The sequence below is a fragment of the Phascolarctos cinereus genome, unplaced genomic scaffold, assembly GCF_003287225.1.
Source record: "Phascolarctos cinereus isolate Bilbo 61053 unplaced genomic scaffold, phaCin_HiC Scaffold_5;HRSCAF=322, whole genome shotgun sequence".
Lineage (NCBI taxonomy): Eukaryota > Metazoa > Chordata > Mammalia > Diprotodontia > Phascolarctidae > Phascolarctos > Phascolarctos cinereus.
In genome coordinates this window covers 181,928,257-182,061,270 of record NW_027555958.1, presented here as the reverse complement: position 1 = coordinate 182,061,270, position 133,014 = coordinate 181,928,257, and the positions used below count along the sequence as shown (strand labels likewise).

General features: G+C 36.8%; 1 protein-coding gene across 3 annotated transcripts; it reads right to left on the bottom strand.

Annotated features, from left to right (window-relative positions):
• Positions 1–13,577: 13,577 nt before the first annotated feature.
• CEP162 (centrosomal protein 162) lies at positions 13,578–120,171 on the bottom strand. Of its 3 annotated transcripts, none has more exons than XM_020969919.2 (27): positions 119,648–120,171; positions 117,738–117,861; positions 99,719–99,839; positions 89,581–89,724; positions 88,959–89,139; positions 84,927–84,994; positions 83,513–83,637; positions 78,598–78,628; positions 78,068–78,184; positions 72,363–72,539; positions 71,420–71,501; positions 68,978–69,269; positions 67,655–67,931; positions 64,885–65,039; positions 64,468–64,695; positions 62,619–62,759; positions 59,893–60,005; positions 57,253–57,358; positions 51,194–51,320; positions 38,246–38,409; positions 36,509–36,613; positions 28,244–28,462; positions 25,559–26,217; positions 24,549–24,690; positions 23,225–23,323; positions 18,306–18,440; positions 13,578–15,041 (listed from the first exon to the last, which is right to left on the bottom strand). In XM_020969919.2, the coding sequence occupies exons 2-27, from the start codon at positions 117,795–117,797 to the stop codon at positions 14,835–14,837; spliced, it is 4,275 nt and encodes a 1,424-aa protein (XP_020825578.1). In that variant the 5' UTR covers positions 117,798–117,861; positions 119,648–120,171; the 3' UTR covers positions 13,578–14,834. The 3 variants fall into 3 exon arrangements, with proteins under 3 accessions (XP_020825578.1, XP_020825579.1, XP_020825580.1); XM_020969920.2 differs by lacking the exon at positions 119,648–120,171 and adding an exon at positions 101,405–101,596 and having other exon boundaries at positions 117,738–117,807; XM_020969921.2 differs by lacking the exon at positions 119,648–120,171 and adding an exon at positions 101,405–101,599 and having other exon boundaries at positions 117,738–117,802.
• Between the last annotated feature and the right edge of the window lie 12,843 nt (positions 120,172–133,014).

Below are 133,014 nucleotides of genomic sequence, written 5' to 3'. Positions count from 1 at the left end.
CATTTTTGCTATGAAATCTTTCGACACCTGTGATGAAAAACCAACCCCTTCCTACCTTGTACTGAGTGCAAAATAAACATGTTCAATTGCATATTACTTTGCTGCTCAGCAATGACACCTCTGTATTTTTTTTTACATGCTCTGCGACATGATGCCTCTCTCGGCTCTTAATTATTTATTTTCCTTGGTAGCTAACTGGTGAAAACACATGACACCCCAATAATGTTTTACACAGCTCTAATCCTTGTTTTTGTAATGCCCTGTTGTGGCACAGTGGATAGAGTGCCAGGCCTGGAGTCAGGAAGACTCATCTTCTTGAGGTCAAATCTGGCCTCAGGCACTTATTAGCTATTGAGACCCTGGGCAAGTCACTTAACCCTGTTTGCCTCAGTTTCCTTATCTGTGAAATGAGCTGGAGAAGGAAATGGCAACTACTCCAGTATCTTTACCAAGAAAACCCCAAATGGGGTCTTGAAGAGTTGAAAACAACTGAACAACAAACAACAGTCCCTTTTAATTAAAACAACAACAACAACTACCATTCTTCAACATTTCCCCCTCCCCAAAATCCCTAAGGAACACATTACTCTTGAAGATGCAAAATGCCCTGTAGCATAGCCAGGCCTGAAATCTCTTTGTTCAACTTAAGGTTGCCATCGTGAATCCTTGCAAATAGCCTTACCCTGGAGGAAACAGGCCTAATTAGAGCAATTTTACTTACACAAATACTACTCAGTCGTGGAACAGGAAGGTTAAAAAAGAAAAGCTGTTGGCCTGGTTCTTTTAAAAACATTTCAATATTATTTTAGTACTCTTAATTATAAGTGGATGAATACAGTGTTAGGAAATGAAAGAATGTTTAAAACATAAGGAAAATACTTATAATTACTTAAGGCAAAGGTTCTTTACCTAAGGTCTGTGGTCTTCTAAAGGATCAATGGATAGATTTAGGAAAGGGGTGGGATTGGGTGGAGAAAGGAGGTGAGAAGGGTGTCTGTGAACTTGGATGAGAAAAAAATTTCTATCTTTACTTTCAGTGACTTTGGTTTCCTTTGTAATACTACATATTTTATTTTATGCATTTAAAAACATTTTGAGAAGGGGCCCATAGTTTTCATCAGACAGTCAAGGGGTCTGAAACACATAAGTTAAGAACCCCTGATCTAGGGAAGGTTTTGCTCCATCAATCAGTTCAAGAATTGGGTGGGGGGTAAATGAGGTAATAGAAAGTTGGCCTAGGCCTGTGTGGGGAGCTCAGGGCAAGGGAACTCACTCCATCCATGTCGCCTGGCAACCTGTCTGTACAATTTATAATTTTTTGTGTGTGTGTGGGCAGTTGGGGTTAAGTGACTTGCCCAGAGTCACACGGTTAGTGAGTGTTATGTGTCTGAGGTCGCATTTGAACTCAGGTCCTCCTGACTCCAGGGCTGGTAGTCTATCCACTGTACCACCTAGCTGCCCCTACAATTTATAATTCTAAGAGAATTATCTGGACCATTGAATGGTTAAGTCACCTGCCCAGGGTGATACGGCTTGTATGTGTCAGAATCTAGGTCTTTCTGATTCCAAGGCTGGCTCTTTACATCATTTCAGGATAAAGTATAAGACAAAATTAACAGCAACGTGAATATATTGAATGATGTGATGCTCTTTAGTTACTTTTAAAGCAAATCTTGGAAAAAAAAACAGTCCAAATTAATGTTGGTTTTGTGGTTGTTTTGTTTCTACTTGTTCTCTATAAATACATTTCCACTTCTGTTGAATTTATGTGGATTCATTTCTTTTGAAAAGTGCAAGAGGTCCATCCCACTCCCACCCCCAAACTCTCCCTTTTAGGTAAATCCTACCTAATAATCTTTGCAACACTTTGTCTCCCAGAAATCACTGTTGCTGAGACCTAGAGGGCTGAGACATGGACAGTCCATTCGTGGTAAGATGGCGGAGTAATAGTTTAGAGCAGAGAGAGAGGCAGCCTAGAAATATCCACTTAAAACTGCTGAGGAAGGTAGGCTCTGGAAGATGAGACCAAGAGCACAGTATGATGGAAGAAAAAAAAAAAAGACAAACCAATGCACCAGGGGGACAGTGGGTCCAGTTTTATGTCTCACCTCTGTCATTTTTTTTTTACCTTTGTGACATTGGACCAGGGAAGGGGAATCTGCCTTGGACAAATCCCAATCTCAGTTCCAAATCAATGGGGTAGTTCCTTTTAGAGCTATGTTCCTATCTTTCTGTGCTCTTACGATCCTATCACCCCCTTTAGCTTTTGAGGTTATCCCAAAGATCTCTCTCTAGACAGCAGAAGCAGGGCAGTCACCATGCAGTGACAGGGCATGCCTGTCTTACTAAGTCTTGCTTCGGTGAGTTATAGGGCAGCAACTGGGAATCTGCAAACACTAAATGATCTGCCCTAGGCAGAGTGTGGGATGATGGACTGCATTAGAAAAACAGTTATAATCCTGTGGTAAATTAATTTTGATAATGAAGAGAGCTTCCACTTCAGAAATTCTTCTACTCTCCCTGATTTTCCAGGGTGACAGTGATTTACTCAGCCTTATCCCTGCTCTGCTTGGTCTAAGTGAGCTCGAGAGAGGTTCCTGGCAGAGAGGTAAACCTCCATAGTCAGGAAGAACTGAGTTCAAATCCAGCCTCAGACTTACTAGGTATGTAACTCTGGGCAAGTCATTTAACCATGTTTGTCTCAGTTTCCTAATCTGTAAAATGAACTGAAGAAGAAAATGGCAAACCTGTATCCAGCATCTTTGCCAAGAAAACCCCAAATGGGATCACGAAGAGTTGGATACAAATGAACAATAACAACTACAACACATTTTAATTCCAGACTCTCCTTTACTGAATCTTGATGGGAACTCAAAAGCAGATGAGAACCAGGATTTCCGTGTTGTGCTATGGAGAAGCCAAGTGGCTGGGATCTAAGAGCTCCTGGTAATAGCTTTTTTGGGTAGGCCATTTATCCTCCCCTACCATAATGCTCCTCTCAGTTGGGTGAGAATTTGCATGAGGTAACCTGTTCTTGGTGGAAGCCTTACAGGTTTATAGGAGACTCAGAGGACATCTGGTTCCCTCTCCCTCTCCTCCATTTCATAGTTGAGATAATGGAGGCCCAGGAAAGTTGAGTGACTTGCCCAAGGCCACCAGAGGATACACTACCATGCTGCCTCCCCAGGACACTGTGCTTCTACCTGGTGGGAAGGCTTTTAGGCCCAAATCAGCTCAAATAAGAATCGGCACCACGAAAAACTGGCAGCAAGTCTGAACAGGATTGCTGGTAACTGGTATGGAGCTAAAGGGACAGAGCACTGCCTGGGGTCAGAATGATTTGAGTTAGAATCCTGCCTCAGACTCTTTACTAGCTTGTGTGACTCTGGGGAAGTCACTTCACTTGTCTGACTCAGTCTGTAAAATGGGGATAATAATAGTGCCTATCTCCCTGGATCGTTGTGAGGGCAAAATACATAGTATTTATAAAGTGCTCTGGACCTTAGAGCAGCATGTAAATCCTAGTCATTACTATTTTAACTGACTTGGAGGGAGTAATTTACTCTTTTGGCCTATTGCAGTTAGAAATCTTTATAGGCTATTCCACATCAGATGATGGGTAAGCATTAATTATATCCAAAGGACCTCTCTTTAACTCTGATTATGATAAAATTCCCAGTAAAGGCCTGCTGAAGGGCCATGAAAATTTTTAAAAGGAAGAAGGGATTTTTTTTTAAGATCTTAGGAGATTTTGAGATTTACTCTGACACTACAGAATTACTTCTTTCCTCCCTTCTTTGAATAACATACTACACAGTTGTGCTCATGAATTACATCTCCTAGAATAGCAGTACCAAAGCTATGGAAGACATCAGTGGCACTCCCCTAATAACAAATCTAGAGCTGGACTGGACCTGGGTGGGGGGGGGTGTCACCTAGTCTAACACCTCCATGTTGGAAATGAGGAATGAGAATCAGGGAGATTTATATGACTTACCCAAAGTCATACATGCATGGAGTAAGCATAGGTTGGGGGGAGGATTATGAATCCAGCTCCACTGATTCCCAAGTGGAGCATTCTTTCCCATGGAGTCTCCCAGGTGACCTACCTTCCATTTAGAGAGGACAGAGACAGACTTAGTTACCTATCCTGTTTTTAATTATGGCTGAGAAGATTTAAGTGTACCTCATGTCTGTGTACCTAGAGCAAAGGTTAATGCTGCTTCTATAAACCTATCTTCTAAACAAACCACAACTGCAGTTATAGGGATAACAAGTGGATAGAATGCTGAGTCTGGTGTCAGGGGATTTGAATCCTGCTTCTTATCCTGATTAGCTGTGTCACCCCATGGCCAAGTCACTTAAACTTCCTGAGCCTCAGTTTCCCCATCTGCATAAGGGGATTACAATACCCAATCTAGAATATTTACTTTGTGACTGTTGGGAGAACTAAAAATAATAAAATAAATAAACAAAATAAAAAATAATAAAAAAAATAGCAGGTAAGTTTATATAGTGCTTTAGGGTTTGTAAAAATGCTTTGCATACACTAATTTGATCCTCATTTTCCCCATTTTGCAGAAAAGAAAACTGAGGCTAATGAGGTTAAGTGATTTGCTCAGGATCACACTGTTAGTATCTGAGATGAGATTTTAATTTAGGGTTTCCTGAATCAAAGTCTAGTATTCATGTATAGAAAGCATTTTTTTTTCAGTTTGAATAATTTTCCCAATTACATGTAAAAACAATTCTTAACAATAATTTGAAAAAAATTTTATTTCCAAATTCTCTCCCTTCGTCTCTCCCCTCCCTGAGAGGGTAAGCAATTTGATAGAGGTTATACATGTGCAATCATGCAAAGCATACTTGAAATCATTTTCAAATTTTTGTATGTTTCAGTTGTATCAAAATGGGCCAGACTGTTTATGATGAATATACAAACATAATTATGCAAAAGGCACCATCATATCATCATTCAGTAGGTGGTAGACACACTGCTATGCCAGATTAGCAAACTTCCTTGGTGAATGCTGGGCCCTTGAGACCTTAATTAATCTTCATTTGCCACCAGTACACCATGGTGAGCACTAGAGCAACCTTTCCCAATTAGAATATGTTGGCCAATGACAATTCATCCCATGTGAATTATCATTGCTTGGCCATGAGTTTTGCACCCCTTAACTTCCCTTCCTTTCTTGGCATTTCAGGTCCCATTCTTCATTCTCCTAAACCAGGGGTGAGGAACCTGCAGCCTGGATGCTACATGTAGCCTTCTAGGTCCTCAAGCATGGCCCTCCACTGGATTCAAAGGGCTGCACTTAAGGACCTAGAGGGTCACATGTGGCCTCGAGGCCACAAGTTCTCTACCCTTGTGAACTGAACCATATCCAAGTGTAAGTTCACTTTCCATGTGGGTGACTTGTGACTCCCACTCTGAGGCTGATCTTTCAATGTTTTATATGCCTTAAGGAATATAACTATCTCTTTTCTAGGGGCTTAACCTTAACCTTTCTTGACCATGAGCAAAACTATTCCTTTTCCACCCTTTCCCCCCATCCAAGAAACACCAATTCACGTTTCTTATAAAACTTAAAGACACATGGGAGTGAAAAAGCTTGGGAAGCTAGCCCTGGAGAATGTTCTTGGTTTTACAAGGACCTCAGTTCCTAGTTTGCAGGAATAAGAACCTAACCTGTGCTTTCTTTGATAAAGGGAATTCCCAGGTGAGGAACTCCCTCTACCAATTCAGACTGGCATCTTCTCTGCAACTTTACAAAACTTCCTAAACAAAACTGAGAGGATAAGTGACTTGGCTAAGGTCTGCTACAACTAGTATGTCATAGACAGGACTTGAACCCAGTCTTCCTAGCATTGATTCTATCCAGTACACCACACTTCTTCATTCATATTGTTTATGTGTATACACACATATGCCTATATATAAAATATATATATATATATATATATATAATGAATTTAATATATGCATTTAACATGTGAATTGAATACATACACAATATGAATGTGTATATCTATAAAACACATATATGCAAAATGTATATATGTATTCCTGAATATGTATGTGTACACACACCAATGCATGTATGTGTGTGAATACGTATATGTGTGTATGTGTATATCTGTCTGTCTATCTATCGAATGTGATTATGGCTAATCTGTGATGTGCGAGGCAATTAGATATAACCAGGGACTTGTTATTAAATGTTTAACTGGCTTTCCAGGAAAAAAATGTAACCACAACACACATTTAAGTTTAATATGCATCAACATTTTTCCATCACTTTTTAAAGTCTAGACCAACAACAAAACAATAAATCAAGCCCCGATTTGTCATTTCCAATGCTAATAATGAAAAACAATCGGAAGCAAATTAATTTGTTCTTAAGAACAAAAAGAAGCTGGCACCAGCCCATCTATGGATATAACAAACATTTATTAAGCACGTACTCTATTCAGAGCACTATGATAGGCACTAGGGGAGACATATATGGTCTGAGCTCTCAGAATCTAGGTAGGGGAAAAACACAGACACGTGCCAAGGAATGGATGCTTAATGAATAATTGTCAAATTGAATTGAAAAATTAACTTTCTTTGCTGGGTCTGTGACCTCATTTATCTGAATATTCTTTCTACGTGATCCTTGTCTGTCTTTTCACAAATCCTCCACAGAGAATTCACCCAATTCACTTAAAACTCCTATTATTCTTTTTATAACATGAAGGGTACCAATGTAGCACTCAGACTATCCAATAACGTTTTCCTTGTATTTGTTCGTATCCTTTTTTGGATGACATATATCCTTGTAATGTCTTTTATGATACTTCATGCATGCAGCTAATCTTTGGAAATATGCTGCAGTCTTCCTATACCTCCTATGCATCTTTGGAAAACCTACAATTTTGATTCTTTTCCATGTCCCACTATTCATATAACATCATCTGGAGAATATGGTAATTAAAGAGGTAGGTTTTTATAGTAGTGAGATGCTTAGGATGACTGAAAACTCAATGCAGTTTCCCGCACGTGATTCTCCTCAACTCTGAACTAAGCTCTTATCCACTGAAATATCTGTCCATGTTAAATATAGATGGATGGATGAAGTGGGTTGTCTTTCCAGCTGTATGTCATGATTAAGACAATGAGTTTTTCCATCCACATTGTTATTTCTGAATGCATGGTTAAACTGGTCTCCTTCGAATAATTATGGATTTTCTCAAGGAGGCTTTGTATCCTTGAGTCTCAATATGATTAGTGCAGAGTTATATATGGGCATTCGGAGAATCTCACCAATGAAAAGATACTCCTTTTGTGCAGATTCATGACAATGCCAAATGCCTTAGGTAAACATCTCTATAGGATCTTGAATTATTTTAATATATGCATGGAAGACACTTTTTTCTATCATACATTTCCCTGATTTCACCATTTACTCCCACAAAACACACACATGTATTTTTAAATGATTGAATGCCAAACAGATTGTGATTTTGGACATCACAGGAAGCCCTAGAGTTTACTGAATGTGGAGGGTAACATGGTTGAACTCGTGCATTTAGAAAAATCACTTTGGCAGCTAAATGAAAGATAGACTGGAGTGAAGAGAGACTTGTAGCAGACAGACCAACCAGCAGGCTATTGCAATAAAGGGGAGTGATGGTTAGGAAAGGGTATTTTGTTTTAGATACATGGAGATATGGATAATTTATTTAATGATTATTATGTGCTGGGAGCCAAGATGGTAGCATGAAAGCAGTGACTTGCTTAAGCTCCCCCCCAAACCCCTCCAAATACCTGTAAAAAATGGCTCTAAACAAATTCTAAAGCAGTAGAACCCACAAAAAGACAGCCTGGATGGCTGATTGGAAAGGCATATCGTACCGGGCGGAGAGGAGCACAGTTAGGCGTGGGCGCTCAGGCCTGAAAGGAACGAGTCACAGGCAGCTGTGGCGGTTTCCAGACTCCTCAATCCACGAACGTCAAAGACAACTTAGAAGGTCAGTGGGAAAAGTCTGTTTTTGTGGTGAGAGAAGAGCTAGGTCAGAGCCAGTTCCAGAGCGCAGAGCTCGGGCACCGGGGGCGGGGCGGTGACTGCGTCCTGAGCTTCCCGCCCACAGACCGAGGGGGAATCCAGTGGCTGATCAGAGGGGGATCTCTTTGCTGGTGCTGAGGCAGGAATCTCTTGCTTTGCCTGTGCTTGGGTCACAGTTCTGGGTGGCAGTCCTGGGGTAAGGAAGAGAGCTGACACAATGGAGCTTGTAGTGGCAGTGGAGAGAAAACCCTCCTCACAGTTCCAAGAGACAAAAGACTGCTTGTGGCGGGTCACTCAAAGACCAGAGCACAGGCCAGGAAAAGAGTAAACACCTCGCCCCTTATCATACCACCTTGGAAGAACTGAAAATTTACAGGTCCTTACAAGTATCTCTGAAAACAGCTATACAATAACCCCAGAAGCTTGGGACAGTACATTCTCCACATTGGAAGCAGACTCTTACCTTAACAAAGAGTTTAAAACTCAAATAGTTGGCTGGGATCATGAGCAAACCTCGCAAAAAGAGTCAGACTATATCATCTTACTTTGGTGAAAAAGAAGATAAAAACATACAACCAAAAGAAGACAACAAAGTCAAAGCTCCTACATCCAAAGCCTCCAAGAAAAATATGAATCCATTCCAGGCCTTGGAAAAGCTCAAAAGGGATTTTGAGAAGCAAGGAAGAGAAGTAGAGGAAAAACTGGGAAGAGAAATGAAAGTGATGCAAGAAAATCATGAAAAACAAGTCAACAGCTTGCTAAAGGAGAGCCCAAAAAATACTGAAGAAAATAACACCTTAAAAAACATCCTAACCCAAATGGAAAAAGAGGTCCAAAAAAACAATGAGGAGAAGAATGCCCTAAAAAACCAAACTGGCCAAATGGAAAAGGAAGTCCAAAAGCTTACTGAAGAAAATACTTCCTTAAAAATTAGAATAGAGCAATTGGAGGATAGTGACTTTATGAGAAATAAAGACACAGTAGAACAAATCCAAAAGAATGAAAAAATAGAAAACAATGTGAAATATCTCATTGGAAAAACAACTGACCTGGAAAATAGATCCAGGAGAGAGAATTTAAGAATTATTGGACTTTTTGAAAGTCATGATCAAAAAAAGAGCCTAGACATCATCTTTCAAGAAATTATCAAGGAAAACTGCCCTGATATTTTAGAACCAGAGGGCAAAATAGAAATTGAAAGAATCCACCAATCTCCCCCTGAAAGAGATCCCCAAAGGAAACTCCTAGGAATATTGTAGCCAAATTCCAGAGTTCCCAGGTCAAGGAGACAATATTACAAGCTGCCAGAAGGAAACAGTTCAAGTACTATGGAAACACAATCAGGATAACATAAGATTTAGCAGCTTCTACCTTAAAGGACCGCAGGTCATGGAATATAATATTCCAGAGGGCAAAGGAGACAAGATTACAACCAAGAATCACCTACCCAGCAAAATTGAGTATAATCCTTCAGGGGAAAGAATGCTCATTCAGTGAAATAGAGAACTTTCAAGCATTCTTGATGAAAAGACCAGAGCTGAACAGAAAATTTGACTTTCAAATATGACTCAAGTGGAACATGGAAGAGGTAAACAGAAAAGAGAAATCATAAGAGACTTGTTAAGGCTGAACTGTTTACATTCCTGCATGGAAAGAGGATATTTATAACTCATGAGACCTTTGTCAGTATTAGGGTAGTGGGAGGGGAAAAAATTATATGTATGTATGTATAGACAGATAGATAGATAGAGGGCACAGGGTGAGTTGAAGATGAAGGGGTGATATCTGGAGAACAAAATTAAGGGGTGAGAGAGGATTATACTAGGAGAAGGAAAAAGGGAGAGGTAGAATGGGGTACATTATCTCGCACAAAACAGACAAGAAAAGATTCTCATATTCTAATGGAGGAGGACAATACACAAAGGGGAAATGAAAAAGGAAGGAGAAAACATGGAAATTCTGGTTCAATCTTGGAGGAACTGAACTATGTCAATACTGATGTTCTCACTATGAGTGACACCAGAAGACAAAGAAGTTACAACTAAAGGTAAAGAAGGCTCACAGGTTCACCTTGGAGAAATGAATAATGGTAGAATCGGTTTCATTAGAGTGGAATGGAATGGAATAAGCATTTATTAAGTGCCTACTTTGTTCCAGGCATTGTCCTAAGCTCTTTACAAATATTATCTCATTTGAAATTCTCATTATGTGCCTAAAAATAATAAGAAACATCATTCCATAGGACATTTGGTCATCTCCCCTTATATTGCTAATGATCAGTAGAAGCAAACAGATGACCATGAAGATAATGAACATAATTGCGCAGGGTGAAGAAATAGAGAAATTCTATCAAGCCCTTGCCAAGATTATCTACACAAAATCCGCATAAAAACTTTGATAATGTCATGTCAATGAGAAATCAGGCACAGGACAGGACAGCAAAAACGACAAATCAAATCAAGAAATGGAAAAGGACAAAGGCTTACAAATGACTCAGAAGTCTCCTGTCTAAGTTCATTGAGAAAGGGCAGGAGGCACTGGATTTTGTGATCACAAAGGCATAATAATTACTGAAAATTGCTAACAGATAGGAAATGCCTGGCTACTGACTTGGAGTCATTTGAGAATCAGTTGTCTGGGTGCAATCAGATCATTGACTTGGTTAGAGCAAAGTAAATATTAAAATTAAAGAAAAGGCATGAGGTAGTACCTCAGTATTGTATTAATTTGCTTTTCTCCAATCAACAGTGATTTAGAGCATTTTTTCAAATGATTATAGATAGCTTTGGTTTCTTCTAAAAACTGCCTGTTCACATATTCTTTGACCGTTTATCATCTAGGAAATGGCTCTTACGTTTATGTTTGCTTCAGTTCCCTATATAGCTGAGAAATTAAACCTTTATCAGAGAAACATGCTATAAAATCTCCCCTCCCCCAGTTTCCTGTTCTCTTTCTAATCTTGGCTGCATTGTTTTCATGCAAAACCTTTTTAACTTAATGTAATCAAAATTATCCACTCTTGAGCCCATTTCTTTTTTTATCATAAATTCTTCCCTTATCCATAGATATGACAAGTAAAATTTTCCATGTTCCCTTAATTTGCTTATGATTATCACCTTTTATGTCTAAATCATATTTGACCATATCTTGGTATACAGTGTGAGATGTTGGTCTACCTCTAGTGTCTGCCAAACTGCTTTTTAGTTTTCCCAGTAATTTTTGTCAAATGGTGAGTTCTTGTCCCAAAAGCTTGGATCTTTGGGTTGATTAAACACTAGATTACTATGGTCCTTTAATAGTGTGTTTTGTGTACTTAATCTGTTCCACTGATGCACCACTCTATTTCTTAACCAGTACCAGATTGTTTTGTAATGTAGTTTGAAATCTGGTATTGCTAGGCCACTTTTCTTCACAAGTTTTTTCATTGACTACTTTGATATTCTTGATTTTTTATTCCTCTAGATGAATTTTATTATTTTTTTAGCTCTATCAAATAATTTTTTGGTAGTTTGGTATTGCACTGAATAAGTAGAACTTTTTTTTATTATATCATATTGGCTTGACTTACCCATTTGAGGTAGACTGAAGTGCACCTAGAAAAGCACAACTGGGATGGTAGAGGGTCTCCACTTCTGGCCACGTGAGGCTTGGTTGGAACAGAGCTAGAATTTGCTAGACCATCAGGTTCCTTCTGACAGAAAATTTGTGATGTGCTAAGAATTGAAAAATTATCATGGCAAAGTGAGCAATGTTTTCTATATCTTGGGGAAAAACCTGAAAATACTTGTAACCACATTTCTTTCCATGCAGAATTATGTTAGCCAAGGCAAGCAGTGACATTTGAGCCTGGTCTAGGGTGGTGGCAGTGGGAAAACAAAGCAAAGAATTGGGTGCAAGAACCATCACAAAGGAAAAATCAATAGCATTTGGTAAACAGATATTGGATAGAGAGGCAGAAGACAAAGATAACTCAAGATTTAAAGCCTAAGACTGAAGGGCTGTTAGTGCCTTTTCCTCTAAGTTTGCCTTGTTATCTGTACATTTTTTGTATATACCTATTGTATATGACATATCATCTCCTCTAGAATTTAAGTTCCCTGAGGGGAAGGACTGCTTCAGTTTTGCTCAGCACTTACCACATATTGACAGTTCAATAAAAGCTTGCTGGTTTATTAGAAGAATGAAGATGGAGAAGCTATGGAGAAGATGCTGAGTTTTTATTTTTAGGCACTGACTTCAAATTGATAACAGGACATTCAGGTAATGACCAGTAGTAGCTGGAGATGCATGACTAGTGCTTGAAAAAGTCTGGAGTAGGTTAAGATATTGAGATTTGGGAGTAATTTTTATATATTTAATAGGCCACGAGAAGAGATTAGATCTCCAAGAGAAAGGAGTGAAGGATTGTGCATAGTATCTTTGGCTTCTGACTTAACAAGTGTGTGTGTGCTATACCCCCAACCCCAGAGTGACTGGAAAATGCAGATGCCCAATAGTTCCAAAAGGATAGCACTTTGAAGGAAACTTTTTTTGATCTGCTTCCGATTACCCAGTTGTTTAGGTATGGGAAGACATGTTGTCTTCGGGTTATATATGGACTTTGCAGAACTCCCACTATTGTCAGTTTGTTTCAGAAGATGAAATCTGTTTAAATAAATAGGGGCTTCTCTTCTCCAAGGCAGCAGGTCAGATATTCTGGAGGGAGATACTGGGGCACAGATGAAGGAACATTGCCAGTAAGAAAGGTATGAAGCAAAGGGGCTGAAGAAAAGAATAAAGAACATCTTTCAGGGTCTGAGAATGAAGCTTTAGGAGAAGGAGGAACCCAACTCTGATGGATTTAGAGCCTTTAGTCTAGTCCCTATAATATTACAGACAAATGAGAAGGAAAAATGATAGATACTACAAGTATTTGCCTGTGGGTCTCAGCAAAAGACCTGGTTGCTGTGAAAAAAAAAGACCAGACTAGAAAACCTTTCTGTTTCCATGTAGAAAGGAAAGATGGTGTGGCAGGCTTAATGCTTCTGATTTAGAGGGTCTTGCAAATCAGCACCCACCTTCGGGGTTTTTGTGGCTGGCTCAAACTCTAGGCTCAAGTGGAGTACTAGCTGGGAAGACACTCTTTTGGTATTATAAGATGAAAATCAGAACGGTCACTATGATGAAAAGGAAAGAGGTCTCTTGATCCACCTGAAGATGGAGTATTTTAGATATACCTCCTCCTCATAGCCTTTCTAGAACCCCCTACTCACATTTTGCATTCTTCATGGAACCAAAGGTGAGTTCAGTCCCCACATGGCTCAAATAGCAAAGGCATTTATCACAGAAGCCTAGGCTGAGATCAGTCCAATAGCTCTCCAGGTTCATGAACTCCAGACATATTGTCTTTGTTGCACTGAAGCAGCCATGCTTGCTCTCTGGATGACCATGCTAAGCATGGATTGATGGGCCAATGGACAGAAAAGCACAAATGAGGGTATAGGTATGTTATGAGATGAATTTGTAGACAAAAACATGCCTTAGAGCTCATAACAAACAATAACAAAAGTAGAAAATTTTATTGTTACTTCATAGTATAATTCTTTCATACAAACATAAATAAAATGATAAATTATAAGGTTGACAACCTCTTCTTTTGGAAAACAATGAGACTATACATACATGCTCATTTTTTCTCTGCTTCCAAATGTACACATTTTATTTCATCTAGTTCTCAATATAGTGTTACCAAAAATTCAGTTTAAAATTAAAAATCTCTTCTTGCAAATGAGGAGAAAGATAGTGTAATATAAAAACACAAATTACCTGAATTTGGATCAATCTTTGCTTTATGAAATGCCCAATATAACGTTTCATTTGAATTATCCACAGCTAATTCTGAGCTTGAATATTAAAAATAACCATTAAAATGGCTATTGATAAAATTTCCATATACATCTTTTACATAATTTAAACCAAGATCTGTCCCTATGGACCACAGAAAGGTCCTATTTTGTAATGCTTGTTCTAGAAAAGCTATAAGCTCAACTGTGACAGCTTTAATTTATTTATGAAGTTTACTGCATTCATCCATCTATAGCCTGACCTCAAAAAAGGAATTGTTATAAATGGAAGTGGTGTTTGGGATTTGTTGGTTTAAACACAATCCTATGTTCCAAAGTCACAGTTTTAAACAACTGATAGATTTAATTGCCCTTTATTCTAGAAGGATACCAGATGTGGGAAGAGCCACCTCAAGGAAGGATGAAGGTAAAACTGAGAAAAGGAAAAGAAAAATAATTTTGAACACTGAAAAACAACTGTTCTCCTTCCAATCGTTGGGGATGCCACACTACCTGCTTGGCTATTCTGAATGATGCCCTTTGATACTACACTCAGGTTACTCCTTCAAGAGTTTATAAGAAAAACAGAAATTGCTTTCTTGGCACAAAGAAAATGAGCCTATGTTAAATAACAATGTAATCCTACACACATTTTTCTCTAAAGCTTTCCATTGCTATTACATAAGTAATAGCTTACAAATAAATTAAGTTACCTATAATCATTCAATACAGGTGTTTTCCTCTAGATAATTTAGCATAAGTTAGTTGACATTTTCCCTACAAACAGAATGTAGCACCACATCATTTTTAAATCTTATCCATCAAAGATAATTTATCTTCTACCTTCCTTGCTTGTTTGAATAATCTGTGACAATCTTTCGGCCGCAGGCTCCATGTCTATCTTCTGCAGCTCTGCTTTTTCTCCTCCTCCCAGGTATACACACTCCCTTCCCTTTCACCCTTAACATTCAGGGACGTTCAATCCATCTGAGAAAGGAACTGGAACAACAACTCCTTGTCGGTGAAGCTCTCGGAGAACATCCAATATGGAGTCTAATTCCACACGGAATTTTTCTAGCTCCTGATTCTTTAGCTGCGCCAGCCTTTTCCATTTCTCCACTTCCTTTTCTTGCTCAGTTTCAACCACCTGGCGCGTCTGTTGTATTATCTACAAATAAAGCATTTCCAAGTTATATTCATTGTTCTAGAGGGTGACAAACAAATCTTTTAGGCTTATTCTGAATCACAAAAGCAAGCAGTACAGGACACAGAGAATCTGCCAACCCCACTGCCATAGGCTGATGGAGAACCTGCATCAGTTCAAAATTGATAAATGAATCTCAGCTTTCTTTATCAAAACAGCCTTCAGGCTGGGACATTTACTCTTATGTCACAGACATGTGGGGATTTAAACACTAACTTGTATCAAATATTACCCAGCTTTCTGACACAATTTAAGAAGTCATGAATTGCTCATATGTTAGGGTAAAATTGTCTGCTTTTTAAGAGCCTGAACACCTAGACAGGATCAGCAAGCTAGGGAAGGAAAGAAAAGAGAATAAGCATATATTCAGTGCCTACTATGTACCAGGCACTGGGCTAAGAGCTTTACATATATCTCTTTGATGTTCATGACAATCTTGGGAGATAGGTATTATTATTATCATCTCTATTTTACAGTTAAGGAAACTGAGTCAAACAGAGTTTAAGTGACTTGCCCAACGTCACACAGTTAGTGTGGTGGGATCTGAACTCAGTTCTTTCTGACTCCAGCCCTAGCTCTCTATCCACTGTGCCACCTAACTGCCCTAGAGTCAAATTCTGTAGACAGGGAGCTAAGAATAGTGTTCATATGTGTAAATAAAATTTTACTGCATTTAAATATGAAAAAAAAACCTCTTCTAACTGGAGAACACACACAAAAAGGTGGGGAACAGATTTGGCCCTTAGGATGCAGTTTGCCAGCCTCTGGACCCAGAAAAGGATAGCTACTGCTTTCCGTGAATATAGTGAAATGTAATTAAGAAATGTTTAGTAGAATGACTACAGTGGGCTTATTCTAAGGATTTTCTCCTCTGCAAAACATGGGGGCTAGATTAGATTATTTTTAAGGTCCCCTCCTAGTTCTGATATGTTACCTAGTGACAAGAGGGCACATCATTACTACTTACCAGCTGCAAAGTGCTTTATGATAATCTAATACTAAATAACACACATATTACCTACTGTAGGAAGCTCGGCAAAGGAAATCTCCCCCAGTTAAAAAAACAGAAATCCCTAAACATCACTTACTCTAGACCTGCCAGGGATAGTTTATGTATGTTTGCCTGGATTCTGATAACTGGATTGGTTAATTCCGTTATGATTCTTTCAATTCAATTAAATCAAATCAAAGTTTATTTCTTTACTTGCTATTTGCAAAGGCACCATGTTAGATGTTGTGGTAGACACAGAGAAACATAAAACAGGGCAAGATGGAATTGTAATTTTTTTTATTTATAGCAAACATATTTTTATTTGATATTAAAATGACTCATTCAGGATTCAGTATTTTCATTAATCAAAATTACTTAATCCTGAAGAATTGCTATTGTTCACAATTATCAGCTTTTTGCTGATCTGGCACTAGCCATTTAAAAGATTTAATATTTAACATAAACAGGTAGAGGGTTACTACTTTGGATTTTCAGGCTTGGTAAAAACACAGGGCAATGTTTCTATGTGGCTGGGTACAGCCCTGAAAGAGCTGCAATACGAGGCAGAGGGAGCCAACAAAATACAAATCTCTATCCAGGTTCATTTAAGCCTGAATTCAGGAGTTCTTTGCCTGGGACTGTAAACTTCTTTTTTTTTTTTTTAAATATTTTGATAACCATATTTCAATATAATTGGTTTCTTCCTGGGAATTTTCCTATGTATTACATACATTAAAAACAAAAGAAACCAAAATTATTCTGAGAAGAGGTCCCTATGCTTTGCCAGACTGTAAAAGAAGTCCATGACACAAGAAAAGCTATGAATCTTTGCTATGATTTTATTTAGATCTATGTCCAGAATTAATTTGGCATCTTACTATATGATACATGTAGATGATTTCTAAAAATCCCTTCTGGTCCTAAAATTCTACAATTATATGAAATATTTTGAGCCCATTACTTCTTGCCTTTTGTTTCAACCTGAAGTGTCCAAAAGTCCTGGTTTTTGGCTACAAGTGCCACATTTAGAACATGGATTCTTTAGCAATCAACATGTTTACTTGTAATGAAAACTGTGACGGCAGAATGCAGGTTAAGGAAGCAAATGTTTCAAACATTCACCATCCACTTGGACACATTATTGATAACCTACATCACAGAATGGCATTCTAGAGCTTCCTGGTGACACTTCAGTGGAACTAATTCAGTGGGATACCCTAATGACACAGTGCTGATGGGCATTTAGTCATATGGTGATTCTGAGTACCTGAGAAGAAAGTCTAACAGTATGAGATCAGGAGAACAGAGAAGTGATCCTGTATTTTTTTCTTCTTCTTATCCATATTTCTGAATTATTTCTTAGCTCTTGGATCACTGAAATGCCCAAATCTTTGACTTTATAGTATCATCAGCCTCAATCTTACCATGTAAACTTAAACTGGTCATACGTGTATGATTCTCCCAAATTACTGTCATGTGTTCAATGGTTTTGTACCTCAGTAACATTTTTATTTTCCATTAGCATACTAAAAATCTGTGTGAATATTAGATAAAATTCTATTTTAATCCATTTACAGTTATTATAATCATATGACATTACCAGTCATAGTAGTGGTAAACTAGTGGTTGTCATTTAGAAATGTAATATTACCATATTTCCATCTAGCTTTTAAATGCTTTACAATATTATCATCATCAGTGTGATCCTCACCACATGGCAGGTGCTATTATCATCCCCATTTTACAGATGAGGAAATTTAGGCAAAAAAAAATGGTTAAGTGGCTTGTTCAGGCTCATACAGCTAGTTAAGTGTCTGAGGTGGACTCTGAACTCAGGTCTTTCTGACTCCAGGTCCAGTGTTCTACCTACTGTACCACCTAGCTGCCTCTGTATGTGTCTGATCTACATTCAGACTGTGCATACATTTTACTGAAGTGACCTGTATGTGAACTGTACCAATGGCTGTGCCCAAATTACCTATCTGCATTGAAAGAGGGCATGAATAAAAATGGTTGGTTAAGAAGAGGCAAAGTGATGCAAGTGGTTCCTTGACTCCTCCAAAGAACAACTGGCCTTGCACGCTTCTGCACTTTACTTAATGACACAATGTAAAATGAAACGATGTAATCCTACTTCACACGAGAGAGATAATTATCACATCAACAAGAGAAATCCCCTCTGGCCAGGCCGGCCAATCAGGGCAGTTTTTATCAATTAGAGAGACCTATGCTTTTACCTGCTGAAGCTCTTGCTCTCTTTGCACATGCCTCATTTCCATATGTTTGATTTTTCTTTCCAGACCCATGAAATGTTTCATCTCCGGGGTATGGCTTTCTTTAGCCTCTCGCAATTCTTCCAACAGTTTTGAAATCTACAATCAGAAGTACAGACCAAATAAGTGAAATACTACTTTCTCATACTACATCCAAAAGTTGTTTTTGAAAGAATGAAGAGGTCCCTTTTATTTTGTTTCTTTTTAAAATATTCAAGATCAGAAAGTGCCTTCTTTTTTAAAAAATTTAATTTATTTTAGTTTTCAACATTCACTTCCATAAGATTTTGAGTTTTAAATTTTCTCCCCCTCCCACTCCCCCCCAGCATACATTCTGATATAGGCTCTCATATACATTCATATTAAGCATATTTCTCCATTAGTCATGATGTAAAGAACAATTAGAACTAGTGGGAGGAACCATGAGAATGAAGCAGTAAAACAAAACAACAAAGGAAAAGGAGAGCAAATAGTATGTTTCCATCTGCATTCAGACTCCATATTTCTTTCTCTGGGTGTGGATAGCAATTTCCATCATGAATCTTTTGGAGTTGTCTTAGATTCTTGTGTTGCTGTGAAGAGCCAAGTCTATCAAAGTCAGTCATCCCAGAATGTGGCTGTTACTGTGTACAATGTTCTTCTGATTCTGCTCATTTCACTCTGCATCAATTCATTTAAGTCTTTCCAGGTTGTTTTTAAGTCTGCCTGCTCATCATTTCTTATAGCACAATAGTATTCCATTACATTCATATACCACAACTTGTTCAGCCATTCCTCAATTGATGAGCATCCCCTCAATTCTGAATTCTTCGCCACCACAAAAAGAGCTGCTATGAATATTTTTATACATATGGGTCCTTGAAAGTGCCTACTTCTTAACAGGGTAAGTGTCTACTTATTGAGGTAAATGATACCTTCCTATTTCTCCACCCAATCCCAGACGCTCACCTTGGTGTGCCCAGGCCTTAAAAGTCTTAAGAGCTGGCACTGCAGCAGCCCTTATTATACGAAACCATGCTGGTTCTGATGCTTACTTTGGTGGTCTTTGCTTGGCCACAAGAGTTCCCCTTTTTCAGTGAAAGTAGTGGGAAGGCTACAAATCGATGACTTAGACTGAGATTTACTGCATCAGGAAGCTTAGAGATATTGTCCTTTACTTGCATCTACTTAAAAACTTATGTTCCAGAGTAAATAGGAAGTTGAGAGAATAAATATTGACCAAGGCAAGACGAATAATACAAAAGTATGAAAATAATTTATTCCTCAGGAAATAAAACTATAAGCTACCTCCTAGCTCTGTTATTTTAATAGTGAGAAGTCTGAAGACCATTTGCATGAAGCACATCACTAAAAGATGGACTAAATAAGATGCCTTGTACATAGTAGGTACTTAATAATAAATGCTTGTTGGCTCTTTAAAAAGTAAGTACTTAATTGAAGCATAAATTGAATTGAGAAAATAATCAATTAAAAAAGCATTTATTCAATACTTACTATGTGCTGGCACTGAGCTAAGCATGGTGGGGGGTAAGGGGGCTGTCTATGTCCTTAAAAAGCTTACATTCTAGATGGACAGACGTGTCCATATATAGGTGCACACAAGATTCAAGAGAGTTGATGAAACATAATGAGGACTGAGGTCACTGGCTTTGGCAATTAAGAGATCAGCGGTGACTCTGGGGAGATATTGCAATCAAATGATACGGTCAGAAGCCAGACTGTGCAGGGTTAGAACTGATTAAGAAAAGGAAGTGGAGGGGCCAACTGTATATGCTTTTTTCACATTTAGCTGAGAAGGAGATAATAAAAGGGTGACCACTAGCAGAGATGGTGGGATCAGGTGAGTTTTTTTTTTTCTCTTAAAGTATAGGGGAAACATGAGCATGATTGTAGCCAGCCAGGAAGGAGCCAATACACAGAAAGTAATTAAAGATAAGAAAGACAGTAGGAATAACAGTGAGGACAACCTGTTGGAGAAGTTGGGATGGAATCTAGAATGCATGTAATTGGCCTTACTTTGGCAAGAGAGGCTACCTCTTTATGATAGAGAGAGATGCAGGAGATAGTGGGGTAAGATATCTCAGTGATTTGAGATGAGATGAAAGGAAGAAGAGGGAGTTCTCAATGATTAGCCTCAACTTTTTTGATGAAATGTGGCAAGGTCCTTAGCTCAGAGGAAGGGGAAAGGGGGTGCTGTAGAGGCTTGAGGAGGAATTGAAATGTTTAGAATAGCTGCTGTGGTGAAAGGGAAAGTGAAACATCTAGGGAGCTATAAAACGTTTGCCTCGCTGAAGTGAGGGCTCACTGGAGATATGTAATGGGCCAACTGAGCATGGCTTTGTGACCTTCTCCAGTTCTATTCAGCAGCATGTGAATAGAAGGGAATGTGATGGATGTTGGGAGTCATTCAAGGTTGGGGTCGGGCAAGGCATGATCAGTGATAGGAGAAGGCAGGGTAAGGAATTTGAGTATAAAGGACAATGTAGCATTTAATGGAATCACCAAGACATTGGGACAAGGAAGAGAGGAGAGTGTGGTCAGTGCAGGGATGACGGCCTGGGAGAGAATGGAGGGGAGGAAGGACTGAAGGTCATAGTGAGGATGAAGAACCAAGCTTAAGGGTCATAAAGAAAAGGAAAGATGTAATGAAAGAAGATTATGACCAGATAAAGCACGTTTAGTTTTGTGACATAAACCATAATCTCTTTCTAAAAATTTAATTAAAATCCATAATGCAAAGAAAACTATTAGGATTTACAGGTCTATAGCTTAGTTTCTTCATTAGCAGAACACTTTTTAATATCTATTCTCTTAATTCTTAGATTCAGTCAAGTTCAGGTTAATGTACAAATAGTCAAATGTAAATACATGGTGACTCCAAGATTTGATGATTTTATAAATAATGTTGAAGAATTACATCAAAGGATAGCTGCAATACCTTTGAAACATTAAACAAAGTTAATAAACAGGCCCTGACATATGAAAGGGAACTGTTGCCACCCAATCATTCACTGGAGCTGCTTTCACTAAGGTGATCAATGATCTTTTAACTAGTAGATCCAAAGGCCTTTTCTTAAGACTTCAACCCCTGAACTCTTCCTGCGGCTTCTGCCAGAGTTTCCTCTTTCTTCCACCTCACTCCACCTTCTCAGCAGGTTCTCCCTTCACCTGTCTGACCTCCTGCTCAGTTTCCTTTGCTGGAATATCATTTTTCTCTTAACTAATAAGTATTTGTGGAAGCCACGGCTCTATGCTGGATGTTCATTTCTTCTGGTATTGTTGCAATTTCATCTTGTTTACTATTTTGTTGATTTGAATTTCTTTAAGTTATATTGATCACTTCCATAGTTTTTTGGCTTCCAGTTTGTTTATACTCCTATAATTTTACGTATCTCCTCTTTTGTGCTTATTTTAGATTTATTTATTTGTTGGCTGGCTAATTTTTTAAATGCACATTCAGATCACTGTATCCACAAAAGGGAGAAGTTAATCCTGCTTTAATCTACCCTTGCTAAACTACTTCTGAAATACTGCGTTTAGTTCTGAGTACCTTATTTTATAAAGTCATGCGAGCATCCAAAGGAGTATGAACGGTTGTTGCTGTTACTCGAAGAGGACCAATGATATCACTGATGTGTTGACTTGTGTGTGAACTGGATTTAAGTGAGGCAGAGTGGCACAAAGCAGTCAGCCTCACTCTTTCAGAGTCATCTAAGTCTAGTGGCAAGACAATGTCAAGAGGACCAATGACGGCTGGGATACAGTGGATGACCTTGACATCTTTGATGTCTGACCGAGCTCTGAGCACTCCATGGCACCTGCTTCAGCCGCCTCCGTGACCACTGGAATGAACTGCTCTCATACGCCCATCCCAAGTGTAAATACGGTAGTAAGGGATCTTAAGGTCATGTTAAATGAAGATCAGTAGAGAGAATGGGGGATGTACAGCCTGAACAAAAGACTTGGGTAGAAGGGGATGGACATGACATAACTGTCTTCATCTATTTGAAAGACTGCCATGTGGAAAAAGATGAGACTTGTTCTGCTTGGCTTATAGGGCAGAACTGAGAAAAACTGGTAGAAATTCCAGAGTCAGATTTTTAGCTTAAAAAATGAAAAACTTTCGAATAATCATAGCTACCAAAAAGTGAAATGGATCTTTCCTCTCACTAGAAATAATCAAATGAAAGCTAGAGAGGATGGGCTCTTCCAGTCCTTCCTATCTTCCAGTCCTGAAATTCTGGGATATGATTTAAGTCCATGTGCTTCATGATTTTATTTTATAATACCTATGCCCATCCCTAAATGAACCAACTGCCATTCATATCATGGATTCTGCCCACCAATGGCAATTTACAAAGATATACATAATAAGTCATTAAGGAAGATGATATCTGCACTTTCTAAACTGGGTTTTGCAATTTCCCTAAGTATTTTGCCTTCTTACTTGGTAATGAGAAAAATAAATCATAAGTCACAAAAATAATTCTTTTAGTTCTTAAAAATCTCATATTTTAATGAACTATGGCATACTTTCTGCCATTGTTACATTACATCAAAGAACAACTGCAACACTCTTTCAAAGTATTTGCATTTGGGAAATGCAGCTGCTAAGCATTTGCAATTAGGAAAAAATTAAGTTTAGTATCTATCTTATTCGGGAATACTTTTGTTCATTCAATCATTAACATTTTGAGTGTAGACTAGGAAAAGAATATTAGACTTCAGTTCACACATGAATGATTTGCAGAGACATATTTGACATGTGGTTGGTTCTGGTTACTTCTGTGAAGCTCTTTGTTTAAAAAAAAACACGGAAACAAGGATTTGACAGACATTGCAAAAATAACAGAAAATCATTGTACATCTTTTCCATCTCTTACCTCTTTTTGAAGGATTTCCTCTCGAACTTGAGAAATTGCTAAGGATTCTTTACTTCCTTGCAGCTCACTAACCTGTGTTTGGAGATGTTTTATAAGGACCTAGGGAAATGTGCCAAAAACGCTACATTAAAAAAGCCTCATTTTTGAAGTTATTTGAAAAAATGCAAAAATGTTATTTCATGAGCATTTCAATTACTATTTATTCCATATTATTGCTAATCTGAGGGGTCAACATTAAAATGTACAATTCTCTTGTGAAGGATACTGAATAAACTGACTGAAAAAGGATATCCCTTGGCTAACATCCGGCATTTGAAATTATAAGTACACTTTAAGTACAATTTGGAGACTTTGAGAACATTTGGGTTCTACTAGTCTTTTGAAGGTCTCAAAACTCTTATTGCTTTAATGGACTCTGATCAATGCTAGGCATTTTGAAATGGCAGATGTCTAAATCTAAGCATTATAAGCTGAATTCTTTATTATTGTTAATTATAAAGCAATGTGCATCTTCTTGTCAGATGCTTTCTCTTGAAATGAAAGTTAAAAGTTAAATTTTACTAGGATGCTACTTTTAAAACTTGTTAATGCACATAAGCCACACAGTGTGACATACTGGATATTTAATATAGTATACATCAGCTGGCATAAGAGACAATACCATAGAGCTATGTTGTCATGGGCTCATAAGTTGTCAGCATGTTAAATCATGATTATTAGAAAAAATAGTAATGAGGTCAGACTAATGATTAACTGATTTTGATCCAAAAGAAAAGGTGACCTTACATTTAAGAGTTTTTAACTGACATCCTAAGTTCAACTAGCCCAAACCTCACCTGCCATGAATTCACTATATATGTATAGCAAAAGGCGCTTAAAAAAAAGTTTATTTGGGAAACTTGAGGATAAATCTGCACAAAACTCCAGTATTGTTCCAAATACAGATTACCCCACACAAAAACATGTCTTTGAAAGGAACAAAATGACCACTATGATAAAAAAAAAACCAGTTGTTATTAAAATGAATGAAATGAAAAATGAAATGAAAAAATGAAAAATAACAGTCACTTAAGCCTGATTTTTTTTGGGGAAAAAAGTACAGACTATATTGAGACCAATACACAATATTTACAGAGTTCATTTTCTTTTAAAACAGAAAAGTTAAAATTGAAGCATTAGTTTCCACAAAAAACCAATACTTTTCCATTCTTATTCCACAGGCCAAAAATATTTTTTCAATTCTTCAAAAATTAAATAGTGCTCTGTAAGTAGCCACTAAGAAAGTCAGACCTGGTAAAGTAAAAACATAATTATTTTCATGTACCTCTTGTGTTGAGATTTTGCGATTTAGCTCAGCTACTTTGGAAGAAGAATTTTCTATAGCATGTTGGCAAAGAAGTTTTTCTACTTCCCTCTGATGAGAGGCTTTGAGGGCAGCAATGTGCTCTGCTGCATCTTCTTTGGTTCTAGAAAGATGAGGAAAGAAGGCTTAGGCATAATTGTTTCTCCACCTTCTACCAACACTGTATTAACAAAACTATTTCAAGGAACCTCATATTATCAAAGGGAGCACCTTTCTGTCCAAATATGAAGCAAAATTCCTAACCTCTAGTCATTTAAAATGTACCTAAATTTCTTGAATGGATTCCAAGAACAATGAAAGTTTTATCTGCTTGCAGTTCTCAACAACAGTGGTTAGTGTGTATATATTTCTACATATATATAATATCACTTTAAAATTTGCTAAGAGCTATACATATGCCACCTCATTTGATCTTCACAACAACCCTGGGAGGTATCTCCATTTTTACAGATAAGGAAACTGAGGGTAGACAGTGGTTGTAACTTCCCCAGGGTCATACAGCTAGTAAATATCTGAGATAGGATTCAAACTCAAGTCTTCTGACTCCAAGTCCCATGTTCTATCCATCACTCCACCTACCTGCCTCCATAGTCTTTGTTACAGTTTTAACAGAGATGGTACTCATCATTTTTTGTTCCATAATTTCTACGTATGCTAGACTAGAAATAGATTCATATTTGTGGAGGTAAACTGATCTTTATACTTATCCTGGAAGCTACTATTAGACTTCTACTTTTTCTGACTATGAGGGCAGTATCAGAGGTAGTTTACTAAATGACAATATTGTCAAAGAATTAATGATACATCTAACCATAAATAAGTTGACAGTTTACTATATTATTAAAAAATAAGCATAAAGAAGGCTAATGTAAATGAAAAGACCACTAAAAGGTCTCAGATTCTCTAACTTATTTCTACTTTTTTGATAGCATTCAAATGTGGTGTTTTACTAGGTTCACTTAGCTGTTTACCTTTTCACAGTACTTTCAGAGTGGGCAAGTGCTGCTTCAGACTTTGCCCTCTGCTCATTCATTTCAGAAGTCACTTGTTCCAGCTCATTTTGTAATCTGGAGTTTTCTTGTAAAACTTCTGATATGTGGGAATCTGCAAAGGCATGTGGTTCATACAGTTTGCTAGCCAAGGTTTCTGGGATGGACTCAGCGTTCTTTTTACTGGAGGCCAAAAAATCCTTCTTCACCTTTTTGGCAGATCTTTCCTCACTTCCAGCTTTGTCAACTGAGTTCTGATTGGACAGCATCAGTCGTCTCTCTTTTTGAAGTTTTTCTATGGTTTTTGTAAGATCTTGTATTTCTCTTCCTTTTGCAGCCAGTTCTTGATTAAGTCTTACTAGTCTGGCTTTTGTGTGAGCCTGTTCCACTTGGAATTCTAAAGACTGGAAATCTTTATCATCTCTTTCATTCTTCTTGAGTTCTAACTGGGTATTTTGATTTTTAAGAATTTCTATTTCTGCTTCAAGAGTTTTTACAGTGACCTGATGGGCCTCTTTCATGTCACAAAGTTCTTGCTCCAGGGCCTTCATACTGGCTGAGTTTTCATGTTTCTTTTCATCATCTGTTAATTTACTGGCAAGATGTTGTTCAAGCTCCATCACTTGCTGTTCATATTGAATCTGGAAAAAAATTAATATAATGCCCAAGACCTTCTCTAAGTTCATTAAAGTACTTAATAGAATGCTATAGCCTGTTCGTTCAGAACAAAAATTAAAAAATTCCCCAAATGAAAAAATGCATTGTGACCTCATTTATTCGATCATCTACCTATTATTTAATATGCATATAATATCCAGATCAAATAAGTCAAATAGTTAAATAAATACTTAACAGTATACTATACTGTGGATACTTGTTTCATAACCACTGATGTGCTTTCTAAGTTGTTCTTTCAAGTCTTCTCAAACTAGATTTTAAATTCTTTAAAGGGAGTGATTAATTTATCTCTCTGAGACTTGCCTAGAGCATCATCCATAGTAAAAGCCTTTGTGCACAATATAGGCTAAGTAAATAACTATCTCATTAGGAAGCAGCCTCTGAGTGAATCTGGTGACTAATTTTGTTATAGGAATTGGGATCTCATAGGAGCGAGGAAGGAGAACTGCGAGCTTGCAAATGGGATGTTTAGGATAGAAAATAGGACAGAAAATAGATAACTTGAGTAGGCCACCACTGGTCAAGGAATTCCAACTATGCTTCATACTTTCCAAATTAAATTCTTTATGTTGCCCTTATTCATTGGACATTTTATTTACCCCTCATTTATCAATGTTTCTCTGCTTGAGAAATTTGTAGTTTTTACTTTTTTCTTCACTGAACAAACATTAAGTGTCATCTAAATTCAAGTCAGATAGGTGGTGTAGTGGATAGAGTTCTGGGCCTGGACTCAGTAAGACTCATCTTCGTGAGTTCAAATCTGGTTCCCAGACACTTACTAGCTATGTGGTTCTGGGCAAGTCACTTAATCCTGTTTGTCTCAGTTTCCTAATCTGTCAAATGAACTGAGAAGGAAACGGCAAACCACTCCAGTATCTTTGCCATGAAAACCCCAAATAGGGTCATGAAATGTCAGCTACAACTGAAACAACAACAAAATTCAAGGTGATGCATTAGGTACCACAGAGATTTGGGGGAGGGGGATGGTCTAGGGAGAAAATGGTTTCTTAAGCCCTTTTCTGTATCTACTTTATTATTTCTCTCCTTTAAATAATCCTCTAGTGTTTGGTGAAGAACAGAGGAAAGTAAATCATGCCTGTTGAAGGCACATTCCCACTTTCCCTGTCTGTCTCCTGACTTCAGGGGAAAATCATAAGCATTTTAAATTACAGAAATTTCAGAGATACGATTCTCCTGCCTTTGTAATCTTGCTACTCTAGGGAATAGACGACAATTTATTTGTATTTCAAAAAGACAGTACTTCTCTTATATAGCTCTGTTAGACGTCTATGGATGAAATGAAAATATACTGTAGGAGGGCCTAATGGCCTAATGGTAGGATACCATAGCCACACATTTCTCACTTGTGGCTGCCAGAAGCTACCCATAGATGCAGCTCATTCAGAAGAAGATGAGGATAGGATTAAACTGCAAACAGTATGCTTTAAAAGGATGCTGACATAATTCCTGGGATAAACATGTCCATTTTTAAATGAACCCCTCTGCATAAACTCAAACTTGTTCGGACACCTACTTTCTTGAATTCTCTTGCCTGTAAAAACAGACCGAGTTTTCCCGTTTATGTTCTTGGATTCCAATGTGGCCACAATGCTAACCTGCACTTCTGCACCTTGATTAGGCCTTCTGACTGTGGCTTGACTTACTGATTAACTCAACCTCCTGTTAATTTTGAGGATAGTGAATTCTCTTACCATGAATGACCTACTCTTTCGCTACCTACAGGCCAGTCCTCTATGAGGGATTCTTAGGCACAGCCCCTGGCTACCTTTGGCGTTGGTTGGATGTGGGGCCAGAAGGAACAGATCTGGGCAAAGCTCTAAAGATAATGCTTACAACTGCAACAAGAGGTAGGTAAGATGTTTAGGTAATAAGAGGACATATTAGCCAAAATAAGTGTCAAGAGTTTCCCTAGATCTTCATTATCTATACCATCCTATTGTCCTTTTATCAGAAATAACATATTCTTACCTTTATTTTTTGAAATTGCTGTTCCATAGTACGAAGGCTTTTTTTTGCTTCTTCATCTTTACCCTCAAGCTCAGCTTCTAATTTTTTTATGCGTTTTTCCATAAATTCAACTGTATTTTTAGGTGAAATACCTATATCACCTGCTGCTGAGGCAGCCAATATTAAAGCAGGTAAAGAATTAGGATACCTTCTTTTTATAATTCCTTCCATTTCTTTAACCTATTAAAATATGATTGGGAACATGAAAATTAACAAGTATAGTGAATTATTTAATATATAACCTTATATAGCTTGGACTATATCCATCAAATCTGTTTTTACAAATATGCCACAGTTAATACTTGTATCACACTCCTAAACTGTATCAAACGCAAAGTACAGACAGTTATTACTTTACACAGGTGGACTGTTCTGTAGACTTCTACATAAAGCAATTTTTATGAAATGAGAATTTGCTGTGGACTTGAGGAAGGGAACCAGTGAGGCGGGAAGGGTGCTGGCACATAGTTCAAGGACATACACAGGATGGGGACAGAAAAGCAAGAGCAGGAGGAGGAGCCTAGCTGGAACTGAGAGGAAGAAGATGTGGAGCAGTGGTTGGGGGTGAAAGGAGAGCACACACATAGGGGCCAGACATGGACACAGAGACTGAAAGTGGACACAAAGGAAAGGACAGGTAACATGAGGGGCCGGGGACAGACACGGACAAACAGAAAACAGATGTGTTGGAAGGGTGGCCAGAGCGGGGCAAAGGTCTCCTCTTTCCACACTGGAGGTCTCAAGTCAAGGTCCCCTAATCCCTCCTCTAGGAGGTTTGTTTGTTTGTTTGTTTGGGAGGGGTTGGGGAGGCCATGGAATGCCAAGCCAAGGGGCAGGAAGCAAGAGAGAGAGCAGTAAAGTACAGTAAAGTTAACACAGGTTTGTTTGGTTTTTTTTGGAATGTGGGATTTCTTTCAGAATTTTTACATAAAATTAAAGATGTACAATATGAATTTATGTACAGTGAGAACTATCTGTAGTACGGTATATATTGCACTGATCTTGTTTCCCTCAGAGATGATGATTTAAGAACCCCAGCAGTTCAGAGCCTAAATTGTTCAAGTGCCAAAGGGAGACAGTTGTGGTAGTGGGAAAAGTGTGGAATTTGAAACCAGATGATGAGTTCAAATCCTGGCTCTGCCATTTACTTCTTGTATGACTTTGGTCAAGTAATTTCAGTTTTCTGGGTTCAGTTTCCTCATCTGTAAAGTGACGATGATCTCCAAGGGCCCTTTCAACTCTCTATCTGTAATCCTATTGCATTACTAGGAACTACATCTAACATTTTCTCTAAGTCATTATAGTAGCGGCATTAAAAATACTTTACATTTACCTAGAGCCAAACAGTTTGCAGGGAAGTTTCACATCTATTATTATTCTCTGCGGTATCTTTGAAAATTCACTAACTTCTGTTGAAACTGAAGCAATTCAAAATGTCTCCTTTCACTTAGGTAGAGGAAGGGGCTGAATGACTCAAGTAAAATAAACTCAGAGCACTGAAACCCTCCACAAAGTCTGCCTCTGATACCTTATCATGGCCTGGTGGAGAACATAGATTTACAAAGGCTAGATCTGAACACAAGTTCTGAAAAGTTCTATGATGATGGAAAAACTTCAAGTACAATGCCAATAACAGATGATATATGTTCTTTCTGAGGTCAGCCAACCTAAGCAGAGGGTACCTTATCACCAGTATGATGGAACACCTACTGATGAATTCTTGGGCCATGGGAATCCAGGAAACCAAGGAAAATATAAAAAAGCTCTCAATTCTATGCAGCCTTCTTCTACTTCTGTAGTGATATAAGAGGTAGAAGAGTTAGAGGATGCTAAGAATTATGTAGTTGTAGATCATCTACAAATATTAGCTCCTAGAACTCTAATGGCATAAGGTGGAACCAGAGAGTTATTTTAATTAGTATTTTTTAATTTTTAGTGAATTGTAGCATTTTTTAACATGGCTATGGATAGCTTGCCTTTCTTCTTTTGAAAACTAACTATTCTTATTCTTTGACAAATGGCATATGAATGTAATGGAATATTGACATGCCATAAGAAATGACAATAAGGATGGTTTCAAATAAACCTGGGAAGACTTGTATGAACTGATGCTGAGTGAAGATGGCAGAACAAGGAAAACAATTTATAAACCACCACCACCACCTACCTGAAAGGCAAACAACTCTGCAAAACTTAAGAACGCTGATTAATGCAATTACCTACAATGACAATGATTCCAGAAGATGGATGATGAAGCATACTACCCCACCTTCAGACAGACAAGTGATATGAGTGAGACAAATATTTCTGGATACAGGTAATGTGATTATTTCTTTTGTTTAACTATTCATATTTGTTACAAAAAGTAAATTAATTTTTCTTTAAACATTTGTTAGAATTCAGTTGTAAATCTATCTGGTTCTGGGTTTTTTTCTCTTGGAGTTCCTTTTGGCTTGTTCATTTTTTGGGGGGGAGTGATGGGTATTTTAATTCTTTATTTCTTGTTCTGTTAGTCTAAGTGTTTTATATTTTTGTAAATATTCATTGTACTTATTACTTTTGGGGCATATAATTGGGCAAAACGGTTTCTAATCCTTTCCTCTACCTTTGTTGTGACTTCTTTTTCATTTTTTTTTATATTGGTAATTTAGCTAAATTAAATTTAGCTAAATTAAATATTTTAGCTAAAAATGTAGCTAAATTAAACTAAAAAGTTTATCTTTTTTATTAGTTTTTTAAAAAACTCCTTGTTTTATTTATTAATTCAATGTATTTTTTGTTTTAAATCATGGCTGTCTTTGATTTTCAGAATTTATATTTTTGTGTTTGGTTGAGGTTTTTTGATTGTTACTTTCCTAATTTTTTAGCTGTATTCCCAATTGGTTGAGCTGTTCTTTCTCTTTTTTGTTCCTTTTTTTTTTGTTGTTGTTATTTTAGGCAATTGGGTTAAGTAACTTGCCCAGGGTCACACTGAGGCTGGATTTGAACTCAGGTCCTCCTGAATCCAGGGCCGGTGCTCTATCCACTGCGCCAGCTAGCTGCCCCCTTTCTCTTTTCTGTTGATGAAAGTATTGAGTTATTTTTTCTGTAATGACTATTTTGGCTGGATCTCTAAAGTTTGCATATGCTGTCTGTTGTCAATTTCTTTTATGAAATTATCTGTTGTTTGTTTCTATTATTTGTTCTTTGATTTACCAATTTTTTATGATAAAATTATTCAGTTTTCACTTAAGTTTGAATCCTTTCTTCAAATGTCCCTCACTGATTATAACATGTTACTTTATGGTCAGTAAGGGAGTATTTAATATTTCTGCTTTTCTGCATTTGTTTTTGAAGTTTTAACGCCTTAATGCATGGTTAATTTTTTATATTGGTGCCATTTACAACTGAGAAATATGCATACTCTATTCTATTCCCTTTCATTAATCACCAGAGAACTATCATCTAACTTTTCTAAAGTCCTACTCAGGTCCTTAACTTCTTTCTTGTTTATCTTTTTATTAGGTTTGTTAATCAATACATACGTATTGATATTGTTCAGTAATTTCAGTTGTGTCCAACTTTTTGTGACTCCATTTGGGATTTTCTTGGCAAAGATACTGGAGTGTTTGCCATTTCCTTCTCCAGCTCATTTTACAGATGAGGAAATGGAGGCAAACAAAGTTAAGTGACTTACACAGGGTCACTCAGCAGTATGTGTCTGAGGCTGGACTTGAATTGAGAAAGGTGAGTCTTCTTGAATCCAGGCCCAGCATTCTATCCTCTGTGCCATCTAAATGCAAGTATCTACTATGTGTCAGACACCATATTAGGTTATTAGGATATACATAGAAAAAATAAGCCAATATCTACTGGCAAGGAGGTTACATTCTTTTTTTTTTCAGAATTTTTATTTTTTTTTTTCTCAATTACATGCAAAACAATTTTTAACATTCATTTTTTAAAATACATTTTGAACTCCAAATTGCCTCTTTCCTTCCCTTCTTGAGAAGGTAAGCACTTTAATATAGATGATACATGTACAGTCATTTTTATTCATTCATTCATTCATTTTTTTGTTAAGGCAATGGAGTTAAGTGACTTGCCCAGGGTTACATAGCTAGTAAGTGTCAAGTGTTTGGTCTGAGGCTGGATTTGAATCCAGGTTCTCCTGACTTCAGGACCGGTGCTCTATCCACTGTGCCACCTAGCTGCCCCATATACAGTCATCCAAAACTTTTTCCATTATCAGTCAGGTTACAAAAGACAACACAGATTTAAAAAAGAAAGAAAAATAAAGTAAAAAAAAAGTATGCTTGATCTTCAATCCAACTCCATCAATTCTTTCTCTGGAGGTGGATAGCATTTTTCATCATAAGACCTTCAGTATTATCTTGGATCATTGTATTACTAAGAATAGCTAAGTCATTCATCAGTGATCACTGTACATTATTGTTATTACTCTGTACAATGATCTCCTGGCTCTGCTTAGCTTACTTTGTATCTATTCTTATGTCTTCCCAAGTTTTTCTGAAACCACCCTGCTTGTCATTTCCTATAGCACAATACTATTCCATCACAATCTTATGCCACAACTTGTTCAGCCATTCCCTACTTGGTGAGCATCCCTTCAATTTCCAACTCTTTTCCACAAAAAAAGCTATTATAAATATTTTTGTACATATACGATTTTTTCCTTTTCCTTTGATCTCTTTGGGATAGACTTAGTAGTGGTATTGCTGGGTCAAAAGGTATGCACAGTTTTACAATCCTTTGGGCATAGTTCCAAATTATTCCCCAGAATGTTTGGGAGAAAGTCCGTTTAACTATATCACAGAGTGCAAGAGAGGGAGTAAATACATTATTTATAATAAATTCTGCTGATTTAACTCTGTATAAAGTTATTTAATGTGTTTCTTGTAAATATCATTACTGGATTGCTGGATTTTACTTTTCTAATCCATTCTGCCATCTTCCTGTGCTTTATGGGTGAGTTCATCACATTCACGTTTAAACATCTTGATTATGAATTATGTTTCCTTCATTATCATCTCACATTTTTTCTTGTTCTTTTTACTATTTTCTTTACAAAGAATAAGTAGATGGAGAAATAGAAGGAATATGATCAACATTAGATATTTATAATTGAATTAATCTGTTCCTACTCTTCTGTTCTATTCTCTTTACTTGGACTTTGATCTTGTTCTTATACTTTCACTTTTAAATTTCCTCTTCACGATTAACCTCTCCAAAGCTGAAGGTTCCTTTGGTTGTGCCTATTTACTTCATGACTCTACTCTCCTTCTTTTACCCACTTCCCCCCTTCCTTATGACCACCTGTATCTCTGTTAAATTAATGTATTTCTATACCAAACTCAGTATTTATATGTGTTCAATTCTCGTTTATATAGTTTAGATAAAAATGAGGCTACAATATGCCTGCTTTCATTATCCCTTCCTTTATACTTATATGCTGTTCTTGTCATGCATATCATTTATGCAAAATAGTTTTACCTCTTTCTTCCCATGTCTTCCTTAGCGTATTCCTTTTTCCTTCCCTTTTCTTTCTACTCTTAAAACCTATGAAACAGAACAAAACTACACACAGATCCTATATCTGTCTCTTTAAGACACTAGGATTTTTAAGGGATATTTGTATCTTCTTTTATTAGAATATAAATATGTTATCACCATTTATCCCTTTTCAGTTGCTCAAATGCATTTGAATTCCAATATTTCTGTTCTGCTCAAGTCTTTTTATCAGTAATACTTTAAAGTCCTTTTATATTAAAACCACATTTGACCCTTGTAGATTATACTTAGTTTTGAAAGGTAAATTATACTTGGTTTTAAGTTTTTATCTTTTGCTTTTTGGATTACTTTATTCAAATTTTTCTTTTCCTTTATAGTAGTTGCTGCTATCTTATGTGATTCTGACTGTGGTTCCTTAGTCCTTAAACTCTTTCTTTCTGGATGCCTAAAGTATTTTTTGTTTGACTTGGAACCTCTGAATTTGGGTTATGACATTCCTGGGTTCTAATAGATCTGGGCAGGTTTTTTTTTTAAATAGTTTATTGAAATATGCTGTCTAGGTTTTTGTTTGGTTATGTTTTTCTGGGTGTCAGATGATCCTTAAATTATCTCCTCACTCTGTTTTCTTGGTCCACTTTTTGGATAGGTGATACTTTACATGTTCTTCTAACCTTCTTTTGGCTCTGTTCTAATATGTCTTGGTGTGTCATAGAATTACTGTGTTTTATTTGTTCCATTTTATTTTTCACAGAGTCTACTAGCTGGGTAAGGTTTCTCACCTTCTAAGTTTTTTATTATCCTTCCATTTTTTTTAAGAGCTCTAATTTCCTTAAAAAAAAAACAACAAACAAAAACCTCTTGCCTCAAGCCATTTTTTCTCTTTGAGATTTTGCTTGTAATTGTGTTATATCCAATTCTTCTGGGTTTACCTCTTATTCTTAAGCTACTACGTTTTTCATTGATTTCAGCGTTTTCTTCTCTTTACTCATATTTGCATCCTTGTGTCTTAGATTGGGATTTTGTACTTGGACTTAATTTTTTTTTGAAATCTTTAGTTTTTATGGAACATTCACTTCAAATATACCTGTCTTCCCTTAAGCATTCTTAAAAAAGAAATTTTAAAAAAGAAGTGCAGAAAAATTAACCAACACATTATCTGTGTCTGACAGTATATCCCATACCCAAATTCTTCCACCTCTTTAATCAATCAATTAATCAACTGACAATCATTTATTAAACACCTATTATGTTAGGCACTATGTTATGTGCTAGGAATACAAATTAAAAAAAATAAACAATCCCAAGTTTCAATGAATTTACATTCTAATGGGACAGACAAATACTTATACAGAGTGTCCCAAAAGTCTTGGTGCAGTTTATAATAATAAATAATGTAACTACTAAAGCTTAAAATTGCACTAAGGCTTTTGGGACACCCTGTATAAGTATATAGATAAATAATGTAAGGAAAATATATGTAAATAAATATAAACTAGTAAAATATCACATAGTTTGGGAAGGTGACATAAGCAATTGGGGGGTGGTGGTGGTCAGGAAAGACTTTGTGTAGATGGTGCTTGAGGTGAATCCTGAAGGAAGAGAGAGAGAGTCTATGAAGTGGAGGCAAAAAGAGAATACATTCTAGGCATGCAGGTTGTCCAGTGCAAAGGCACATAGATAGGAGATGGAGTTTGGTGTGTGATGGAAAGGAAAAGGGGAGGGGAAGGGACAGAGGGTGGATGAGAAAGCAGGGGTAAGTTAATAAAGAGAAAGGGGATCACAGATTACAAGAGGGTTGGTATTATTCACTAGGTCAAGTTTGGTCATTATAATTTAAAACATAGCATTCTATTTCATTGTTCTTATTTAGATGATTGTAGATATTGTGTATTGACTTCTTGGTTCTGCTTACTTCACCTGTCATCATTCATAAAAGTCTTCCTATGCTCTGAGTTCTTCATTATTAGTCACTTCTTATGGTACAGTAATATTCGTTTATATTCACATCCCCCAATTTGTTCAGTGATTCCACATACAAGAACCTATTTTATTTTTGATTTTTTGTTACTATAAAGTGGTGCCATGAATACTTTGGTGTATATGAGAACTTTCTATCTTTGACCTTCTTGGCATATATACCTCACAGTTGAATATCCAGGTCAAATTCTCTAGTCACCATTTTTTAAAAGCATAAATCTAAACGGCTTTCCAAAATAGGCAGACCAATTGTGTTTATCTGTTTTATAATAGTTCACCCACAATAGTCAATATTGAATATTTCTATCTTTTGTCATCTTTTCTAATTTGCTGTGTGTGAAGTGAAACCAGGGATTTTTAAAAAAAATTTGCATTTCTCTTATTATTAGCAATTTGGAACAATCTTTATGTGGTTGCTAATAGCATGCAATTCTACTTCTGAGAACTGTTTGTCCATATCCATTGACCACTTACCTATTAGAGAAAGCCTCTTGGTTTTATATTTTTGTGTTAATTCTCAATATATACTTCAACACTTTATTGATGTTTTCTCTAATTCTATATCACAAATATTTTTAACCTTATAGAGAGCCATCTTAAAATATACAAATGAGAATTACAGATCTAAAGTAACATTATTAGTGTTTTCCCAAGGAAAACAAAATTATTTTTCCTCAGAGAGGGAAAAACACATTGGTTACAAAATACTTTTAATATGAAATCAAACTTAGCACATACTTGTCGTTCAAGATCCTGAATTTTTTTAGCATCAGCTGCTCTGTCTTTCAGATGTAACTTCTGTTGTACAGACTGATTACCGGCTTCTGTTTTCAGTTTTTCAACCTGTTCAACCACAAGAAAAAGGCATACTGAAAGGCAATTTAACATGTAAAATAAGCATGTGGTGTGTGGCCCACGGAAAAAGAACATTTCAATTGGTTTCAATGAGTGAACAATCCTGGTAATCACCTGCTTTATTTTTTTCTCTGGTGGTGGTGAAAGAACTAGGTGGCAATTTAATTCAACAAACATTTATGTGTCTACTATGTGTAAGGCACTATGGTAGGCCCTGTGAATTCAATGACGAAACTGGAATAAGTGCTCGTAATGTAATAAGGGAAATGAGACATGTTACAACACAAATGACTATATCACACAGTTTTGATAGTAAAAGAGGCCCATCAAAGTGTCATGAGAAATTCAAGCGGGGAGAGATCATCTCCAGCTGAGGGATTGGGGAGCTTGGTGAAAAGGCTGGAACCTGTTTTTGGGACTGAAGAAAGGGAAGGATTTCATCTAGTCCCTGCTGGGAGAAAAGAGTCTGCTTGAGGCCAAGAATACAAACAAAGGCAAGGAGATCAAAGAGGGCAGAATGAGAGTGGAGGAAAAATAGTCAGGTTTGACTAGAATGAAGAAAGCAAGCAGAGTAAAGAACACAGACTGAAGAGCTTGTCAAAGCCAGTGAAAGGAAGATCATGAATGCTCAGACTTTGAGTATCATATCTTAATTGGTAAATCACAAAGAATCACAAAAGATTTTTAAGGAGGAATTGGTGTGATCAAAATGGTGTATTAGGCTAAACAGGAAGCAGGATGAAGATGACATTTAGGAGGGAAGAAAGTGTAAGTAGCGATATAAGTGAGGAGACTATTACAACAGTCTTGGTGAAGGTTATAAGAGACCAAATTATAGTGGTAATAGTGAAAGTGGAAAAGAGTAGATACATTTGTAAGCTATGGTGGAACTGGAATCAACAACTTGACACTGAATGGATACTGGGGGTATGGTGAAGAATAGTTAAAGAAGACAGCTGTTGAGTCTGGGTGGCTAGAAGGATGATTGTGCCATCCACAAAAATGGATATATTAAGAGAAAGGGCTAGTTGAGGGATAAAGATGACAAATTTAGTTTTGAATATGTAGACATTTTCAGTGGGACATCCTTGGGGACATCTATCAGACTCCTGGAAATGTGAGACTTTAAGTTTGGGGCGAAGTTGAGAAGATTTTGGAGGCACAGGAGGAGAGGTAGAGTGAGAGAGAAGGGAGGGGAGAGAAAAGAAGACATAGAAGAAGGGAGAGGAGATAAAAGAGGAAAGGAGGAAAGAAAGGACAAGCTGTCAGGCCTTTAGGAAAAGCCCCTTTCCCATCTTCCCCACTCACTCCTCTAACATTAGTTCTTATATTAGAACAACTGAATATTAATGCATTATTTTGCAAAAGCCAATATTATTACTACAACGAAGACTCATGATCTTCAAAAATTTGTACTTCACTTTGAGTTAAGAATCCAAAGATTTGAGATAAACATGAAAACTTGTTCATGCCTAGCAATGACCTACAATCTATGATTATATCCAGGTATCAAAAACTATTTTTAAGATGTCAAAAATATTTATAAAACTACATATAAATGCTGAGAAAAATGTTATATCAGAATTGCTACAGAAGCAAATTCTGAATTATAACCATTACCTGGAGTTTGAGCTTCTCAATTTCTTCATTTGCCTCTTTAAGCCGAACAGCATCTTTATCCAAAAGTTCCTGATTTTCTGCATACCACTGTAATCTCTTCTGCAAATGACTGATTTCTTCTTTGTGAGTTTCTTCCATGAGCTTTATCTCATAAGATTTCTCACCTACAAAATAAAATGCCTCTAAATGCACTGAAGTCTTTTAAAATACAAAAACAGAATCACAGAATTTTACAAGTTGGAGGGAACCTCAGGGATTATGTGGACCTTCCTAAACAGCAATCTCTCTATAGCAAGGGTTCTTTATCTATTTATTGCATTCTCAATAAATTATTTATTTTGATTTTTATTATCTTTCCCTCTTGCTTTCCCTCCCCTTAAACAATAAAAAAAGCATAAACCTTGATAACAAATGCATAGTCCAATAAAACAAATTCTATATAACTATAATTTATGCTATTAGGGAGGCTGAAATTGGTAAGATAGTTTGTACTTGGGAGTTCTGAATTACAAGAGGGCTAAAGGTAATCAGATGTCCACATTAATCTGGCACCAGTATGGTCATCACTGGGGAGCTACTAGTGTACCTGCGGAAGGATGAACTGGCCTACGTAAGAAACATAGCAGGTGAAGACTTTGGGGCAAACCACAGTGACAAAGGAAAGGCCCATAAGTGGCTGTTGTACTTCTGGCCTGGTAGAGACAGGCAGACCTATTTTCAAGACAAAATTCTATAGCAGGGGTTCTTAACCCGTTTTGTGCCATGGACTCTATTGGTAGTCTAGTGAAACATATGGACCTTTTCACAGAGTCATATTTTTAAATGCACAAAATAAGAAAAAAAGATTATAAAGGAAACTAATTATATTGAAATATATCAGAATACTAAAAAAAAAAATACAAGTTCACAGACACCAGGTTTTTAAGAACCCTTTTTTACCATATCCCTGAGAAGTGATCATTCAGTTTCTGCTTGTAGATTTCCAGGGATGGGGGATCAAAGTGTGTTTGGAGAGAGAGCTCTAATTGTTAAGAACTCTTTCTTTCATTGGTCCTAAACCTGCCCCTCTGCTACTTCTATCCAGTTTCTTTTTAAAAATTTTATTTTATTTTCCAATTACATGTAAAAATAATTTTTAACATTCGTTTAAAAAATTTTTAAGTTCCAAATTCTTTCCTTCCCTCCTTCCCCTACCGCCTCCAAGATGGCAAACAATTTGATATGTTATATACATGCATAGTCATGCAAAATATATTTCCATATCAGATATGTGAAAGAAAACACAGACCAAAAAAAAAACCAAACCCAAACCAAACAACTCACCAAAAACACAAAGAAGGTAAAAAATTGTGTGCTTTGATTTACATTCAAACTCAATCAGTTCTTTCTCTGGGGGTGGGATAGCATTTTTTTGTCATATTACCCACTGTTTCTAATACAACCTTCTGAGGCCAAGCAGAAAATCCTAATACCTTCTTTTATATAATAAATGGTCCTTTAAATACTTAAGGTGTCCCCCCTTAAGGTGTTCTCCTCTCCAGGATAATCATTATCAATTCATGACATGGTTGGAGGTGAAATATCTCAAGTGCCCCCTTCACGATCCCAACAATTTTCCTCTGAATTCACCCCAGTTTGTCAATATACCCCTTCTTCTGGACACCACGATTTGATGCACTCCAAGAGCATGAAGTTACCCATAATAATAATAGTAATAGAGCTTTCAGGTTTATAAAGCACTTTACATATTTTACCCCATTTGATTCTCATAACAACCTTGTTAGGTTTTATACACATTTTACAGAGGAGACTGGCTGGAAGAGGTTAGGTGATTTGCCCAGGGTGATACAGCTAGTTAAATGTCTGAGCTACGATTTGAATACAGGTCTTCCTGGCTAAATTTTCTGGTCTCTCCATTAACCATTTTATTCACTTCCTTGACTTCTGTGCCCTTTTGTAAAAATTGCAAGCTTCACTCTTAAGTAAACAACTCCTAACTATTTTTATTGATCTACTGGAAACTGTTTCCCACTTATAACGTTCAGAACTGTGCTTGGATATTTATTATACGGTACCCCACCAGTGACTCCTGAAACATGGAAAGACCTAGATAGAATAAGTTTCCCAAATACTATAAAACCCATGGCCCTGATCTGTATCATCTGAGGTACCCTACTATGGAAATGATGAAGGATCCAAAGGTACCTACCGATTAACCAGGGGTAGTAATGAGAACTTATAATACTGGGGTATGCAGAGTCCAAGGACAGCCTCTCACAGGACCACTATTCAACCCACATCCTCCTTTTCATGTGACCTGAAGATCACGCTCCTGAAGCCCAACAACTGAGACATGGTGCCCCTTTTCTTGGCCTTGCCCCTTGTGTATGTAAGTAAAGCTTCATGCTTGCCCTTGTGGGAGCTAAATGTGACCTTAATAAAAGAAAGACCGATTTCCTGATTTCTGTGTTACTGGCCTGTCTGATCATTCTTGTCCCAATGCTGCTGGATGGTAATGAGGAAGGACACATCCACTTTTTGGCTGCCATGTCACACTGCTGACTGCTGAGCTTGCGGTTTACTTAAACTCTCAAAACTTGAGACAAAAACAGTCTAATCATGCCTTCTCCATCTCGGATTTGAGCAGTTGTTATTTTAAAGTCCTGATCTGAGCTTTAAGGTCATCTCTACCAATAGGTCCTACTCAGTTTACAAAAGGTGATTTTGTTGTTTTTGTCTCCTTGTGACAGGGCCAACAAGTTTTAATTCATACAATGCTTTCCACAATGGCTGGTTTCTGTGGTTCTGTACCCTTTTTTATCACGCATATAAGGATATGATTTTGCTTCTTAGAATTTGTAACTACAACAGTTAACTTTTGTCAGTTTGGGGAATGTAAATGAATCAGTATTGCTTGCTACAGAATATACATGTGCACATACATTTATACATAGCTACAGTATATTCATACAAAGCAACCCAAAAGTCTTAGTGCAGTTTTAGCTTTAATAAGCTGAGGCCTTGTTAGAGTTTATTTCTCTTTCGTATGAAATCTGTTAGGACTGCATATGTAGAATCCTATAGGAGAAAAATGATCATCTCCATAAGGCCTTTGATTCATTTCTTGACAGAACAATCCAAAGCTGTTCTGTTCTATGGTTTATGAATTCTGTTCTATCAAATGACATGTATTAAATGTCTCTCATTTTTGCTTTCACCCCTAGATATCAGTTGAGGTATCTCCCTCTCTTTCCAAGAATAACTTCACAGATGAAGTGCTCATCTAGGACTATATAACCACATAGCATCTGGCATCATAGCTAGGCCTCCTCTTTGTTAGCTAATTTGCACAAAGGAGGAAGCATTCTAGTTCTACACTCCTATCCTCCTTAATCAATGCTCCAAGACCCCAAGACATAGATCTGGAAGTGGTGGTAGAAGATAACTTTGTTCCCCATGAATCACCATCCTGAAACTTCCTTGAAAGGAAGCAATATCTCTAACATACATTAGAGATGAGATTTTTCCCTACATAAAAAGAGGAAGAGGGTAACCATCTTTGGAGTCACCACAGGATATGGGCAAAGGTCATGTCCCGGCCCCCAATCAGGTAGCAGAATGTAGGCCCATAAGCATCCCATTCCCATTTCTAGCCTGCTGTAAAGACTATAATTGAACAAATCTTTTTTGAACACTTAGATTTTGTGCATGAATTTTCTCTTTCTCTGTCTTGTGTAGATATGTGGGTTGCCATATAATCACTTGGTTGGGGAAGGATTTACAGACAAATAAAGGAACTGAAATGGGGAGGAAAAAAACGACCACGTTTCCTAATTTTTTTTCAAGTTTCCTAGTTTTTAAATTCACAAAACCAGGGAGTTCTCAGTCAAAATGCTGCACTAGGTGGCACTAATTTATACCATAATGATATAAATAATTACTCGAAAGTAATCAGCCTGATGATCCACATAGGTGATTAGGAGAATGTTGGTACCCTTGACAGTAATAGGGAAATCAGGAAGAGAGGAGAATTCTGGGGAAGAGATAACGAACTCATATTTGGACACAAGGAGTTACAATGTATATAAAAAACATACAGTTTGAGATGTCTAATAGGCAGTTGGAGATGTGAAAATATAGGTCAGGAGAGAGGGTAGGGCTAGACAAATAGATCTGAGAATCACCTATGTAGAGATGATAATTGAAGCCATGGGAGCTGATAACATCATTAAGTAAAATAGTATTGGGGCAGCTAGTGTCTAAGTGGCTAGAGCACTGGCCCTGGAGTCAGGAAGACCTGTGTTCAAATTCAGCCTCAGACTTAGCTGTGTGACGCTGGGTAAGTCAGCTAGCCCTAACTGCCTCCTCCCAAAAAAACAAACAAAAATGAGCCCCTAGAGTTAGTAGGCATAGTCTTTCCTGGATGAAAATCCAGTAAAAATCCAGGAAACTGAGGAGTGGTCAGACAGGTAGAAGGTGACCCACATTCTACACAAAAATGTAGAGAAAGAATCAAAGGAAAAAAAGGGTAACTGACAGTGTCAGAGGCTGCAGACATGTCAATCAGAATGACGACTGCGAAAAGGCAATTTAATTTGACAATTAAAAGGTCCATGATAACTTCAGAGGAAGTAGTTTTAGTTGAAGCTGAGGGAAAAGGAAGTGGAGGCACTAGTTGTAGACAGCTTTCTCAAGAAGCTTAGCCACAAAAAGGAGGAAAAATATGGAACAACAACTAATGGGAAAGGATGGAAGATTTTTTTGAGGAAGGGGGAGACGTGTGTGTTTGTAGGTAGTAGAGAAACAGCAAAATAGAGAAAGATTGATGATTAGTGGGAAAGTAGAGATGATAGAGGAGGCAATCTGCTGGAGATGATAGAGATAAATCACTTGTGCATGCATAAGGGTTAGCTTTGGCAAGAAGAAGGGACACCTCTTCGTGCAAGACAAGGGTGAAAGAGGAGATAGTGTCTGAAGGCATCTGAGACTGAGTTCTTGACAAATGGTCTTTTCTCAGAGAAATATTAGGTAAGGTTTTCAGCTGTGAGGCGGGGTGTGTGTGTGAGTGTGTGTGTGTGTGTGTGTGTGTGTGTGTACGCTGAGAGACCTACGCCCAGTTTGAGGAGGAATGGAAAGGACTATAAAAGCCACTGTGGTACAGGGAGAGTGAGGGTCCAGCTGAAATCACATAAGATAAATTTGCAGTCGACCAAGTTAACACAGTTTTGTGATTTTCTTCAGTTCTGCTCATGAACAGGAGAAAAAGCAACAGATGGTGGGAATGATCCAAGGCTGAAGTTTGGCAGGGCAAGACTGGCAATAGCATAAGTGGGCAAGGGAGTCAAGAGAACAGAGCAGTGAAGAGTTGAACCAGTTCTCCAAAGGGTCAAGATGGAGAAGGAAGTTGAGTGTAGACACTGGTGGCTTGGGAAAGAACTTAAGGGTGGAGGGACTGGAGGTTGCAATGAGGATAAAGAATAGGCTTTGGAATTGCAAGGCAGAGGGAGATTACAATAGATTTTTATCAGTAGAGTTCATGAACATAAAAATGGAACACTTGTGGATAACAGAAAGATCAAGGGTATGACCATCTCTACATGTAACTGTGGTGGTATAGAGAAGGACATCTCATGAAAAAGGAATAAGCTGAGGAACTGGGAGGTAAGGATATTTAAGGGAGTCTGATATGATCACTAACTTGAGTAGATGTGATGATGATAATGAATGATAGTGAAAAGGTTGAACACTAATTCAATTATTGGTTTTTCTTCAGTTTGGTTTTCTGATTAGAATGATCCGAAGACTGGGAAGGACAGAATAAAAATTGTGAATAGAAATCCTTGCCAAGTACAGAGAAGTTCATTGCCAGCAGACTAGCGATTTAGGGATGAATTCTTTAGTCATGGTAACCCATAAAATAAGGAAAAACACAAGATGGCTGGCCTTCAGTCCCATGTGACTATCCTCTGTTTATGTGCTGATGGAGGTAGAATGGTGGAAAGGGTGGGGGGCAAAGGATACTTATACAATCTTAAGGCAGGTTTGTGAAACTCTTGTCTAAGTTGATGATCTCTATTCTTGTGATAAATAAAACCAAAAGAGAAAAGGAAGAGGTAGTTAAAACAAATGATTGCTCATAGGATCTTTCTGGGAAGGCAAATAAAGGATATGAAAGGATTTATTTTATCCTGGGTCCCAATGATAACAAGACACATTATTTTATGGAATTATTAGTCATCTGGTATTGCAGTGCTCATGAAAAGCATTTTCAAAAAGACTCCCGCAGGGGTAATTGCAACTTATGCACTAACATCTCTTATAGAAGATGAAGAGATGGAGAAATTCTGAAAGGAATTTAAAAGATCCTTCAATCAATCAACGTTATACTTCAATACTAAACTATTTCAAAAGAAAGATAGGAATGGGTGAGAAAGCAAACAATATGCTGGGGAAACCTATTTTGGAAATAAGAAATGAGTGAAGCCAAAGCATACATAACTTTTTTTCCCAGAAGAAAATAGGGACGTACTGGTCTTGAGGAGCAACAGACCAGACTTATAAAAATCAAATCGATTATATTCTAACAGATAGGCAACAACTGATTAGCTGCAGGAGACTCATTCCTGAATCAGCTCTCTGTATAAACAAGAGCAACAGTGGTTTAGAATAAAAACTCATTTGGGAACTTTCATGGAAATGGATGGTAGAGGATGATGAGCACTGCGACCTCATTAAAAAAGGCTGAGAAACAGTAGAAGGAAAAACAAGCTTGGTGAGAGATCCAATTATGCCAGATCACTTAGGTGTACTTAACAATGAAACTAGAGCGAGGAAAATGAACAGATGAAAAATGGAAAGGTTTTGTCAAGATTTCTATAACTAGATCTTTTCTGACATCAATAACTTCAGAAGAATTACCACTTTTGGGCTGAAACACCATGGTCACCTCTATGCGTCCTAAGGAGGTAGGAAAATCACCAGAGCTAACAAAGATGGGAAGAACTGGAGGGCTAGACCAAGTCTCCGCCACATAGGAAGCCTGTACTACAAGTGACATGATTTTGTGCAGACTGAGGGTTCTACTGCCATGATATCTGAAAAGAGGAACAGATTCCAAATGCTTGGGGAAAAAAAATTCACAAGCTTTATTATTACTTAAAAAAAAAAGTCAGCTGAGAAAATATCAATATATACTGGCCTAAATGATTCTTTCTTTTTTAACTTTATAAAATCTTCAAGAGAATAATTTATAGACATATGGAAGATATGCTTTATATAACTATATTCTTCAAACTATGAGAGAGACTTTTACAAACAATACTCAGTAACAGACCACACAGCTAGTCATATAAATGACTGAAAGGCATAGAAAATATAAGACTGTACTGTGATTATAGCTTTTTGACTATTAAAAAAAACCCATTTGATTCAATAGAGAAAAATGCCACCTTAATGGCTCCCTTTAACAAAGTATATCTCCTGTACACGCCAATCATTCAACAAGTATTAGTTAAGTTCCTACTGTGTGCCAGGCCGTGATCTAATGCAGGATATCCAGGAGGGAAGTGATGATTTTGCTGGAAACTGAGTACTGGTCACATCACAAACCGGAACATTTGGTTAAAGAACATTGACAAGCTAGATTACATTCAAGTGAGGGCAACAATGATGATTAGGGGACTGAAGAGCATATGATGACACGGCTGACAGGAGGACCTGGGGATGTTGGGCCTGAAAAAAAGGCTTAGGGAATTATAATAACAGTTAAAAAAATATCTGAAGGGCTATATACTGTAAAAGAGTTGAAGTTATGCTGCCTGCTGCCAGAGGGAAGAACTAAAAACAATGGGTGGGAGTTTCAGAAATGCAGATGTAGACTTGATGTAAAGGAAAACTTCCTGAGCATTATAGCTATTTCAAAGTGGACTGATCTACTTCAGGCAGTAATGAGAGTAATGGACCTCAATGAAGGTCTCTAAACAGAGAACAGCAGTGTTGGAGAGGCCATTTTAGTCAGGTACGGATTAGGCTATATGGCCTCTAAAGACCCTTCTAATGATAAGATTTTGTAACCCTATGCGGTAAGCAGTACAAGTATTTCTTTTTTTTACTCTTTTACTTTTGAGCCTCTGTTTCCTCATATGCAAGATGTGTATTAATGACTTGCTCCAGGTTACATGGAAAAAATCAGAAGCATCTGGACATAACTATAGTGCTCTTTCACCAAACCACACCATGTGGCCTCATAAAAATATGGAGCATATAGGATATGACAACTCACAAACCACACAGTTTCTTGCAAGCCTTAGAGTTGTCCAAATATCTTAAATTATGGTTACAAATGGCTCTTTGATGCATATTATAGGCTCACCTAGGGACTGTCAAACCAAAAAAGTAGTTATTGCTCAGATTCCAATGATTTGGAATAACGGAGGTGCTGAGATGCGTGTGAGAGATACCAAACAAGGTTTCCACTATTAAAGTATTCATTATATTAGGGATTTGATGATTTGGGCATCAACATAGTAGGTTCACTTCCTAGACACATTTGGGGAAAAGGTATATTCTTATAATAATAGACTAGACTACAAGCCATCCAGAAATAGCAGCATCACCCTCTTAATGATATTCACAAAATAGACAAATCCTCATTGTGTATTTTTGAGATAAAGATTTCTTTCTGAGAACCTGACAAAAAGAAGGGCTCAATTTCCTCACAGAAGTTTTGAAATACTTAAGAGTGACATATGAGTCAATCACATAAAAGACAATTGTACATCATCTCCTTCGCAAAGAGCTTGACAGAAGGGTTTAATGAAACTCTGAAAGGAATGATAAAGACTTAGGGGATAATTATTCTAATGACTGGGATAACAAACTATTAATCAATTACCTCATTTACTATTGATAAAGGCTGAATTCCTGAATTCATTTCCCATGAATTCAACATTTATTAAATACCTATTATTTTGCAAAATCTTAGGAATGCAAAATGAAAAACACTCTAGTCCATTCCCCCAAGGAGCTATTAGAAAAGGATAAGAAATATACAAATAAGTATGATACAAGGAAGAGGAAACAATGCTCTGCTGAGGGAATCAGGGAAATTTTCATAAGCAATGTGGCACCTGAATCAAGGCTTGAAGAGAAAGGAAGATTTCCAAAATCTTAAGGTTCATAAATTCAAATTTACTTACAATAAGTTCCAAGAAGGGAAACCCACAGAGAGCACAAAACCTTAGAATTAGAATAAGTATTAAGTGTCAGGGTAAAATCGGATAAAATTAATATTGTGGAGAAGCAAAATATAAGAAAAATGAGAAACTTGGGTATTTTAAAATGCATTTTTTAAAAGAAGCAATAAATAAGGTGATAACATTCCTGTCCTTATGCATGAATAAGTTGAAAACTGAACTCTGCTACTTGGAAATAAGTTATATGAAATCTTCCAGAAAATTGTCTCTGAGATGTCTTTTTTTCCTCAAACCTTTATTTACTTATTTATTTTTAACATGTTTTTAAAACTTTGGGTTACAAATTTTCTCCCTTCCTCCCTTCCCACCCACCCTTATTGAAAAGGCAAGATTCTCGATACAGGTTATAGATGTGTAGTCATGCAAAACACTTCCACAGTAGTCCTGTTGTGAAAAAGTAAGCGTATTTCCCTTCATCCTATCCTACCCCCCATTTATTCTATTCTCTCTTTTGACCCTGTCCCTCCTCAGAAGTGTTTGCTTTTGATTATCCGCTCCCATATCTGCCCTCCCCTCTATCAACCCCCTGCTCTCTTGTCCCCTTCCCCCTTTATTTTCCTGTAGGGTAAGACAGATTTCCATACCCAATTGAGTGTGTATGTTATTCCCTCCTTAAGCCAAATCCTATGATAATACGATTCACTCGTTCCCTCTCACCATCTCCCATTTCCCCTCCACTGTAAAAGTCTTTTCTTGTCTGTTTCATGTGAGATAATTTACCCCATTCTACTTCTCCCTTTCTCCTTCTCCCAATATAATCCTCTCTCACCCCTTAATTTTATTCTCCAGATATCACCCCTTCATCTTCAACTCACCCTATGCCCTCTATCTATGTATACATACATATAATTTTTTTCCTTCCCACTATCCTAATACTGACAAAGGACTCATGAGTTACAAATACCATCTTTCCCTGCAGGAATGTAAACAGTTCAACCTTAATAAGTCTCTTATGATTTCTCTTTCCTGTTTACCTCTTCCATGTTCCACTTGAGTCTTGTATTTGAAAGTCAAATTTTATATTCAGCTCTGGTCTTTTCCTCAGGAATGCTTGAAAGTCCCCTATTTCACTGAATGACCATTTTTTATCCTGAAGGATTATACTCAGTTTTGCTGGGTAGGTGATTCTTGGTTGTAATCGTATCTCCTTTGCCCTCCAGAACATCATACTCCGTGCCCTCCGGACCCTTAATGTAGAAGCTGCTAAATCTTGTGTTATCCTGATTGTGTTTCCACCATACTTGAATTGTTTCTTTCTGGCTGCTTGCAATATTTTCTCCTTGACCTGGGAATTCTGGAATTTGGCTACAATATTCCTAGGAGTTTTCCTTTGGGGATCTCTTTCAGGAGGTGATCGGTGGATTCTTTCAATTTCTATTTTGCCCTCTGGTTCTAAAATATCAGGGCAGTTTTCCTTGATAATTTCTTGAAAGATGATGTCTAGGCTCTTTTTTGATCATGGCTTTCAGATAGTCCAATCATTTTTAAGTTCTCTCTCCTGGATCTATTTTCCAGGTCAGTTGTTTTTCCAATGAGATATTTCACATTCTCTTCTATTTTTCCATTCTTTTAGATTAGTGTTACAGTGCCTTCATTTCTCAAATTGTCACTAGCTTCCAACTTCTCCATTCTAATTTTTAAGGAAGTATTTTCTTCAGTAAGCTTTTGGACATCCTTTTCCATTTGGCCAATTTTGCTTTTTAGGGCATTCTTCTCCTCATTGGCTTTTTGTGGACCTCTTTTGCCATTTGGGTTAGGCTATTTTTTAAGGTGTTATTTTCTTCAGTATTTTTTTGGGTCTCCTTTAGCACCACTCTCAGTTTTTCCTCTACTTCTCTTACTTGCTTCTCAAAATCCTTTTTGAGCTCTTCCATGGCCTGGGACTAATTAATATTTTTCTTGGAGGCTTTGGAGCTTTGGCTTCCTTGTCTTCCTCTGGTTGTGTGTTTTGATCTTCTTTGTCACCAAAGTAAGACAATACAGTCTGACTCTTTTTGCACTGCTTGCTCATGATCCTGGCCAATTACTTGAGTTATAAATTCTTTGTTAAGGTAGGAGTCTGTTTCCAATGTGAAGAACGTACTGTACCAAGCTTCAGGGGTTTTGTGCAGCTGTTTTCAGAGATACTTGTAGGGACCTGTGAATTTTCAGTTCTTCCAAGGTGCTATGATCAAGGGCGAGGTGTTTACCACCCCTTTCCTGTCCTGTGCTCTGGTCTATGATGACCACAAGCACTCTTTTCTGTCTTGGAACTGTGTGGGTTTCCTCTCCACAACCACTACAAGCTCCACCACACCAGCGCTCCTCCTCACCCCAGGACTGCCACCCAGAACTGTGACCCAGAGCCAAGCATGGGCAAAGCAAGAGAACCCTGCACCACCAGTGAGATCCCTGCAATCTCCCTCTGATCAGCCACTTGATTCCCCCTCAGTCTGTGGGCCAGAAGCTCAGGAGGCAGCTGCCGCCCTGGGGCCGAGCTTGGGAACTGGATCTGAGACACCCCGCTCCTCTCTCACCACCGCAGAAACAGACTTTTCCCACTGACCTTCTAAGTTGTCTTTGGTGTTCGTGGGTTGAGAGGTCTGGAAACTGCCACAGCTGCCCGTGATTCAGTCCTCTGAGGCCTGCTCCAGGTTCGCTGCAGCCTGTGTGCCCACGCCAAACTGCACTCCTCTACCCACCTGGTGCAATATACTTTTCTGATCAACCATTCAGGCTGTCTTTGGCTGGAAATTTGTTTCACTCTGTCTTTTTGTGGGTTCTGCTGCTTGAGAATTTCTTTAGGGCCATTTTTTTATAGGTATTTGGAAGGGTTTGGGGGAGAGCTCAAGCAGTCATTGCTTTTACTCAGTCATCTTGGCTCCACCCCTCTGAGATGTCTTTAATGAAACATTTAAACAATATGAAGAACCATGTTATAATTTAAGGTATATGACCTTAAGAGGTCAAATAAACACGCTAACCCTTCTTGGCTGATAGGAGGCAGCTAGGTGGCTTAGTGGATAGAGCACCGGCCTTGGAGTCAAGAGGACCTGAGTTCAAATCTGGCCTCAGACACATAACATTTACTAGCTGTGTGACCCTGGGCAAGTCACTTCACCCCACTGCCTAGCCCAAAATAAATAAATAACATCATTTTAAAAAAAATTTAGTTATGGATGTCAGTATAGGATTTTTCTAGTAGAGGAAACCAGAAACTTAAAGAGCAGGGTAATGACTCTGTTAATAAACATGCTTACTCAATGTCAAAAACATTTATATCAAGGAAATGGTGTTGAAGGAGTAATCTGTTGTAAACATCTGGAACATTTCAGCATGTATTAAATAATATATATAAAGCTAGTCTTACTGTGAAATTTGGTAAATGACATTTTGGATAGAAGTCCATCATTTGGCACAAAAGGTGGCATTCTATATGATAAAACAGAAGCCAATAAAAAGCAAGTTGAAAATACTTGCCAATAGTATTCCATTCTGTGATTATGCCAGACTCAAAACACTGAAATATATTCATATGCTTGAAAAAGAAGGTACTTTTATGTTCCATCCAATTTCAAAAGTTTTATCATAAAAGTAATATCGACCTAAAGTTGTTAATGGATTCTATAAAAACATTACATGAAATAGTAGAAAGGATCTTATTTCCACATGAAAATTGTTGTAAATGAACAATTGGCAAAACTTAAAGCTTTACCTGAAGTATAAACAATCTGATCCTTAGCAAGGTCTCTCTCTTTCTTCATCTTTTCCAAGTCCACTTCAAGAGCTTGTTTGTCTTGCTTCAGTATTTTAATCTCTTCTAATAATCTGTTTTTTTCTTTCTTGATATCCAAAGAAAAAAATTAAGTCCAAGTCATTTCTTTTTTTTGATGTCATATTTCCCCCACTTAGATGTAAAAACAATTTTAACATTTAATTTTAAAAATTTTGAGTTCCAAATTCTATCCCTTCCTCACTTCCCAACCCCCCCTCATTGAGAAGGCACTTTGATGTTATACATGTGCAGTCATGCAAAACATTTTTCCATGTTAGTCATGTTGTGAAAGAAAACAGAGCCCCCTCCTCCCCCAAAAGAAAGTAAAGAAAAAGTATGCTTTGATCTACATTTAGACTCCCTCAGTTCTTTCTCTGGAGATGAGTAGCATTTTTCATCGTAAGTCCTTTGGAATTGTCTTGGATCATTGCATTGCTAAGTCATTCACAGGTGATCATCATACAATATTGCTGTTACTATACACAATATTCTCCTGGTTCTGCTCATTTCACTTTGCATCAGTACATGTAAGTCTTTCCAGGTTTTTCTGAGAGCATCCCACTCATCATTTCTTATAGCAAAATAGTATTCCATCACAATATACAACAACGTTCAAACATTCCCTAATTGATGGAAAGCCCCGCAATTTCCAATTCTTTGCCACCACTGCCATAAATATTTTTGCTCATATAGGTTCCTTTCCTCTTTGTTTTTTATCTCTTTGGGATACAAACCTAGTAGTGGTATTGCTTGGTCAACGAATATGCATGGTTTTATAGTCCTTTGGGCATAGTTCCAAATTGCTCTCCTACAGAATGGTTGAATCAGTATACAACTTCACCAAAAGTTCATTTAGTGCCTCGGTTTTCCCATGTCCCCTCCAACATTTGTTATTTTTTTTCCTGCCATATTAGCCAATTTGATAGGTGTGGGGTAGTAGCTCAGAGTTGTTTTAATTTGAATTTCTTTAATCAATAGTGATTTAGAGCATTTTATTATATGGCTATAGATAATTTTGATTACTTTGTCCGAAAACTGCCTGCTCATATTCTTTGACCATTTATCAATTGAGGAATGGCTCATTTAAAAAAAAATAAATCTGACTCAGTTCTCTATATATTTGAGAAATGAAGTCTTTATCAGATAAACTTCTTGTAAACATTTTTTCAGTTATGATTACTGTATATCTCCCTCTACCTTATTTCTGTTTATCCTACTTTCTCTCTTTTCACCCTATCCATCCTCAAAAGTGCTTTGCTTCTGTCTTTTACTTATCCCAGTCTGACCTCTTTTCTATTCTACCCCCTACCCTCTGCTCTTATCCCATTTCCCCTCCTACTTTCCTGTATGGTAAGATAGATTTCTGTACTTAACTGAGTGTGCATGTTATTCCCCATTTGAGCCAATTCTGATGAGAGTAAGGTTCACTTGCTGCCCTCCACCTCTTCCTATCCTTCCCTCCTTGTTAAAGCTCTTTCTCTCCTCTTTTATGTGACATAATATACTCTATTCTTTCTTTCCCCTTCTTCCAAGGCTTTCCTGTTTCTCACTCCTTAATTTTATTTTTTTTTAGGGTAATCATCCCATCACATTCAACTTACACCTGTGCCCTCTATCTATATATACTGCTTCTAACTGTCCTAATAATAAGAAAGTTTTTAGGATTACAAGTATTATTTTCCTATGTAGGAATGTAATACAACAGTTTAACCTTATTGAAATCCTTACAATTTTTCTTTCCTGTTTACCATTTTATGCTTCTTTTGAGTTTTGCATTTGAAAGTCAAAATTTCTATTCAGCTCTGGCCTTTTCATTAGGAATGTTTGAAAGTCCTCTATTTCACACAACGTCCATTTTTTCCCCTCTGAAGGATTATACTCAGTTTTGCTAGATAGATGACTCTTGGCTATAACCCTAGCTCCTTTGCCTTCTGGAATATCATATTTCAATCCCTTTACTCCTTTAATGTAGAAACTGCAAAATCTGGCATTATTCTGACTGTGGCTCCACGATATTTGATGGTTGGTTGCTTTCAATACTATTTCCTCCTTGACCTGGGAGTTCTGGAATTTGGCTACGATATTCCTGGGAATTTTCATTTTGGAATCTCTTTTAGGAGGTGATCAGTGGATTTTTTCAATTTCTATTTTACTCTCTGGTTCCACAATATGAGGGTGGTTTTCCTTGATAATTTCTTGAAAGATGATGTCTAGGCTCTTTTTTTAATCATGGCTTTCAGGCAGTCCAATAATTATTAAATTATCTCTCCTGGATCTATTTTCTAGGTCAGTTGTTTTTCCAAGGAGATATTTTACATTTTCTTCTATTTTTTCATTCTTTTGATTTTATTTGTTTCTTGATGTCTCATAAAGTCATTAGCTCCTACTCACCCAATTCTAATATTTACAGAATTATTTTTTCAGTGAATTTTTGTGCTGCTTTTCCATTCTACTTTTTGAGGTGTTCTTTTCTTCAAGTACATTTTTGGGGGGCTAGGCAATGGGGTTAAGTGACTTGCCCAGGGTCACACAGATAGTAAATGTCAAGTGTCTGAGGCCAGATTTGAACTCAACTACTCCTGATTCCAGGGCCGGTGCTCTCTCCACTGTGCCACCTAGCTGCCCCCTCTTCAGTACTTTTTTGCACCTCTTTTTCCATTTGGCCAATTCTGCTTTGCAAGGCAGTCTTCTCATTAGATTTTGGTACTTTTTTCACTGTTTGGCCTATTTTACTTTTCAAGGCATTATTTTCTTCAGTATTTTTTAATGCCTCCTTTGCCAAGCTGTTGACTCTTTTTGCATGCTCATTTTTCTTTTTCTCACTCTTGTTTCTCTTCTCAATTTTTCTTCTACCTCTTTTAATTGACTCCTAAAACCCTTTCTGGGCTCTTCCATGGCCTGAGACCAATTCATATTTTTCTCTGAAGCTTTGGATGTGGTAGTTTTGCCTTTGTTGTCTTCTTCTGAGTGTGTTTTGATCTTCCTTGTCACCCAAGTATTTTTCTACAGGCAGAAACTTTTTCTGTTGTTTGCTCATTTTTTCAGCCTATTTCTTTACTTTTAACCATAAGCTGAAATGGGGCTATGCTTCTAGGGTGGAGAACATACTGTTCCAAGCTTCAGGGTTTTTGTGTAGCTGTTTTCAGGATAATTCTAGGGACCTGTAAGTTTTTATTTTTTCCAAGATGGTATGATCTAAGGTGAACTGTGTTTACTACTCTCCTGGCCTGTGGTCTGGTCTCTGATTGACCACAAGCACTCTTTTCTGCTCTGAAACTGTGACCAGGGTCTCTACTCTCTTGTGACCACAAACTCTGATGTGTTAGTGCTCCCTCTCTCCCTGAGACTGCCAACTAGGACTGCAACCCAGATCTGGGTATGGGCAATGTAACAGAGTGCTGCCCCCAGTGCCAACACTCCTATAATCATCTCCTTCTGACCAATTGTGTCTGACCCACTTACTATCTGTGGGTCAGGAGCTCTGGAAGAAGCCACTGCCCCTGCTGCTGATTCAGTCTCTCCTAAGACCTGCTCCTGGTTTGGTGGGCCTGGTCTGTGCTGGGGTGGCCTGCACTGAATTACACTCCACTCTTACCTCTGTGCAACAGATCTTTTCTGCCGACCTTGTAAGTTGTCTTAGGTTGGAAAATTGTTTCCATCCTTGTGGGTTCTGTTGCTCCAGAATTTGTTTCGAGGCATTATTTAAAGGTATTTGGAAGGGAATTTGGGGGAACTCAGGTGAGTCTCTGACCTTTCCCTGCCATCTTGGCTCCACCCCCAGTCCAAGTTATTTCAAAGCAGAAAATCTTCGAATAATTCTTACACTGCCAAAGTAATTTCCTTGGCTGATGGTGGTATTATTATATAGATAACTTGAAGTATAGTTTTAAAAGAGAATATATTTTAAAAAATTTTATTTGAATTATCTAGAATAATTCAATAGGTTATTTTTTCAGTTTTAAAACTCCATAGGTCCATTGATATACCACAATGTATATTGTTTAGTTGGCCTTATTTGGGCCAGCCCCAAGCTAGAGAGGGAAGAGTACTGGATTTGGAATTAGAGGGCCTGAGTTTGAATTCTTATTCTACTATTTATTGACTCTATGACACTGGGAAAATCTTTATAACCTCTCTATACCTCATTTTCCTTATCTCTAAGATGAGGTGACTGGACTAGGGTCCCTTCTTCTAGCTCTAAATCCAATAATCTCCTTTTTTTTGCGTGTGGTAAAATCTCAATTGCCAGAGATTAGATTTCCTTAAATTGAGATAAACATGCACTATAAGCCTGTCTACCAAACTATAAGCCTGTCTACCAAACTATAACTTCTATATATAGAAAAAAATCTGATATAACTATATAATGTGATATAAAGTATTATCCTATTGCCTTGAACTAGAATAAAAAAATTTCTAAGTCCTTGATTTTTCACATTCCATGAATTCAAAATGGTAACACTACATTTCATGACTATGAACTACTTTGTATACATTGTAAATGTTTTATTTCAACAAATTTTGTGATGGAGTGTTTTTTACACTATTGTCATTTCCCAATGCATTCTTACTTGTCCCTCTCCCCCTGGCCAATAACCCAAAGCAAACACCTAAGCAAAACCCACCCAACAAAGCAATGTTATCTGATAATGTTTGCAGCATTCCATACTCACTGTTTCCCAATTCTCTACTGAAAGGCTGAAAGTGTGTTTTGTTACGTTTTCTGAGATGAAGAATGGTCATTACAATTAATCTGAATTTTGTTGCTTTTTAGTGTTGTTTTCATTTACATTCCTGTAATCATTATACATATTATATTCCCAGTGATACTTTCTTTGCTCTGCATCAGTTCATTACTCTTTCTATATTTCTATTAATTCCCCAATTGATGGAAACCTATTTTTTTCACTACCAGAATACACAGAAGTTCTCCTACGAATATCTTCATATACATGAGGTTATATGCCCAATAGTGAGATCACGCGATTAAATGTCTAACAGATAAGTGACTTGTAGAATTCCAAAATATTTCCCAGAAGAGTTGAACCAGTTCACAAATCTACTGACAGTGGATTTAATTTGCTTATCTTCACAAAGCCACTCCAATATTGACTATTTCTGTGTTTTATATCATCCTTGCCAAATTGAGGAGTACGAAGTAAAAACCTCAGAATTGTTCCTATCTTAATTTTATTATTAGTAACATGAAGCATTTTTCATATGGTTGCTGATCATTTACATTTATCATTTAAAAAACTGTACATGTGTTTTGATCACTTAATAGCTCTTGGTCTTAAATAGTTCTAATTATACATACGAGCCATTTATCTGATACAGATTTTTTTCCTCACTTAGCAGTTTTTCTTGCTATTCTAGGGTTGCACAGTGATCTAGCAAAAGCCTTTTAATTTTATATAACTGAATTGTTCTCTTTTGTTTTCTATAGTCTCATTTCTGTCCAATTTTTTTTATGAATTCTCCCCCAAACACAGAGCTGAACAGTCCCTTCCTCTATTCTCTTTATTTTTTTTAATTGATGTTTTTAATGATGACAGTCTTTGTCTAGGCCACTTATCCATTTGAAATTAGTTGTGACATACCGTGGAAGACGCTAGATGAAATGTATTTTTAGCCAAACTCCTCTCCCATGTTCCCAGTAGTTCTTGTGAAATGGGATGTCCTTCCCTCAGTAATTCATGTTCTTCAGTTTACTGAACATGGGGTTATTGTGTTTGCTTCTGGGTCTTGCTAATCTGGCTTATTCTACTGATCTACTTTTCTAGTTTATTTAAACAGTATCAAATAATTTTTATCTTTATAACAGAGGATGAAATCTTGTAATGCTAGGCCCCCTTCACTTTTCATTATTTTTTTTATATCCTGTTGAGGATATAAAACTCAAAGGTTTTACACCTTTTGTTTCAACTATAGCAGATCTTGTGTGAATTTTTAATACAGTCTTGACTATTTGTAATTGGGATAATTCTCAGGCTACTTACCAGTGCTGTTCGAAGTTCTGCTAGCAATTCTGTAAAACTTTGGTTTTTGTTTGGCTCTGAATCTTGAACTACTTGAGACGGGAAACTACTTTTATTCAGTTGTTCTCTAATTTAATTTGAAAATACATAATTTTAACATTTTTTTAAAAACCACTACTGTTTCATTCTTAGACAAAGTTTTTTATTTAGTAAGAAAATTATGAATAGTGAAAAACTCAAAAAAGAATCTCAGTTCAGAACTAATAAGACATAAACTAACATTAAGATATTAAGTCAATTTCACCTTTTAAGGGGAATGTCTTGACCTTTATGTTTTTAAAATTACTAGAAAGCTTTTTATATACTATTGTAAATATTATCTGTGTAGGTAGAATTTACTTTAATAAGATCTCCATTATTAACTAGCCCTTTGTCTCAGTTATACTGTGAGAATATACTGGTACTAATCTAGACATACATACATATTTATGGAATGAAAGAAAAAGAAATTATCCTGGATTCCAAAAAAACCAGAAAGGATTAAAAATAATATAGTCTACATTTTGTTTTTATAAGATACATATAATAAATAATCTGCTAACAAGGCTTTGTTTTTAAAAAGAAACACCCAAGTGACATCCTGGGTTTCTTAAAGATTCAGTTCTATATAGTCTACTGTTTATGTTCATATTGCTGTAGAATGACTAATATTCATGAGATGAATACATCAACAAATTATATGAATTGTAATATATTAAAGTACCTCATGAAACATAAGATTAAATTAAGTAAATTTAAATATTAAACTTCTTATTGTATTTTGATTCTTTTAAAACTCATATTTCATGTATTTTACAATGGTTTATATGGTTTATAATGGCAAATCTCAGTTAATCAGAATGCCCAATTTATCAGAATGTTCTATTCCCCTAGTTTTAAATTCTGAATTTTAGCCAGTTTACTTTCAAAAGACTGAGATGGCTAACATTAAAAAATGATAAGACAGGACACAAAAATAAAATGAAATAGCATCCATCTAAAAGAATAAAAAGATTGGCTATTCTCCACCATTAGAATTAAGCAGATCCTAACACTATGGCAATAAAGATAGCCCTAATTTTGGAGCAGTTTAGGGTAACTGATAAAGAGATTGAGTTAAAGGGCTATATCATATTTACTCAAATGTTTCCACTATGATATCTTTTTTTTTTCTTTCCCTATTTTGAAAAGTAAATGTGACTAAAAATTCTGCTCTGTCTCCCATTAGCTCATGAAGGGCTGATGTGGACTAGTAAGAATAGCTGAAGAGGTGAATGACTGCTGAATGAATAAAGAAAAGTACTTTAATACTGATCTTACCAGGCCTCTAGAGAATTCATAACCTTCTAGGCTTCCAGAAATATTGGTCCCAGGGGCTTCTAGAGTTTCTTTGTCAAAAGAGGGAAGCTTTTACCCTATAAATTCCTCTAACTGCCCTTCCAAATATTAATTGATATAGGTTGGGGAAACTTATGTGAATATTGGATAACTAATGTATTTACTGGTCATGGATACTGATGCTGAGAGGCAGTGTTGCTATTTAGGTGGATATGTAATTACAAATAACAATTTTTGACGAGCACTCACGTCTAGAAGTAAGATGGTGCTTTGGATGCTAGCATATATCTGCTTCTTTGCCTTTGCTCAAAAGGTTAAAGTTGAGATGAACTGATAATCTCAAAGAAATTACAACCCAAAATATTAATTCAAAATATGAGAAGCAGATTACATGTGGAAGGGTAGGGACGGACTGAGTAAATAATTAAAACTCTTTGTCCTACTTAAAGTTAAGCGTTAAGAGGCCAACCTTGATGAGAACATGTTTCTATCCATCCAGCCAAGACGTTAGACTAAGTGTGAAAATCTCTGATCATTTTAAGACGTCTCTAAAAGGTACCGGAGGAAGTGAAATGATACCAGACAGGAAGTGTGTTTCAATTGGCTGAGGAAACTTAGTAATACCTTTGGAACTAATAAAAAATGAGGGAGACAGAATTGGAGAGTTTCCAGAAAGTAGATATAGAAGAGAGTATTCCAGCTAAACACATGAGAAGGCACAGCTCTTGGCAATGTCTGAGCTGGGATCTAAGGATAGGTGAGACGGCTGATTCATGTTCTCTACAAAAAGCTCCTAAGAAAACTGTAATTATATTATACTTAAGGGGAACATCTTGAAGATTCTAGCAAAAGGCCTTTTAGGAGCCAAGTTACCCCTCTTTGCTACATGTGTTTTCTAGGCTTGGGAACACTTTCTCCCTCACCTCTATACATACTTGTGGGAGAACATGTCACAGATAAGGAGACATTTTATACCAAGTGTATCCACTATATCAACTATACCAACACAGACATTATCCCTTTCAAAAAGCTAATTAAGTCTGACTAAATTGATAAGTAATGGTTTTTAGAAATTAATCAAGAAATCATTTCAGGATTAATAACATTCTCAGGAATTAGTGCAAACTCAAATATTAACATGCTATACTAAAACAATAGAGCGCTAAACTTTAAAATACTACAGGCAAAATGAATTAAGCATTAATATTTAGAAAACAGCTTTATTTAGCATTAAACGGATTAGTAAAATTCTAAAAGGAGTCTAAGAATTTATGAAATACTTACTTTAAGGAAGCCAATTCAGTCAATAAGCACTGATTTTCTTTAAATAGTCTTTCTTCATTTTTCTTATTTTGTACTTGAAGCTCTTTAACTTGTTTATATAATCTTTCATTTTCCTTTTTAAAGAAATAAAAAATTATATGTTGCTTAAAATCCAACTGCAATGACAGAGGCTATATATCACAAAAAATTTTTTTTAAACTTAAAGGTCTTTTCTATTTTATTAATAGTGATTGTGCCACTCTTTGAATAAACATAAACATATATTTTAAAATCTTAGTATCTAGTGAACCACATGTTAAAATTTTGGAACCTGGAGTTTTGCTTTTTAATTGGAACTGTGATTTCACTGGTACAGGAGAACACTCTAGTAAGGAATGCACATCAGCATCTTCTCTGCAATGTATAGTCTTAGAGAGTAAGCTGGGGCAGTAAGAAGTTAAATGACTTGCCTAGTATCACAAGCCAGCCTTTGTCAAATTGAACTTAAGTCCTGCTGACTGAGACTGGCTCTCTATTCCCTATGTCAAACTGCCTCAAATAATGGAGATTCACTTCTCTCAAATCAAGAAAAAGTACAGCTAAGTCTGAAGAGAAGTTCTACAACTGTCTAAAGGGTGTCTTAAGGAGATGATTCATTTACCACTATTCAGTTTTCCCATTTTGTTATTTGAAAAATGTTTGAATATGCCATTTATGAGATTTTGTGTGTAAATGTAAAATAAGAGAAAATGAAACAAAGTGGTTAATGATAATTGATTGAGCTTCTCAATGTTGCTCTGTGTTTATAGGCCACTATGAGTGAAGATTTGTATATCTGGTTCAAAAGATGATGATGGTGATTCACATTTATATATCTCTGAATTTGACAAAGCAATATCTACACACCAGCCCTTAGAGGTAATTCAAGAATTATCTCCACTTCATAGATAGGATGATTGAAAACTTCACAGGGGAGGCTCAGAGGGCTTAAGTTGGTTACAAAGGCATCTGAAGTGGGATTCAAATTCAAAGTTCGTGACTTCAAGTCATTCTTTCTATTAATCCATGCTGCCTCTGTCATCATAAATGTCAGGGCTTAAAGGGTGTCACAGAATAATCATCTAGTACAATCCTCCTTCATTTTATGGATAAGGAAACTGAAGCCCAATGACCTTATATGACTTGAATGATCTCTCAGAATTAAAGGGACAGCTAGAACTTGAGTCCCAGTCTTCAGATTCGAGTCTAATGCTTTTTCCCATTATACTACACTTTAGTTTAGCAGAATGTTTTAGTGATTTTAATAATAGTCTGTATACAAAAACCAGCATTTGTTCACAGTAGAAAGCTAATTGGAAATAATCCAGAACTGAAAGCTCTAATGAAAGTAAAATTATTAGCATTTAAAGCAAAAGAGTTCTTGGACTCATGAACTTCAAAGGAAGATGAGTTAGAGACTGACACCATATTTTTATCTCAACCAGAAGAGAAAATCAAAGAGCTGGGGATAAGAGTACCCAGGACAAATCCAAATCTGATTTCTTCCCCCCAATCATGTTTTCTGTTGATAGCCTGAAAGAAGAAAAATCATAGCTGGAGGACCATTTCTGGAAGCTCAGTCAAGGAATAAAAACTTGCAAGATAGTAATTAGGCTTAATACGAAGATCTGACTAATACTTCTGAAGTTAAAGAACTGTGTCACAGAGTTTTTCTTAAATCAAGTTTAAGTCTTGGTTCCCTCACTTACTAGCTTTGTGACCTTGGGAAAAATTAAGATTACTTCCCTGGCTCACTGTTTTCTTATTTGCAAATGAGGAAATTAGGCTAGAGGATGTTTAAAGTACCTTCCAGCTTTAAAGTTCAGAGTCTTAGTTACAGGTAAGATTTGTGATACAAGTAAAGAGGGAAAGAACAAGGCTATGAATGGGTATCAGAAGTGGCAGCAGGCATTGAGTGAGCCTAGTATGTTACAAGTAGGAAATACAGAATACATAAATGCCTAAGAATTATATTTCTTTGATCTTCAAATTGTATTTTCTCTTAATGTTATGTAACAGTAATTAGAATTTAATAAATATTACTAATCTAACTTTAATAATTATGGTTTTATATAGTAAAAGCCCAGTTGGCCTCATCATGTGCTAAATGCCTAGAGAAGAGCATTTAAACAATAAGTCTATGTGACTATATTACCATCTACCTCAAGGCACAGTGCCCAAGCAGAATTCACTAGCTTAGGGGTATATCCATATAGTTAATCCATTTCTGTTGCAGTAAAGATTATAGTCACCATGGGACAAATGTTATTATAGAGGTATTACTGTACAGGCATTACTATGTGACTTAGCATCTCTGGCAGGTTTCATGCATAGCAAGGGGGAAGAATAGAGGAAAAGATAAGGAATGAGAGAATGCAAGAAGAAAAAAAAGAAAAAAAACATCTGGAAGTGGCAGAATGTCAATCATCAGATGACTAAGTGGCCATTTAGTTGCACAAAATGATTTAATTGATTAAAATCATGTTTCATTGCAAAAACTCAAGCATTAAACAACGTCCTTCTGAAAGTACTTTAGAAAGCTACAATGTCTCCTTCCCACAATAGTTTCTAAGAAACATTTAAAAATGATTTATAATGGAGTCATTGAGGCCATTCAAACTTTTGCAAAGTAACATACACATATTTTAAGATACTTCATTTTAACAAAAAGTGAGAAGAGAAATCTACCATTATAAGAATTGCCATACTTGCTGATATCCTTGAAGAAGGGTCTCCTGTTCTTGGATTTCTTTCTGGATTTGCTTTAATTTTTCTTCAGAGATGGGCCCAGCTGTTTCTCCAGTGTTAAACCATTTTAGCTTTTTGTTTGTCTCTTCAAAGCTATTCAACTTTGAAAAAAAGCACAAAACCTGTTAAATTTGGGGGAGATGACTGAAAAGGAAAAGAGAAATGGAGAAAAAGTATAATAATCTTGCACTGGCCTTTACGTTATTTGTATTATCTTACCACACTGGGATTTTGCCATAATTAAGACAATAATACATTGTCTTATGCCACTTTATGAAATTAACTCTAAAATGTTATATATGTCCTTAAGTGGAATCTCTTTATAACTCAGTTCTCCCCTAACTTGTATGACTTTTTTTTGGAAGAGTACACTTATTCATTGATTCAATCAATAAATGTATACTTAAACATCTACTATGTTTAAGGCACTCGGCTATAATTTGTTCAGTAAGCTTTTGTAATGATGTCTAGCAAAAAGCAGCTAGGTGGCACAGTGGATAGAGCGCTGGGCCTGGAGTCAGAAAGACCTCGAGTACAAAACCAGGCTCAGGCATCTGCTAGCTGTGTGACTCTGTGCAAGTCACTTAACTCTGCTTCAGTTTCCTCACCTGTAAAATGAGCTGGAGAAAAGAAATGGCAAAACACTTTCAGTATCTTTGCCAACAGAACCCCAAATGGGGTCAGAAGAGTTGGACACGACTGATATGATTGCATAACAACAATAAAAAGCAAAGTTCTGACTTTACAAGACAATACTTGGAGTCTAGGTCATTAAACCATGTTACTGATAAGATGATGTTATATCAAAGCATTTCTGGCAATTCTAATACTCTGTTAGGGTTATAGAAGGCAGCTTGAATTTACAGAGCACTTTAAGGATTACAAAGTGCCTCATATGTATTATCTCAACAATTCTGCAATGTAGGTACATTTCTCCCATTTTAAAGATGAGAAGACCAAGGCATAAAGAGTTTAAGTGACTTGCCTAGGGTTACCATGCTACTAAATTACTGAGGCTAGATTTTAACTTAGGTCTTCCTGATTGCAAGTCCAGTGCCCTAACTGGCATATATTGTGCCCTAACAGAAATATATCTACATATACACCCATATATGTGTGTGCATATGTATATATATATATGTTAAAATATTTATTATTAGGTATTAGATTTCCCTGAATAACTTTTACACTTTCTATATAAAGTTTTTAAAATGAAAATGGGTACAGAAAAATATATTAAGATTTTATAGAAGATAGGAGAAAATCAGTTAACCTTACACTATTCAGACTGTATAAAGGATTCCCATTAAACCTTCCCTAAACCCCACTCCAATTATTGGGGGTTACTCTGGCAATCCAAATTAAAATGCACTATCACTGGCCTGAATGAAGAGTCCTTACTGTGTATATTCATTAATGAAATGGTTTCTGACTAAATAAATAACTGATTTTTAGGCCCTAAGGTACCTTGGGCTCCCTACCTCATGTGGAAACCAATTCCACTGAATTGTAAAATAACAAAATCAATCAGACTAGTTTGTCAGACTTGAAAGCCAGTCATAAAGGAGACAGAAATTATGTTTTCTAGTTAATGAGGATTAATTCTACTACCAACAAGTTGGATACCATCAAAGCTGAGCCAATTTGGACTCTCTAACAAGGGGAAGTTCCTTAGGATATTCATCCAAGTTTTATGTGGAAAACTTACTATATATCAAGCAATAATAATCAGAAAAGGACAAGGACAGACACAGAAGGGAGTATATTGCGTAAACTGACAGGGAAAAAATAGGCCAATTGCTATAACACCTTGGCTTGAAGTATATAATTATCTTGATTCACTCTAAAAAGTTCCTTTTCCTGTTGTTTCTTTATTTCTTCCATCTTATTTTCAAGTTCTTTCTCTTTCTCTGAGAAGGTGGCTTTAATTTGTTCAATTATGGCTTGAGCTCCACTCCACTTTTCTTCTGCCTCTTGAACCCTTTTTAGCCAATACAGTTCTCTCTCTTGGTTTCCCACAGGGCATAGGATGGAATCCTATTTAGAAAAAAAATAATTTTGCTATGGTAGATTTACATGGTTTGAATACAAATATGAGCATAAAACAACAACAATGAATAATTTTTCACTTTAAAACAAATGCTAAATCATAACTGTTTCTCAGTCACTCTTGACATTTATTCTATTTTAATATTTTTTTAAGAACGCAAAAGTATCATGACTTACATCCTGACACAGTACTTGGGAGTCTACTTCTGGAGGAACTTGATGCTGAGGGTCATTAGCAAGTGATTTATTAGGAGTGGCTAGGCAACTTTCAGTTTTGGTCACTTGTTTACCTGCAGCTCCAGATCTTATTAATTTTGTTGCAAATAAATTTCCTAAATTTTGCAAAAGAAAAAGAAAAGCACTTAGTCACATTGTTATAGCATAACAAGTATAAGGAACCAAGGATAAAAATATCTTCTCACTGCTAATTAATAAGACTTTAATACAGGTTGAACCTGGTGACACAGGTTAAATGTTTTAAGCACTGATGTCATGCGTACTTGGCTTTTTTTTTTTGGCTGGGGTGGGGGGGATCCATATTTCAAAATCTCCGATGTTTCAACAAATTCTAATTCTCTAAACAGATTGAACTAATTTTTGAAATACATGGTTTCCAGAGATATGATTTCACTTGAACATTATAAACAAAAAAACAAGACACCAAGTGGATGGACTACGAAAGTGAGGACAGATTAAACAATTAATATGTACATCGATCTCTATCAGTTCTTACTCCAATGCCTCATCATGGTGTGGAGGTGACCCTGGTTCACAAATATTGTGCCAGCAAAGCTCAAGCTTGCTGGAAAGGCCTGAGATATTGTTCCAAAAGTAGACTTGAGGCTACTTTTGTGGTACCATCTTTTCTAAAGTAGAAGAAGCTCACTGCCAGTGGAGTGGACAATTGGTGATAAATTCTTTGTCCGTGGCAACCAATGAAACAAAGAAAAATACAAAATTACCTGGAATCACACAATTTTTAGACTATCTATAAACTTTAACTTGGTCATTGACACTATAAATACAAGATCCTTATCCAATGATTAAGAAGTGGACTTACTAGACAGCTAAATGGTGTAGTGGATAGAGGATTTGGATTCAGGAAGACCCGAGTTCAAATTTTACCTAATTTGCTAGCTATAAAACTTCAGGTGAGTCACTTATCTCTCTACGCTTCAATTTCCTCATGTGTAAAATGGGGATAAAAAAAGTACTTACCTCACAGGGTTGTAGTGAGGATTAAATGAGAAAACACGAAAAGTGCTTTTCAAACTTTAAAGTGCTACATAAAAGTTAACTATTATTACCACTAGTATTGGAGGAATTGAATCGTGTCGGTCTAAATATTCTTATTCTAAACAAAACTAGAAGGCAGTTTTAATTAAACACAAATATGGCTCATAGTTTTGCCTAGATGGTTTTAGTATGCAGCCAAAGGTAACAAAAAAACAAAACAAAACATTTCATGGGATATCTGGTTATCTCATATTGCAGTGATCATGATAACAACTTGCAAAAAAACCCCAATTTAATAATTTCAATTTATGTTCCAGCTTCTCTCAGAAAAGATGAAACAGTAGAGAAATTTTATGAGGACCTCGACAAGACTTCCAAATTAAATGAACATATGCTATGACATTCTGGGACTTCAATGCAAAGACAGGAATAGATGAGGACAATGAAAAATATGTCGGAAAATACGAATCAGTGTAAATAAAATGAGAGGCCCAAGTCTTGTTGAATAAATGAATGAACTGCAGCCTCATACCTTTATGTCATGAATACTTTCTTCAACAGAAGGGAAGGGTGGGAAAGGGAATAAGCAGTTGTTAAGTGCCTACTATGGGCCAGGCACTGAGCAAAGGACTTTATAAATATCATCTCATTTGATCTGCACAAGTCTGGGAGGTAGGGACTACTATTATCTCCATTCTACAGATGAGGAAAGTGAGGCAAACAGAGATTAAGTGTCTTGCCCAGGGTCACACAGCTAGTAAGTATCTGAAGCCGAATCTGAACTCGGGAAGATGAGATGCCTCTTATTTCTGACTCCTTCTCTTTATTAACATACCCCTCCTGCTAGTTTGGGCCCTTATCACCTCTCATCTATACCACTGCAACTGGTCTCTCTGTCTCAATTCTCTCCTCCCCAGAGTATCTCTACAGAACTACCAAAAGGATTTCTGTAAAATGCAGATCTGACCATATCATTACGGGACTCAATGAAGTCCAGTGGCTCCATGTTGCTTGTAGGATAAAATACAAACTCCTCTGGTAAGCTTTTAAAGCCCCTCATTACTTGGCCTCAAACAACCTTTCCAGTCTCATTAGACATCACTCTCCTTTCTGCGCTCTGTGATCCCAGGCAAATCAGCCTTTGTGCCGTCCCTTACAACACAGGAGAGGTGCCTCATCTCAGGTCTTGCACTCAGTCCTCTCGTATCCCTCTGAGAATCCCTTACAGCTTTCAAGACTCAGCTCAAGCTCTCCCTTCTACATGAAGCCTTCCTGACTCCCAATTTCCATTGCCTCCTCCTTCCAAAACAACCTTGTATTTTATTACGTACTTGTTTAATGTGTATATTGTCTCTCCTGATAGAAATGTAAGCTCTTTGTGGATAAGCACTGTTTTATTTTTGTCTTAGTAGTGCAGCACAACCAAAAAACATGTCGGAAAATACAGAACAGTGTAAATTAAGTGAGAGAAGCCCGAGTCTTGTTGAATAAACTGCAACCTATAATAATAATGAACATAATGATAAACTCAGCATTGTAGTGCCTTGTATGGTGTCTGGCACAAGCAGGCATTTAATAAATGCTTACTGGTTGATTTAATTTAGTACACAATTATAAGAAATATGAACTAAATAGAAAAGGGTTCTTTTTGTACTTTGAGCTGTGACAGAAGTCTGAAAGTACAAATTATTAAAGTATCATAACTAATTACCTTTTTGCCTGATTTTATATGGAGGGGATTTGGATTTTAAGTTTTCCTTTTTCATAATGTCCTTTGATGTTTTCTTTTCAACAGTAGAAAAAGCTTTTAATGGTGAATATGATTTTCCATATCCTGAGCTGCTCACAGATGCATAGGGTCCACTCTGTGATTTTCTCTTAAGTAAAGGAGGTGTACTTCTTGTCTTCTTGGATGTTGCCTGTTTATTGATAACAGGACTGACAGCATCCTCTCCGGAGCTCAGCTGAGGTAATTGAGATCTGATGGCCTGTACAGAATAAGAATTTGAGAGGAGCACAGATTACTTAAGTATTTGGAATTTAACTACAGGAGTAAATAAAGTAAAAACATGGGTAAGTTACAATGATCATTTAAAGATTCGTTTTTAAGAGAAGATGACCAGGGAAGGACAACAAAGGGCTCTCTGTGTACCTTACTGAATCTTTTACATTCTGACCCATATCTACAAAATCAGCACATTAAAATCTTTCATAGAAAACATTACCTTCACTGACCAAACAACATGAATAGTGTGCAGAAAGTGGGGCAGACTTATCTTTAACCCAACTAAACGCCTTTTCTCCCCTTGTTCAATCTATTTATTGATACACCTATGAAATGTTTTTTTCATATATTTCTGCAAACCTTGACAGGAGTGGACAAGTCATGATGGGAACATAATTTTTCATACTTTATAAAATCTAAATCAGTGTCCACAGCAGAAAAGATGCAAAACAGGAGCAAAAACAGGGTTTGGGTTTTACAAATATAGAATAAGAATGACTATTAAATCCAATTCTGTTTACCAGTCAAATTTTATGTCCAATTTATATTTTTTGGCACACAGTAAGCAGTACTATAGTGACAGCCATACTACGCATTAGAAAATTCTGCTAAACTCTAATACAAGGGACCTATTTTTTAGCTCAACAAGCTTATTTTCTAAAAAATTCATTATCTGTTACAGGTAAAGACTGGTGGTTCTTTACATCTTTCAATGAAGTGTTATCAGCTATTTCTACAGGATCAGAGGATTTCAGAACTGGAAAGGACATCAGAAGCTATTTAAGCCAAAACATTCATTTTACAGATAAGGGAACTAGGTTAAAACTAGAGGTACTGGATGGCCTGTCTAACATCACACATATCACAGAGGCAATCAGCAGCAGAGCTGGGATGCAAATCCAGTCTTTCTGTCTCCACAGTCAGTGTTTTTTACAGGACAACAAGTATTGCAATTAAGATAATATGTATTACTTGTAACACCTATAATTTATCTGATTAAAAATTTTAGTAATCTGAAATAATACTTACTTGATTAATTTTACTATCATGAACTAAGGGTGAAGAATCTTGGGACAGTTTTTTTCTTAAAAGATCAAGGTGCATTTTATCTAGATGTTCTTCAGTAGGAGTCACTCTTGGTAAACTACTTTCACTAATTTTGTTTGTAGTCTTTTGCAAAAAAATATTCTTCTCATTCTTTTCAAAAACCTGATCCAAATGTTGCTGCTGTGGCTGCTCATGAGACATTACAGGAGGTTGTTTCTTAAGAGGTAGAGGACTAACAAATTCAGTTGTCTTACTATCAATCGGTTTTTTCATGCTAAAAAACGATGCAGAGAACGCAGAAAATATTATTTTTTATTGATCTTCCAAGATTTGTTGACTCAAATCTTTTAACTTTATTACTTCTAAATATATTTATAGTGTATTTAGACACTATCATGTAATTGTGTTTATTCATTTGGTCTTTATATTCTTTCATTTAACAAACATTTTTTAAACCACCAGCTATGTATTAGGCACTACAGTATAAAGAAATATTTTTATTTTAATCTTTTTAACAATGACCAAAGCTAACAAGATTTATATAATTTTTATATAAGAAAACATACACATATCCTACAACCATACTATATAGTTTCCTTCCTTCAAAATTCAAGATTCAAGTAGATAATTGTATCAAATAGAACAAGAAATCATGATTTTTTTTTATTGTGACATTACTTTCTCCTGGTTCATTGCCTGTCTACTCACTCCCTGTTAGTCTCCTTTACTCATTATTATTCATACCATGGTCTCTAACTGAATATTCCACTATGTCCTGTCCTGGGCCCTCTTCTCTTCTCTATACTCTTCTCTCTCAGTAACTCATTAGATCCCATGGGTTTAACTACCATCTCTAAGTAGATATGTAGTTCCAGTCTCCCCTCTAAGCTTCATTCTGTATCACCAACTGCTGATTCGACATTTCCAGCTGTATGTCATGGAGATAATAAGCTTAATGTGTCTAAAACTGAACTTCCTCCTTGCCATTAATACCTCCCCTCTTCAAAACTTCCCTATTTCAGTTAAAGGTACCACCATCCTTCCAGTCCATGGCTCATAATCCCAACATCATGTCTGACCCCTCACCCCACAGAATCAGTTAGGCACCAAATTTTGCCCTTTCTACCTTTACAACATCTCTTGCATCTGGCCCCTTCTTTCCACTCGACACAACTACTTTTTAGTTCAGACCTTCATGACCTCTTTCCTAGATGACTGCAACTTCTTATTGGTCTTCATGTCTCAAGTCACTCAACACTCCAATTTATTCTAGACCACACTGCCAAAGTAACTTTAAGTGTAGAACTGACCATGTCACTCCCCTACTTAACCAACCTTAGTGGCTTCCTATTACCTCTAGAATAGAATATAATTTCCACTGTTTAACTTTTAAAGCCCTATACAATCTGGCCCCAACCTACTTTTCCAGACAAATTGGACATTACTCCCCTCTTACACATTGAAACTCAATTAAAATGGCCTTTTCTTTGTTCCTCACTCATAATATTCTATATTTTATATCTCTGCCCGTGCAGTGGCCATTCCACATGCATGGAATGTACCACCCTAGTATCTAGCCCTCAGATAGTCTCTCTCTTCAATTAAGATGCAGTCAAGGCACCATTTGTGTCATGAAGCCTTTACTGATCTCCCCAACTGCTAGCACCCTCCCCCGCAAACTACCTTGTATTTAACTACTTTGTGTTTCTTTATATTTTTATTTCTTAACTTTATGCTACATATTCTTATATTTGCGTGTACATTTATTAATGCTATGCTCTACATAGTTTTATATGTACTTGTTATCTCCTCCATTAGAATACAAACTCCTCATGAATAGGAATTGTTTTTTTCTTAGTCCTTGTTTCCTGTGTGCCTAGCCTAGTGCAGGGCACACAGCAGAAATTTAATAAACATTTGTTGACTGATAGATCAAAATTACAGCAGTTACAAAAAAATTAAGTTTATCACAATATATGACAGCATTCTACTCTAAAAAAATATACTATAGTTTTGAACCAAATTATTTCTATATTTCAAAAAGCTTTAACCCAATATGACACTGAAGTGAGTAGTCAAAATTTAAAATATAGGGTAAATAACATTTAGAAAATATTCAGAAATTTGGTCATAAATCATACACTTTATGGATATCCCAATTAAATATACTAGTACTGATTCTTGACCTGATTTAGGCAATTAATAACTAGGCAAAATTCCTAATTACCAGAAATTTTGATACTTATCCAAAAGGATCAATCCCAGGAAATCAGAGCACATAAAAATCTAACTGATTTTGAACTTGATAATACTAGTATAAAACAATAATAAGTAAACAGAAATATTTTTGAATCAGAGTAAATTGTTTTAAAATTATCCATGGCCTCTATTTAAAAAATTGAACATATACAAAGAAATAGCTACCTGACAGGCTGACCACTAAAACAGTTGCCATGTAATGAGTCCATTCTAATAGGCTTCATCAACTCCTCTACAGTATGCAGGGCTAGGAGAATAAAAGAATTATATGAATTGCTAAAAATAAAAATCAGTTCTAAGAGAAAATTAGAATCAAAATTACATTTTCTTCAAATGGTTTGTCAGCATAATATAAACAATATCCTTCAACTACAGAGAGGGATGTCTTTCTATACCATAAACAGGGCCTTCTTTGACTATAAATGAAAGCCAGTTCTGTATACTGACCCAAATATATACTGACCCTCTATAGGTGTTGCTGTTAAGTGGTTTTTCCATCATGTCTGACTCTCTGTGACCCCCATTTAGGGTTTGCTATTTCCTTCTCCAGCTCATTTTACAGATGAGGTACTGAGAAAAAGAGGTTAAGTGACTTGCCCAGGGTCACACAACTAAGTAAATATCTTAGGCCAGATTTCAACTCAGGAAGATGAGTCTTCCTGACTCCAGGCCCAGTGCTCTATCCACTACACCACCCAGCTGCTCTATATCATAGGTTAAAAATATGTAAAAGATGTAATTTCATTAAATCAATAAAATGTTTTAAACATTTAAATTTTCTTATTGTTCAAGATGTATTTTGGGAAATTGAAATTTTACCCTATTGATGGTTGTAACTTTAGCTAAATCTATGATGCTTAGTAGTGTTTTTGAGTTAATCCTTTAAATGAGGATAGACACAATAAAAGACACACGTGTTACTATTAATACAGTGAATTATATGTAAGTTACATTAAACATCATCCAAAAGTATCCTATAACAACAAAGAGCTCCTACTGCTTAAGGCTATATTTCTATATCCTGGGAACATAAGTAAGAGCATTTCTATCGGTGGTTGCTGTTTTACCAAACAAAGCAATAATCATGTCACAGTTATGAGCATTTTACCAGATTCAGGAGTAGAGATGTTTTTTGAGCACTCATCCGTTTCCTGAAGAACATCCTGCACTAAGCTCTTGCTACTCTCAATTTTGGGTTCATCTGTGTCTCCCAAAGACTGATCAATATGATGATAGGCCTGATGCAGTGCTTCCAGGTCACTGCTGCTTTGTCCATAAGACATACCTGGTGGAAATGTAATTTTGATTATAATTTCTCTAGAAATTTATTATAAACAGAATATCATTACCCGATATCTGTTGGTAGTTCAATAAAGACATGTTATTAAGTTTCGTACAGGTCTACTTCAAAGGGGTAGGTGATAACTTTATGGAGTTTCTGAATGTTACTTTCAATTCAGTTGAAGAAGCATTTATTAAATCTAAAATGCACCAATAAAAATCCAAAATATATCACAGTGTATGAGACGATTCACTCTTAAAATTTTCTAGGCACTGGTGATACAAATATAAAAATGAAAATAGTCCCTCTCATAAGGAGTTTACTTTCTATTGCAGGAGCTTATATATCTCATAAGCAGGGATATGTAAATACAAAATATATACAAAATAAATACAAAGTAATTTAGAGCAGGAAATGCTAATAGGTGGGAGATCAGTTAGTCAAGTCCACAAGAATCTGTCAAGGATTAACTATGTGCTAGGCTTTGGGATAAGTAGTAGGGATACTGTTGTTCTCTTCATGACCCCATTTGGGGTTTTCTTGGCAAAGATAGTGATTTTTCATTTCTTTTTTCCAGCTCATTTTACAGATGAGGAACTGAGGCAAAACAGGATTAAGTGACTTGCCCAGAGTCACACAGGTGGCAGTAAGTGTCTGAAGTCAGATTTGAACTCAGGAAGATGAGTCTGGTTGGTCTCAGCATTCTATCCGCTGCGTCACCTAGGTGCTCCCAAAGCCTACAGCATCTATTATTCCCGGGAGGTCTCCCATCCAAGTACTAATCAGGCCCATCCCTGCTTAGATTTCAGAGATCAGAGGAGACTGGGCATGTTCAAAGTAGTATGGCTGTCAACACTAGGGATACAAAGAAAGGCAAAAATGTAGTTCCTGCCCTCAAATTTTAATTGTCCCTACAAGCTCACATTTTAATGGGGGAAGAAAACATGCAAAAAAAATGCAGATACAAAAAATATACAGAGTAGATGGAAAGCAATCTTGGAGAGGAAGGCATTAGTAGGGAACGGCAGGTGGGGGGAGGAGGGTGCGACAAGATCAGAAAAGTCCTCCTGCAGAAAGTGGGATTTGAGTTGAGTCCTGAAGGAAACCAAGGAAGCTGAAGAGCTGAAGGGAAAGAACATTCTAAGCAGAGGGGATGGCAGAGAACAGGCAAAGGTGTCAGGACTCTTGGGGGAATCTTGTGTGAGGAATAAGAAGGCTTCTGTAACTGAATTGTAGTGTACACAGAGGAGGGTAAAAAGTAAGAAGACTGGCAAGGTAAGAAGGGGCCAGGTTATTAACTTTAAAAGCCAAAGAGAAGATTTTCTATTTGATCCTTCAGGGGAATAGAGAGCCAGTGGAATTTATGGAATAGGGAGGTGATATGTGTGGTCAGACCTGCGTTTTAGGAAGATCAGTTTGATAGTTGAGTAGAGAATGGATTAGAGCAGGGAGAGACTTGAGGCAGGGACACCAATAAGAATACTATGTCAATAGTCTTGTGAGGTGAGGAGGAGGGCCCATATCAGACTGCCAGCTATGTGAGTAAAGAGAACAGAACATATACAAGAGATGCTGTAAAGACAGAAATGACAAGACTTGGTAACAGACCAGATATGTGAGATGAGTGTTAATGTGACATTGAGTATGACACCCAGGTTTCAAGCCGGATAACTGGGAAGATGATGGTGCCCTTAATAATAACAGAGAAATAAGGAAGAAGAGAGGGTTTGGAAGGAAAGCTAATGAGTTCTATTTTGGACAGATTTTGTTTGAGATGTCTATCTAGTTCAAGATGTCCAACAGGAAGATGGTGATGGAACACTGGAGCTCAGGAGAGTTTAGGACTGGATTTATATATATCTGGGAATTATATGCATAGAGATATCATTAAACCAATGGAAGCTGAAAAGATGACCAAGGAAAACAGTACAAAGGGAAAGAGGGCCCTGAACAGTCTTGGAAGACACCCATGGTTCATCAATGAGACCTGCAGCCAAAGAGAGAGAGGAGAAAAACCGGAAGAGAGTAAAGTCATGAAAACCTAGAGAGAAAAGACTATCTAGGATGAGAGGGTGATCAATAGTGTGAAAAGCTGCAGAGAACAAAGGTCAAGAAAACACCATCAGAAATGGCAAATAAGAGGTTACTGTTAACTTTGGAGAGAGCAGTTTCAGTTGAATGCTGCAATCAGAATCCAAGAAAGGCTTCCTGCAGGAAGTAGCAGGTGATGTGAGTTTTGATTAGAGCCAGGAATTTTAAGAGGTAGAAGAGAGGAAGGAGTATGCTCTAGGCCTATGCAAAGGAAAAGGGGCAGGAAACAAAATTTTTTGGAAAATAAGGTAGGTGGTATGTGTGTTTAAACACTACTCTTAAGCTTATCAGCTACAATAAAGGTCATTCTTGGCTCACAAATAAAATACAGATAGTTTTTTTCTAGTGGTACATGGGTAAATGTTGGAAGATGTAGGGCAGAAGCGCTAAAAAAAATGTGGACATGGAGAGACTGCCTGAAGTGGAATTAGTATAAATAGTAAAAGACAGAGAGTAGAAGAAATAAAACAAATATAGCCTTCCAGACTAAGGGAAGAAAACAGGCACCAGAGAAGAGATTTGGGATCACACAGTTCTCCATGATTACCAACAAATGGCACTATTAGCCCTTGACAGCCTGGTTGCTGTCCAGAGCAGCCTTGAGTGAGAAGAAACTATCCTAAGTCAGAGATTTGTACTTCATGTAATACTTATCATAGGGATCTTAAGGTCAAAGATGGGACCTTGAGTTCATCTAGGCTAACCACCTTATTTTATGGATGAAGAAACTGCAGCCCACAGAGATTAAGTCACTTGCTTAAAGTCACACCGATAAATCAGCAGCAGGAGTGATTCAAACTCAGTTCCCATGACTCCATGTTCAGTGCTCACAGTTTCATATTAAATTTAAAATACATATTTCAAAAGGGCTTCTCTGTCTTCTAATATAAATGTTAAATCTTAGGAGCAAGCTCCCACAGTAGAGTAGAAATACTGGATTTACATCATATGGGTTCAAATCCTGGACTGGTGACCTACAGTGTGACCTTGGGAAATGTCACCTCCTTGGACCTCAGTTTCCTCTGGGCCTCAGACATCTGTAAAGGGGGGATTACATTAGATGGAGCTCTAAGGTTCTTCCAATCTTTGAATTTGTTACCTTAGGAATGTAGCCCATCTTATAGATAGCCAATATACATTGCTGGTAAACATACTAACCTTTCTATAGCAAGTAGAGAGAGAACAAATAAATGTACTGGCATGACTCTTACTACATGATAGAATGTTGGTAGTAGTGTTGATGATAATAGAAATAATAACAACAAAATAATAATAGTAACAGCTGACATTTATATAGTGTTTTAAGATTTATAAAACATTCACTTTAAGTATATTAACTCATTCAATTCTCAAAATAATCTAAGGAGATATTATCCCCATTTCACAGAGAAAATATTGAAAGTCAGAGAGGTGAAGTGATTTGTCCAAAAGTCATACCAGTAGAAAGTTCTGGAATCAAGAGCTGAACCCAGGTGTGTCCTGACTCCAAACCCAGTGTTCTCTCCACCATAACATGCTGCCTCATATATCCTGTAAACATTGGCCAAACCCTTATGCAGAGGCCTGACTTAATGTGTTCTTATTGTGAAAAGAACTAAAGTCAGCAATTAGTTTCTGCAGCCACACATAACCTTAGGCAAAAGGCAACAGGCCTAAATTTCAAAGATAGTACTACCATGAATCTATTCTAGCTCAAGCATCACCATCTACCATAAGGTCATTTCTGATCCTTGCAGCTCTTGGCAGTCTCTCTTTATTGAAATAATTGTGTGTGTGTGTGTGTGTGTGTGTGTTGTGTGTGTATATATAATATTCTCTTGATATTTACTTAGCTGTACACATGTAGCAGCAAGACTACTTTTCCCTTTTATCGCCAGGGTCATGCACATAGTAGGTGCTTAGTAAATGCTTGTTGATGAGAGCTGATGGAATATGTAGCATTTTTGGACATGGCTAATATGGAAATGCTTCGTTTTCTTCAGGGATAGAAGAGGAGGGAGAGAAAAAAATGCTTGATAATTGAAAAAAACTAAAAATAAACATTTGTTGAATTGAATCTAGCCAAGCTGTTACATCAGATGAAAAAAATATGCTGAGGCCATGTGTATAAAGGTAAATATCACACAATCTCCCTTATGAGAGTATTTTCCTTTATCTTTCAACAGTCTTCCTTCTCTCAAGAGGGAAACGAGAAAGTTGAGGGGAGTGCTGTTTTTAGCTTTGAACTAAATGGTCACTTTCAAACTAATGGCCTTTTCACCAAACTCTTCCTTCTTCCTAACTTCTCTACTGCTGTTAAGGGTACTACCATCCTTCTCAATCACCCAGGCTCACAATCTAGGCATCACCTTAAACTCCTCATTCTCTCACCCTCCATGTCAGATCAGTGGTCAAGTTCTTTTGTTTCTATCTCTTGTGTTTGCCCCCCTTCTTTTATTTGGAACTACTACCACCCTGATGAAGGGCCTCATCACCTGTAGCACAGACTATTGCAAAAGCTTGCTGGTTGGTCTCCTCGCCTCAGGTTTCTTCACACTCCAGTCCAGCCTCCATTCAGCTGAATCAATATCAAACTGATCTTCCCTATCTAACCCTATCTCCCCTCGACCCCACTTTAAATCCCCCACCCAATTCAGTAAACTCCAATGGTTCCCTATCACTTCCAAAATCAAGAATAAAAATTCTATTTGACTTTCAAAGTCCTTCTTCACCTAGCTACTTCCTACCTTGCCAGTTTTCTTATATCTTAATTACCCCCACCCCAACCCTGTCCACTTATTCTTCAGTCCAGTGACACTGAACTACTTGTAGTTCCTACAAACAAGATACTTCATTTTCCAACTCTGGGCATTTTCTCCAGCTGTCCATGCCTGAAAGGCTTTTCCTCCTCCAGACTGTATTCTTTTAGATCTGACCTGGCTTTTCCTCCTCCAGACTGTATTCTTTTAGATCTGATCTGATACAGTTATCTTCAGCAGTCCCTGTCATATCTCCTAGGACAAATTATTAACTTCTCTGAACCCCAGTTTTCTCATCTAAAAAATTAGGATGTTCACTGAGTATTCTCTAGTGTGCCTTCAAGTTCTAAATCTGATGATCCTGAGGTATAAAGAAGAAATATATCGCTCTACTTCTCTACCCTAAAACACTAAACTAGTAGAAGAGCTACAACATACAAAGAAAACAATCTCAAGTCAATGTCAAGAATATTAATGACTCAAATAACATCCATTATTATGCAAATTAGGATGACTATGTCCAATTAAACCATAGCTATAACTTAAATGGTTGAAATGCTTAAATCTACAGATTTCTTACCAAATCCTTAAAGTTAAAGTTGTGATAGCAATACTTTTCTAGAGATGAAGCTGCAATCACAAAATGACAATTTTTTAAAAGGTGCATATTTAGAGAGCAGACTATTTAAAAAACATCTTTACCTGTCCTGGTCATTTCATTATCAGTGACTTCTGGCTGTGCTTGTAATTTGGTTGTTCTTTTATCTTGAGAATCCAATTCCACTTCTGCAACTGAATCTAATGAATCCAGCAGCATGACTAAAAGAATATATGAGGGAAAAATGAAATAAAGAGGTCAATTTGTGGTTCTCAAGAATAAGAGCATTTGGGTCACATATTCTGTGTATACTAAACAGAATGAAAATGCTTATAGACAGATAGATTAAATATACATAATATATCTAACAAACTTGACATGGTTATATATATTCATATTTCAGGAATGAGGGGAAAATAATGATCCCCTCTTCCTATTAAGAAATTAATAAATTGGAAATTATTTTAAAATTACATTAAGATAGATTTGAGTTAGCTATAAGGAATATATTATTGATAAGATGTGCAGAATCTTATTCCTTGTATTAGAATACTAGTTTTTCTTTGATGTTTTATTTGTAGCTCTGCCAAACCTTATTGCCCAATTATAACCTTAGAACATAAAAGCTACTCACCATTGGCTAACATGCCAGTTTTCTCTTCTTTCTAAGTTAAAAGAGAAAAAGTGTAAATTAAAATTGCAAATTAAAAATGTAAACTTAAAACTAGCACAAAATTACTAACATTCATATCAACACCTGAACAACTTGGAAAACCTTTTTTCTGCTTTTTAGAATATGAATGAATTTGTACCTATTGTTATAGGAATGCTATGATAGTTAAAAATATTTTAAATATTTTCCTCTTCAATATATAAACTAGACTAGTACCATATAAAAGGCACGATTAGAGCCCAAAGGAATAAAAGCATCTAAAATATAATTATCTCAAATTGAATATGGTTATATTCTAGTTAGACTAGCAGGCTATATACTAAAGAGACTGGACAATGATAAGGCTTGCATGATGAATCATCGACATTCAGATCTAGTCCAATACTCTTTTTTTTTCTTTTTTGGTGATGCAATTGGGGTTAAGTGACTTGCCCAGGGTCTCACAGCTAGTAAGTGTTAAGTGTCTGAGGCTGGAATTGAACTCAGGTCCTCCTGCCTCCAAAGCTAGAGCTCTATTCACTGTGCCACCTAGGTGCCCCCCAATACTCTCATTTTCAGATGAGGAAAGCGAAGCACAAAGTAAAGAAGTCATTTGTCCAAAGTCATTCAATAAGTTAGTAGAAGAGCTGGACTAGAACCCATTTCTCTTGGCTTGCAAAATTAATTATTCTTTTTACTCTATCATACTGAAAAAAAAAAGGCACAGGATGCTATATCATAGCCAAGTATCACAGAACATGGAGTAGGAAAGGACCTTAGAAGTCTATTTTAGTCTAGCTTCCCACTGAGAGAGCCTCCCTACTTACATCATAGCTGACAGATGACATTACCTTCAGTGAAAGGGCATTCACTATCTTCTGGGATAGAGCATTCCACTCTAAATCATAATAGAAAAGTTCTTCCTTATGTCGTATCAAAATTTCTTTCTATCTTTCCTACTCAATGATAATCAGACTTATCAAATAACACAGAACCAATCTGTTTCCCTCTTCTTCATGACAGCCCTTCAAATAATTGAAAACAACTATCACTTCTTCCTTTCATCTTCTTCAGGAAAAATAAATCTTTTTTTTCCAAACATTTTTCACAGGATACAAATTGCAGTGATTTTACCACTGTGGTCACCTTATTTTGAACCTTCCTCTGTTAGTTTCTCCTAAAAGAATTTGATGTGCAAAAGGTGAAGACGATACTATGTATGTAGCGGGACCAATCCAGAACAGAGTGAAATTATCACCTTTTCCATTCCAAGTATTATAATAAATTGACAAGTACATAGCATTTTTATGTTGGTAAAGCCCTTTATATATGTGATGATGATAATCAGGGGAGCCTCCCTGATTTGAACTGGGAACTTATGGAACATGTATGAGGAGGGGCCAGCATGCTGGCATGTGCTAAAAAGAATACTCTCAAACGCTTGATTCCTGGATGGTCCCTGGGAATGGGAATTAGCCACTGAGAAAGCAAGGAAGATTCATTTAATAAACTTTAAGAGGGGTAATTATATGCTCTATAGCTTTCTCTTTTTTTTACAATGGGTGGCTTGGGACTGATTATAGCCAATGGCCCTACACTAACATCTTTTGCATTGGATCACCTTTTGCTTCTGGTCTGCTCATACTTTTTAAAAAAAATTAACTTTTATTTTCAGTTCCACATTTTCTTCCTTCAGCCCCTCCCACACCTATTGAGAAGGGAAGAAATATGATATCTGTCATGCATATGAAGTCATGAAAACATATTTCTGCATTAACCATATCTTCCAGGAAAGAAAAATAGAGGAAAAAAATAATCTTCATTCTGCCCTCCGAGTCTAACAGTTCTCTCCCTGGAAGTGGATAGCATTTTATATGATAAGTCCTTTGGAGTTGCGGTGAATCTTTTGTACTGATCAGAGTTACTAGGTTTTTCACAGCTGATTATCTTTATACTACTGCAATTACTACGTAGATCGTTCTCCTGGTTTTGCTTACTTTACGTAGCATCAATTCACATAAATCTTCCCCAGGTTTTTCTGGAACCATCCCCTTCATCATTTCCTACAGTACAATAGTATTCCATCACATTCATATACCATAACTTGTTTCCCAATTGATGCTGGCCAGACTTTCGCTACTGACTCTTTCTCATTAGCCTCTTTCCTTCAAGGTTAGAGTAAAAGGCACTTGGGTAATATGTCTTCAGTCAAATAGAAGAATGACCGAACAAAGTATGGCATATGAATGTAAAGGAATATTACTACATTGTTAGAAATGATGAACGCATCAGATTCAGAGATGCATGACAGGACTCATGTGAACTGATGCAGAATGAAGTGAGCAGAACCAAAATAACTTATATAAGGACTAAACATTATAAAAACTAACTTTGAAAAACTTATGAACTCTGATTAACACAATGACCAACCATCATTTTAGAGGATGAATGAATGGTATCTTACCTCCTGAGAGGTGATGGTCTAAACACGCTGAATAAGACACACATTTTTCCCATGACCAATATGGAAAAAAAAATTTTTTTCCACCTGACTATGCGTATCTGTAATAAGAGTCTTCCCTTCCTTTTTTTTTTTTTCAGCAGAGGAGGGAGGAAGTAGGAGAGAAAATAAATGCTTGCTAACTGGCAAAAAATTCTTATTATAAAACAAAAACTACCTTCCCTTAGCAGTGGCCTTATTCTTACCTATGTGGGAAACACACTCCACACATAAAAAATACTTTTTGTTACTTTTAGCTTTTTTCACAAATCTCATTCATTCTGATTTTTTGCCTTCTTAGAACCATTCTTAGAGGTTAATGATATTCTCTTGTACTTGTTCTTGATTGTGTTCCTTTTTTCATATTTTGAACCTCCTATTTTCTATTTTGAAGTTATCCCTGTACAACAACTTTGGTTCCTTTTGATGTTTCCCACTTTTTTTTCCTCATTGAACTCCTATACTTTTACATAGTTAAGATTTAATGCTTCAGAATCTCCCATTCTTCATGCTGAGTTCTCAGTTAAAATTATTTCATCCATTTTTGCTTCGACATTTACAATGTCAGCTTTATTAAGTCCAGGGTATCTGTGTGACAATTCAGATAATTTCATTTCTTTTCTATTGTAAACCAAGATAAGAGGGTTATTTTCTCCCAAGATTCCTGTTGCCACATATGGGATTACACATTTTGAGCTGGAGGGGACTTTAGAGGTAAACTAGTCCAATGGTCTCATTTTATAGATGAAGAAAGCTCACAGGCCTTTATGTGACTCTACCAAGGTTAAACAGGTAATTATTATCAGAGCCAGGATCTGAACTCAAGTTCTTTGATTCCAAATCCAGTGCTCTATCCATGAAACCACATAGCCAAATTCTTTATAAATTATTGCAGGTAAGAACTGAGTCCAGAATACTAATTCCTTTAGTTATTTTCTCTACCTTCTGAAAGGTGAGGCTATTAACAAGGAGGTCAGATGTTCTACAATGAGTAGAGTTAGGAAAGGTCAGAGTTGAAATCTCTCCTCAGAATTACCACTGCCTCTGAACAAGTTTTATATTCCGTATATGGAAGGTATCATTTAGAATAACTTACATTGTTAGAGTATTTTATCATTTTAAAGTGCTTTACCTACATAACTTAATTTGATCCCCATAATGGATAAGCACAAGAATTATCCTAATTTTACAGAGAAGGAAACAAACTGAGGCGGTGTGGCCGATGGGGAAGGGGATAGGGATGGGGGGGAATGGGGACAGGGAGGAAGTGTCCCTGCTCTTCACAGGCATGTGAAAAAACTCCTCTGCAAAAGTTCCAGAATGCAGCTACAAAATGCAGTGGAACAGGGCTTTTCCTATGTACGTAAAGTGATGTAGTAGAAAGAGTATGGAATTTACATAAAGAATCTTTGTTTCAAATCCCAGAGTTCATACTTACTATGTAACCCCTTGTAAATCACTCAATCCCTCCAAGCCTCAGTTTGCTCAATTCAAAATGGGGACAACAAGAAGAAGATTATTTGTACTACCTGTTTCATAGAACTATTATTACTGGCAATACATTTTTTAATCCTTAAAGTGCTAGACATAAATTCAATCTATTATTATTACTACAGTAATATTTGTTACCTAAAACAAAATTTGGAACATAAACATCAAGTAATAGTTTAATAATCATTGCTTCATCTTATCAGCTACTGAGGAGAACTGGGAATAGATGAGAGAGGTGGGGTAGAAGAAGTAGCATCAGGGACCTCCTTTGGGAATGAGAAGAATTTAACCCATTGCTTTTGCCAAGCATATTCCAGTATGCCCTTTTCCTTACCACTATAAATACCTGAGGCTGGGAAGAGGGGGGTTGGGAAGAATTTGTTTTTGTGCTCTAAAAGGACTGACTGGCTTTGCAAAAAAAATTAATATGCTTTTAGTAGATTTGCAATATAAATTTTATTTACATTTTTTTAAAAGAAATTCACCTTTATTTTCAGTTCCAAATTCTCTACCTCCTTCCTTCTCTCCATCCCCAACTCTTACATTTTCAATTACACAAGCTTAACTTTAGAACCTGAAGAGGTTTAGAGAGAATACGGTTCTTGAGTCTGGATGACCTGGGTTCAAGTCTACCTTTGACAGTTATTAACAGTGTAAACTTGTTTAGGAACTATCAACTCAGTCACTAAAAGTTATATCTGTCTTCTGGGGGGTTTCCATTAGCATAAATTCCTTATGCTGATGAATCACAGATACTTAGTAATAACTTCATTCTAAATTTCTGAAGATGTTTTCCAGACATTAAAGAACCATGAACTGACTTGGGGAGCTAAGGATATGAACATTTCAACATTCTAAAACTCAAAGGCAAGATTAGAAACTATTAAATACTCAACAGAGGCATACCTTGGCTGGAGCATTTATCTCTTCCAAAGATTTGGGATTTTGCTTGTTTTGATTTTCTTCCTTTTCAGTAGGTGACGACAATACATCAACATCTCCATCATCTTCAAAATCATCACTGTAATTTTCTGAAGGAAAAAGAAAAACATACACAGAAGAAAACTATTTCAAAAATTTTAAATTCCAGTAAAATGTTATGTGGGCTTCCAAATAAAATGAAGCACAATTCCAAAGCCAACATGAAGGTAATTTAGATTAAATTTGCCCTAATGAGAATGTCTCAATTCTCACAACTATTTTTATATTTTGGAATTTAAAACAAAAGGGTTCTCTTTGAAGACATCTTTTTTTTCTTTTAGAAAAGTTACCTGAAAATTAACTCTGAACAAATCTTGTGATACTTGAAATATAGTGACAGAAAATAAACAGTGAAATCTTTTTAAAAAACCAACATAACTCTTTAATGGTTTATGTTGTAATAAATTATTATAGTGCTAATTTGGATAACGGTTCATATTTCAGTGAGCACAAGAAGGTAAATTAATAAAAACCCAAATAGGAATTGAACTCTGAAAATTTAACCAAAATAATTTAATACTATTTTCTTTTAAACAGAATTCTTTTATATGAGAGGCAGCATAGCATAGTAGTTGAGGGATTTTCTTCATCAAAGTTCCCTATATGAATAAAATAAAAATCTGGGACCGAAATCCCCCAAAACAAGAAGTTTAAAATATGCTGTTATACTTAGGGAAGATATTATATTGCTCATGGTTCAAGAAAAAAAAACCCATAGAATCATAGCGGCCAAGGCTTCATTGAAGATCTGTCTTTAGCTCCCACTTTCTTTCCCCCCTCCCTTTCCAAATAGGTACACTCATTCACCCTGTGGGCACTGGACTAATTTTGCCCTAAGATTGGCTGTTATCCTAGAAAAAGGGCACAAAAGCTACCGGCAAGACCAGGATCTTGCTTGTTTCAGGAGTTCCTTGGTTGCTAGTGCTGTACATCTGTTCTGTTGGCATCATCTCATCCCTTCAGTTATGGAGGTGTCTCCTGCTTGCCCACCTACACCCTTTGCCAGTTGTGCTACTTACTTTCTGACAGCTGTGCCCTTTTGCGTACTGAATTGCCTGAGCAGACTCAAGATTATTTTGTGGCAATAAGGTAACTAATTTTTCAGTCTTAGTATATCCACTGTTGAGATGAGACTACAGTATTTGGGTATTTTAAATGATTTGTGTAACAGTTTGTTAGCAGCCACCTCCCTACAATTCAAAGCTTCTTCCACAAAGCCACACTGATTTTCCTTTTAACTCATGGCACTCTCATCTTACAATGTCTCTTTCTGTTAACTGTAAAATGTAGTTCATGTTACATCTTTAACAATATTGCTTTAAGACCAACATGGAATTACCTGCTATTTCCTCATGTTTAGAATCATCCTCATTTTCATCTTCAGTTGATTCCATTTTGGTTTCATTTCTATATAAAACATTTATGTTAATTCGGATTACATTTGAACTATACTGTTATCAAGGCAAAATTCTAGGCATATTTATGTTATCTCTAAAACCATTAATTTCCCTAAGCATTCTTGTATTAAAACAGAAGCTAGAGCTTTGGAGACTGGTGGAGAATGTTTCAGAACAGGGAGAGAACTATCAATTATTTATTAAATGATTATTATGTACTAAACAGTGGGCATACAAAGACAAAAAAAAGGGTTTGTTTTTAAACAGAAACAGTCCCTGTCCTCAAGGAGCTTCACTCTAAGGGGGAAGACAAGAGGAAGGGCCAGCAATTGGCGAGGATCAGGCCCCTTAGGGGAGGTGGTACTTGAGCTGAGTTCTGAAGGAAGCTAAGGATTTTAAGAGGTGGGATTAGTTCACTGCAGAAACCATGTACAGCAAAGGACACCAAGGAATGGTCAGACAGATACAAAGAGAACCAAGGAAGAGTCTCCCCTCTACAATGCTTTTTTTAAAAACTTCATCTATCAATAAAAGCACAGGAATAAATAGTACCTGCTTCCAGTAAGGAGATACAATGGATCTCTAACTAATACAGAATTTTGTAATTATCTGCATCAATTTCAGGAGAGGCTAACCCAAGAAAACTTAAGAAACAGTCATAAACATTTGGAATCTTAGAACTCCAATCAATACTTAGAACAGTGAAAGTGCTTAATAAATATGGGGTGAATAATGAGGACAGATATTTATTAAATGCTTAGTCAGGCTCTGTGCTAAGCACTGGGAATACAAAGAAAGGAAAAAGACAGTTCTTACCCTCAAGAAGCTCACAATATAATGGGGGAGGCAACATACAAACAACTAGTTATAAACAAGCTATACACAAGCACAAATAAATAATGAACAGAGGGAGGGCACTATAATTAGGAGGGACTGTAAAAGACTTCCTGTAGAAGTTGGGATTTTGGTTAGGACTTGAGAGAAGCCATGGAATCCAGGAGGCTGAATTGAGGAGGGAGAGCATTCCAGGCATGGGGGACAGACAGCCACTGAAAATGCCGGGGGATGAAATGAAGTGTCTTGTTTGAGGAAGATGTGTGTGTGAAAGGTGTGAGAAGACTGGAAAGGTAGGAGGGGGTCAGACTATGAATGGCTCTGAACATCAAATAAAAGATTTGATATTTGATCCTGGAAGTAACAGGGAAATTTGTTGTTTAGATGTTTTCAGTCGCGTCTGACTCTTCACGACCCCATTTGGGGTTTTCTTGGCAAAGATATTTGAATGGTTTGCCATTTCCTTCTCCAGCTCATTTTATAGATGAGGAACTGAAGCAAAGAGGGTTAAATGACTTGCCCAAGTTCACATAGCTAGTAACTGTCTGAGGTCATATTTGAACTCAGATCTTCCTGACTCCTGGCTTGGAAATACTAGAGTTTACTGAGTAGATGGTGTTACATGGTCAGGCCTGCACTCAAGGAAGATCATTCTGACAGACAAATGGAGGATGGTCTGGAGTGGGGAGAGACTCGAGACAGGCTGACTCACCAGTAGGCTATTGTCCAGAAGTAAAGTGATAAGGACCTGCACTAGAGTAGGGGCAGTATCAGAGGACAAAAGTGGGCCTATACAAGAGATGTTATGAAGGCAAAATCAACAGGCTTTGGCAATAGATTGGATATGGCGGGGTGGGGGGGGAGATTAGAGAAAGTGTGGTATTGAAGGTGACACTGAGGTTGGGAGACTGAGAGGATGGTGGTGCCCTTGACAGTAATGGGGAAGTCTGAGAGGCATGAGGATTTGGGAGGAAAGATAATGAATTCAGTTTTAGATATGTTGAGTTTAAGATGTCTACAGGACATCCAATTAGTGATACCTAATAGGCAGTTGGAGGTCAGCTGAGAGGTTACAGCTAGATAAGCAGATTTCAGTATCATCAGCACAGAAATAACAATTGAATCTATGAAAGATGATGAGATCACAACTGAAAGAGCATGGAGGAAGAAGAGAAAAGGGCCCAGGTCAGAGACCTGGAGAATACCCATGGTTACATATTAGATGTCAAGCTAATCCTAGGGTGGAAGCTAAACATGGACCAAAAATCACAGATCCACTAAAAGCGCAAAAGGATTTCAGGCAGGCCCTAATCATATCAAATATAGTGCACCCCATGAAACAGTATGTCACTTTTGTTTATGACAGCCAATCAATTACGTCTTTCTCAAGTCCATGGAGAGTTGCATTTCCCAGGATGCAAGACTCCAGGCAGGCAGGAAGGTGGTGGCAAAATCAACATAATCTGAACCAGAATCATTATAGTCAGAGGATGGTACAGCCAGTCTCCTGTTTCTTACTATCTCTCCTAAGATCTTACCATCTCTCTACTAATTTTCCTTCATTCATTTTGTCATCCCTACCACAATTTTATAATGTCAGGGGAAAAAAAATAAAATGGTCATATTTTGGTGAGGATTTATATTTTTCTGGCCATTTCTTCAATTTTGTTTAAAAACAAACAAACAGTAATGTTACATTTCTTCTTATTTAGGTTAAAAGCACTATGTTTTTAGCTTAAATGTATCTTGTAGCTAGAACAGTGTGTTCTGATGTATAATGATATATATAATATATAATATATAATATTATTTTCTAATCTTTCAATCCTAAACAAAATTAAATTTCTATTTTTGATAGAAAATAGTTATTTGAAGGGAGATAGTACAATAGAAACCAGAGTTCTTGGTACTTATCTAGTGTATACATCTTTAAGAGTACTTGGCAAGAACATTTCATTTCCAGTTTATTAAAAACTGAGTTATATATGGTGTTCATTATTTACTAGATTAACTATTGTCTGTATTTTCATTGACTGTACCCTGGACTTGGTTTCCTGGTAATATCAACATTTCTTATAGTACTAATGTAACATATCTGAAATTTTAACAAATTTAATGCTGGTGCCTGATTTTTCTAGGATACACATAAACATGCCAAAAAGAGCATAAGATTTCAATGGCACCATGGCCTTTGATAAACCTATAAAGTAGAAAAAAACAGCTTCTAGTGAGAAGTGTCTGAAATGGAATCTGAAGCTACGTTTTCCTGAGAACAGGTCCAGAATTCTATCCATGATACCAAACTGCCGTTTCAATTAACAGATAATATGAAACAATGGTCTATGTAGGTATTAACCTCAGGAGATGTATAACCTACAATCTGAAGTATAAGTATATTTTTTAAAGTTCCTACAAATTATCTTGATTTTGAATCACTTGCTTCTTTCTTATAAAACTGAGAATGACAGAAGTTCAGATAAATGATTTCCAATACATTATGACATAGATATATTTCATCAAATTTAGTTACTGAACTAAATGATGGCACCTCCTCCAAAACTGTTTTCTTGCTTTCCTGAAAATCTTTTTCAATATCCTCTGAGCAGTCAGCAGTACATGAAACATCGTTTATTATATTCCTCACCTTAAATACCACTTTCTTTTTCTGTCTTCTTTTTGGATTGTTCATTGCTGTTATAATGATACCCAGGAACTCCATGTTGCCTCTCACTATGGAAAGTGGGTCCAATAAACTAATTCACAATAATGTTTTAGTGATTTAATGCCATACTCTACTATATTTTCTTCAAATAAAAAGTGCTTTGGAATGAAGAATACTTTACTCAAAGGAATGGAAAGCTTCACGTTAGCCAGTGAAATTTCAGATGAGCTTGAGAAGTATGTAGAGCAGGATGGCCTTTCTAATGCCTCTCCACTGATACAACATAGGCAACTTTCTATTCTACTTAACAGACAAGAAGAGTCCTTCATATATTGAGCAAGAACTGAGTAATGATCTTAATTTCTGTTTTTCAAGTGTGAGCAAAACTTTGGCTTCTTCAATGTATATACCTATCTTCAGTAATACACTGTAAAAACAGTACATTTACATTTCCTTGTTAGACATAATTTGACATTACCTGAGTAAATCTTTTAATTTTGTAGACTCATTAGAATCCAATTCCTTATTTAATTTTGAATAATCAATGGTTGATGTTAGGCCTTTTTCAAGTATGGCAAAAAATCTTTCCTTTTCTTCTTGTTCTTCTAAAGTATCCAATCCCAAAATGCCAAGATTAGGCCCAGAAGCAACAACTGAATCTAAATTAGAAAGAAATGTTTAACAATGCACAAAAAGTTTTAGTAAATTTATTTCAATAATAAACATACCCACATAAAAAGTTATGAAAACTGTAAAAATAACCAAAACTCTTTCTACCTAATTTTCTCTTCTCTACTATCTATCTCACTCTCACCATATCATAGATGAGAAATTTATGAATCACATATTGGGGCATAAGGGCTCCACAGAGCTCATCTAAAGCTCAAGGAAGTTTACTAAATCATTTTAGGCAAATAGCTCATTCAATTAAAGCTTTCCAGGGGAAGAGGTTCCAAAATATTCCCAGATTAATCCATTCTTCAAAATGTAAATATAGTTTTAATAACTGTAATTAATCAACTAATCTCAAACTCCATTCCTCCAAACCCTGTCCACCCTAACCCACCCTCCAAAAAACCCTGCAAAAACTTCTATCTTACCATTTGTTTCTAAACTGTCTCTGCTTATCACAGAAGTGCCACTGCTCTTGCAGAGGTACACTTTGCCAGTAACTTCTTCCATCTCAACAACAGGCTGGGAAATCTTTTGTGATTTCAAAAAGTTTACATTTGTTCCAAGTACTCCTAGGAATGAGGATAAAGACACTTGAATATTTATGATCAGAAAGGGCTTTAGGGCAAAATGGAATATTTTAATAAACAATTGCTACAATAAAATTTAGTGTTGAAGCCATGAAAAAGATTGCAAACTAGCAAAGCAGTTATGTGATACTCCATCAAAACTCACTAAGAAAAAAGTCTAACCATAAAATTTCATTACTCACTCAAAATACAGCTTCTTTTAAAGACTGTATTGAAAAAGTAATTGCAGTATGCTGGTTGTGATTTGTAGTTATGTAGCATGGAAAATCACAATCTCCAAAGAGTCAAAATCACAGGTAAAACAAAGAGTAATGGTGCTTTCTCATGATAAACATAAGCAGCCATTAGCATATTATCAAAGAATACTCATTATATAAAAGACATTTGTGAAATATATAATTGAAAAAGGAGTTGGGCCAGCTATGCAGCAAGAAAGTAGAATAACCCATAGAATGCTATGATGGTACCCAAAACATTAGAAGACCCTAAGTGAAAATTTCCAAGGCATTGGGTAGATATTCTATGGAGTACTTTTGGAAGGGAATGCACAATAGCACCTAGGATGAGAACACTGAGGGGTTGCAAACTGTACCAATGAAGGAAGTACCCACAGTAATGAGAAAGTTCAAAAAGGAAAATGAAAACATTTGCCATGATATTCCCTGTACTTACTATATATCCATGTCTATATTTCATTTTCAGAATGAATGCTTCTGATTTACTGAATCACAAGCATTTAATCAATATGCTATGACAGTTTAAGAAAGACTTTCTGCCCTGACCTCTTTGTACTTGTACTTACTATTTTTAAAGAACTTGGGCTAGACTTACATCAATTGTGTTCAATGGTCTTTGGGATTATAAACCAGTACAGAAAGAAGCCAGAAGTAAGCCAGATGATAAATATTATTTATAATAAAGGACTATAACAGAACAAAATACATCTTTTATCAGTGTAAATGTCATATCAAGAACAGACGTGAAAAATATTATTTTTAAAGATACCATTTTTCTCTACATATATCTGAACTCAGGAAGATGAGTCTTCCTGACTCCAGGCCCAGCACTCTATCCACAGGTGCCACCTAGATGCGCGCGTGTGTGTATGTGTGTAAAACAGATTTAGTCTGGTTGTGGAGATTGCAATTATCAAAATAAATAAAGCTTGTGGCCAGAATATAACATTAGATTGAAATTACTGCTGGTCAAAATGCTATTTTCTTCTCTCTTCTCTCCCCTTCCCCCCAACCCCCATTACAATATATATACATCATTACTATGAATATCTTGTGGAATAATTAAAAAGAAAGAGACATGTTTTATGTTTAACAATAAACCTCAATATTCTTCTTTTGGTTTTGGCACAGATAATATTATAAAAGACAAAACAGAGGAGCATGATTATATAAAAATAAAAATTTAAAAAAGTAAAATCAGTGCAGTTAGAAAAGAAAGCATAAAGACTGGGAAAAAAATCTTCTCATTAAACATCTCTGCTAAAAATCGGACAACCAAAATCTACCAGCAACTTAAACAAATCTATAAAATTAAGAGTCAATCCCGGATAAGTGGCTAAAGAAGATGAATAATTTTCACAAGAGAAACACGAATTGTCAACAACAATCCAATTCAAAATTGGTCTTAAGTAAAATGCAAATTAAAATATCTCAGAAGTATCACTTCACACCAACCAATTTGGCAAAGATGGAAAAATTCAATGATGGAGGGACCCTGAAAAAATAGAAAATTTATGGCTGGTAGAATTGAAATGGTCAATCATTTTGAGGAAAAAATTTAAATTATGCAATAAGTAAAAATCCTATTTTACCATTCTTTTTGTTTTGTTGGAGAGTTTAACCCATTCACATTTTCTTTAATAACCTCCCTCTTTTCCCCAGTTAGCACTAGGTCCACGTGAATTGTAGCTTTAAATCTTCCCTATAACATTCCATCATCTAATATCTTGAGTTACATTCATTTGTGGGGCTTTTTTCAAAGGAATGTTATTTTATTTCATCCCTATATTTACTCCGTTAAGCCCTTCTAAAATGATGTGGAAGTTAACTTCTGCTTACACATTCTATTTTTTACTTTCTGTACGTTCCTCATACAGCATAAGAATTTTGAAAAACAACCCTTCCTCCCTCCTCTATCCGGCTCATACATCAGTGCAATAACACTCTGGCTGGCTGTCTCTCTCAAAAGACACTTTAATAAGCCTTACTCACAGACATAATTCCTGCAGGAAGGAGTGCGGTATGGTGGAAGTTAATTATTATCTTTGTGTCACAGGACCCCCCCCCCAATCCAATTGCATCCCTCTCCATCCTAAGATCATAAATCCAATTGTGGATCCCCATGTCCATGCACTCAAAAGACTCCCTTAGGAAGCTAAGGCAGTACATTATAGTTTTAAGAAATCCCTGAGGTCTGTTCTCATCCTTGAAGCAACCCAAAGTAAGGCTTGTGTTGCACATCCCTACCTCCAGGGGAATATATATACTTGATATGTCTCAAGTCTTTCACTGCCTCTGGTGGCATCTGACTCCTGTTTCAGGGTCCTCTGCCCCTTCACACCCAGCGCTCTCTTCTTTTTCCCAGAGTTCCAGAGATGGAAAAAAGAGATAAAATCATTCTTTTCTTCTTGATATTAAGTTGTATTGCCTCCTGATTCTCCTTCCTCACCTCCTCCAGCCCAAGCAACTTTCTTCTGAACTTCCCCAAACCCAAAATACTCCTTCAGTTATGAGGCAACACGGATTGTGAGCTGTGATACACTCACTAATTCAATTCTTCCTGCTTTGAATAAATGAATGTTAAAGAGAGACTCCTGTCTTTCCCTCAGGGTGTCTTGTTGCTTTGACTAGCCTAGTTTGCCTTTCTGACCTTAGTTTCACAAATGAAATTAAAAAAAATAACCTTGTCTTTTCTTAGAAGCATGAGAGGATTATGCTGCTTAGTCCATTCTTGTTTACTGTATTTGTTCACCTTCTAAGTGTCTCATTTGTTTGGTGTACTTGCATGTTAAATACCCTGATGCTCATCTCTTGTTTCTTTTTGAAAGAATGACTTATATTCCTCCCTTCTCCTGTATAAGAATCCAATTTATTCTCCGGTTTCTCAACGAAAAGTACCAATACTGAACTATTAGAATTTATTGTCTCTGAAGATAAACTTTCTCTTGGTTACCCAACACATACATAAATGTGCATGTGTGTATACACAAATATACACACATATGTATAAATACATATACACATACAAACATATATCTTAAACAGTAAAGTCTTATAGTTTAACCAAGGTATTTCTTGGTGGGTTTAATTTGAGGTTTCTTTCAGTCAGCAGCCCAAGAATCCTATTTATAGAGGGCCTCTTAAAAAAAAAGTGTTAAAACAGGATGTTCATGTGCCCTGTCTGAATATAACAATGCATTTTTCTATTTTGCAGAATCTTTATTAAACATTTCTTGGTGGAGCCCTCTTTGCTCTTATGCTCACCCATAACTTTATAGGATGGTGTCTTTTGTACAGTGCTGGTAAAGCTTTATATGGTGATTTAACAACAACAGAGTCTGTAATCACCAGGACAGATATTTTTAATATACTTAGTGGTATATGGCACATCCTTGTAGTGTAACTGTTCACATATCTATAAGATTTCCTATGCCTTTTTTCTACATAGCTGAGTTCAGAAGATAGCAAGGTAAAGAAAACAGCTACACCTAGGCAGAAATGTGATCTAGATGAAGTTTACATTTAGTTCATGGCCCCACCCCTCATGAGATATCCAGTGCCTTAATTTATTCCTTGTATGCCCCAACCCCTCAAACAATGTTACCTGGGAACTGTGGTTATGTACTAAAATTATTCCTTCTCCCACTTTGACAAGAAAAAAAGAAAAGAAAACTACTATTTAAGTATCAGCTATTTGTCAGGAAGACATCTGAAATGAATTTATATCAATATTTTCACAGACAAGATTCAGAAACTAAGAGACAGATGTTTCCATAAGACATTCCAGGAAGAATTTGGCTGAAAATTCTGATGGTCAGCATGTCACTAGTTTCTACCAATCATTATACATTTATCTAAGTTATCATCTATATTATTCAGCTTTTTTTCAAGTTCAAAATTATCTAATCATGCAGTAAGAATCTTAATGTTAACTTTACACAATACATAAATTCTTTCAAAACTATGCAGATGAAAATTTAAAAAAGCAAATCATGTTTTAAATATATTAAAAAATAGTATTTAAAAGAAGCTTCTAGGGACTTTTGTAAATCCAAAAAGTCTCCTGTAATATGAATAGTTATCCCTGATTTATCTTTTCAGTAAGGGTCTTAAACAACTCTGGTAGAAAAGGTAGTTAAACACTCCAAAAATTAACTACTGAGGGTATAGGAATAGAAATGGGCTGGGAGACTTACAAAAGAAAGCTATTTGACATGTAAAAAGGAATTTCTACATTATACAAAAAAACAACTACAACAACAAAAAACAACTAATCTCAACAAATAAAAGGAAATACTGTACATTTTCTACTTATGAGATAAACAATGACCTAATACCCAACACAAGGAGTGAAAAAAAAGAAAAGAGACCCACAGACCAATTTCAGTATGTTTTCTAATTTTTAAAGTTTTAAAAGTTGGAAATATCCTTACTCTACAATGGCTAAAATGCTCTTAAACACCCTAATGCTTATAAATAAAATACACAATTACATCCAAAATTTCTAATTTCAGTTGGCTAGTGCTCTATACACAGGTGATTTTTAAGTCTGTTTAAAATCTGTGAAGACACGCCAAAGTAAATCTAACTATGCTACCAATGTTCCCAAGTTTTTAATTTAGCAACAATTACTAAATGAAGAACTTATTAAAGTGCTACACAACAGTACTTGCTTTTCCCTAGTTTCTGTAATGATATGGTGTCAAGTTTTTATACTTGCTACTTTAAGGAAAAGGAAACTCACAGACTTTTCAAAATGGCTTATTTTATTCATAGACTATGGCCAATTTCACAGTATTGGAATGAATAATCAAATACCTGCAGAGAAGAGAGTTCAAAGTAAGTGTAGGAGGTCAAAAGACTGTTCTAAAACGATGCAGCAAGCCAAAAACAAAGGAATATTGAATCTCAGTGCTCCAGAGACAGACAGGCTTCTTCTTCAAGAAGCAGTGCTGCAAATGGACCAGACCAGGATATTCTGGGGTGATATACATCAGAATCAGAGAATGTGAGTGACAAAAGGCATCACAAAGCTCTTTTTGCTAATCTCCATATTTTATGGATGAGATAACTAAAGTATAGAAAGGTAAGGTGGCTTGCCCAAGGTCATGTAGCTAATTAGTAACTCAGCTGGAATTAAATTCCAAATCAAGCATTCTTCCCACTCTAAGATAGTTTTGTGCAGTAGGCCTCTGCTGAAGTGTTTCTAATGTGATGTGCTTGGATGCATAAAAGCTGACGATTATATAACACTTTAAGGTTTCCATACTTTGGATACACGGGCACATTGACTAGAGGTGGAAGGGCCTATCTAGTGCAGCCTTCCCTATTTTACCATAATTTATTCATTTGGTGACTATCCACTTTGTTTTCAGTTCTGCTGTAAGAAAAGTGCTGCTATAAATATTTTGGTACATATGGATCCTTTCCCCCTCATCTGACCTATCTTTGGTTTTTTGTTTGTTTATTTGTTTTTCAAAGCAGTCATTATCCTCATCCTCCTCTTTTTCAGGTATTCTTGACAATAGATTCGTCAACACTTTGAAAACTGCACTGCCTTTATCATGGACCACCTCTGTTTATAATGGGTCTAGTCTAGGGACTCTTCCCATATTAGTGCCTTGTGTAGTACATTGGGGATTGTAATGCACAAATGCAATTGTGCCATAGTCAGTAAAAGAGAAAAGATTTTGTTTTAAAAAAAATCCTTATTATCGTCCATCTTTTGCTTTTTACTATCCTTCTAGTTTTATCTATCAGTATACGTGTTTATGTATCTATACATCTTCTACAGACAGTTTTCTTTCATTCAATTGATATTTTAAAATATACAATACTATATGCATTACAACTGCATAATCATTCATTTTAGTGTTTTCTTTCTGAATATGTAATACACAGCAATACAAGTTTAAAATCCATATACACATATAAACAATATCCATTAATATATAAATATGACATATGTGATATATAAAATTGTATAATTATATATTATATAATATATAAAAAAGAAAAACTAAATATTGTGTATGCTACAATTCACTTTTTCAATTAAATGGAGATAAAAATCATTTATGCCCTGCTAAAACAATAAAAGTCATATATCTCTAATCCACACTCATTCTGTAAATTGTTTACCCTGGTAATATGCTTGATATATACATACATATATGTGTATGTATACACACACACACACATATACAATTTCAAACAAAATGAGTAATAATTAAGACAATGATAAAAAAGCGCTTGATCTGATAAACAAAATGTTTTCTTCAAGGCTCTCCTCTAATAAGGTATTTCCTATACATTTGTGCATATATATTACACACACATTTAATATATGCATAAACACTCTATACATACATATATCATCTCTGATAGAACCACATATACACACATGGTGTACAGGCCCATTATTTTAACATATGTATACACACAAATATATGGCTCCATCAAAGATACCTTATCATCTGTTGTTAAACAGAGATAACTTTGATGTATAAAAATGGGAGACATATGTTCACCAAAGGTGTTTAGCACTTTTATGATGCCTGTCCTGTGTGGGATCCAAATGGAAGAGGGATTCCCCATAGACTAGACATGTTGAATTTAAGATGTCCACAGGATAGCCCATATATCAGATGTGCAAAAGGCAACTGGAGTTGAGAGTCCCGAGCTTAGGAGAAAGCTTAGGGTTGGATAAGTAGATCTAGGAATCATCAGCTCAGGTGACATTGCTATGTGGTTGTAAATCATGTGATACTATTGTTTCTGAACAATTAAGGTTATATAACATCCAATGAGTAATGGAGAGTTATCCAATGTTTGATTGTTCATTTGAGTAGGAAACTCATAGCATGGAAATTCTTTCTCTTTCTGGCATTTTTCTACCCTCTTCAGTGCAGATAAGCAACTCCCTTATTTGAGGATGGTCTGAAACATATACCACAGCTACTCATTTTCCACATCCAACATACACCTGTTGTATTTATTTGTGCCTCCACATTATTATGTCAGGGCTGGAGAAGTCAGATCCCAGTCTGTATCAAAAATGACACATTTTTCATCAATTCACCTAGTAAACAATTTGCCAACAGAAGTCATCCAAATCCAGACAATTCCCACCAGCCCCTATACTAATGCAACTAGCATGTTAATATGCATGATCCAGAATACAATACCAAATGATAGTTCTCCCACTGTTCCTCTCCCTTTCCCAGTTTCAAAAGCAGTTCAATAACCCCAATTTACTTCTTTGGCAAACTCCATTGCCCTATGGATAAAACTGTCTGAATTATTGTGCTTTTGACTGTCCCATTTAAAAGTTCTATAGAATAAATACTCTAGTTTCTCCTCCACAATTCAATTGGGAGCTCTATCCCATCTCTAGATTCTTTACACTCCACTGAATCCCTGCCAGTGACACAGACTCTACTCTCTTGTGCATATAGCTCACATTTATAAGATAGTTCACTATACAAATTCATGGCCTTGCCCTTTTTTCTATGCTATTTAATCTCAGAAGGCTCCCAACGTATTACTAAATCTATAGTTAAATTTGCTTTGCAACATCTAATTCCTAGGCTATCTCAGCACCTTGCTTTGCAATCTAATAAATTTGTAGTCTCTGTTACCCAGGAAGGGTTTCTCACATACTTCCTCTTTTCCTTGAGAGAATTTTAGAGAACATTGCTTAGGTTCTCTCTCTCAATGAAGGATCCACAGAACTGCATCTTGCAGGACTAAAGTGATCCATTCTTCTTAGGACATCCTGCATGCCTAACTTTCCTTAAGGTACTAATCTTTCATCCCTTTTCAATAAGGCTTTGCGGAGTTTAAGTCAAGAAGCTCATTATGTGTTATGTGTTTCTAGCTCATTATAAAAATGAGCTTATGTATGCTTATAGCCCTGACAATCCTCCTGTAATGCCTAGTGTTCTTCTTGTAACAGCTGATGGTTGTCGGTGGGTATCTGATTATATAAACTGTCCTGAATTCCTCATTACATTCTTATTCCTCTTCCTTCTCAGTGAAGTTATATCTTTCAACAGCTCACTTTAATAGCTTACTTTCTTGTTCTAGGTAGCTTATTGTTCTGTGTAACCTTTCCAGGTCTTGATCTCTTCTTTCAAATTTCCTCCTTTTCAATTATCTGCAAATATCCCTATGACTTACTCTTAACGTTTTCCAAAGCAATCATTGTACATCAAAAGCTTTCCTCTGATTATTCAATTTGTAAAGACTTAAACAGTCACCAAATAGATGTAATTAATTACCTTATATTTATTCCTGTCACTCCTGGGGTACAATATTCTCTTCCCAAGGACAAGGATCACATCCTACATAGCAAATGTTTCAAGACAGACCATGATTTTCTCTTTTACTCCATCTGAAATTCTGATCCCTAGGTCTTACTGCTTGGCATGACTGACCCCCAATTAAATGCTTGCTCAAGCCTTTTTATAAGAGAGTTTAGCAACTTACCAAGCCTCCAAGCTCTTCCTACATCTACCACCTAATCAGCTCCCAGATGATCCAATAAAGATGTATCCTGAACAACGCCAAGATACTACATTCTACCATCTCCAATTCCATTCTCCCTATATTCCCCATAAAACGTTCCCAGGTTTCAGAATAACTCAGAGCAAAAGTGCATTCAAGTACTTTAATGAAAGTACATAAGTTCAGATAAAAGATACAAGAAATGGACTTGGTGTGGATACATAATCTGAATCAACCTTAGCATGCAAACACATTTTCACACAAACACACAAAGCCATATTTCACTCTCTTCCCAGTTCCATAATGGTGATGCCTTGAGCACTAGATTTAGGGAATGATGACGATGATAATGATAACAATAATAATACCAGTATTTCTACAGTGCTTTAAGGTTTGCAAAGCATTTTACTTATATTACCTCATATGATCCTCACAACACCTATTTGCTATTATTATCCCCATTTTACAGATGAAGAAACTGAGGTAGGCAGAGATTAAATGACTTGTCCATGGTCACACAGACATTGAGAGTCATCAAACTGACAAAAGGTTCATGACAAAAAAAGACTAAGAAGCCCTGCTCTAGGGAATTTATGGAAAGGCATGGATAAGAATGGTACCGGGTCATAAATCATGCTAGAATCTGAAACCAATAGAGGAAATGACACCAACAAAATCATTGCTCCACCAAACACAGCAACTTGGAATCCTATATAAAACACATTTACTTCTATATTACTACCCCCAAGGCCATTATTTATAACTTTTATCTAAAGTTATGTAGGTTCATTAAAGTAGTTTTAAGAAAATGTGAAGGGGCAGCTAGGTAGCACAGTGAATAGAGCACTGACCCTGGATTCAGGAGGACCTGAGTTCAAATCTGGTCTCATACCAGATACTTGACACTTATTAGCTGTGTGACCCTGGGCAAGTCAGTTAACCCCAACTGCCTCACAAAAAAAAAAAAAACCAGAAGAAATAAAATATGAATCATCCCAAGATAAAACCTTATGAGACAGAAATATAGTCACCATTCACAATTATCATACACATGATGGAATTTTATTAAAAGCAGAAAAAAAATCACCTATAAACATTAATGACAAAATCTCACTGTGTTCACGCTTTTCTTACATACTTGTATTTATTTTTCAAATATTCAGAATACAAGAAAGGTCTTGACTGACACCTTGTGGTCAAAATAGTTTATATTATGAAATGAAAGTATTTACCATCATCTTCAATATCATCATCTGTTAACCACCATGGTATAGAATTTGTCTTCTTCAAATCTCTTTTTCTATGATGTCTGTATGTCTTCTTTGAGTTTCCAAATGAATCATCTGAAAGAGACTGAAACAACAGGGTATGTTTAAAAAAAAAAAATTATACTCCATCACTATTTTTTAGTCTTAGTGGATAGAGCGCTGAATCTGTAGTCAAGAAGGGTCTCTATACTGCTTCTGACACTAACCTTGTGACCTTGACTTAACCTCTTATTTGCCTCAGGCAACACCTAAAACTTTAGCTAAATCACTGAAAGGTTATTATCTGCTCTGGTGTTCCTCCAAGAAATCGTCACTTCTTCAAGTATTCTATTTATATCTATATTTACAGAAAGAACGCTAAATTGTTAGTTCATTCAATTGTTAATTGAAAATCGCTCCATTAATTGAAAAATATTCAAAATCTTCCTGTACTCTAAAATACAAGCATAACATACCATATCATTAAATGGCTGCATTCTTAACTCAAGCTATCATAATTAATGTTTTCAGATTATTGTTTTTAATTATAATAAAAGAACATTTTAAAATACAAGTTTGTAGTTTGGGCATTATGAAAATGAGAAAAGTTAAAAATGCGTAAAAACTTAGCAAAGATGATTTACTTTAACCGGGTTATAGACAAACATCTAAGCCAATTACAGTTTGATGAAAAATATTACTAGAAAGGTGAATCCTAAATGTGTTCATAGGTAATGCTGAAAATTACATTACTGAGGGGAAAACAGATAGATATTAATGAAAGATATACATTAGGATTTAGTGCAGATATATTTTTAGGTACTCTATTTGAGACACATGTATATGTAAGCAAGTTATAGATCTATTAAACCCCTATTATAACTGGGAATTGAACTAATAGCTATAGCAAGAACAATTAGCAAATAATCAATTAATTAGTTCTCCTTTGACATTTTTATTGTAAAAAACACTTGTTATTATGCATTTCTAATAGCAAATGCCTCCATTATCAGTATCAAAGCATACAACCTCTTATTTATGCTCAAATTCTTTTTGAGATATGTTAGGCATACTTATAAAATTCAAACATTATTAATCACTTGTGGAATTTGAGGACATTCAGGTCAGGAGGAAAAAAAATCTTAGCTAAACTGCTCCTTGGATAAATGAACAAAAGTCTGCAAATGGGAATGCTTGAAGCTTTTGTTATGTTAGATAAGTGATAAAAAGTGACAAGAAGAGGAAAAAGGATCCTTGGCCACAGTTGGCCCAGGTATAAACATAGTCTTCTTTAACATTATTTTCTCGCAAATATAAGTGCAAACAGAGGTCCTTGAAGTAAAAGGGTAGGTAGATTCTCTGTTTCTAGGGTAGCAGCCATCCACTACGACAAAAGTAACAAACTTGAGGTAGTCGTATTCACAGAACATGAATATAAAGAAACTTGAGGTGTAAATCACCAAGAAATTCTGCAGTTAAACTTTAGAACTACCACAACAAAGAACAAAGTTTGTGCTTGCTGTCCAAGGCCCTAAGACACACCACCATTTCCTATATCATGGCTGGGCTTTCAGAGGTTTCCAAACCACAACTCCACTAGGCCCTATTCATGCTTGCCACAAGACTGGCCCTGGGGATACATCAGCTCTTGCTGTTTGGCTTGAAACATACCATGTGCTGTTTTAGTTTTCTGGATACCTCCCTAGGTCACAGCAGCCCAGCCTGCCACAAGGCTGACAGTTGAAGGCCTTTGTTGTTGTCGTTTAGTGGTTCAGTCACATCCATCTCTTCATGACCGTGTGGACCCTGGCACGGCTGTCCGCGAGATTTCTTGGTAAAGATACTGGAGTGGTTTGCCATTTCCTTCTCCAGTGAATTAAGGGAAACAGAGGTTAAGTGATTTGCCCAGGGTTGTGCAGCTAGTAAGTGTCTGAGCCTTAATTTGAACTCAGGTTTTCCTGATTCCAGGCCAAACAATTTAATATGCTGATCCACTTAGTTGCCTCCAGTTGAGGGCCTACTTGAACTTTCTAATCACCTGCCTATATCTATATCCATGGACCTCTCTTCATCTGCTGATAATCTATGTGGACCCATAGTCCAATGGTTATACTCTCACCCCTCCTACTCTCCTTATCTGAATGAACCTCAGATTTGTGAATAATCTCTCAATCCTAGCCCAGCTGTCTGTGCCCTCATTTCCGCCACCTCAGTCCTATCCTGCAATATCCCCTTCCAGAATCTCCCTATACCACCATCACAAAGCAACTTTGCCTTGGAGGAACACAGAGTCCAAATTTATCTCTTGATCCATATCGTGGTGGCCATCATCCGCCACTGCCCAGAACATTCTCCCTCTTTTCCTAATGAGTTTAATACATAACTTGCAGCCTACCTCACCCACCTCCACTCCTACCCACAAACTATGATCTTTATCATAATAATGATGATAATTAGCTAGCACTTATATAGTGTTTTAAGTTGTGTAAAACACTTTAAATATGTTACACCATTTGATAGACAGAACAACCCCCTGAGGTGGGTGCTTTACTGTCTCCATTTTATAGAGAGTTTGGTTGAAAGTTGAAAGTGATTTGCCCAGAGACCCACAACCAGTATGGGTCAGAGACAGGGCCTGCACCTAGGTCTTCCTGGCTGAGAGGCTAACTCTCTGTCCATTTAAGCCACAACACCTCATATTCCCTCAAACATCTTAACTTAATTCTCAGTTCCTTGCACTATTCAACTCCTGACTTACTCCTTTCACAAGCAGTGAAGTCAAAACATATAACCTCTTATTTATGCTCAGCTATGCATACACTCTTGATGTAGCATCACCCACAAGTAGTCCAACTTCTATGTTCAAGAACTCTGAAATTCCTGTCTAATTATAATCTTTTATCTTCTTAGCTCCCCCTACCCCTTACTCCTAATAAATCTAATTCTTCTTCCTCACCACAACCTCCAATCCCCACAACTTTCAGTACTTTCCTAAGTCACTACCCCTACTCTGGTTACATTCTCCTTCCTTCCCAAACTTGAACCTTTGGTGAACCAGTTCAAATCTACAATATCTTCTACTATCCTCTAGTCTCAATTTATTACTGACCAAGCCTTGCTAAATCCTCACCCTGAAAGACTGCATCTGTCTTCCTCCTTAGGTCCTATTCACTCACTATTGAATGAGGTGGAGGAAGCCAGAAAGACCCTACAGACTAGGTACAAATTTGTTATCTTAACATAATCTTTATTGCCTTTAGTGCAGGCAGACAATCTCAACTCCCAGTAATGGATTTTCCATCCCACTTACCATAGGGAGCATTCCAAACCTCTATCATCTCAAGCCTCTCACAACACTCACTCCCTCCTTCCACACTCTGAAGTCCTCATTTGGTACTTCATTGAAACAACGGAGGCCATTCACCAAGTGCTCCATCTTCTCCTCTTTTACTTATTTCACCATCCTTCTGATATCATCCAGAACCATCTCCTCCTTCACCCAAGCTGCTAATGAAGAGTGGTCCTTCTCCTTAACAAATCCAACCCTTCTACATGTACTTTCGATGCCAGATCTTCCCATTTTCTCTAAAAGAATGCACTACAATCATTTCCTCAATATAATTTTTAATCTCTATGTATTGGTTCTTCCCCTGATGCCCCAGAACTCTTCCAAGTCTTCCCAATCATTAAAAAAACCCTCTAATTTAAATCTACCATGGCCACTAGCTACTGTCCTATATTTCTCATCTCCTCAACTCTCCTTCTCCTTTCACTCTCATCTAAACTCTCTGTAATTTGGTTTCCAATGTCATTATTCAACTGAAAATATTCTTTCTAAAGTTACCAATGACATCTTAATTGATAAATGTAACGATCTTTTCTCAATCCTTATCCTTCTTGAGCTCGTGGTAGCCTTTGACGTTGTTGATCACCTTATCCTAGATATTCTCTTCCCTTTGGATGTGAGTGACACTGCTACTTCCTGGTCCTCCTCTCTCACCGTTTCTTTCCAGCTCACTTTGCTGGTTCTTCATTTGTGTAATCCATGAACATGACCCAAAGCTCTGTCCTGGTTTTATTTCTCACTTCATAATCCCATTGGCTCCCATAGGTTCAATGATTATCTCTATGCAGATGCCACTAAGATCTATATATTCAGCTCAAGTCTCTCTCCTGAGCTTCAGTCCTATTTGCACATTGCTTTTGGGGCATCTTAAGCTGAATGTCCCACAGGAATCTCAAACTCAAAACATTTTTTTCAGAACTCTTTATCTTTCACTATATATCTACCACTCTTTCTTATTATTTGAGTCTAGTCATCCAACCATTCCAGAATCTACCTAGTTACATTACTATCTGATCTACATCTCTTCATGTTCTCCCCAAGAATAATATGAAATATTTTATTAAAAGCTTTGCTAAAATCTAGGTACACTACATTCACAGTATTCTCTTATCTTCTACTTTAATGATCCCAACAAAAGAAGCAATGAAATTAGTCTGATCTTTATGAAGTCACGCTGGCTCTTTATAATCACTGATTCCCTTTCTGGGTATTTACCAATCATCTTTTTAATGATTTATTCTACAATTTTGCTAGGAATTAAAGTCAATCTCACTGGACTATAGTGTGCGATTCTCTTTTCTTCCCTTTTGGAAAATCAGAATAACATCTTTTCTTTTCCAATCCTATGGTACCTCTCCTATTTTTCATGACCTTTAAATGCCACTGACAGTGGCTCAGCAATCCCATCTGCCAGTTCCTTCAGTACTTGAGGATGGAAATCATCTGTGCCAGGTGACCTGAATTCACTAAGGATAGCTAAGAGCCCTCTTACTAGCTCCTGACTTATCTTTGACACGTCAACATCCTGTTACATATTTTCTTTTTTATAATTTCTAATGCAAAAGGTCATTCTTGTTAGCTGATAAAAAAGCAAAAAGAGAACTGAGCAATTCTGCCTTCACTCTGTTGTTAGTCATATGATAAATGGTGTCTGCAAAGTAGCAGGATAATAAATCAATAAATGTCATCAGCATGTTTATATTGTACTAACAAAAATCAGCAAGAAATGAAAAGTGGAATATCATTACAAATTATGACAAAATGGATTATAACAAACAGGAAATAACTTATAAAGAAGTATGTAAGATTTGTTCAAATGTAATAAAAGCATCTTAACAGAAATAAAAAGAAATTTAAATAACTGAAAAGATAGCCACTGCTCAAGGTTACATCTTGCCTGCATACTAAAAATCACAATATAACTTCTCAAATAATTTACATATATAATACCACACCAATCAAACTGCCTAGGAAACACTTTATAGAATAACTAAGTTCACTTCAAAAAAACAAAAGATCCATAACGTCAAGGAAAATGAGAAAAAGATGACTAAACACACAGTATTACCATACCTCAAACTATACTATAAAGCAGCAGTCATCAAAGCTGCTTTATACTAGTCAAAAATCAGAAAAGCAAATCAGATGAGCAGACTAGACAAGCAGGAAACAAAAGCAGTCAAAAACAGTAGTCCAGTACTTGATAAACCTCAAAACACAAATTAGTGGAGAAAACATTCCCTTTTTGGTAAGAGCTGCAGGGAAAACTGAAAAGCAGCCTGGCAGAAATTGGTTTTGGAGCAACATCTTATGCCATAATAAGCTACAAATGGAAATAACAACCACAACAAAAATAATAATAACTAGCACTTATATAGCACTTTAAGATTTGTAAAGTGCTCATTTTATCCTCATAACAACCTCTTAAGAGCCCCTAGCAGCTATTATATTCACCCCCATTTTATAGATAAGAAAACTGAAGCAAATAGAGGTTAAGTGACTTGCCCTGGGTCAAAGCTAATAATTCTAAGAGGCCAAATTTGAATTCAAATTTCTCTGACTCCAGTTTCAACTTTGTCCATTGTGACACCTAGCTGCCTCTGTATATGACCTCAATATAAAAGTTCACATCATTAAAAAAAAAATACAATCAGGTACCTGTCAAAACTATGGCTAGTAGAATTCTTAACCAAATAATGGAGGATCTCCTCTCCTAAAAGACCAAAATACATAATTTTTCATGAATGAATCAATGACAATTTTAAAAAAATGAAGGACAGGCATATTGGCATCAAATATCACTCACTAATAAATGCTTGCTACTCAAGATATAAAAGGAAATTACATACCATCAAGGACCACTACCAAATAGATAAGTGATCAAAGGATGTGAACAGTTTCCCAAATAAGAAAACTATAAATGACCACATGAAAACATGCAGCAAATCACTGTTAAAGAGAAGTACATATTAAAACAACTCTGAGATTATAATCTTAAACCTTGCAAATTGACAAAACTGACCCCTCAAAATGGAGAATTGTCAGTAGTGGGAAGGATGTAGGAAGACAGCTCCCATGGACTCAAATGTTACTTCTATCTACTTACTCATCCAGTACTAATTTCTTTTCTGATCTTCAGACACACATCTCCCAATTGTCTATTGGAACATGTTGAAATGGATGTCCCATAGACATCTTAAACTCAACATATCCAAGACTAAGTTCATAATCTTTCCCCCTAAACTCTCCTAGTTACTAAGCTAAGAACCTAGGGATGATCTTTGACTCCTCACTCTCTCTCACCACCTATACCTAACTGTTGCCAAGGCCTATTAATTTTAACTCTTTAACATCTCTTGTATACATCCCCTTCTCTCCTCCGACACTATCATCATCCTGATGCATGCCCTCATCACCTCAGGCCTGGACCATTGAAACAGCCTTCTGGTGGTTCCCCTTGACACAAGTATCTTCCCATTGCAGTCCATCCTCCATTCAGATATCAAAGTGATCTTCCTAAAGTGTAGTTCTGACCATGTCACCCAGTAGGCTCCAGTGGTTCCTCACCACCTCTAGAACAAAATATAAAATTCTCTGTCTGGTATTCAAAACCTTTCATAACCTAACTTTCCCTACCCCCACGTCATTTCCAGTCTTCTTATATTGTCACACTCCAAGGATTTTCCCTGCAATCCCCATCCCTGGAATTCCCTCCCTCCTCATCTCTGCTTCCTGGCTTTCCTGATTTCCTTCAAGTTTCAGCTAAAATCTTGGTTTCTAAAAGAAGCCTTTCCCAATCCCTTTAATTCCAGTACCTTCCTTCTGATGTGATTTCCTATTTAGCTTGTATATCAATTGTTTATATGTAGTTGTCCGAATGCTTTTCCCCCATTAGACTGTGAGTTCCTTGCAAGCAGGATCTTCTGTCTTTCTTTGTATACCTAGTACTTAGCACAGTACCCCGCAAATGGAGGTCGCTTAATAAAATGTTTATTGAGTGACAACAGAAAAAAACTAGAAAAGCCACATTTTTTTCTACACAAGAACAATTTTAAAGTAATAACATAAGTATTGACTGACCACTAATTACTCATTTGTATGTAATAGTTTTCAAAGTAATGACAAAATTCGGTGTAATAATTTAAAAGCTTTGGGTTCAAAGCCAGGCTGTATTTACTACCTATGTTATTTACAAAGTAGGCATATAGTAAATGATAACTTGGATATTTACATAATGCTATTTTCCATAAAAGGTGCTGAGACATATTTAATAAATGTATTTTTTCTGCATATGTATAATTTTTAAAAATTAGTAATCACCCTTTAAAAAGTGAGAGAAACAGTTTCCAACTGTAGGTCTACCAAATAGCTATCTGACTATGGAAAATTACTCTAGGGGCTCAGTTTCTTTATCTGTTAATAAATGATCTCTAAGGTCTCTTCTAATGTTAATATTTTTGTGTAATCAATAGAAGTAAAAAAGCCTTAATGACAACATTTCTGAAGCTCATCTTCAATTATATATCCTGCCTTTCCTTCTCTTAATGCTTCTGTCACCATCTTTTTGGGAGATTACTGTCCCTACCAATGGAGGCTTCAACATTATGCTATCCATTCTTTTGTCACTGTAAATGTCTATGCCCCAAATTGATGTAAATTAAACAGGATTCAAACTAGCACAATTATCTTTATTTCTCTACCCTCCCTAGTGGTCAAACTGGTAGGAACCTGTAACCATCATCCAGAGAAACAGCTTTTGTGAAGTTATAATTTAACAACTATCCCTTCAGATGCTGCAGCCTCAGCTACCTCAAAAGTCTCAGCTCCTGAAGTCCCAGAAAAGAAAGTTCTCACCACCAAGGTCCCCAGCACTGTGAAATGTTTAACATCAGAAACAAACAATCTCCTCGAAGTGGGGTAGGACTTACATCATCCCTAGAGAACGTACGTGTGTGTGTGTGTGTGTGTGTGTGTGTGTGTGTGTGTGTGTGTGTTGGGAGAAAAGGGGAAGAACAGGGATAATAAGAGGGAGGTCAATTTTATGGCCAATCAATTGTGTCCATGAGAATATTTTAGAGCAGTGGCATAATACTCAAGTAGAAATGGAGGCCACTTGAGAGGATGCCCATCAATTGGGGAATGGCTGAACAAGTTGTGGTATATCAATGTAATGGAATATTATTGTGCTATAAGAAATGTTGAACAGGCTGACTTCAGAAAAACCTGGAAAGACCTGTATGGTCTGATGCTGAGTGAAATAAGTAGAACCAGAAGAACATTGTATACACAGTAACAGCCACATTGTTCAATGACTAATATTAATAGACTTTATCCTTCTCAGCAATGGAAGGATCTAAGACATCTCCAAAAGCCTCATGTTGGAAAATGCTATCCACATCCAAAGAAAGAACTATGGAGTCTGAATGCAGATCGAATCATACTATTTGCTATTTTTTTTTCTTCTGTTGTGTTTTGTTTCCTCTTTCTCGTGGTTCCTCCTATTGGTTCTAATTCTTACTTACAACATCACTAATGTGAAAATATGTTTAATAGGAATACATATGTATAGCCTATATCAGATTGCGCACCGTTGTGGGGAAGGAGAAGGAGAAAAATTTAAAACTCAGAAGCTTATGGAAGTGATTGTTGATAATTCAAAATAAATTAATTAAAAATTAAAAAAAAAAAAGAAATGGAGGCCACTAAACCATTTATACATAAGGATCCCTGTGGGCTGCATGCTGATCTGGTTTTAAAATGGAATGTTATCTATGTTTTATTTTTTTTTAGTTATTTCATTAACTATTTGCCAATTACATGTAAAAAAAGTATGCTTCAATCTGGGTTATCACCCTTTTAAGTTTTATCTGCATTATTAACATTTTCCCCATTACTTTCTTAAGTCTAGATAATTAGCAAAACAATGCATCAAGTTTCTATTTGTAACATTTGTTGATGATTTACAATGCGTAAATGCTCACACTGAAAATTTAACCATCAGGTGGTGAAGTGGATAGAGTGCTGGACCTGGAGTCAGGAAGATTCATTTTCCTGAGTTCAAATCTGGCCTCTGAAACTTACTAGCTGTGTGACCATGGGCAAGTCACTTAACCCTATTTGCTTCAGTTTTCTCATCTGTAAAATGAGACAGAGAAGGAAATGGCAAACCACTCCAGTATCTCTGCCAAGAAAACCCCAATGGGATCACTAAGAGTAATCCAATGACTGAACAACAACAAAATTTATTTTGTTAAATATTTCCCAATTACATTTTAATCTAGTTTGGGCTGCACTTGGTAGTGCTGTAGGCTTGTGGGGCATGAGTTTGACACCTCTATTTTTAGAGTAAACAAACTTTTCTTTCATCTGCTAAACATACCCAGATTTATAAGCATCCTCCAGACTGAAGTGTAAAAAGATTAATTCAATAATCCTAGACTTACTCATCTAATTTTTGGTAATATTTACCAGTGAGTTCATCATTTTCATATGAAAAATTTGAGAGCTAATCAAAGTTATTTAGAACAGACTTAATTTTTTTAAAATTTTACTTAATTTATTTATAGTTTTCAATAATAACTTCCATAAGCTTTTGAGGGTTTTTTTTTTTTGGCTAGGCAATGGGGTTAAGTGACTTGCCCAGGGTCACACAGCTAGTTAGTGTTACATGTCTGAGGCCAAATTTGAACTCAGGTCCTCCTGAATCCAGGACTGGTGCTCTATCTACTGTGCCATCTAGCTGCTTTTTTTTTTTAAGGCAATTGGGGTTCAGTGACTTGCCCAGGGTCACACAGCTAGTATGTGTCAAGTGTCTGGTCTGAGGCTGGATTTGAACTCAGGTCTTCCTGACTCTAAGACCAGTGCTTTATCCATTGCACCACTTAGCTGCCCCTTCGCTTTTGAGTTTTAAATTTTCTGCCCTTCCCTCTCCAAGATGGTGTGCAATCTGATATAGGCTCTACATATACACTCCTATTAAACATATTTTCACATTAGTCATGTTGTAAAGAAGAATTAGAACCAATAGAAGGAATCACAAGAAAGAAGAAACAAAACAGAAGAAAAAAAGAGCAAACAGTATACTTCCATCTGCATTCAAACTTCATAGTTCTTTCCCTGAATGTAGACAGCATTTTCCATTGTGAGACTTTTGGAGATGTCTTAGACTCTTGCACTGCTGAGAAGAGCTAAGTCTATCAAAGTTAGCCATCTCACATTGTGGCTGTTACGTTGTACAACATTCTCCTGGTTCTGCTCACATAACTCTGCATCAGTTCATATGTCTTTTCAAGTCTTTCTGAAATCATCCTGCTTGTCATTACATATAGCACAATAGTATTCCATCATAACCATATACCACAACTTGTTCAGCCATTCCCCAACTCAATTTCAAATTCTTTGCCACCACAGAAAGAGCTGCTATAAATATTTTTGTACATGTGAGTCCTTTTCCCATTTGTATGAACTCTTTGGGAGATAGCCCTAGAAGTATTACTGCTGGGTCAAAAGGTATACACATTTTTATAGCCCTTTAGGCACAGCAGAACTGACTTTAAAACATATGTATGGAGCTACAACAACATACACTTATATGTGTGTGAAAATATGTATATTATCAGTCAATCAATAACTCACTTATATGCATTTAAGAATTTGTTAAATCTGATGCACAAATGTAGATTTCCAAATACAAATATCTAGTGGAGATATATACCCATAAAGACTTCTCCTAAGTGACTTGACTATTTTGTCATATAATCATAAAAAAATGCACCCAAGTTCTAAGTTTCAACAGATGACACTGATACTCCAAGAACAAAGGTTTTTCTTAATTAAAAAAAAAATAAACTAGACTTTCTAAAATTCTATATTTTAAAGCAAGGGTTCCAGACCTAAGGCCAAGAGGGCCATGGACAGATTTCAGAAGTACTCTGAACTTGGATGGGGGAAAAAAATTAAACTTTTATTTCAATATAATTGGTTTCCTTTTATATATCTTATTTTATTCATTTAAAAATATTCTGATAAGGGGTCTGTAAGCTTCATAGACTGCCAAAGGTCAAGAATCCCTGCTTTAAAGTAAAGTAGTTGGAATAAAAGAAACAAATATTATTTTCAAAATATGGCTAATTATCTTTACTTAAAAAAAGTTTTTGGACTTAACAATATTTTCCAAATACAAGATAACGCCATATGAGAAGGCAGTATTTAAGTATCAGTTAGAACTCTAACACACAGTCCCTTCCACCCTACCCCACTCCATAGAAACAGAAAGGATGTATTTTCAAACCTATGAGAAGAAGCCCAGTCAGTCCCATGAAGGTATCATCCTGAAGAAGAGACAAGAGGCTATTTGTACCAGGCAGGTCAAACTACTACTACTACTAGTCTGACTACTTCAGACTATGGTGGAGGCATCTCAGAACCCTGAACCAAGAGCTCTGAGAACAGCATTCCCAGAGTACCGGACCTGCTTCAAGTCTAAGCCCTATAGCCATCCTCAAAACAAGCAACCCATGTGTAGGAGGGGTTGACCACTCTTACCAATATTAATACTAACCATGGACCAACAGCTAGAGATGGGTAGGTTAAGTCCAAGAGCTCCAAGAACAGCATTCTCTACTGGGGTGTGGAACCTGTGGGTTCAAGGCCACATGTGGCCTTCTAGATCCTTGGGTGTGGCATTTTGACTGAGTCCAAGTTTTACAGAACAAATCCTCTATTGAGGGTATTTGTTCTGTGAAGTTTGGATTCAGTCAAAGGGCCACACCCAAGGACCTAGAGGGACACGTGGTCTCAAGTCTGCAGGTTCTGCACCTCTGTGCCTAGAAGACCACAGGTCAAGCTTGCAGTCTGGTACCTATTGCCATTATCCAGGTAAACAACCTTTGTGGAGATATGACCTGGTAACTGCCCTCGAAGGTGCTGCAGCCTCAGTTACCTCAGCAGTTATACAGAAAGTTCTTGTGACCAAAGTCCTTGGCACTACCAAATGGTTCAACATCAGAAATGAACATGATATTATCAATGGAAATTACATTAAAAAAGGTACTTTGTTTTCTGCTTTAACATCACAACTTAAGGATCACTGAGCCTCTCCTTCTGACTTGTAGCTGAAATCTCCTCCTATATATGTTGGTCATTAAGTTAATTAACGAATTAAAGATTTGATACTTCTGTCAATCTGGTTCATACTTCCAAGTTTTTAAGACTAGTTGTGTCAGATATTCCTGAAGAAAGGCTTGCCCATCCAGTTTGATGGATAAGGTGGCCATTTACATTAGAATTTCCAAAAAAATCCAAACAATTTTCTTCTTGACTATGACAGAAAAAGTACCTTTTGGAGTCATAAGAAACTGGCTTCTAATCTCAGACTTTGCTACTTACTATCAGTGTAACCTTGAATGAGTCATTTAATTCTGGGCTTCAATTTCTTCAACTATAAAATGAGGCTATTAAAATAGGTGGTTTTTTTTTCTCTTCCAACTCTAAAGTCTATGGTGTCAGTTTGAATATTCTAGAGGCCAGAGAGTAATTACTTAGGAGTGTTAATCTGGGGAAACAGAGCTAGAGCTTCCCTGGATTAAGTGGAACTTTGGGGAAGATTCCCATGAAAACATAGGAGAACTAAAGTACACAAATACAGTTATGAGATGGGTCTTCTTTAGAAGTTTTTGGTAACCTTCTCATTTGTTCCCAGTGCCACTGTGAAACCACAGAGAACATCTGTGAATGCTCTCCTCTCTTCCTATTCTTAGTAATCTTTGTTAGATTATCAATAATCTCCCACTCCTTAGCAAGGTACCTCCCAAAACTATGCCCCAGACGATTTCTTTCTATACTCTCCCTTGATGATGTCACTTATTTCTACAGGTTCAATTATCATCTCTATCCAGATTACTTCACAATCCATACATACAACCAGTCCTAATTTCTCTTTTACATAACAGTCCCATATCTCTCTCTGTCCCCTGCCTTAGCACGTCTTAAAGTGAACTCATCTGTGTCCAGAAAATCTTGCTTACTCTAAATTTTCCTATTTCTGCTTTGTGCACCATAATCTTCCCAGATTTGCAACCTTTAAAGACATGCTTCACATTCTTCCCTTGCCCTGAATCTCCTACATCCCATCAGTCCTTAAGTCCTAGCAATTCTACCTTTACAACAGTTAGTGTCTCTGTCCTTATTCTCCATTCACACAAGCCATTACCTCATTCAAGTCCCTATCACTGATCAACTGGAGAACAGCAACAGCCTCCTAATGAGTTTCCCTACTCCCATTCTCTCACCTCTACATCCTTCCATCTTTCACAAAGCACCCACAATTATCTTCCTAAGGCATAGATCTGACCATATTACTTCCAGGCTCAAAAACTTTCAGTGGCTGCCAAATCATCATTGCTTCTAAGACAAAATACAAATTTCTTAGCTGATTATGGCTTTCTATAATCTGGATTCAACCTGTCTTTCTGGCTATACTTCACATTCCAGACGTAAGGAAATTCCACCGTTCAAACAAACTACGCTGCTAGCTGTTCCCCAAAACTAAACATTCCATCTCTCTCCTCTGTATCTATGTCCGGAATATGTTCTTTCCTCTTCTCCATCTTTCAGTATCCTTATCTTCCATTAAGGTGTAGCTCAGCTGGCACTTTCCTGTATGAAACCTTCCTTAATCTTTTCCAGTTATTACTACTCACTCTTCCTCACATTCTCCTACTTTGTCTTCTCTCTCTTTTGCCCTCTTCACCCTCTACTTGGTATTATTCCTATCTGTATACATGTTACATTCTTATGGTATAATGTCCTAACTAAAATCCCATCTTTTACAGGAAGCTTTTCACAACTCCTCTTAATTCCAATATCTTCCCTCTGTCAATTATTTCTTGTTTATCCTGTATATAACTTACTTTGTATATTTTTTTGCATGGTGTCTCCTCCACTAGATTGTAAGCTCCCTGAGGGCTGGAACTGTCTTCTGCCTCTTTTTGTATCCCTAGCACTTAGCACAGTGCCTGATACATAGTAGACAGTTAAATGTTTATGGATTATAGTATAGTATCTTTTCTGATGGGGAATGCTTTTTATTTATTTATTTTGGTGAGGCAGCTGGGGTTAAGTGACTTGCCCAGGGTCACACAGCAAGTAAGTGTCAAGTGTCTGGTCTGAGGTCACATTTGAACTCAGGTCCTCCTGACTCCAAGCCTGGTGTTCTATCCACTGCACCACCTAGCTGCTCCAGGGGAATGCTTTTTGTCCTTGTTTCTCTAGTGCCTAATAGTGCCTTACACTAGTGCCTTAGTAGTCAACAACTCAACAAATATTTATTAAATATCTAATATGTACCAGTCATGTGCCACATGCTGACATACAAAAAAAAAAAGTCCCTGCTATCAAGAAGCTTAGTCTAATGGAGCAGGCAAGACAGGAACAGCTATATATACACAAGGTACATACATGTGACACATACACACACATATGGTAAAATGTAGAGAATCTCAGAAAAATTAAATTAAGGAGGACTGCGAAAGGCTTATTGCTGGAAGCTAGGAGGCAGGGATAAGGAGGGAGAAATTTTTAGGCATGGGGGACAGTCAGCGAAAATGCAGGGAATAGAGATATGCAGTGTCTTGTCCAAGGAATAGCAAAGAGGCCAGTGATAATGGATGGAAAAGCAAATGGAGGGGAATAAGGATAAGAAGACTGAAAAAAAAGGAAGAGGCCAGAGTATGAAGGGCTTTAAAAACCAAACAGTGGATTTTACATTTGATCACAAAGGTAATAGGGATGTGGTACCTCAGAGTTGTTTTGATTTGCATTTCTCTAATCAATAATGATTTAGAGCATTTTTTCATATGACTATAGATGGCTTTAATTTCTTCATCTGAGAACTGCTTGTTCATATCCTTTGACCATTTATCAATTGGGGAATGGCTTGTGTTCTCATAAATTTGTCTTAATTCTCTATATATTTTAGAAATGACATCTTTATCAGAAAGACTGGTTGTAAAAGTTTTTTCCCAATTTTCTACCTTCCTTCTAATCTTAGTTGCATTGGCTTTGTTTGTGCAAAAACTTTTCAATTTAATGTAATCAAAATTATCCATTTTGCTTTTCATAATGTTCTCTATCTCCTCTTTGGTCAACATGACAAAACAGGAAAATGATAAATGTTGGAGAGGATGTGGGAAAATTGGAACACTAATACATTGTTGGTGGAGTTGTGAAATGATCCAACCATTCTGGAGAACAATTTGGAACTATGCCCAAAGGGCTACAAAAATGTGCATACCCTTTGATCCAGCAATAGCACTTCTAGGGCTATATCCCAAAGAGATCAAACAAATGGGAAAAGGGCCCACATGTACAAAAATATTCATAGCAGCTCTTTTTGTGGTGGCAAAGAATTGGAAATTGAGAGGATGCCCATCAATTGGGGAATGGCTGAGCAAGTTGTGGTATATGAATGTAATGGAATACTATTGTTCTATAAGAAATGATGAACAGGCTGACTTCAGAAAAACCTGGGAAGACTTATATGGTCTGATGCTGAGTGAAGTGAGCAGAACACAGAGGACTTTGTCTACAATTGTAGCCACGTTATGCAATGACTAAGAATGTTAAACTGAACCCTTCTCAGCATTACGAGGATCTAAGACATCTCCAGAGGCCTCGGGATGGAAAATGCTGTCCACATCCAAAGAAAGAACTATGGCAGTCAAATTGCTCTCACTTAATTTTACCTTAAGTTGAATTTTGTTTCATCTTTCTGATGGTTCCTCTTATTGGTTTTAATTTTTACTTACAACTTCACTAATGTGAAAATATGTTTAATGGGTATGTAAATATAAAGCCTATGTCAGATTGTGTGCCGTCTTGGGGAGGGTGGGGGGGCAGGAAAAGGGAGAAAAAAAATTTTCAACTCAAAAGCATAAGGAAAAAAAAAATTAAAAAAAATAAATAAAATTTAAAAAAACAGAGGTAATGGGAGCCACTGGAGTTTACTGAATAGGGAATGACATGGTCAGACCTATCATTAAGGACAATCATTTTGACAGCTGAGTAGAGGATGAACTGGAGTGGGAAGAGTCTTGAAGCACAGAGACCAACCAAAAGACTGTTGTAATAGTACAAGCCGGTGGTTGTATAGGAGGAAAGAGGGGGTAAAATCAGTAAGAGAAATTATAAAGGCAGAAATGATAGGACTTGACAAATGATTATATGTGGCAGGGTGAGAAAATGAGAAGTCAAGGATAACATCTAGGTTGGGAGCCTGGGAGAGTGAGAGGATGGTGCCCTCAACAGTAATATGGATGTCTGGAAGGGGGAAGGTTGGCGGGGCGGGGGGAAGATAATGAATTCAGTTTTGGATACACTGAATTTAAAGTATCTATGGGACATCTGGTTCAGGATGTCCAATAGACAGTTGGGAGATGAGAAACTGATAGGTGGTCAGGAGAGAGGTTAAGGGTAGCTAAACAGATGTGAGAGTTCTCTGAACAAAGATAACTGAACCCACAGAAGGCAAAAGAAGCCCAGGACAGAGTAGTAGTGGATACTCACAGTTAGTGGGCATAGCCTGGATGACTATCTAGCAAAGAAGAATGAGAAGGCATAGTATGACATGTAAGCTTGGAAATCATGCTTTACTTTTCCCTCACCCTTAATCCCCTATATCCAATCAGTTCCTAAGTCCTAGCAATTTTACCTTCACAACATCTGTCCTTTTCTTTCCACTCACATAGCCATCATCCCATTTGGGAATTCTGAATCAATAATTCAGTGAGCTATGGAGGGGTAGGGTGGGTTGCCATACCTGGAGGTCAATCAATAAGCTTCCGTAATAAATTTTAAGACAAATAAAGGATTAATACAGAGCCTAGGGCAGAGGCATGATGGTCATTAAAGGTGAATTCCACACAGAATTCTCTGCTTCTCCAACCAGTAAGCTTGCTGGTCTGCTAGGCATGGCTCTTCCCACCAAAGTTTGATGTACTAGTGATAATGACTGGGATTTACTTATTAATTTACATTCATTATTTCATTTAGACCCCTACAACAACCCTGTGAAATGTTGTAGGAGGAGTACCAGGACAAAGCACTGTCATGAAAACCTCCAAAACAGAGTATCAAGGAGATGAGGGTGATTAGCAGTGTCAAAGGAGCAGAGAGGTCAAGAAGGGTGAGGTTTAAGAACTTTAGTAAATGTTAGCTGAATCAAATTAAAGTTAGTAGATGTTAACTGATTCAAAACACAAAATTATTCATGTCAATGGATTTAAACTTGTATTTATCATGTTCTCAAATATTGTTAAAAACCAAAGTTACAGAATACAGTCAAATAATTATTACAGATGGAAGGAGCATTAAAGAAAACCTCATCCAACCTCTCACTGATGGGATTTTCCCAAGGCTAAAGAACGATAACAAGGACCCAAGTCTTCTGACTATTAGTCCGGAGTTCTTTGTACATCAAAAGATGGTGACTAGCTGGTTAGGAAGCATATTTAATCAAATTCAAGACATAATTGTTCAGGTACTGAGTTAAGCATTACACAAAGGACAGAGGAGAGGAGAGGAATATAAAAAGAAGACAGTCCCTTTCCTCAATTAGACTATGTTCTCTAGCTTATCAGCCTTGTAAAAACACAAACTTACCTCTTTCATAAATTGTTCAAACTCTTCATCTAGCTGTTCCTTCGAATATTGATGAGCCATAATCAGCAGGTAGTTTTCAACTCCCAAAGCAAATATTCACAAATTATTTACACAAATGGAAACACTAAATGAAAAAAGACAAACAGCTTTTGAGGCATTTTATATTTCTGAAAGCATACAATGACAAATTTTGTCATTAACATATTTACAAAGTGACTAAAGACAAAAAATTCAGTGCCATTCTCTTACAACTTTACCTTATATTCAAATATTGACCATTCAATGCAATTCAAACAGCAATCAACACAGAATTTTCCGAGCTAACTGTTTGGGAAATAGTTTCCAACAGTTTACTTTTCTTATACTCTCTCTAGCTTTTACTTCATTATCCAGAATTTATTTCACATCTGAAACACTTAATTTTTAAACATCAGTCATTAAAATACTTTCTCAATTTATACACATAAGTAGTGGGGAGGAAAAAAAGAAACTGGAAAAGGCAAATTAATAAAGAAAGCCTCCCTTAAATATGCAAAGATCTTTTTTTAAGAGCTATAATTTATATAGATACAAGGTCCTTTTACTAATGTATATAAGAAAGAAACACCTTTAAGCTACCACATCTCTCCTAAACTTTTTAAGACACAGCAAGGCTTCACTTGACAGACTGTTAGGATATTGGGAAGCATCAAAATACAGATATATAAAATTTATTGCTAAGTCCCTCTATGTGTGCTTCTTTTCATTCATTCAAGTCTTTATTTTGGGACTTAATATGTTTAAAGCATAGCAGCACACATCAGTGGCGAAAATAGAAAACTATCTTACACAGGGATAGTAAGTATATACATATAATCATATAAAATAATATTATACATAGTAATAATATTCTAACTTTTTAAAAATGACATAATGATAGCTAACAGGGGGTCTGTTGCTTTTACTCTTCTTCGGGTCAATTAATCACTCACTATCACATAAATAATTGAAGAAATATAGCGACACCTAGATACCTAAGATCTACAGAGGAATCATCAATGATGACTTGTTCTGATTTCCTATCCTATGACTGGACTTCAAAGACTTAAAAGCCCTTCCAGCCTCTAGATTCAAAAGATGCCCAACTGGGCATTCAGGATAGGAAAGGAGGGAAGAGCTCTAACCTTCATTAAGTTCAGGAAGAAGACACCTCAGCAAAGCAATCCAATAAATTACTACTGATCACCTTCTAGGGATTTTATACATGAAGGCACTCAAAACACAGAGTTCAACATACATACTTTCAGTTGCCTGTTCTTGACAAGCCTCATATGTGCCACTCTCCTACACACTATGGATCTTATGCAGTCTTTGACACACACACATAGACACAGTTACCTACATGCACTCAGTCTCACACTCTCATGCCCTCTCATACGCACAAGGGATCTCATATACTCCTATCTCATACACCCACAACTGTTACCTACACACACTCAGCTGCACACTCATATGCACTCCTACATACACTGGATCTCACTCTTACACACACACCCCTACCTGTTACCCACACACATTTTGTTACAAATTCATATGCACTCGCTGTCTCTTGCTCACACTCACACACACACACAGTTACCTAAATGCACTCAGTCTCACACTCACATGCCCTCTCATACACACACTGGATCTCATGTACTACTCTCTCTCTCATACATGTACAACTGTTACCTACACACTGTTGCACACTCATACGCACTCCTCCATACACTGGATCTCACTCTCTTTCACACACTCACACACACACACCTGTTAACAGGCACACATTCAGTTACATACTCACACACACTGGCGTTCTCTCTCTCTCTCTCTCACACACACACACACACACACACACACACACACACACACACACACACACACTCACTCACTCTTAGGCTCCTGTACTCCGGCCGCGGGACAACGGGCCCGGCTGCTCCTCAGCATGGAGGGGGGCAGCCTCACACCCACGGCCCCACTCTGCTCGCTGCAGTCGGGCCTGCTTAGGGACTCGCCGGCGTTTCCTGGATGCGGGCGTACGAAGAGCCAAGTTCTGGGACCGGAGCCTGAGGCGCAGCCCAGGGCAAGGGAACGGGACGCCGGAGGCTCCAGACACCTAGGGCCTCGGAAAAGGGCAGGGTTAGGTTCACAAACTGCGAAGGACAAAGCAGGCCTGGACGCCCCTCTGCAGCTCCAGGAGCCACTCAAAACCGGTACCCAACAGTAACTAAGGGAACCGACCGCCGCCACGAAACTCTTGGGGATCAGCTGACCAAACACTGGGTTACAGTCACATGACTCACGAGCCAACCACCACCGCTCACCCCTGCGCGCGCTTGTAATGGGCCGGTTCACAGACACCCAGGGGAAGGAGGTGACCTTTGAACCCAAGCGGAGTTTGGCCTGGTAGGAGAAGGACTTGAGAAACTTTGAAGCAGTAACTCAGTGGGCTATGGAGGGGTAGGGTGGGTTCCGGCGGCCGCGGGTCAACCAATAAGGCTCTGGGCTTTCTTAATAAACTGGGAGACAATGAAGGAGTTAATATAGAATCTACGACAGAGGCATGATGGTCTTGATGGGCGAATCCCGCCGCCTCATGGGATATGTAGTTCTCAGCCTCTCCAAACCGAGAGCATATACGGGTCTCCTAGAAGTGGATCTTCCCACCGAAGTTTGATGTGCTAGTGATAGTAACTGGGATTTACGTAGCAATTCACATTATTTCTTCTGGCCCCCTAAAACAATCTGTAAAGTAGATACTACAGATTTAAGCCTATAGATCTTATTGATAAAGGTCATTCAATAGTCCACATGCATTTATAAAACGCTTACTACTAATGTGCCAGGTACTGTGCTTAGTGCTAGAGATACAGAGGAAAACAAAAACAGTACTTGCGCTCAAGGAGCTGAGAGTCTGATAGGGAGACCACATCAAACAACTATGTTATGAAAGCTAGATATACACAAACATATGTGTGCATGCATGTGCGTGTATGTGTATATATTCACATGTTAATATACTGGTAGATGTAGTCCTGTATATAAAATATAACATGTGTATTAAATATGTATATGAGAGATACACATATAGATACATTTTAATACATACATTATGTTTACGATATAACACTATATAAATACACATGTATACATGCTGAATATATACATATATGTACATATATGTATATGTGCATAGATATATGTAAAATGCATGTACAGGTAATATCCATATATGTGTATATATATGTGTGTGTGTATGTATGGATCCATATTCATCTCTCGGTCTCTCTCTCTCTGATACTGGAGAAGCCCTTTTACAGACGGTTGTATTTGACCAGAACTCTTCAAGGAAGCAGAAATGTGAAGCTGAGAGGAGAAAACAATCTAGGCATGGGATATAGGCAGTGTAAATTTAGGGAGAGTGAAAATTGAGTGTCAAGGTTGAGGAACAGCGAATAGTCAATGTCACTAGATCTTAGAATAAATGAAAGAAAATGATGAGGGAAATTAAAGTGTAGGAAGACTGGAAAGTTACAGAAGTTTGTGAAGGGCTTTAAAAGCCAAACGGAGAATTTGATCCTGGTAGTAACAGGGAGCCATTGGAGTTTATTGGAGAGTGTGTGACAGGCCTCTTCCAGAAGAAAGTGATAGACAATGTCAAATGCTACAGAGAAGTCAAAAAGAATGAGGATTGAGAAAAGGCTATTAGATTTGGCAATTAAAAAATCATTTGTAACTTTGGATACAATAAACCATACACAAATACATTTATTAACATTTATTACATATTACATTACATTTATTATTTACATTTATTAAGTATGAACTATGTGTCAGGCACTGTGCTAAGCAATGGGGATACAAATAAGAAAAAGACAGTTCCTGACCTAAAGGAGCTTACAATCTAATGGGGGAAGACAATACACAAAAGAAAACTGTAAAGGGGGGGCAATGCCCAGAGGGTACCTGGCACTGTGCCATAATGATGGTGTTAGAGTTTAAACCAAACAGAGCAGCTGGTGGCAACTGAAGACAACAGTCTCAATTGAATGATGATATTTGAATCCAAACTGCAAAAGAGAGGAGAGATATGGGAGAGCTGGCAAGATAGTCTGAAATATAATTGAAAAGAGACTTAGATTAAATTATTTGTTCGTGATAATATGTTAAGTGCCAGAGACTGGATTTGAACTGCAGGTTTTTCAGAAAGCAAGTCCAGTCATTTATCTACTAGGCTGTGCCATATCAGAGTTTAAAGGGGCTTTGAAGTTTAGCTAAGCTAACCCCCTCATTTTGTAAACAAGGAAACAAAGACCCAAGGCCTGCACTGACTTGTCATCTAGATATTGACAAAGCTAGGTCTGCTGACTCCTAGTTCAGTGTTCTGTCCAATACAGAAAGAAAATGACTTTTCAATTCAATTAAACACATGTATTAAATGTATTACATGTATGTGTGAGGCAAAGAAGGATCCTCTTACCATGGAAAAAGATGTAGCTGCAGAGTCAGGAAACCTTGAGTCAGCCTTTGTTAGTACTGGCTTTGTGACCTTTGGTAAATCAGTGTGATTATCAATCAGTAATCAAATTATTAAGTGCCTACTATGTACCAGTCAATATTCTAATAGCTAGGGATAGAAATACAAAAACAAACCCCGCTGTTGCCCATTATCTAAATTATCTTAATCTGGGGCCCGCCACATTTCAGCAAGAGCTTTGAAGTGGCAGGGGGAAAAATACACATTTTATTTTCCGTAACCTCTAACTGAAATTTAGCATTTCCTTCAATTATGAATGTAGGCAATAAACCACAGTATTATTAGTAGTATCTGGTAAATGCCAAAGGAATCCCTTACACACACACAAAAGGTTAAGAACCCCTACTCTTAATTCTAAATCGAAGAACAATTGTCAATGTACATTGGTAACGGGAGCTTCCTCACAATAAGCTCATTTCACAGATGAAACCATAGGTCTACTATGCAAGCCACCACCCTACCCAATATGTACATACACACATATATGTATATACAGGCACGTATATAGATTATATATGTATATAGACATACATACATAAATAATATATTTAAGGCACTGTGCTAGGTCTTCACTCAACTAGCATTTTTGTGTGCCTACTACATGCACATAATAAAAGTGATAAAGAGACAAAAACAAAATAGCCACTGCTGTCAAGGAGCTTACATTTTCCTGGTGGGAGAGTAGTAGAGATAGACTATATACAATGACCAAGTCATTTAATCTCGCTGGAACTTTTCCCCCTCATTTGTGAAAACATTCCTTTGATATCTCTAACTTTCTTGAAGAGCTGTCTTGTCTTTCCCATTCTACTGTTTTCTTCTATTTCTTTGCATCGTTCAAGAAAACCTTCTTATCTCTCCTTGCCATTCTCTTGAATTCTGCATTTTTTTGGTATATCTTTCCTTTTCTTCTTTACCTTTTGCTTTCTTTCTTTCCACAGCTATTTGTAAAGCCTCATCAGGTAGCCATTTTGCTTTCTTGCTCTTCTTTTTCTTTGGAATTTTTTTTGTTGATGCTACTTGTACAGTATTGGGAACATCTATCCATAGTTCTTCAGGCACTCTCATCTACCAGATCTAATCCCATAAATCTATTTATCACTTCCACATTATATTCATAAGGGATATTATTTAGGTCAGATCTATACGGTCTGATGGTTTTCCCTACTTTCTTCAAGTCTGAATTTCTCATTAAGAAGCTTATAATCTGAGCCATGGTCTGCACCAGGTCTTGTTTTCACTGCCTATATAGAGCTTCTCCATCTTTACCTGTAAAGTATATAATCAGTCTGGTTTTAATGTTGACCTTCTGGTGATGTCCAAACGTAGAACTGCTTTTTGGACTGTTGAAAAAGAATGCTATGATCAGTGAGTTATCTTGACAAAACTCTATTAGCCTCTGCCCTGCTTCATTTTATACTGTAAGACCAAACTTGCCCATTAATCCAATTATCTTTTGATTTCCTACTTTAGCATTATACTGCCCTATGATGAATATGACATCTATTGTGTGTGTGTGTGTGTGTGTGTGTGTGTGTGTGTGTTATTTCTAGAAGATGTAGGACTTCATAGAACTGATCAGCTTTAGCCTATTTGGTTTCAGTTGGAGCATAGTATACTTGTATTACTGTGATGTTGAATGGTTTGTCTTAGATTCAAACAGATATCATTCTGTAGTTTTTGAGATTATACCCTAGTACTACTTTTCTCACCCTTCTATTGACTATAAGAACTACTGCATTTCTTCTAAGGGATTCTTGCCTATAATATGTATAATGATCACCTGAATTAAATTCACCTATTCCTGTTCATTTAAGTTCACTGAAGCCCAAGATAACAATGTTTAATCTTTTTTTAAAAAATCTTTCCATCTCCTGTTTCACTACATCCAGCTTACCTTGGTTCATAGGTTTTATATTCCAGGTTACTATGCAATATTGATCTTTTGCAGCATCTGACTTTCCTTTTGTCACCCGACACATCTGCAGCTGAGCTTCCTTTTGGCTTTGGCTCAGCCACTTCGTTCTTTCTGGAGTTACTTGTAGTTGTCTTCCATTCCTCCCCAGTAGTGTGTTAGACACTTTCTGACCTGAGGGGCTCATCTTCTAGTGTCATATCTTTTATCATTTTAATATCGTCCATGGGATTTTCTTGGCGAAGATATTGGAATGGTTTGTCATATTCTCCAGTGGATCACCTTTTGTCAGAATTCTCCACTAAGACCTGTCTGATTTGGGAAACTCTAAAAAGCATAGTTCCCCATTTCATTGAGCTATTCAAACCCCTCTGCCAGTACAAGGCATTCACTTCAGATTTATATTATCTAAGCAATTTACAAATCCCAATCTCCTTTCAAATCTTTTCTGTGGCTTGGTTTTTAAGATGAAGAATCCTCTTTGCAATAAAGCTTTTCTTCTCTAAGAAGTGCTACAGTTGCAGGAATTACTTCCTAATGGCAGACCGCAACTGACTCTCAAGTTCATGAATTAGCTGCCTGCCAAAACCTAGAAACATCCTCCTCGGGATGGTTTCTGTTTGGTCACTTGTACTCAAGGAAAGAAACACAAAGCTTGAGGCAGTCAAGGAGTTGAGATTCTGTCTCAGGCTTCCCTAAATAGTGCATGTACTTGCTACTTTGTGTATATAGCTTCCATAGATGCTGCTAAGCAAGGGAGGGAGAGAAATCCTTCACCCCTACTCTTAAAGTCCAAAGGAGAACCAGCAGAGTTCTAAGTGACATGCCCAAAAGAGAAAAAGTGAGAGGATCAAAAAACATTGGGTTTTCCTTTTAAAACCCACTAAGAAGACAACTTTTCCTGGCTCAATCACCTATCTCCTTTGACACCAGCCCTCTCTTCTCACACAGAATATTGTATGGGAATAGAGGGTCAGACAAACCAGAAGCCTCAAGTGATGCATCTTAAATTTAGCAAGAAGCCATAACAACAGCCCATCTCCATACATGCCCTCTGAGATGGCTCCCACCTTCTCTCTCAAGTCCATAGAAACACGCAAGGGATCTCTGCACTATCAAGAAAGTAAAAGTCCTCCAGAAGTGAGCCTAGGCAGTTCTCTCTCCATAGAACTGGAGCATGTATGCCCAACTCTGTGGGCTGTGCTATAGTTCAGCAGATCAGAGATGTCGGCTTTATCACCTCTGTCTCTTATAAATAAATAATAGTAGCATTGAGGAATGGATATTCAAACTGCAAAAGGGAAAAACTGGTAGAAACATGTGAACTATGTTCTTGAAGGGCTGTCATTTCAAAAAGATTTGTTCTGCATATTTCTATAATACAAAAATTAGGACCAAAAAGCAGAAGTAATGAGAAGGCAGTGTTTTTGCTCAACATCAGTTTGACAATTATCAAAAACTAGACCAAGCTTACTCTGAAGTATCAAATTCCCCTTAGGTGGAAGTGTTTGAGGAGGTAGGCTGCATATACGCACTACTCCCCTTAGCCTAATCTCCTTCCAGACAAGCTGGCCTATTTACTGTTCCCCATAGGTGCCATTCTATTTCTCACCTCATATCTTTGTATGAGCTGTCCCTCATTTCTGGAACAGATTCCCTCCTCACCATAGCTTCTTAAAATCCTTCCCTCCTTCAACATTGATTCAAATACTACCACCCACACAAGGTCTTTCATAATTACTCCCAATTTCTAGTCCCTTCTTCCCATCACTTTGTATTTACTTTGTATGTTGTTTCTCTAAATAGAATGTCAGTCATTCATCCAACAAGCATTTATTAAGCACTTACTGTGTGCCAGGCACTGTGCTAAAAAGTACTTGCCTATGTACTTAAAAAGCTCACATTCTAAGAAGGCGGATAGCATATAAATAGCTGGATATAAACAGATAAGATAGAAGGTAATCTCAGAAGGGAAGGTACTAGCAGCTGAGGGGAATGGGATAGACCTCCTGAAGAAGATGGAATTCAATCTGATTTTTTTTTTAGGCAATTGGGGTTAAATGACTTGCCTAGTTAAGTGTCAAGTGTTTGATCTGAGACTGGATTTGAACTCAGGTCCTCCTGACTTCAGGGCCAGTGCTTTTTCTACTGCACCACCTAGCTATCCCTTGAGCTGCGTCTTGAAAGAAGCCAGAGAAACCAAGAGGTGGAAGTGAAAGGGCACGGGGGAGAGACAGAGGCATGGAGGCAGAAGATGTGTCGCCATGTAGAAGCAACTGTAGGTAGACTAGTGTAAATGAATTTTGGAGTGTATGGAGGTAAGTAAAGTACAAGAATAATGAGAAGGTAGGAAGGGGCCAGGTTACTAAGAGTTTTCAGTGCCAAATGGAGGAGTTTATATTTGGATTCAGGAAGACTCATCTTTCTCAGTTCAAGTCCAGCCTCAAACACATAATAGCTGTGTGATGCTGGGCAAGTCACTTCACCCTATTTGCCTCAGTTTCCTCATACTTAAAATGATCTGGAGAAAGAAATGAGAAACCACTCTAGTATCTTTTCCAAGAAAACTCCAAATAGGGTCACAAAGAGTTGAACATGACTGAAAAACAACCAAACAACAAAGGTACTTCATATATGTAGAGGGAATCCCTATTTGAGGTGAATATCGCACGCTATGACCACTCAAATCCCTTCTACCTCTAAAGATTTTAGGATGGATGGGAATAGTTTTTTTTTACTTTTATCAGTTCACCACTTAATGTGTTTACCCCAATTGTATGTCCATCCTTTATATGTGTACTTGAATGATGTCTTTCTTGCACTGTAGAGACTTAGAGGAAAACAATCATGTGACTTTGATTGTAGTGACACAATAACACCTAGAGCAGCAGTGTGACCCAGTGATTAGAGTTGGCTCAGGAACCCAAAAGACCTATGTTCAAGTCATACCTCTGAAACATATTCACTGTGTGATCCCACACAAGCCACTTTGGAATTCTAGGTAACTCTAAGGCTCTAAATTGTAGAAAAGGTACTGACCTGAATTTAGAGGGAGTTTCCTTGCCTAGTTGTTTTGTATATGAATGAAATCACAAATTCAGTCCCTATCCTTATCCATATATAGTAACTAGCAAAGCTGTATCCACAATTAACCGCTTTATGATGGATTTTGAGCACAATATTCTCCGTCTTGGATGGCAGCCAGAGAACTGATGGAGATCGTAGGAGAAATCATTCTGATAACATAACTTTGAAGGCAGCAAGCAGTCTTGGATGTTCAGTAGCCAGAATCCTTTTTCTCTTTATTGAGCTCATCTCCTTAACTTTGTAGAGAAAAAGGAACAGTACAACTTTTTTTTTTCCTCCTGAGCTTCAGCCAGAGTAAACCATGGGAAGGTCGATGGTTAAAAGAAGAAAAGAACAACAAGAAAAATTCTGGAGTCTGGATTAGTAAAATGTAAAAGGGGTGATTGACCTTGGGCAATAAAGGGAGGGAGAAACAATTCCCATAAAATCTAAAGAGTGTTGTTTGTAGCTATAGGAAATAAGCCAGCCAGCCATTTCCTTTAATCTGCAGTGAAGAGCAACTGGTCTTTGGTATTTGTGTAGTAGATAGCATATGTCGTACTGACATAGGTGTTTACCCTAAACTAGAATCTGACCTGGAGTGCCAACCACAGAGTTTAATCCCCTTTTTTTTGTACATGGCTAAGGGCTATGGCTTTTGAGCAGGGGGTGGAGAGTATGTTTTATTGTGACTGAGTGAAGGCTATTTATTTTTTTTTGTCTCCTTGGACAAAAATCCATAAATGTTGTATTTCTAGGAACACAAGTTTCGGTTGTTCTGACCTATATATTTCGGAATCAGTATCTTTTTTGCATTTAATCTGACTGATAAATTTATGATATATAAAAATTTGATATAAAATGCAAACCTAAAAGCAAAGAAGGCTATCATTTTTGCTAAATTAATTTTGGATGGGGTTCATGATCTAATCTTATCCTTACTGAATTTTGTTTTACAAAGAATAATTATAGTGAGGTTCCAGTGTAGTTGTACCGTTATCCCTTTCATATCATGACTTTACCCATCATAGTTTTGATATATCAAAGGTCGGCATAAGAAATTAAATGAGAATTTTTTGGGAGTTTTGAGGAAGCCACAGATGACACATAAAGGCCAGCAGGCAACACAGAAACAGTTTGGAAACTCAGAAATGCATAAGATATTTGTATAGTATTGTATAATATCAACCCTAATTTTACAATAAAGTACTGTAAACACTCCATAAAAGGAAAAGAAAAAAAATCAGACTTCTTCTATGATGTGAAGGGAAGGACAAAAAGTTTTATGTGGATTTACCAGATCGTGGAGCCCCTAACCCACTCAATGTGGGAGGTATAGCTCTAGCAGGTTTAAATTATTTGAGAGGCAATTCTGAGAGGCAATCCAGAGAAGTGAGAATGGGAAACTGGAATCAGATATCCTTAGAAGGCAGTAGGGTATAGAGGAAAGAACACTGGTTTTGGAGTTGAAGGACATCTTGCTTCTGATACTTAATAACCCTGGGTCTCAGTTTCCTCAACTATAAAATGGGGAGATTTGACTATTTGGCCTTTGGGGTTCTTTATAGCTTTAGATCTGTGGTTTCTCTTTCCCCTCCCCCACCCAAATCCTCTCCTCTAACAAGCTTTTCTGTTACTGTTGAAGGTATCAGGATTTTCCCCATCATTCTTCCCAGCTAGCAATCTCAGTGTCATCCTCAATTACTCTCTTGTGCTCCACAACTCCAGTCTATTGTCAGGTCTTGTCAAATTCCTTCACAATAGCTCTCCAATTTATCCTCTTCTCTCCTTCCACATAGCCACTACCCTGGTGCAGGCTCTCACTATCTTGCTTTTGGATTACTGAAATAGTTTTCTGGTTAGTCTTTCTGCCTCAAATCTCTTCTCACTCCACTCATCCTCCAAAGTGATCTAACATGCCAGTTTGGTCATGACATGTATCATCTCCCCTCCCTCCATTAGCACAATAAACTCCAATAGCTCCTTATTACCTTCAGATCAAATATAAAATCCTCTGTTTAGCTATTAAAACTTTCCATAACCTGTCCCCTATCTATTTTTCTAGGCTTTTTTACATTTTACTCCCCTTCTTATACTCTACGATCTAGCCACACTGGCCATTCTGCTATTCTGTGACATGACACTCTATCTCCCCACTCCCTACATTTGTGCCAGTTGCACCCCATGCCTTGATTTCTCTCCTTCTTCATCTCAGCCTTCTGACTTCAATGAGACTCAGCTCAAATCTCATCACCTTCTGTAAGAGACCTTTCCTGGTCCTCTCAACTGTCATCCTCTACTGCTGATGCCCTCTATAAGATTGCTTTCCATATTTGTGTATATGGGTACATATATATGTGTGTATGTATACATACATACATATGCTTATATACATATATGTATGTGTGTATGTATACATATATACACACAAGCATAGTTATTTACATGCTAGATCCTTCATTAGAACAGGAGCCCTTTAAGGAAAGGGACTTTGTTTTTCTTCCTTTGTATCACCAGCATTTATCACAGTGGACAAATTTTAAGCACTTAATAAATGCATGTTGACTTATTACTTCTTTTGTTTAGCAGTTAAAGCTCCCCACAACCAGACTTATTACAAATTACTCCCCTCTATCTATTCTATGGCCTTCTCAATGTTCCTCACACATGGTTCTTCCTCTCCTGACTCCCTGCTATTTCATGAGCTGTCCCTCATGTCTGGAATGCTCTCACTCCCGACTCCTGCCTCTTAGAATCTCTGGTTTCTTTGAAGAACCACGCTCTGCAAGAGGCCTTTTCTGATTCCCTCAGGTGCCAGTGTCTTTCTCAATAAGGTTATGTTGTGTCTGCTTTGCATCTGTTTTAAATTTAACCACATATATGTATGTGGTCTTCCGTATTAAAATTAAATGCCTCAGAGAAAGAGATGAGAATATTATTGCCTGTCACATCTTCTTCCTAGAGTTGTTGTGATGCAATGTTTGTAAAAAACACCTGTAAAAAGGAAAATACTATTCAAATAAAAATGATGATGATGGCAGTGTTTCCTTACGTGGCATATACATATATATGTGTGTGTGTGTGTGTGTGTGTGTGTGTGTGTGTGTGTATGTGTGTGTGTATATACACATATATATATATATACATATATATATATACACATATATATATATATATACATATATATGTATACATACATATAGTGGATGAGGTGTACGGGTTCAGTCTTCTTCTCTCAGACTATAAGTTTCTTCAGGAACTGTGCATCTCAGTTCTTTTTTTATTTAGATCTGGAAAAGACCTTAGAATTCATCCTGTCCATTTAAAAGATGAAAAAACTGAGACCCAGAGAAGTTAAATGACCCAAAGTCACAGGTATTATGTAACAGAGTCAGAAGCAGAGCCTCTAATCTCCACTACAGCACACTACCTCTCACCTCCTCATCTGACAGATAAGGAAACTGAGTCTGAATGATAGATAGATAGATATAGGACAGCAAGATGGACCTTAGCAAGTTAGAGCACTGGGCCTAGAGTCAAGAAGACTGGAATTTAAATCTAGTCTCAGACCCTACCTGTATGACCCTGGGCAAGTTACTTAACCTCTATTTTCCTCAGTTTCTTTTCTGTAAAATGGGGATGATAATACTACCTACCTTTCATGGTTGTTGTGAAATAAGATAATAATTGTAAAGTGTATTGAACACTGGGGATATAACCAAACCTGCCCTCAGGAAACTTGCATTCTCATTGGGTAAGATAACACATAATCAGGTGCTGGGGAGGGGCACAGATCAGCGGCAGAGTTTGGATACTCGGAGGCAAATGTCATGGGGTCCTGAAGTTGGGGGAACCAAGGTTCCAGTGAGACAAAGAGATTAGGATAACGGCCAGGAAATAGAACCCTTCAAAATTAGCCAATTTTTTTTTTAGCCCTAGAGCCTATTTTTGTGACAGTAACTTTTCTTTAACCTTAAAAAATGAAGTAGAATGGATAAAAGAGGGTTTTCAAGCTGTTTTTGTTTTTCTTGTATAATATATATTTTATTGTAATATTGAGAAATGGAGGAAATATGCAATCATCCTATTAATAGGAATCAACTGTTCTTGAAATACAAGGAAGATCTTTACCTGGGCTTGAATGACCAATACACTGTGAGAATGTGGATGATAATTTGAGTCATGATTTTTTTTTGCAGTTCTCCAATAATCCTGAAAATATCTATTGAAAATATCTTAACATAAAGGAATACTATTGTGCTGTACGAAATAATGAGCTGGTTGATTTAAATTTTTTTTTAATTTTATTTTTAGTTTATGGAATAAAACAAGCATTTCCATAACATAATACAATAAAAAAGATGTTTGCATATGAAACTACAAATCTATTATGCACGACTTGCTATTCCTTCCTTTCAAATATACAACATAATTATCCTGTAAGTTTCTTTTTTTTCTTCTTCCCTCCCCCCATGCCCTGTCCTAGAGATGGCTGCCATTAGACACAAAATGGTATATATATATATATATGTACAATTATTCTATGTATACTTTTACTTATCAATTCTTTCTTTGGATGAAGATAACATCTTTCTTTGTATGTCCTTTATAGTTAATTTGAGTATTTATAATAGTCAAAATAACTTATTCGCTCAAAGTTGTTCTTAAAACAGTATTGCTATTACTGAATACCATGTTCTCTTGGTTCTGTTCATTTTACTCTTCATTATTTCTTGTAAATCTTTTCTAAAATCATTTTTCTAAAATCTGAGAAATAATTGATAAATAGAAGCATGCATAGTATGATATGTGCTTGTGTATATACATATATATACATACATACACATACATATGTATGTGTGTGTGTGTGTGTGTAAAATGGTGACCTTCTCCAGAGTGGGGTGGGGAGACAGGGAGACAGTTTGGAACTTAAAATGTAACAAAAAATAAATAAAATTAAATAAAAATGTAAAAAGCATTTTAAAAAAAGGAAAACAGCTTAATATAATTACAATTTAGTTCTGTCTATAAATAGAGAGTTAGCAACATGCTTTGGCTATTTTCGTAAATATGAGAACACTATAGCGTTTGTGCAATAAAAACAAACAAACCCCAAAAAACAAGAAAAAATGTCTGGATTTCAACAGAGTAGTTATCACCATGTCATTAATGAAGTCTGATGTAGCAATGGCCAGCTTAGTCAGTAATATATTCTCTTTCTCTCTTATCTTAATCTAATGGAAGAAATCCTGAATTTTAAGAAACAATAAATAAATAAAAGTAGGAAATTACTTTGGTGTGTAACATATACACACCACATATACTTTAGTCTCTGAGTTTAAAAGTATCTAGGTACCATCATCTGTGAGAGTATATAAAATTCCATTTAGAGAGCATTCCATTCATTTCATCAGAAAGGCAGCAAATATCACAGAAAAACCACTGTATTTGGAATTAGAGAACCTGAGATCAAGCCTTATTTCTGCAGTTTATTGGCTGAGTAACCTTAGGCAAGTCACTTAACTTACCAGGGACTCAATTTCCTTGTCTGTAAAAAAAAAAGGGGGCCTAAGATTTCCACCTCTAAATCTGTGATTCTGTGATCTATTCCTTTGCAGGACCTAACATAAGAGAAGGTAAAGTAGCAGCTCTGAGTAGATAACTTCTTTTGAAGAAAGAAGTTTTTTTCCTCCTCATTTCTAAACTAAAGATAAAAATCCTTGTTTTTGTTTAAGTGTGTC

Bases quoted from the DNA above. Each gene is read 5' to 3' on its own strand.
- CEP162 (XM_020969919.2), bottom strand. From the start codon at position 117,797: ATGGCTCATCAATATTCGAAGGAACAGCTAGATGAAGAGTTTGAACAA. The intron at 89,725-99,718 runs GTAAATACTTTC...CCTCATTCCTAG, and splicing joins TGATGATATTGAAGATGATG to GAGTACTTGGAACAAATGTA. The intron at 36,614-38,245 runs GTAATGGTTATA...GTGGTTGAACAG, and splicing joins TTGAGAAGCTCAAACTCCAG to GTTGAAAAACTGAAAACAGA.